Below are 121,896 nucleotides of genomic sequence, written 5' to 3' on the forward strand. Positions count from 1 at the left end.
GTTTCCACGTCCTTGTGTTCTCTTATCTAAATTTGACTGGTGAATTTTTTTACTCTCCTTAATGCAACTATCCAAATGCTTTTTCAAAATATCGTCATGTTTGCTCAAAAGTAATATCATTTCTAAAAAGTTTCCATGATCTACATTGTCATCGTCCAATATATAAAGACCCTCATTTCGTTTGCATCTATAATTTAACCCTCTTTTGCCAATCAATTTAATAATATCAATTATTCGTTTTACAACGTTACGATTAAAAAGTATTTTTTTCATTTCGTATTGATTTCAATTGTGTAGTAATGCTTGAACAGTTTTTCGTGCGCATGAAATGGCAAACAGCATTTTCGTCATGAAACTTGCTTTTCTCATGCCTTTCGACATATTGATGAACATAATGCCAATTATTAAAACCTTTGATAAAAACATTGTCTTCTGAATCTCGTCCGTATGCTAAGCAGATCGAACAGTACAACTTGTTATTTTCTTCACAAAATGTTAGCCATTTACGATTTTGACAATCTATTTTTCTATTATAAATTTTAGTATTAAACGGTGTTTTTTTGGTAGGTTGTTTCGGATGATGCTTGAAGAAATCATCTATATTACTGTAATGCGGTTTTATAAAAAATGTATTAGACTCGTTGCCCTCTAGAATTGGAATACTGACTTCCATTTCTTGCTAAATTTCTTTATTTTTCTCTTTCTCAAATTTGTTTTGATCAGTTTGAGCATTATCGATATTATCTACGTCGGTTTTAGTTGCAGATATAGGCCTATTATTTTCAATTTCTTGAATACTAATATCTTTATTTATATTTTCCCATTGATTCACATTGTCGTTGTTAGACATATTTTCAGACTGGCATTTTAAGATTTTATTAAACATTCGTTGTATACTGTAGCCCTGTCCAGCTACTAACTCCAAATCATGTTTTCTTTTTAGTCTCAACTTTTCTTGACCTCCCTTTGCTTCTTTTTTCTCACGCTGTGGTTCCATTCTGCAAATTAAAAGTTATAAGGGATCGAACAAAACCATTTATATACCAAATATATTTTGTGATGTTATAACCTATAACCTACTTTTTACTAACCTGAAAGGAAAAAATAGCTTTTTTAAAACTTATTATCAAATATGTAAAATCCTAGTTGTCCGAACCTATAAAATAGACTATTTTTAATTAAAGCATTTATAATATAAAGAAAATAATTATTAAAAACATTTTCTGCTTATATCAAATAAATAAAATAATTGTAATTAGCAGTTCGTAGCAGTTTATACCGTTATGAGAACCAGAGAAGAGAGAATTCAGAGCGCGACTCTTACTGTTTTTGCATTATACCAGGGATGGGCAACCTTTTTCTAAGGGCCACATTTGGAACTTTCGAATTGAAACGGGTCGCACATAAGAAAAAAGAAAAACAGTACGGGTAAATCACAAACGTTTATTCATATATTCATAAATTAGCATAGGTATATCTGATATATTTATCAAATATATTTCATCGATCTTATAACTGTTATATCGAGCTTTTATTGTACAAAACCACGTGTGAACCTCAAGGTCAGTTCATCATTGAAAGTAATGCGAAGTTGAAACATTCTCATAAGTGGATTTTGTATTTATTACTGTCCAGTTCTAAGTCTAAATTCTTTTTAAAATATTAATAATTTTCTAGTTCAAACATTTTAAGTTTTAATTTTAGAAATTAATAGTAACATTATTATTAAACAGAAATTCTAACTTGGATATTTAAAATTCGAAATTCTACATTAAAAATTCTATTTCCGTAAAATTTCAAATATTTAACATACCTTTTCCTATAATTCGGATAAACCACAGTAGATTAATAGTAAAAATTTGCAAAAAACCAAAAAAGTGAATGCAACGATACAAAGCAATGGCAAAACTTTACAGCTCTATATGAAATGTGCAGTGAAGTGGGGTTAAATTACCAGATAGTCCTTGCAATTACGGTAACCCCTTGGGTTGGTTTATTTTTGCGTCTTTAAGGGGTGGTAGAATTGTTTACGAATGTATATGTACAGTACATATACTCCCTTGAGCTTCATTTAGTCTTGAAAATGGGTCAAGCGCCTACGAAAGTATATGTGCATTTGTAAACAATTCTATCACCCTTAAAGACACAAAAAATAAACCAATCCAAGGGCTACAAATAAAATTTTTGAAATAAAACTGAACAAAAAAGTATATTATGTACATATTCAGAAAAACGGCCCAAATTATATACGGCCCATGTGGAATTTTCCACATTTTCCACATGGCCAGTCCGCCCCTAATACTAGCTGTTACCCGCGGCTTCGCCCACTCGGATTTTGCAATTTGATAGAAATAACCCTCCCTCGGTACTTCACTAAGGTTCCCAATCATTAGTTGTTACTAATTTAGTAAAATTACAGATTTTTGTTTGTTTCAAACTATGGACTGCTAATTCACCTAAATTCAAGTTTCAAATATTATGGGATTCCGAGATACGATAAATCTGAGTTTAATTTTTTTTTTCGAAACATAAATGACGCTATCTGAAATTCCCTAAATTTAAATAAATAATAAAATGTAAAAATACGGAGCATTCACAAAGATAAAACCTTTGTCGTTGCCTTTTCCTTTTCCTTTTCATTAGTGATGTAACGAATATTCGGTTACTACCCGGTATTCGGCCTATTCGGCCTATTTTTCACTATTCGGCCGAATACCGAATACCTAAAAACAGGAGTAAGAAATAACAAAAACACAGTAAATTAATCATTTTGGTAACTTTTATTAATGCTGAAAATTAAATTATAATTATTAAAGTTAATAAGAAATAGCATCTAACTCTAGTATTAAATTATTTCGTAATTAAATAATATTATAGCCTTTATCTAGCTTCTTTATCTTATGGCATTGATGGCGTGTAGGTTAGAATGTATCGGGCATCAATGTTATTGTTTTGTTAATTATGTTATATTCGTATTCGCGTATATTTTAATATTTTTTACAATATTTTAAAATGATTTACGAAACGTTTTATTGAAACTTATCGTATTTAATAAAAGAATTATTTATCTATTTCCAGAAGATGAGTAACTAATATATAATTTATTTTATATATAAAGCAAAAAATGAGCATTTCTCATTATATGCAAAAGATAACATTTGAAATCATGTTAATTTTAAAAATATTGACAAAAACAATAACAACAAAATATCACAAAGCTTCACAAATAGAAACACCCCAATAATATATTTGAACTGTTCCACAACTGGGGAGAAACTAGACCATAAATCTCCCCACTAAAGTATATCCTTAGGGTACTATTCAGTCTACAAATACGTAGTAAAAACAAAATTTTAGTGCTTAATTAAAGAGTTAAAAAGATCGATTGCAAATAAAATAACTTATAAGTTATAACTTACATCTAAATACCAACAACTGCCGAATCGTATCGGGCTATTTACGGCTATTACATAAATTATAAACCAATTTGGCACTAGAGGTAGACGTTAGGCTCTATCTCATATTAACTTTAATAATTATAATTTAATTAATTAATTTAAATAATTTAGACCTACTGGAAGAAAAAATCGTAGTGACAGCGGGCCAATAGAGAGCGGGGTGCGCGATCCTGCCATAATTTTTGCGCACCAATTTTTGTACGTGCGTTAATCAAGGCAAATAGTTTGGCCGAATATTCGGCCATTCGGCCACGCTCCTGGCCGAATATTCGGTATTCGGCTGAGGTCGAATATACTATTCGTTACATCACTACTTTTCATCGTTGCACACCATCAGTAGTCCATCGGAAATTAGAAAAATTACGGAGACGACCTTCCCTTTTAGGCTACTGCCTCCGCAACAAACATGCAAAAATGGTAAAACGTCATCTGGTGTTTCGCCACTATCACAATAATATTTTTTAAAAAATTAACAAAGTAAAATCGTGGCCGACGTTATTCCAGACACCTTGGTAATTATTTAATTTATAACAATCTAAATATATAAAAATTCTCACACGCGCGACAATCAAATGTGGGTCGTATCAACTTATACTATCTTATAACTTTCTTACAATTAAGAAAAATGGAAAAAAAAAGCAAAAGGGATAGGAAAGGATTAGAAATACCCGGGGTTTTTCGTAACAACGTGCTCTTGGATAGTACACCACTTCGAAACTCTCCTTTATTCGTGACCCTCTTCTTGTAGACCTTTCGTCTATTCCTGACTTCGTCGTTTGTCCTCAAGGTTTTCTGTCCGTAGTCTATTTTTTCTTTCTAACTTCTTCGGCACCTCTCAGTCTCAGATCGTTCTTCTCGAGGTCTGGAGCACTCTTTTTCCCTCCCTACTTCTTCGAGGTTCTCACCAAAAGTGACTCTTTCTCTGTCCGTTTGGTTCCAGAGCCTCACTCCGTCTTTTGCTCTACTTATTTTCGCGGAAAGATAATCCTACCCAAGGGCAAAAGGGTTAGACAGCCACACTATAATCGAACAAATATGTAATAACAAATTCAAATTTAAACGGTTTGAACATTTGGTTTAAAAATCGTAATACGTAAATATTGTACGTTTGGAAATTAAGTTATTACCAGCAGGAAAAAAAAAATCGCATCTAAAATAGTAGAGTAGAAGTCGTTCTTCCGGTTAAGCCTTAATGCTCTCCCTCTCCCCCCGAGGGGAAATTTCGAAAAATCACTTCTTAGTGTGCGTTTCCATAACGTACCCTAACTGTGTACCAAATTTCACCACTTTAGGTTCAGCGGTTTGCTCTGGGCGATGATGAATCAATCAGTCAGTCAGTCAGTCAGGACAAGTAGTTTTATATATATATATAGATATATGTTTACCAGTGGCGTGCCGTCATTGGAAGCGATGGAAGCGCCGATTCCACCTTCCAATGACCTTCCCTTGTATTTTATAAAATATAAATTTTCATATTTTAACGTACTTTGAATTAATTAAAATGAATATTTTATTAATTATTATTTTATTATAACTGCATTATTGCAGTTATAATAAAATAAATTATGTATCTTTTACAAATTTCTATACTACATGTGAAAAAAACGATAAGATTGCTATTGTATATTCGAATAATTCGGTGGCGGAAGGAATGTCGAAACCGGGTCAGTTTCTAATCAGCCAGATTATATAGGCATTAGCACATGAGGTTTACAGAGCACCAACCTCACCCGGTTTAGCTGGTAGAAGCGACACACGCGTACGGAGTCCGACTTTATAACCCGGACCGGTTCTGAGCTGTTAGCCGCCTGCCTGTCAACTTCCAAGCAGCCAGATTATAGGCATTGGCGCATGCGCTTTACAGAGCACCAACGTCGCGGTTTAGCTGGTAGAAGCGACACACGCGTAAAGAGTACGCGACTTTATATCCCGGAGCGGTTGTGGGCTGTTAGCCACCTGCTAGATATTCGGCCACCCTCGCCCGATTATGTGAATCATGAGCAGACTATATCAACGGCGGGCAACCCGCGGGCCAGCTACGGCTGGCGAAAAGTTTCTATCCGGCCCGCGAGATCTTTAATAGATTATTAAATTGGAAAAATAACTAATTAATAGTTATTTTTCCAATTTTTTGTAATTTTCGAAAACGATAAGAGAAATAAATGTAGTAATTAACTTTTTATTTATTTATTTCATATTTGCAGACTAAAAAAATTACGAGTCACAAGAAGGCGTCAATTAACTACTACGGCGCGGAAAAAAACGTAAAATTTATTCTGGCCCATGTTATAAAAAGGGTTGCCCACCCTAGACTAGATTTATAACAACCCAACCGATAGGAGTTTACTAGCACGTTTTTATGATAGTTCTGTATAGTTGACAGGAGTTTAAAAAAACTCCATTAAAATATTTGATATATTTATTCTGCGTTTATTCCGTTCTCCCATCTTATATTACTTACGGATTTCGATGTTAAACCGGTGATATTACGATTTAGTATGTCCCATCTGTAAGGGGATGCAGAAAAAACGTGTACAATTCTAGTACAGTGTTAAAAATTAACTGTTACTTTGGCAACATCCTTTACAACCAAATTTAATGAATGAGACGTACAGTACATACAATGGTACAAAAAAAAAAGCTCTAGAATTTATTTTCCTTAAATTTACGATTTATATATCCGTTGTCATAAAAATTTGTCTTTCCACTGTTTTCCCAAGACTACAGATATTCAGGTAGAAAGTAACTGGTTTCGATTTATTTCTACTTAAGAAGTGACTAAATAATTAAGAGATTAGGGAATGGGGACATAAATAAAACCCTGTTGAAAGAGCCAGAATTTTACTTCAACAAAAGCTTAACAGAACCAATCACTCGCTCAGTACAGTGGGAAACTGATTTCCGTGTACACCTGATATTAAAACGAATTAGTTAGAAAACGAATGACTATTAAGTTTAACATAGTTAGATTTTTACAGCTACGGTGAGAAACGTTTAAAATTTACAACAGCCCTGTGGAGTCCTTTGAGATATACTAGTGATGCGACAAAAGAGGCATTTGACATTGACCGGTATCGGCACCCTCGGGATTTGGCACGCACACACTACACGCCTACCTGGACCGTCACTAGTTCCATCCATTAGCTACTCGTATCAAGATATTTGACTAAGTGGATTGTTTTAAGATTTAAAAAGTAAAGAATATTTTATATTATTTTTATGTACGTTTCTTTACAAAGCTATATTTTAATTATAATTTTCTTTAAAAGTATATTAATACAATCGAACAATACATTGTGCCAGGTATGTATTACTGGCTTATCGAACAAATGAATACGAATGGACCCTAGACCAGTGATTCTTAACAGGGGGCCGCGGCCCCTGGGGGTCCATAAGAAGTTTGCCGGGGCCGCCAAATTATGCAAAATTTCCTTCAGAATATAATAAAAAGAAAATTGATGTATAATCCGAATATCGTATTGAAAAGTGAAATAAGAAAGATAAAGTTTTCCTATTTAGTTTTTATTTATTTATTTTGTATTTCTTCCTACATACAACTTTGTTAGTACAGAAGAAATAAATGTAAATATGCTACTTACACCGCAGTATTTACTTCTTTTATTCCAAAGCAATTTTAAGAAACTATTAATGCTTGGAATTTTAAAAATAATTAGGAAAAATAGTAGGCTTTGAAAATTTAAATATTTTTGCAAAAGTTATGCAAAATCCTTACCACAAGTGGGCGTTTTAGTTTTAGTTTAGTTTAGCATCGACATTGGATCGATTTATCGACATGTTTCTTATTTTATTTTCTGTTAAAAATTAATGAGTTTTCATGTTTAATTGTGAAGTTTGAATGTTATTTAAATAGATAATGAAATAATAAAATTATGATTTACATTTATTATATAAAAAATAAAGCAATAATAAAAAAATCAATTTATTATAGATATAAATTATCAAATATAAATTATTATTAAAAAATGGGGGTCACAAAAAAATTATGAAATATTTGGTGGGCGGCGAGTATAAAAAGGTTAAGAACCACTGCCCTAGACCAGGGATGGGCAACCCGCGGCCCGTAGTAATATTTTTTGCTGCCCGCGTGACATAAAATATGAATAAATATATCAATTTTCCAGCTTAATGAGATATTCAACAAAAATTCAAACGTTATTTTCTACAACTTATATTTGTGAATAGTTTTTTTGCAATGAATTTAGTAAAAATTAAAACAAGAAACCGACTAACAGACACATGGAAACGAATTTAAAACTAGCAGTGACTAATATTTGGCTAAATATTTCCGATATATTACGTTTAGATCAGTGCCAGAAGCTATATTAAGTATACCTATGCTAATTTATAATTATATATGAATAAAGAATTGTGATTTACCGACAGTACCCCCTCTTTTCTCTTGTGTGCGGCCCGCGTCAGTTCAAAAGTTTTGAAATGCGGCCCTTACGTAGAAAAAGGTTGCCCATCCCTGCCCTAGACCATTACTGACGCGCAATTAACTGATTGCCCCTGGAAGTCGGCTTCTTACAGAAACACAGCTTCCCTGTCCTCAAATGTCACGCCACGCCACTGATGTTTACACATTATATGTATAAATATATATATATATATTACATATTCTATTCTTTCGATTCCTGACAGATAAAATAAGCAAAATATATTTAATTCAATGAGATTTTCTTTAACAATCAGGTAATCTGCTCTTCTAGTCATCTCTTTCAAATTCAATTTTTCTAATTTTTTTATACAACTATAAAGCAGTTGATGTTAAAAACAATAAAATTAAAGATTGCATATGCCATTAAGTCCATGAGTGTATGGTGTGCAATTGTCATTGAGATTTCTTCCGATAAAATAAGAATCGACAATTTTAGCATGGTCCTCACCAGTTTCAGAGTGGATGAAACCGTTGAATACTGGTACTTGGTCATGGGATTCATACCTAATCAACAGGCTGGCCATGATGAGTTTTCGGGGTTTTCTTCACTTGTGTAACATCTAAATAGGGACCAAATAAAAATCCTGCTGAGAGGCATTCCTCCTTGGCAGATTGCCCGTATGTTGTGTTGCTTTATTTCACCAACTAAACCATTTATCTAAAAGTGAATGTTGTATAAATTACCATATTTTACAGCATATAAGATTTCCTCCCATTTCAACATAGAATATTCAGGAAACAGTATTTAATGTATTTAAGCTACCGGTATTCTGCACCTTTGACACTTGCTCCAAAATTTTTTACTGTACTTTCGTTAAAAATATTGGGTTGTTCGAAAAGTAATTTCGTTTTTTTATTACTAGAGGAATTAGATGTATTTTTACCAGCCAATTTTATTTTAAACCACATTTTCATTATATTCTTCGACAGCTGACATTTTAAGGCTTATTTGTAAAAAACTTTGTTTGATTCTGTACAATTGTTTTTTTTTCGGTGTCCCATCAAATTTGGAAAATCGAAAGCATCATTTTCGGCATATTTTGCTTTTTTATAACTAAAAAATCAAAATGCTGTTCAAACAAGAAAAAAATTGTGGTACATGTTTGGAGAAGATGTGTCGAGAGAAAGACAGTGCCAAAACTGGTTTACAAAATTGCATTCTGGCAATTTTAATATCGAAGATACACCACATTCTGGATGGCCATTTCAAGCCAATGAAAACAAAATAAAGGTACTGATTGAAGCAATCTGCCGTATAACAACACGTGAAATCACTTAGAGATTAAATCTGTTAAATTGAACCGTTTATTATTACTTAAAGCGAATTGGTTTCGTTTCAAAGCTCAATATATAGGTTCCACATGTTGTTAACTAGAGAGGCTCTCTATGGTTGGATTTTAAAGAAGTTTTTTTTTTTTTTTTGAGCTTTTACCAGACAATTAACCAATTGTTTCGAAAGTGTACTGCCATCGAGTAAACAAATTGAGTAATATCATCAAACAGAAAAGGCCAGAATTGATCAACAAACAAAGTGTAGTGTTTTACCATGATAATGCCAAATTTCACACAAGTTTGGTAACTCGTCAGAAACTGTTATAGCTTAGATGGGATGTGTTATCACACCAACCATATTCTCCAAATTGGGCACACTCAGATTATTACTTGTTCTGGTCTATACAATTTTTTTTTTTTTTTTAACTGTAAGACATTTACTTAAAATGACAATGTCAAAAATCACTTGGATCAGTTTTTCGTAAACAACGATCAAAATTTTTATGAATGTGAAATCATGCTACTACCAGAAACAATGACAAGAGATATTTGACCAAAATGGTCAATATATAATTCAATAAAATATTTATTTATTATAAGAATATTGCGTTTACTTCTCTATGGAAAAAAAAGAAATTACTTTCCGAACAACCCAACATATATATAAAGTAAAATTAGAAAATGCAGAAATAGTATTTTAGACCGTTTTCTTAACAAAAGTAGAGCCTTATAGGCTGTAAAATACAGCAAATTTTGATGATTCGTAAATAGTGTTCCATCAGTAAATAATATTGAATAAATGAATAGGGTGTTATATTGAATATAGCTCTGAAGTCATCAACAAAATTCAACACGATTCATGAAATCCGTGCTATTCAATGATGGCTCGTGGCGTTTAAAGTGAGAATGCTGTTTCAAGTGGGCATAAGGCACGAAATACTAATATATCAGTAATCGTTTTTATTTCGTGCATTTTTTGATCGGCGTTGGTTTTCATAAAAATATTAATTTTAACATAAAATTAAACAATTTTTAAGCTTAAAAATGATTAATCAATTTTAAGCTTAAATATTAATCAATTTATTAATTTCATATAAACAGTATTTTACCTCAAATTTAAATCCAACGCAGATCAAAATATTATACGAAATCAAAACAGTTACATTTGTATTGCGTGCCGCTTTCCCTCTTGCGACAGCACTCCCCGATGACCAGTGACAAATAATAGCGTATTAGACGCCACGAGCCATCACAGGTGCCATTCAATTTTTTATGGAGATAGATAGGCATGATATTGAAGGCAATGAAGAATGCGAAGTTTACTTCACTGACTAACGGTAGATTGCTAAGCAATTTGACGTCAGCTAACGTAAAAATTTCTAGCCACAGTCGCGATAATATCAATTTCATTATCTTCGTTAGTTGTTTTCTTTTGATGGTTACTTTGATGAGGATATCGTTCACCATATTTTAATCCTCATCAATCAAATTTCGTTGGCATTTTCCTCAAATGAAATAATTTTTATTTACGGAGATATTTTACAAGTAGAGAAGGTGGTATTATGGAACCCACAGGTATTTTAGAACCCCCCATTCCAGACTGATAATAGATGCGAACTCTAGCAAAATGTGGCTGGACTACATTAGGCAGACATCCATAGCAAGGGGAGGACGCTTCCCACTTCAGTTATGCGGTTGCGCTCAATGAAACAGGACGTTTGTGTTTTTCGCAATTCCAAACTTTTGAATGGTAAGTGAATTTAATTATTTCTAAAATATAAATCATGTATTTTTCGAATTTATTATTATTATTTTTTAATTTTCAGATGCTTAGAGCCTATCTGAACAAGCCAAAGAAAAACCCAAAGAGACAAACATGGAGCCAGGAGAAAATAGCAGAGGCAGTGAGTAGGGTAAGGGATGAGAAAATGGAGCTGAAGAAAGCTTCAAAATTTTATGAGGTGCCAAAAACTACTTTGCGAACTCTCCTTTTGCAAACAGAGATTCGTCCGGAGCAATTTGTAAAAAGGACACTAGTTAAAAAGCCAATTCTTCCTGAGAATATCGAAAAAAAGCTGGTGAAATATATATTGTTGATGGAGGTCATATTTTTTTTATTATTAAGGCATTTTTCGATAAAATACATTGAAGTAAATGATTTTGTAGTTAATTAACTTTCTTTGTACTTTTCTATTTGTTTTTGAATACAGTACATTAAAGGGTTCCATAATCCACCTTCTCCTATACTTTGACTTATTCTTCAAACGAGTACAACGTAAACGATCGAGTGTTTTGCTGATATTCATCTTATCATGTTATTTTGCATGTGAATTTATTACGACGAATTAAATGACAATTTAGATTTAATCGGTGGCGTAGCGAAGTGGGGGCGGCAGGGGCAGCCCGCCCCGGGCGGCACTTTTAGGGAGCGGCAAAATTTCACGATAAATAATAACAATACAATACACCTATACGATACACAATAATGATGATTGTTCTTGCCGAAAAGTTCTTTAGAATTACTGTATATTTTAGTCTTTTAAATTGAGTTACCTAAATAAGGGGGCGGCGAATTTTCCTCCGCCCCGGGCGGCTGACACCCACGCTACGCCACTGGATTTAATTAAGCATTAAATTTAGAATTAATATATGACAAATATCAATATTAAAAGTTGGTTTAATTCTCGATTTAAGTCTTACTCTAGGTTTAAGTCATTATTGTGAATACAACCGATAATATATTAACAATTTAAGAAATTACAGATACTTCCATTAATAAACAAATAACATTTAAAATGTGTTTATAAACGTAACATACTAAAGTTTATTCGATTGGTATTATCTGTTAACTCAATGCTTTCATGTTGATTGCAATTTTAATATTAAGATCAAAGAGCAGATTTCTGTAGATTAGCGATAATTTTTCAATGCCATACAAGATGTTTAAGCAATGTAGAAGCTTCAAGAGCACAAATAGAATCTGGTTACAAAAATAGTTGTGCAGTCTGGAAAGAAAAGAAAACATATTAGAAATTTGATAGTGACCGTTATTATAAATATAATCTGAGATTTAGATAGCTAGAGAAGATCGAGTAGAGATTTACAAAGTGAAACATACAGTAGTAAGACACTACGGTGGTAATCTCACTTGAGGATTAAAAAATAAAAATTGAAGAAACTTGTAAAAAAAGAAGATTATTGGTTTTTTAAAACTCTTTCCGCCCTGTGAGCACTAAGAGGGCCTCTTTTTGCAAGCCCATTATGGATTCGGCCTGGAGAGATCGGGTGGTGAGGGACGGGGCCCGACATATCCGAACGGAAAGATTATTGGATTTGAAAATAATATTAAAAAATAGAAAAATTGAAATAATGATATAATTGGTATAAAACGGAAGAATAAAAATAGTGAAGTTGGACAGTTAGTTCTATATAGATGAAAAACCGTCATTATGATTACTACTATTCTGTAAATGATAATTTTGATAAATTTAAGAAATTAATTATCAATGTAAAAGTATTTAAATTAACTAATAAATTATTACATTTTAAATTATTTCTGATAATTAAAAACTAATTAATCACATTTGAGAATAAAAATGTGTATGTTATGAAAAAAATATTAACTAAATTTTGTCGTTTAAAGTTCAAGCGCCATCTTACATAGACCACGCGAGGAACGGGAAGAGACGAGAAGTCAACGTTCGTTTGAAAGTTAGGCAGACGAGGATTTTACAATAATTCGCAAAATGGCTAGCGTGTCTTATCACATCGCCAATTTGCTGGAAAAGGTAAATGTGATAACATTCATTTTTTGTTATGTCATTTTTTTATTCGTCCAATCTTTCAATCTGTAATTCGAATTCGGTTTTTAATGTGGAAAATTCGTCTGCCTACGATCTTATTCAACAAATTGCCTAATAAGTTTCGTATTCATTATCTATGATCAAAAGAAATAATAACGTCACAAATCGAAAGTAGAAACAATCTCTAATTGTTATAATTACTTTTTGCACATATCTAATACGTATATAAAAAAAATAAACAAGTATTTATTACGTGTTATTACTCGTGTTGTTATTTGAGGGCTAAGAGAACACACGTGTTTTGTATAGGTATGATAAGTTAAAAAATAAACGTCGTCAGTATAATAATTCATTTTTCTTAGCTCAGATACTTTAATACATGCAATATATAAATCTGTGAAGTATACACAATAAGAATCTAAATTTTCTTAGAGTAGTTTTTAGAAAAGACATAAAGGATAGACCAACAAAAACTCTGAAATACTTAAATTTACATTCAAATGCTCATAAAAAAAATGTAATTTCTCGTTTGAAAAACATAATTATATGAAATAGAATCTGTAGATTTTAAAATCTCTTTTCTCATCATCTCATTTAAATAAATCAAATTGCAACATAGAGAGAAAAATTTGTTTAATTGATAAAATTATTTTCATGCAAATACTCATTACAGAATTTGTTTTTTCAATTGCATAATAGAAAAAGTTTTCTGAAGATTATTATTTATCTTTTGTTAAGAGATTATGAAATAATAGCTAAACAAAATTATTTTAATTCTGATTTAAAAATTATTAAATCTAATTTTTTTTAAGATCTCTCCTGATAAGTTTTGATTTTGCAAATGAGTTGATCACATGAATTGCTTATATAAATATTTTTATCCTGTTTTAAGATATATATATTGTATATAAAATATTGTTAAGCATCTTTTCAAGTTAAATTTATATTAAATTTTTCTGAAATACTATACTATACATTCAAAATTTTAATGCATTCTGCTAATAGATACGTGATTAATTCATCAAACTGATAATGATTGTTATGAGAGTATAACAATAACAAACTATTTTTCAAGTTATAACAATGATTGCGAGGACTATGCACAGAATTTTTAAAACAAACACTTTTTTTATAACAGTTTTATTAACTTTTACAATACAGAGTAACACAATACAATAGACCAATGATTGTCAACCTTTGAGGCTGTGGAACACCATTCAAATACTACTTATTGCACAGAGCATTAGCATTAATTTATTCAAAAGTTGATAAGCAATTTCATGTTTGCTATTCTCAGGAAACAATGAAGCAATAAACTAATAAACTTTATTGTATTGAATAAAATAATAAATATGGAATTATGGAGTAATATGTTGTACATTGGAATAAATTTGCAATAAAAACTTCAAAGTATTTTTTTTCCATGGAACACTTGAGGTAAGTTTGTGGAACACCAGTTAAGAGACACTGCAGTAGACTGAAGAGAGTTCAATGGATACAGAATAAGTTATCTACCTATATCTACCTATGGTAGATAACTTATTCTGTTCCTTCATTTCCTTCTCATTCAGTTCCTTCTCAGTCTACTGCAGTGTCTCTTAACTGAATTTAATTTAAAATTTTTCCAAATGAGTGTGTGAAGACAAAATCCTTATGTGTGCTGCCTTAAAGATAGTTTTAAAAAATAGATACTACTATAATATCAATAAATTATTTTAAAGTATTGATTTCTTCTATATATATATAGTTTTTGAAGTAACTTTGTTAACACCTAAAGGTAGCCCATTAACTAGGTCAAAAATGTTAAATGTTTCCATGTTATATACTGTTAAGGATTTATTACTTGCTTCATTGAAAATGCTTAGTTTTATCTTTTTGCGAAGACACAATGCAGTGACAGTAGATTTAAAACACTGGGCAAATTTTCATCCTTTATTCGGTTGGAACGCTTTTTACATCGTGCGTTTCAGGCCGATGTCCCTCTTCAGCCAACTTATAATTGTCTGTACATGTTACAAATACATGTGTACAAACAGCACAGCAGCTAATGCTTAGGTTGATTTTCATAAAGTTACAGAATAGAATTCTTTGTAAGCTTTTATTTTTGATATTACAAAAATAATATAATTTTAATATTATAATTACAAAAATAATATTACAAAAGATATACTTTACCAAATTTTACAGAAATCATTCTAAGATAAAATAGAATTTTCCATATATATCATAGAAGACATGTATTATGAAAGTAACTTGTTCATTTTCAAATGCAGTCTTAATCCAAAATTGATTAATATAATGTTTTTTATTTTTTTATTTCTCCTCTAATTTCTATATATGAAAAATGAATTATAGACATGATAATTTATGAGTATTTGATATTGAACTCAGAACTACATGTTTTTGAATTTAAAAAAAATGTATTGGATTTTAGTAATTATCAAACCCAAGCCTAAATTATCAGATTTAGTAATTAATTTGGGTTTTCTGGTTATGTTGTGTATATCATATTAATAATTATATTTCTGTACTCTTCTCTTGCCATTTATTTTTATAACAATTACAATAATCTGCATTATTGAAGTTCACTTTAACTCTAATAAAGCAGATTGTTGTTAGCCTATATTTTTTAATGAACTTGTATTAATCATCTATAAATAACAATATATATGTATATAAATAAAACTTTCTTGAAATAATAATTAGCTAAAGGAAACAAATATTTTATTTTTTATTTTAATTCTTAAAATTGTTTAGTTGATTTACAATCCTGAAAATCTAAATTTTAAAGTAAGTTTTGTTAAAATATTGTTCTAAACAATGTAAATTTTAATATGATGATAAGAAACATTTAACATTCACCTGAAAAGTGCAGCATTACAGATTACAAAATTAAATTTAGCTTAAGATAATTAAACTTTTACATTGATTAAATTATTGTGCTAGATTTTTTTTCTTTGATGTAGTTGAGACTGTATTTGGAAACATTGCAGTTGATTTTTATGAGAAAGAAATTCATATTAAAAAAATAAATGTAGTGTTCTTTGTTTTTCCTTGTTATTTTACAGATTAACGTGAATGTTTGATTTATGTTTTTATTGAAGTTCTAATATTAAGTTCTAATGTTATAAAATAAATTATATGCAAAATAATAATTTATAAAATATTATTATATATAATGGTAATATATTTAGAAAAACATATTACGCAGATCTTTTATGCAGATGAAAAAGTAATACTTTTTCATTTGCATATGTATTTCAATGGGAGATCATGAGACAGCAATCTATCTGCATTTTCCAAAGTTTAAATTGCTTTATTAAATATTTTTTATTCTGATGTGGAACATGGAATAAATACTATATGGAGATGGAATTCTCATAGACCACAGTGCTTAGAAAACTTGTTAAAAAATGCCTTCTTATGATTGAGAATGAAACAAAGTTAATGATGTCATCCACCCGTAAACCAGTTGTTACATTTAGTGTAAGCCAGACGTGTCAGTAAAGATAAAATTATTATTTTTGCATTATACTATATCATTGTTGGCATTAATATAAAATTAAAGAAAAGTCAAGACTTTATCTAAATTTAATTATTTGCATTAATATTTTAATTTTATAAATATTAAATTTATAATGTATTGTTTCAAAATTAAAGTCTGAAATAATTTTATTTATAAAAATATTTGTTATAGATATCAAGTAAATTTATATTATGTATATTAAAATTATAAGTATTGAAATAAAATTTCAAAGAATTATTTGCAGTATAAGATGGTATTATACTTGATTCTGGAAATTCAAGATGATTTAAGTTTTTATTTTCATTGTAATTTACTGTGAACGAAACACAAATACATCCATTCACAATACAATATGCATCACTTTTTTGCTACGTCTTTAGTAAACTGAAAATGACTGCATACATGATCTTTCATTAAACTTTGTGTATAACAAAAAGCAAACTTTCAGTTTACCTTTATCAAAAAATTATTCTCTAGCACTAGAATAATTTGTAAATAAAGGTAAACTCCAGAAAACCAATTTTTTTAAGAACTTGGAGTTGTTTTACAGTAGGCTAAATCTTGCAGCAAACTTTAAGATTGCTTGATGGTAAAATATAACTGCACAAACATATTCAGAAAATTGTAACATTATTAATGGTTTAGTAGATGGTGCAGATAACTTTGAATGCAAAATAACTCTATTTTATCTCTGTATACAGGCATAACCCAGGTTATATACATAATATAATGCTTTCCATCAAATAGTAGTTGTATTGTGAGTTGCCATGTTCCATACATTTTTTATTTATTTGTTTAAAGAAAGTTTCACCTCATGGAAAATTTTTGAGCAATGAGCAATATGGTTTCATGCTCCAGTGTTGCAGGGGATGCACTTGTTAAATTGTGTGATACTCTACAATATGGAAAGGGCAAGTAAAGAATTTTGAGAGTCCTGCCACAAATAATATATGCATTCATTATTGACCATTTGAACATGCCGTAATAAACAAAAATTAAAAAAACTAATAAGTAGGTTTAAAATTAATAAATATAAATGTATTCTGACAGTTTATCTGTTAATTAAATTTCATCTGCATTTTTTTTGAAATTTTTACTTTCCTTCCCCCATTGTCCTAGTTTTTTTCCAAGTTTCTGTAACTCTCCCCTCTTCTTACATCCAGCAAAATATAATTCCTCCTTAAAACTTTTATCATTTTATAAACTATACACACCAGAAGTAGAAATGACAGAATTACATCCAAATTGCTCTTATAAGATTGCAACCTTTCTAATAAGTTACAACAGTGCTTTCCATAATACTGTACCTCAATCACAAAATTAAACCATTATTTTCAGAAGCATAGGAAATAGAGCAGGGCATTTTGCACAGCTTATCTCTTTTGTATCATCTTTCTTGGCCATGCTTAAATTGTTAAAAATATTCATCGTTGCATGTTTTTTAAAATTTTATATAAAATTTGGTTTACATAAAAACAAAAACCCTTTAAGATGCAGTCTTTTTGTTTAAACTACTAATGTTTTTGGTCTACTTTATTAGTCTACTTTATTTATTTTATTGGTTTACACTAAGGTTTCTCAAATGGAATCCTGGTTATTTTTTTAACCTGGGAAATTTTTCTTATCCCAGGAAATCCTGCAAATTTCTTAAAAATTTAATTTTTTCTTATTTTGTGTTAAGGTTGAGGAAATTTTGCAAATAGAAAGCATAATTAACTTATAAACTGTCAGAATACATTTGTATTTATTAATTTTAAACCTATTTATTAGTTTTCTTTTTAATTTTTCCTCGTTATGGCATGTCAGATTGTCAATAATCAATATGTAGCCTATTTGTGACAGGATTCTCAAAATTTCTTTACTTGTCAGAACCTGTAATATCTGAAATAATTGTGATTATGCTGTCTTAATTTTTAACCATGTCCAGTAACTTCAATAACTGCATAACGCCAGGTTGTGCAAATTAGGCAAGGATACAAACGAGTACAAAGTCTGCAAGTACAAAGTTTTTCTTCATAAACCTGATTACTAAAGACAAACGAACTGCCAAATTATTGGGCTATAAGCTTGATGTTTCTATTAAAGCAGTCGAAGTAGACAACTATACTAGAGAGCAAAAGAAGTACTACAATCTCGAAAACGAACTAGAAATCTTCCAGGCTACGGGTGAAAAAACACATAACATCTGTCTTCTCTTAAATGCATTAAACATGATTCCAAACACATCAATTGAATCGGAAAGGGCATTCTCGGTAGCAAGATTTTTCATTAGTTAAATAAGAACCAGATCGAGTGATTGGAGTATTGACCATCTTTGCTTTTTAAAATCTTATTATAAACATTTACAATAATATTTTGTATTGTGTTTTATTTAAAAAATGAAAATTACCTTCTAAGTTAGAAATCTGATTTGTTTTTTTTTTCAACTCAATTCAAAGCATTTTTTTTATTTGTTGTCTTTGTTGTTGTATGCAGTTTCCAGCAAACTTTTATAATTTTTTCTATTTGTGAAAATTTCTACTTTATTCAAAGGTAATTTTTAATATATATCTTAACTGCATTATTAATATGATTTTGGAGGTTGTGGAACGTATTAAATTAATTTAAAAAATGAAAAATCATTACATCAGTTGATTCTAAGATATTTTGTATATCTTAAAAATAATTAATTTTATCCTGGGATCCCAGGAACAGTTGACTTTTATCCCAGAATCCCAGGACAAGCAAAACACCAGGAAATGAGAAACCCTAGTTTACACTGTTTAAGTGTACAGGTAATCCCTGTATAACATGGGAGTTACATTCCAATAAATTACCATGTTATGCGAATCCATGTTATACGAAACAAAGAACTAGTACGAAAAGGGGGGTTAGGTTCCAAAAATTAAAAAACATGCTATTATATTTTCATAATTAAGATAAATATCTTTATTAAAATTTTCTTAAGAAGTGATACATATTAATATAAATTAAACAATGTTTTCGTCATCATCACTGAGCATTATTAACCAAAAATTTTTAATCTATGTACGGTCCCAATGGTTCAATGCTTAAAAACCAGTGACGGAATAAAGCAAGTATGGAATAAGGGAAAAACATCTGGCAGCACTAAAAGCAGAAGCGTTGAGATCTGGCAACACTGAGAGAAGTTTCGATAAGGACCATGTGTATCGACAGAAGGTGGGAAAAGAAAATTTACATAATGTACTTAAGTACTAATAGTTCACGAAAATTATGCATGAAAATATGATAGTATGAAAAATGTCAAATGAGGTATCTTTCGCACTTAAAAGCTTTATTGTGTTTATTGGACGGGGATTTCCCTATTTTTAAATTAGATAAAGTTTGCTTTTAATAGTTTTTATTACATTTCATGTATGAGGATTTTACCCAATTCTCGAACCGTGTCAGAGTGAATCCGTGCTATAAAAGTACATTCATCCCTCGATTTACACTGTAGATACGTTTCTAGAAAAATCGTGCAAACTGAAACTGTGTAAAATGAGACGTAACATTTTATTGCTTGAAATAATTAAAACGATGCTTATTTACATTCTATTGGATGTTGTTTATAACCTCAGCAAGTTTTGTAATTTTACACCCAATGGAAGTTTGTTTTGGACCATTTTTTTTGTCCCTATCTATAGAGATAGTGTATTGGATCGAAAAAATCTTAATGTATTTGAGTATTTTTCGATAGCTGATAAAAATCTCGAGGAAGACAGGTTTCTAGACAGATGTGCATGAGAATAACGTGAACGGCTACAAACAGCTGACTCAAAAGCTTTTTTGTTTTCATTTAAAAACCGTGTAAAAGCAAAACCATGCAAATTGAGTACCTTGCAAATCAAGGGATAGGTGTACTATGTTATACGGGGATGGTCCCAATTCTCAAATCGTGTTATAGTGAATCCATGCTATAGAAATGCCGTGTTATACGGGGGTTACTTGTACTTTGTATTTTACCTGATGCCTGTTAAGGAGTCGGACACATTCCGAGGACAGATCAAGAATTTTCTTTATCATTGGTCAGTGGATTCTTCTATCTGGAACTTTATCTTCAGGTCAGAGACCCAAAAATAAAGTTCTGGATAGAAGGATCCATCTGTCTTGACTGATCCAACTCGAGTTCATCTTGGCCAGCCGCCTTTCATTATTTGCTCACTGTTTTCTTCCTCAGATGCTCCAGCTATTTCTCCAATAGTCCCTTAGGTGATATTATCATTTACACTAGTCTACACCATCTGTCAGTCTTTGCTGTGTTGTCCTTCAGTTTGACTCTTCCTCAAGATCATCTCAAATAATTTTCAAACTGTTGTTAGTGTTAAATTCTGAAGTAATCTTCCCAAAATAATTAGACGTGCCTGCTTTGCAGGTTAATTTGTATGTGAAGACTTCACCACCTGTGTATGTGCAATACAGTAGTATATAATACTTACGTGTAAGTTATTAAATCAGAATACAGAGACAATAGAAAATCTGCAAACTTCATAACATCAGAAATTAAATAACCCAAATTCCTTAGGGTTATAGAGATTTCTCCACCATGTGGTGTACCAACTTTTTAAATATTAGTAAATTTGCTAATAATGTATAAAAATGAAAATACTGCTGTACTCTTGCTATCAGCTCGAGGTATTTTGAAAAAAATCTTCATACAAGAAATTTTGAAATAAACAAAATAAAAGGCATAAATTATATAAAATTATTTAATGAAATAAAACAGACATCCACTGAAGCACAACCCCTCTCCTTCCCCTTGTCCCACTTTGTCCACCTTATCATATGACAGAACAGCTGAGCTTAAATTGGGCTTTGTTAAAAAAAAACACCTGCTCTCTAAATAAAGGCTGTCCTATCTGGACCCCTACTCTGGAATGTTATTATAAATGACTTGCTAATTAAATTATCAAACTGTTTTTGTTCATTGATTATAAAATCAGCTATGTTATTAAAAGTTATTTTTTAATGACATAGCTATTGATGGTTTACCAAATTTTCTTAAAACTCTGACATTTTTTGTCTTTGTCTAGACCAGGCCTGGCCAACCCGTGGCCCATCACGTTAAATTGTGTGGCTCTTTATATATCTATTAAAACTTTTGTTTCCCATTATGTGTATATCAAAAACAATTAAATAAATGACAATTTGCATGTGTCATTGTTATAATGCGCAAGTACGAGTACAAACTTTTGGTATAACAATAAAATCTTATTCATTTTGTATTTGTTTTACTTTTTTAAAAGCATGTTTGCCTAAATTATGGCCCACTGCACTGTTATGCGTGATCAAAGTGGCCCGCAAAACAATTTGGATTGGCCAGGCTTGGTCTAGACACACAATGCAAAAACCAGATAGTTGGCAACACTTGGAACAAACAAAACATCATATCAGTGGGGATAGCTAGATCAGATCACGGTAGGAATAGAAATATATGACTATATACTATATACAACCGTATATAGGGGAGGATGGGGTAACTTTGGCATATGGGGCAAGTTTGTTAATTAAATTTTCTTTGAAACAAAATAAAAGGAGACTCTTTAGAGGCTAGACCAGTGATTCTCAACCTTTTTTTTAATATTTTAATAATTTAAAAATTTGGTGGCACACACAATTACTTCAGTCAGTACCGCAGGACAACTGGTGACATCATAACAGTGATTTTTAAACACGATTATTTAGGTCATGCTTTGGTAACTACCGGCAGTTACCAGTAACACCGGTTACAATTTCCAAACGCGCCCTAGGTAGGTAGAACTAATTGAACTATTTGTCTGACGTTGCTTATGTATGGGTATTTGCACTGACGGCACACTTCAAAAATCTTGCAGCACACTAAAGTGCCGCAGCACAGTGGTTGAGAATCACTGGGGTAGACAGTTGAGTTTTAATGATGGCTTGTTGAGTGTCGTGTCTGTGTTGTTCTCCAACAAAAGTAGTTGAAATATCAAATAAGTTGTCTGTTTCATTCAATTTCTTATAATATTTTGCTTCCATTTATATAGAATTGGCATGTTTTGTTATAATTCCATAATAATGAAAGTTATTTTTCCTGTTAGAAGGATAAAACATTAACTTATTCACAAGACCAGATCATGTCTTGATACCCTATTCTCAGGGTTCCACTTAATGTTTCTAATTCATGACTATTGGAACATCTTCGGCAGTGTTGCTGATCTTGTTTTTGATTGTTTTGCTTTGGTTTGATTTTGCCGCAATTAACAACTAGCAGAAGAAATAACTGGATTCCCATACAAAGCCACACTAGAAGCCAAGGCTAAAGTTTAAAAAATCAAAAACTTGCAGAAAGGCAATGGATTTGGAGAAATCGGATTGGAAGTTCACTAAAGAAAAGGGGCAGAAAAGTCCTAAAAAACTGGAAAATGATGATGAAAATACTTATTGCATATATTGCAAAGAACAATATGGAACTACTCAAAAAAAAGTGGATTATCTGCTGCAAGTGTTAACTGTGGGCTCATGTGGCTGTACAGATGTGGAAAATGAGTTGGTTCAATTTATTTGCAATATATGTAGGGCATAAACAATTTGCTGTTAAGCATATTTCATTTCTACTGTTTGTTTGAGTTCACTAATTCATTTATATTGCTTTTAACTTGCATTAGAATGTTTTCATTTATTATCTGTTTGATTTTTTTTGTAATTAATTTTTGTTTACATTTTCTTTACTTAAATATGCCTTTGAACTTTTATTTCATTGTTATAATATTAAATAGGTCTTTGGAACAGTATTTCTTTGTTTTAATAGTGAATTCCAACTTATACATTGCTAATAACACAAATTTATATGCCTGCCTATCTTGTTTCATTACTGTTGCTAAAGTTGCCCCTGGTATGGGGACAACTTTGGCAATAGATATCTGTTTATAAAGTTATTATTATTATGATTATTTTTATTTCCAAACTGATTTTAACCAGTTTTATGGTAAGGATACATTCTGGTAGACAATAAATAATGCTTTTCGTTCAGTTTACAGCAGTATTTGTTATAAAAAATTTAACTTATTCTTAACGTGCCGAAGTTGCCCCATCCTTCTCTACTGTATTTACTCAAGTATAAGACAACCTCGCATATAGGACGAGGTGCAATTTTAAAGATCAAAATAAAAAAAATTTGTTTTATTAATACAATTCTAATTTTATTTTGTTTAATCACAAGTAAAACATCAAATGAATGTAAATGCGCATATTGGCCCTCAAAAATTACTGGCATTTTAAACTTTAAGGAAAAATCTTGTAAAATCGACAACATAATTTGTTCATATAAAAGCTGGACAATAGTGAACCTTTTTTACCAATTTGTAACAGTCAAATTCACTCTGTCGAATACACTTATGTGAAGACCCGAAGATAACGAGATTCAATTTAAATTCTTTATTTTATTTGCCAACCAATTTTTGAAAGTTAGGATTAAATCAAACACAGAAACAAAAAACTGAAAAACACCTGACAGATTTTCTCGTAAAAATTAATCATAAACCTTCGTTCCCACGGTAATACTTCCTTGTAGAAAATGAGTTAACTGTTGAAAAATAATTATATCGTGTAATTCACCATGGTCAAAAAGGACTTCCACCCTTGACGTGCATTGTGAAATCTCGAACCCGAGATCCCGAAATAAAAGGAAAACGAACGATGACACAAGAGAAAAAGTTTCGACAACTGTCAAGTGAGTGTGTGTGTGCAGTGGATTATCGTCTCCCGCCGTCGAAGCTGTCCATCCCATCCATCTGAATCTTTCGATTTGAACTTCAGTCAATTTGACTCTTATATTCAAGCGAACTCTTGTTCTTCGGACTTTGTCAAAAATCTCAGGATTACTAAGGTATTTATCCTACTCACGATGTTTTGTAAACTCTCTCTCTCCAGTCGATCGAGATGCGGTTTAATAATTCGATTCCATAATATAAATAATACTTCCAATTATGTTAATTAATGTATTTCATATCAATCCCAAAATAAACGGGTATTTTTTATTTAACTATAGAAGAGTGTGCGTTTCTTCCTCCATTGCCATCATTCGGCATCCCACGATTCCGAAAATAATGCATATCTATCCGTGAGAAATTTGATAGATTGGTGTCAATTCCTGACATGAACAGGATCCTACAATCCTCATCTGTAAATAAACAGGGACCGCTCGATCCCTAGTCATCCTTTCGACAAACGAGGTCGGACCTCAAGGTCTTGTGCCGTTAAGAGGTAGAGAAGGTAAGAATCATCTTCCATCTCCTACCCTCGGTTAACCTCACACTTACGAGTTTCTCTGAATTCTGATTTCTGAATAATCATCTGTGAGAATGGATTAAAACTTATATCGGGCTCTCATGTGATTTTGGAATTTCAGTCTGGAATTTAATTCAAGAGCTTTGCTTTTTCTATTGCTATTCATCTTTATTTCTGACAATATACAAGAACAATTTAAATGACCCAAATAAAAACTTGTTTTTAAATACAAGAGGGTAAGCATCCAGTAAAAAAATGCAAATACACTGTTCACAAAAATTATTTGCAGAAAAGCAAAGAATCTTTCACTCATGTGTATAGGACAACCTAGGATTTTGAAAGCTGTGATAAAGAATAAAAATCTCATCTTATATGCGAGTAAATATGGTATTTCATATGTGATATGGTTGTTTGTTTTATCATAAGATGATTGTAACCTGAGGTATGCCTCTATTTATTTTTTAATGCGGAATAGAAAGATAATGGTTATTATAAACATATTTTAATTATCAATATTGGATATAAGATTTATACAAGTATAATAATAGTATTTGTTCATTTATTCTTAAATAGCATAATGTATTCCTAAACTATAATGTGTGAAAACTATGTTTAATATAATAAAAATGTCAGAAAAGTTCTACTTGTGAGTCACTTTGAAAATACATGGGTTCAAAAGTAACTTTAATTACTTTTCATTATATACATATATATGAATGAAAACACTTACTTTTCAATATATGTGCAATACATGTGTCACTAGTATTTGGATTTCACAAGAAAACAATCTTTTGGTTACTGTATAGATACTCCTGCACTGCAGTTTTCACTTCATCATTTGTACTGAATTTTTTGTCATCAAGAAACTCTTTTAGTGGTACAAAGATATGATAATTTTTCATTGCAAGGCCAAGTGAATAGGGATATATGAAATTTGTTGGATTCATACAAGATGTATGGGGCTGTTCTGTAACAGTATACCAGAACTGATGACATTTGGCTCTTATTGTGGGTTTCAAATGATTCTGAAGCAAATCACAATATGCTGTACTGTTCCCTGATAATCCTTTGGGCATATAATGTTCCAGAATTGAACCTTTATCATCCCAGAAAAATATGAGCATTACTTTCTGGCTGAAGGCGTCTTGAAATGTTTTTGGATTTGGTGGTGATTAATGTTAGCTCTCTTTGCTTGCTTAGTCTCTGGCTGAAAGTAATGAATCCATGATTCATCACCAGCAACTTTACTACTCAAAAGTTGGATAACTACCCACTGCTTCTCTTTGGAGCATATCTTTAAGGGTGCTGTCATCTTTGTTATGGTCTGCTGAAGTCATGATTCATGTGATTCCTGGCAAACTTGGGTATGAGGTATGATATCTGAAAATTATAGCACTCCCAATAAGACTTAAAATTTTTATGATTATAATAAGATTAAATATATTCTCTACAACTGGAATTTCTTTTAAACACACAAACAAATATTGCAATGACCTTTAGCACATTTCCAGCAATTTGCTATAATAATGAGCAAACATTTTCAGCCTTTTTTGGTGGCTGATGTCCAGCTTTCAATGATAAGTCTTTGGCCAAACATTTTAGAACACTTTTTTTAAAAAGAAAAGAAAAATCATTCTAGAACAAATTTGTATTTAAATTAACTAAGGGTCTGTTGTCTCGATTATGTCATTAATGAACGTAATGCCCAAACATGACTACTTTCACACCTCATTGTAAATTATCACAGAAAAACTTGTACATTACTACTCAAATATAATAAATATTGTGGAACTTATAAATGAAATGTTGCGTAAGTTCTTAAAACCTATCTCCCTGTATTGGATTGTCTACAAGAACTTTCCGTGCATTAGAAAATTATTTCAGCATCCTTACTGTTTATACATCATGTTTCATTAGGCATGATATTTCTCCCACTACCAGCAAAGAAACTAGTGATTGGATTGGATTGAAGACAGTTTCAATCCAAATCTAAGCAGTGATAAACTGCTTAGATTTGGATGATTCATTCATGGTTTTTGGATTGAAACTGTCATGAGCAAATGCATGGGAAAATAAATCAAATATGTCAAATCTCAAACACGTGTTAATAATAGCATACTGTTAGTAGACTAAAGGCACTGATACTAAAAATTATACTATTGATACATAATTCAAAATGTATATATCATTCCCAAATGAAGTAAATTGTATGTGTGATTTTATTTAATGAAATATCTAAACTGCCTTATATGGTAAAGACCTGATAGATTATAATTGTCAGTCTGTCCAATAGACTAATGAAATTCTGTTTTGTTCATCCAATTACTGTTTAGAAAGCATTTCATGAAGGTTTATATACTGCTGTCTCTAACTCAAAAGTTACTTAATAATAATTTAAATTTTATATAAATGTTACTTTAATTAATATGAAACAGCAACTTGAACACAAACTATATGGTGTATTTTCTCGGACACATGGCAACTGAGGAAAACTTAGTGATGAAATTTGCCATGTGTCCGAGAAAATACACCATATAGTTTGTGTTCAAGTTGCAGAATAAGCACCGGCACGGTTTCATAAACACTACAATATGAAACATATTTCTACAATATACAGTTTAAAAACAAATAAATCAAAATGATAATGATGTCATAAAAAGATGTTCACTTGCATTCATTTATTTGTAATGGTAAATAGTAATGCTATTCTGAATTGAAAATTTTATTTGGGGAACAAGCTGTTTTTTAAAATATTTTTAGAGTTGATGAATAGCAGCAAAAACTCTGCATTTGCTGCTTTTATTGCTTCTTTGTTCTTAAAATTGATACACGCCATTGACGTTGGCATCTTAAACTTGGCTGTCAGATCTGCCAAATATGTATCACTTTTCTGCTTTGCAATAAGTTCTTTTTTCACTTCATTCATTGATATACTGCAATCTTTCTCTTAAGCTTCATTATTTCCTCACTCTCCTTGGATGCCATGGTTTGTGGGTAGCAGTTATATATAACCAAGCACCAAAAATACAGCAAAATAAACACTGAAAACACACGACCATAACACATGATAACTTGGATGCACAACAGATGGCATTTATGCAGTGAGTGCATTTTTTCACTGCATGCACAGTTCAAACAAACATGCATCATTTGAACTCTGGGTTGAATTTTTCTTGAATTAAACAATTAAACACTGGATGTTTAATTGTTAAAATTAATGTTTGAAGTTAGAGACAATAGTCACAAAGGATTTTGAAATGAAAAATGATCTAGGGTTGGGTTGGCTCATTATTCTTCTTAATTCTGGGTCTTGTATATCCTGTTAACACCTGGGATGTCAGATGAGCAGTGGGTTGAGGTTATCTGTGACCAATAAAATTAGGTTAAAAATTAAGTTTTAAATGCTCGATATACCATTTTAAATTGCAAGAGTTAACAGACTTTTATACAGGCTAATATAGTAAATAACCTAATTATGAACATCCTAACTAGTGAACAAAAGTTCTAGACTAGTCCTGACTAATTCTCTATATCATAACAATTTCTGTTTGAAATAACAAATGGTTTTTGGTGGGATGTTCTAATTAACAAACTCATCCTTCTTGCCATATTTCACAAATTTCTTACATTGTGAGAAATTAATGACATCGTTTTCCAAAAGTCATTAGCTAGTATTATGTGTGCAGAAGACAACATATAATGGTTTTTTAATCATTTTTAACTGTCATTTACTCTAAAATGATCTCTCTAATGTCTTGACATCTCTATATTCTCTGCATTTTGGCCTTCTGTCACTGATGTGGCAAACTTCCTATGAATCTTGCCTTCTGAAAATTTGTCATACGGTTAGTCATCTCAGTTGTAACAGTTTTTCCTATAGGTGCATTCATTTAGGTTAGTACAGTAGAGAGTCGTTAATCGGAACGATTTTCAGTCGGACTGTGTTGTGCTGAATCGAACGTTTTTGATACTAGATTTACTTCTAAAGTATAATTTTTGTGTTTTTATATTCTTCAATATATTTATTTTGTTTGTACAAAATGCAGAAATAATTTTTAACGATACGATAGCCTCGATTATTATTATAAAAATTTTCATTAGGCTTAAAATCGACGAAAATTCAACATGAAGCGACACGCAATGGAGAAAAATTCAACACGAAGCGATACGCAACGGAGAAAAATTTGGACATCAGACAGGTTAATATATTTTTTCGTACAAAGTCGGTAATGGGAACAAATGACTAATCTGAACACCCCCAGTCCCCAATTGATTCCGATTTGCGACTCTCTACTGTATATTGTAATACATAATTCTGCATTGTACTCTGTATAAAATAAGGTAATTTAACTGTAAATTACACTGTTTTGTAGTGCAATGGCAGCAGTACCAGAAATCAGCATAAGCATCTTTATGTTACAAAGAAATTAGAAATTCAGAAAGCTGTTGATGAGAATTAGAAGAAAAGAGACTTAGTCCAGAAATCTGGCATTTCCAAATTGAGCTTATCAACAATCATTGCTGGTTGTGTGAAAATTGGAAAAAATATACTTTTTCCAGATCAGAAAATGGACCAGGTTAACCAAGTGCAAATGATTATGTGGATGCTAAGATTTTTGACTGGCTAATTATGGCTAGGAATTCCTTTCAGTAAATGGTGTTACGTTACAAGAAAAAGCATAGGAGAAGACTTTCATTCCAATACATCTGATGGGTGGCTAAAAAAAAAGAGATTCCATTTCAAAAAGAGATGGAATCTCTCCTCCGTAAAAACGTGGTAAGGAGGAATCTGTTCCCAACACTGTTGTTGATTGGAAGCAAAAGATTACATTGTTGACTGGTGGTTATGAGAAGAAAGACATTTTTAATGCAGATGAAACAGGACTGTTTTTTTACCATTCTTTCTGATGAAACATTATTCTACAAAGGACAGACATATCATGGCAATAAGAAAAGCAAGGAAAGGACTTTCTGCACTAGCTTGGATGGATCAGGAAAACTGAAACCTCTCATTATTGGAAAATTCAGAGAAACATGTTTCAAGACTGTGAAGCAATTACCATGCATCTACAGGCACAGTTCCAATGCTTGGATGACTACTGCAATTTTCCAAAAGTGGCTTAAAAGTCTGGATTCAACAATGGGCTTTCACAATTGCAAGATTATCCTGTTTATTGATTCATGCCCAGTCCATAAATTAGAAGGATTATCTTTTAAAGAATGTGAAGATGGTGGTTTTTTTCTCTGTACTGCACAAGCAAGCCACATCCTAAGTCAGGACATCATTTTTTGGCTAAAGCATATGTATCAGCATGATTCAGTTTAATATCTGTTGCAACATATGGTCACAGAAGTTAATATAGCAGCACTGATATGGAATGTGTTGCAAGCTATATAGAAATTCACTGTCTGTTGGGACAAAATGCCTGTCAATGTCATTTCAAACTGCTTATAGAAAACAGTTTTTTCGACAGAAGTGGATGTTCTTATCAGTGAAAATATCAATGGAGAAAAGAGAAATTTGAAGGCCATACTCAGTGTTCTACAGCTTGAAGGAGTTTTCTTCAAAAATTTTGTGGAAATTTATAAACATTTGATTTTAATAGAAATAGAGACAGAAAATGCTTGTACAGAATCACAGAAGTCCATTACTGAAGTAAAGGATGAAGAAGAAATGAGACCAAAGAGTGAATCCCACATTTCAAACTCTGGAGGCACTCTTTTTGACTTTGGAAGATGCATGTTACAACATGAAATTATTTATGGAAATTGACTGTGCTGCTACAAAGAAACTTGCAAATCGATTGGTTGGTTGGTGTTTTTTGGCACAGGCTATGCTATGCCATGTTTGCCATAATTGCAAATCAAATGTAGCAAATGAGTATTGTAAGGAATGTGACACCAGTGTAAAGTATTGTCTCTGACAACAGCCTGTCTTAGGTGAGAGGCACAGTGACCCTTGCTTTTCTCGTGATCTGCCAGGATGACACGAGATTGGTTTGTTCTTATGGGGGTAGTGGTTGTTGGACAGACTCACATGGAAACCAGAGTAGCAAAATTAACCATGTTTATTAAGATAAAAGACATGCTTACAACAGATGTATTACACTGTCCAGTTGCAGAAGCTCAGAAGATGACGAAGAGTTTACACACCAATCAGAGAATGTTTGTTGCCAAATCTTGTTTGCAAAGTTCTGGGAGAAAATCCAGATGCTGGAGATCTCAGGGCAGAGAAATTGTTGGCATGGGAAGTTGAGTCCCTTTTTGCTATCCAAGTTCAGAAATCCCTGGGCATCTCTTGTTCTTCAGAAGGGTTTTGACATAGGTCCCAGGTTTCGATGATCTCGTTCCCAACCTGCCCATGTCCTCGGAATTTTGGGTTTTATATCATCTTCGCCCAAAATCCAGCATTTTTGTTGGTCCAAAAGTGTTCTCCCCCTAACTCCCTGAACTGTTGCTAAGGTTATGATTCGGGCCATACACCCCCGCCTAGACTGCTCACCCTTGGGGTTTGGTCATGCTCTTCTCCGCATGACTGTCCTGTAAATTTTGGCCAAAATATGTTTTTTCCTGTCTCAGAGAAGACAGCTGGGTTCATATAGTCTCAGTTGCCTCCCCCTCCAAAGAAGCACCTGCATTTTCCCTTTAAACTCTGTATAAGGTTACTGCTGAAATTTCTTCAATGGTCAATCTCATGCTCTCCCTCATGATCTGTGATTGGGAATGTGACAAATAAATCATATTGCACCCAGTTTCTTTGCAGCCCCGGTTCTGTTTACGAAAATAAGTCACCAGTTTATTGGCTTTCGTTTGACAGCTGGTTTCTGGTCCAAAGGGTGAGGTCTCGGATTCACAGTATTGAAAAATATTTCTCAAAAACTGAATAAAACTGTAATTTGTAACTGTAAAGATATGTATAGTCCAACCATGGGTGAGAAGTCTTGGACATAATCATATGTATTAATTAATTTAGAGAAATTAGGTGTATGTAATATTAAGTAAATGTGTGTATGATGATAATTTATTTTATTTTTAGAATAACTTTCAAAATTTTCTTCTAAATTGTTTATTATATGAACTTGTAGAAGGCAGTAGATCACTAATAAAATAAATTCAATACAGTTTAGCACCATCATAAAGGAAAAAATGACAAACAATAGCTTAAAAACAATGCTTAACAATGTACATTCAGTCCACTTTCCTCACCCAGCTTGAAAATAGAGTATTTCTGGAAATCTGCCAACTGAAGTTGTGAAATCTATCTAATTAATAATGAAGCTGCTTAAATTTTGGTCCCTAGAAAGTTTGTAATTAGAATGTTTACTATATATTTGTATTCTTGAGATAAATTTTTATTGATACATAAGACATAAGCATGCATGAATAATCAGTACACAGATAATTGAGAGTACATTGTAGTTATTTTCTGCTATCTAACAACAGTGCATTTATTAAATTGAATAAAATGACAATTTTTTGAAAGATTTTAATTCATTATTAAAGATAACATTATATATTATAATTTTGACTGAACTGAAAATACTTGTTATTGAATTTTTTACTTATTAAGAAACACTGAATGTTTTCATTGTTTTTGACTGTTTCAAAAGCTCAATACTTTTTAAATATTTTATTTTGAAATGAAAAGTAAATCAGGTTTACTGATATTTGTTTTCCTTTCCATGATAGTTCTGTATAAGTATTAGACGTTAATGGTGCGGTTTTTTGTATATATTGCTTAAGTATCAATTTCCCTTGAAAATTTTCTTTTTTTCAATAGATTAATTGATTTAACTTCACAGTTAGTTTAACCGTAGTTATTTCGTCTGTACCGCATTTCATCAGAGACAAAGACTATTGGGTTTTATTCACATCATTCTTTATTTCACTATGCATTTCGGGTGCAATCTTTTCCGTTTATTTTGCGCCCCTCATCAGGTGTTACATTTCTACAATTGGTAGAGAATACATTTGTTACATTAATTATTGTAGATGGGTTTCTTAATATATATAAGTTATAAAAGATTATTACAGTTTTTTTGGACTAGGCATAAAGAGTTATTACAATTATTATAATTATTACATTATTTAGATTGATTTAACACAAATTATTGTAAGGGATTATTTCAAATTTTATTATTGTTAGTATTATTCGGTACTAACCTTTTTTAAGACCATTCCGTTATGAGGTGTTTATGTCACCGTCCCCCGAGGCATTTCTAACTGTCCTTCGTTTAGTTTATTTGCGTTTCTTAAGCCCCTCCCCATTTCCTCCCACACTTCGTCTACCTCCATGCCGTTGTTTAGATTTATTGTGTTGCTTTTATTGACTATTGTAAAGTGTTCTTTGAATTTTAATAAATAAATACTTTTATTCTAAACGATTACCCAAACAGATTATTAAAAAAATGGACAACTGAATTTATTAAAAACAAATTCAACGTCAAAAATAACAATGAGAATATTACACATACGTCTTTCCCCTATATTAAAGACACATATGAAAATACAGAAAAGTCTTCAGAAAAAATGGTATTATAATAGCAGCCAAACTAAAAAATAAAATTAAAAACAGCATCAACATCAACGAAATCAAAAATGAAAACAAACTAGACGAAACAGGAGTGGTGTATGAAATAAAATGTACATGCAAAAAACCAGCAATATACATAGGAGAAACAGGAAGGCAACTAAAGACCAGAATTAAAGAACATGAAGCAGCAATCAGACTCAAATATAACCAATCACCATGGACCGATCACTGCAGCAAATTCGGATGCACAATCGATAAAAAAAGTGTAAAAATAATCCACAGAGAGAAGGACAACTATTTACGAAAATTCAAAGAACACTTTACAATAGTCAATAAAAGCAACACAATAAATCTAAACAACGGCATGGAGGTAGACGAAGTGTGGGAGGAAATGGGGAGGGGCTTAAGAAACGCAAATAAACTAAACGAAGGACAGTTAGAAATGCCTCGGGGGACGGTGACATAAACACCTCATAACGGAATGGTCTTAAAAAAGGTTAGTACCGAATAATACTAACAATAATAAAATTTGAAATAATCCCTTACAATAATTTGTGTTAAATCAATCTAAATAATGTAATAATTATAATAATTGTAATAACTCTTTATGACTAGTCCAAAAAAACTGTAATAATCTTTTATAACTTATATATATTAAGAAACCCATCTACAATAATTAATGTAACAAATGACAAATGTATTCTCTACCAATTGTAGAAATGTAACACCTGATGAGGGGTGCAAAATAAACGGAAAAGATTGCACCCGAAATGCATAGTGAAATAAAGAATGATGTGAATAAAACCCAATAGTCTTTGTCTCTGATGAAATGCGGTACAGACGAAATAACTACGGTTAAACTAACTGTGAAGTTAAATCAATTAATCTATTGAAAAAAAGAAAATTTTCAAGGGAAATTGATACTTAAGCAATAGTTCTGTATGTACAAAATCAAATTTAAGAATCCATACTGAATTGGATAAATTTATTTTATTATCTGAATTTTGATTTTGTAGTTATCACTTTATATATATATATATATATTTAGTTTAAAAAATGTAAAATAAATTGCAATCTAGATATCTTCTCAGAAAAAATAAATGAAATTACAATCATGCAAAAAATATATGTGAGAGTATGACAACAAACTTATATTTTGAAAACTTATTCAGCATTATGAATAATAAGTGTTTCAAAAGCTTAGGCAATGAGTTTTAAATATTTCTACAATGATATTTATTTAAATCATGACAAATTTAATTTGTCTTAACAGTATATAGCTTCAATTTTAAATTCTTATTGTTTTCTTATTTTTATAAATATGATAACAACTTTATCAATTTCCTGTGGAACTGAAATTTATTGTTTCTAGTGTTATTCCTGTATCACACATTAAACACATTTAAAATCTTTGTTTTTATTATTTGTTCAGCTATGATTTATTGCCTGAATGATTACATTGATTATATAAATTAATATTGCTTATATATAATTGTTATTTTGTACTATACATTTAATGAATTTACTTTTTACTCATAAAAATAAAATTATAAAATCTCAGTCTTTTTACTCACAATGCCAAGAATCTATTTCATGTTTTAATTCTTTTGTATTTTTTTGTTCATTATTACTTTATTTTATTATGTTTTGATATGTATTTTTTAATTGTCTAATATTTAAAAAAAATATAAAACTTAATGATTTTTTTATTTTTAAAACAACCATTATTGGATTATTCAGTTTGGAGAAGCTAGCATTCAAAAAGTTAATTATAGTATAAGTTTGTTAATCTAGCATATATGGGACCAGAGTGGTATCAGATTACTGGACTTTTTGAACTTTTGCAAAATTCAATGAGCTATGTGATTTAAATTTGCAGGCATTGCTGTGTATCTTTTACAGAATGTTTCTTTATCTGTAAACAAATCATACGTTTGATTTGTTTACAGATACTATAACACCCAGCATACACAATTAACAAAATTTTCTTCACTCTCATCTTTCTCAATCACCTAGTTGATTTCCTAATGTGCAACAATGCGCATTGGCCAAACTCCCATCTTCACCTAGAGCCTTAATTGCACTATGTGTCAGTTATTGGAATTTTATATACTACAGTAATACACTAACTTGCTTATTGTATCTTTTCCATTCATTAAGTTTTGAAAATAATAGGTTATTTTACAGTTTATATCTTTGGCTATTTTAATTATAGAATATATTCAGTTTATATAACATTTGTCATTCAATCCAGTTTTAAAATTTATATGAAATTTTTTTAAGCTATTTTAAACCTGTATGAATCATTGGATTTATATTTGAATTTTGTTGGACTTTGGCTAATTTTAAATTTTCAAGTGTATAGAATACTCCAATGCCATTAGTTGTATTAAAATTTCATTGGACTTTTGGAAACTCATTCAAATTTTTTCTATTCATATATCTCAAGAAGCCAAAACATTTGTATTTTTAAGGAAATAATTGTTGAAACACATAATGAAGCACTAGGTTATTAATTATTAATTGTACATGTTTGTAAGTAAGATCATATTCACAAATTTTAATCGGGAAGATTACGAGGATATTTTCAAAAATTAGAAAAACTTAAAACAGTTGGCTGGTATTTCAATTCCTAACACTCATTCTGGTTGATCATAAAAAATTGGCCACCAACATAAGCATATTCAATGTGAAAGCTTTTGCCACCAGTTGGTCTGATTATAGCATCAGTCAGATTGGTTTGCTCACATTCATTGCAGGATAACATACAGTGCCTGTATGCCTCCATACCTGACTACATCACTGCATATATTTGGGAGAAATAGATTTCTTCTATTCTTCTTCAAAGTACTAAAGATTTTTTTGAATTGTACTGATATTCCTTTGCTATGATATTGTAATAATTTATTACTGTTGCCATTATATTCACACTAATAAAGTTTTATCTGATTGCAATGCTTCTTGGTGTATCACTTTTTTGTCAATGAGAGTATTATTTTTGATGATGTCTTTTATACGTTTGTTTAGTTTAATGTTTGTCTTAAACATTAAGCAAAATACTTATTCGAATTGTTAAACACAAGATCGTGTTATTAACTCAATCACTTGGCTTTTGACTCCACCTTTATTTAGTTGATACAGTAACTAATTTTACACATTTTGGGCTTTTGCCCCTCATCAATCAACAGTTTTTGCCCCCCCCCCCGATATGGGCACTTGTACATGCTTAAGTCTGTACATCACAAACTTGAAGAATAAGGTGGTTATAGAACCATTATAAAATTCTTTTATATAGTTGGTTGTATTCTATTCTCTTATCAGAGACAATGAATGTGTATTTTCTAGGCTCGTTCAGTTCACTATAAAGTTCTTTTGGGTAAATTTCTTCTCAACTGTTTGGTATAATTGGATATTGCGGAATGAGATGATATTTCTTATTGTTCGTTATACTCAACATTTGCATAATCATGTAGAATGGTTTTGAGATGAATCAAAGCCCTCTGGTGGTATTTTGATAGAAAAATTAAACTATAATATATTCAACCAGTTTTTATTTATATTTATACTTAGATTTTTGTTTATGCAATTTTTTGAGTTTATTATTGCTAAGCTTTCTTTGGATTTTCTATTATACGTGTCTTTTTCTTTAAATAGAATTTTTATGTTGTTTTTGTCAATGTTGCAATTATTTATAAGGCAGTGATCATGAAAAACTGATTGCATTCGATGGTATTTCATATCTGCTACGTGTTCTTTAATACATATTTTTAATTTTTGTTTTGTTTCACTGATATAAGTATTTTGAGTTTCGCAAGTGCATGGAATTTGGTAGACTACGTTTTTTATTTCTTCTATATTTTCTTTTGATTTTTCTTCATTTCTTTTACTTGTTATTCGAAATTTTAGTTTTTTGTATGTTTGTGCTAATTTTATATTTATTTTCTTCATTTCATTACTTATTTCTTCGTATAATCCTTTTATGTATGGAAAACTTGTATATTTTATATCAGGGTTTTTTACTTTACTGATCTGTTTTTTGTTGGATATTATTTCTTCTATTTCTTTTTCCCATGTATTTATAAGTCGACTTGGATATCCTTCTAGAATGAATTTCTTCCTTAAGTTATTTAAATGCTTTTGTATATTTATAGAGTTGCTGGTTCTATTTTTAATTTTCCTGTACTCCATATTGACATTTAAGACATTTTGTTTAATATATAACGGTATTTGAGAATTATAGTTAATAGTTTTTGTAATAGTGCAACATTTTTTGAAGGGTTCAAATTCAAGGTTATCTGTATTTCTTTTGATCATAATGTCTAGACAATTTAGATCATTATGCATACTGTCTTCCTCTTTAATTTTGAACTTGATATTATCTTGTATATTGTTTATAAGCGTGTTTATCTCTTCTATTGTATCGTATGTGTCGTTTGTGGAGGTATCGTATATAATTATAATATCATCTACATAACGTTTGTAAAACCTTATTCCTTATATTTCGTTTATTTTATTGTCTATGTCTATCATTATGATTTCTGCGAGTTTTGGGCCAATGACCGATCCCATACTTATACCTTCTTCTTGTGTGTAATAGTTACCATCATATTCGAAATAGTTATTCTTTTAAGTGAATTCTATTAAATTTATTATTTCTGGTTCTATATTAAGTTCCCGTAGTTTTTGTTCTATTATCTCCCATGTTATCCGTAATATCTAGACTGGCAATTTTAGATTTTTCTCTGTTTTGATTTCTCTGATATCATTAAGAAGTTCGTCTGTATTCATTATGGCGAACATGGAGTTTTGAATAGATCGTAGTTGCTGTTTTAGGAATTTTTCTAAATTGTACAAAGTTGCGTATTTGAAGCCGACTATTGGTCGTATTTTTTCCCCTGGTTTATGGGTCTTCAGGTGTATATTTAATTTTAGTGTGCAGTCATTATTATCATTTAAAATAAAGTCTTTTTTGCTTTTGGTTAGTTTATGTTAATGTTACAATGATTAATAATGCCAAATAATTACTGGATTACATCAGGCTATAATAATCCCCTTGATGAATTTAATAACTATAATTAAATTAATATAGAACTATATTTTAATAATTTGGCTTTAATCTAGCAATCAAGTTAATACATGTTTATATTTATAATATGATTATTCGATTATTAAAGTGTTATGTTATGAATTAGTTTTTAATTTCTATAATATATCCAAATTATATGCTAACATATTTTGTGATTGTAAAGCATAAAAATAAGATTTATTTGCATAATATTTTCATAAGCATAATAACACATGAATTTTGTAAAACTTTTACATTTTATTTTATATTTGAATTGTTTTTGTGTGTTAATAGATGACTTCCAGTGATAAAGATTTTCGTTTTATGGCTACAAATGATTTAATGGCTGAGTTACAAAAGGATTCAATAAAATTAGATGATGATAGTGAAAGGAAAGTTGTGAGAATGTTGTTAAAATTACTAGAAGATAAAAATGGTGAAGTACAGAATCTTGCAGTGAAATGGTGAGGAACTATTTAGTTTTTATAATAATTTTATTTTTATTCAAATTATGTTATTAGTTATGAGAAATATTTTAATTTAGTTTAAATAAATGAAATGTTATTTGATGTAATTTTTGAAATATGTGTTTCATTTTATACATTTCTGATTTACACTGATGTAATAGATGTGTTTTGTGAATAAGTATTACTTTGTAATATTTATTGAAAAATCAAGAATATAGTTTTTCAGATTTTTTTGTCAGGTAATTTTGGACCAGATTCTTTTCTTATAAAAGGTTATATTTTTTTTTAAATTATAATCATTTTTATTTTATAAGAATTAGTTGTGTCTAAATTTTAGTTACTAAATTCTATAATTTTCAAATTAGAAAATTTTATAATTGATATTTAAATGACTAATGTAATTAATAGCATCTTTCTTAGTTGCTATCATATTTATTTAATTAAATTATTTTTCTATTTCAGTTTAGGACCTTTGGTAAATAAAGTTAAAGAATATCAAGTTGAAACCATAGTAGATACTTTATGTAATAATATGGTATCAGACAAAGAACAGTTAAGAGATATTTCAAGTATAGGTTAGTTTTTTATAACTATTATAATTATTGCTTAACCTGAAAACTTACATTTAAAAATTTAACTATTGATATTTTGTATAAAGATAATTTTTTTTAATAATAATAATAATAATAATAATAATACTAATACATTATAAAATAGAAGTACTTAAAACTAACAGCATTCACTTTTATTTGTAAGTTGCTCTGCTATTCTTTAAATGTCCATGCACTTTTTAATTTGTTTAAATTTTTAAAAAATTAAATATTTTTTAAAATTAAAGTAAGTACTACTTTTGGTAACAAACAATAAATTGCTTTGATTAAGTCACATATTTGTTGACAGCTGTTAAAAATACAATAAAAATTTTCCACTGGGCAAGAAAGAGGAACCGATTTTTTTTGTTATACAGTTTGATTTGCCTTTCCGTTTCTTGGGCAGATTCTGCTGTATACAGGTTAATTTACATTAATTTTTGCAGAAAATTCAAGAGATTGACAAAATCTTCCATTAATGACAAGTTTGACTGTATTTTATTTTTTGTATGTAAGTAGATTGGTCAGGAAATATTTTTGAAATAAAAAAACCTGTAATGCATGGAAATGAAATACAAAGCTTTGACAATGCAATGTAAATGACAAGCCAAACATGTTCTACAATTTCTGATGGCTAAATTATAGAAAACATACTTTCTTTCTGATCTCCAATAAATTCTTAGTTTCTTCATCAGTGCCTTGCCCATTTCTTCTGTTGCTACTTTGCTGTTTCTAATTTTATTGAAGTGTTAACAAAACTATTAAAGCTACAAGTTTTGTTTTTAAATACTTTGGGTTTTGACTAAGGTCTGTTTATTTGATTGGAATATTATTCTTTCTAGACAGAATGAACAGGACTCTAGTTTTTAGTATAATAAATTAAATAATACCAAATTAGTAACTGTCCATTATATTAAGATATAAAGTGTCCACCCACTAATCAGAAAGTCTGCTATTAAGAGACCATATATTTATGAATGTATCGTCTTTCAATATAAATCTTGTAGGATACAATTTAATGACCATTATTGAGAGGTGACAATTTTTCAGAAATGTTCACAAAGAGAAGTGTCACTGTATCTGTAAAGTTGTAGTTTTCTATATATATATATATATATATATATATTTTACTTAGTAGTTATGTCATAAAAACATATAATATATTTATTTTCAAAATAATTTTAGGTTTGAAGACTGTTATTAGTGAACTTCCACCATCTTCCACAAGTTTAGTAGCAAGCATTTGTAAGAAAATAACAGGATGTCTAAGTAGTGCAATATCAAAAGTAAGTTTTACATGGATGCTAATTAACAATATAATTAAATTCTTGTTCTTAAAGGTAGGAATTTTTAATAGCAAAACAAGATAGATAATCTGTTTCAGAATAATATAATTATAACAACATAAAGTTAAAAATGTAGTATTTTATTACTTAATTTCTTGAGTCTGTATTTTCTATTTGGGTTTATTTGATGCATAAATTGTCATTTTTTGACCCAATTTGAATTACTGTTATTAAAACTGTTCAATCTATCAACCAATTGCACAGGGTTGTAATTTACTTATAAGAATGCATACATTATCTTTGTTTAGAAATGTTCCATGTTTCAAGTTATTTAGTATCCTACTTTGTAGACTAACTTTAACAAATCATTGTCATGCTATTAGCAGGTAACTGTTAAAAGATAAATAAATAAATAAATAAAATACATAGTCATCTATACAATAGTTGATTTCTGTTGGGTGTTATTTTTTTCAATATTTTATTTCATTCTATATACTAATTAATTTTGTTTTAATACTTTTTATTCTATATTTTATCTTATTTATTTTTTTGTTAATTTTTTTATCTTGTTATCAAGATGGGTTGATAATGATAATAATAAGCAGAGTTCAAATGGTTAGAAGTTGAAAGTTGAAATTCAGTACACAGTTAGGGTAAGTCACGAGAATGTACACTAAGAAAGGATTTTTTTGAAATCTTCCACGGGGAGAGGGTTGAGGATTTCTGAAGAACTCTGCTTCTGTACTATTTTAGATGCAGTTTTTTGTGTTTTTGCAAGAAATCAAACATATTTTTAGACCCATCTAAAAATTCTCTAATTAGCCTCAGAAGAGAGGGGTCTAATTCTTGCACTCGGTGAAAATGGGTAAGATTGGCTATGTAAGATAATCTTTGTAGTTATATAAACATATAAACCAACTGATATAATATAATGCAATAGAAGAGTTAGAAGTACAGTAAGACCCTGCTTAATGCTGATTCAATATAACGTGGTCTGCTCAAAGCCTAAAAAAAAGTACAGTGCTATGATTTAAGCCTAAAAGAAGTACAGTGCAAAATTTAAACTGATTCAAATTATTATGACATTTCATTGATTCGTATATAATACAATTATTCCCAAACATGAACCAATTAACAAAAGGTGGCTGTTTGTAGCACTGTACTTTCCTTGAATCTATGTTTGTTTGGTGCTATTTTGGAAAAAATGTAACATCATGGATACCATAGGCAATATCAACTTTGCTTGGCAAGAATTAACTGATAAATGTATGAACAAAATGTAGATGTTATGGCTGAAGGTATTCAAGAATTCTCAATGAGAGGAGCCTATCACCGTATCGTTAGGTTGACAATTTGGTCAACCTAATCAATACAGCAGGACTAGGAGATGTAGATGAACAAGATATTGAGGAGTTGCTGCAGGTTTCTGGTGAGAGCCTTACCAACAATGACCTTCAAGAAATTCATGTAGAACTGGAAAATGTGATTCTGAAAATGAAGAACTTTAGAATTTTTATACGGATTTCCTTAGTAAAGTTTGATAACGATAATCGAAATCGTTGATCAAATTGTAGTGAATGATCTGGATTTTGAAAAAAGTGCAAAAGCAAAACGAAGTGTTTTGGATGCGACCTTCTGCTACTGACATTTACTTAAGGAAAGAAAAAAAAAGCAACAAATGAAACTACACGACTTTATCACAAAAGACAAGAATTTCAGAAAAAAGCTAGGGCCTTCATCACAAAAAATGAACTTTACATTTCTGTGTGCATATATTTAACATATATTATTATGCAAATGAATATAAAAATAACTTAAAATTAAAGTAAAATCTGTTTATTTTTGATTGTGTGTTTCCCTTTCCCTATTTACGCTGTGTTAAAATGATCTTGTTCAATGCTGTTTCATTTAGTGCTTTGTTGTCTAGGAATGTATCCCCTGCATTATGTGGAGTCTTACTGTACAAAATTAGCTAACCTTAATGTTTGTTCTTATTTTTTCTGGGCAATGCCAGGCTTTATCTGCTAGTTTATAAATAATTTTATTATGAACTTTTAAACATGTTCTTAAATTACAAAAACTACTTAGTTACTTATGACTAATGAACAAGCTTATTACACACCTAGTGTATTTAATTAACTTATCCCAAAATGCATTTATTAACATACACTATTATGTGCATACTATTAACATATATTTTAATGTTGGCAATTGTCACCATAGACTGTTTTCTGTCACCCAATTGGTAAGGGCCAGTAAGGCTGAAATGCATTTTAGGATAAGTTAATTAGGTTGGGTGTGTAATAAGTCATTAGTCATAAGTAACTAGGTAATTTTTGTAATTATATAATACAAGCAAGGAGTTTTTTAATGTGTGTTCTTAAATAGTTAACAAAGTTTTGTAATCGCCTTATGCTTGCTGAGAAATATTTATATAGCTTTACAAACATTTTTAACCTAAATTCTATAGGTCATCTACAGGTGTAATACTATATTCAAACTTATTTTTAGTTGTGCATAATATCACGAGAGTCATTCTATTACGAGAAAAGAACGTTTTGATCTGATGAGCTGCACAGTTCTTTCCCCACCCCACTGCTGCGTCATGGACCTTCTCATTTTTTCACGTCAGTCTGATGCTAACAGTGAGCCACAACGATTGTTTACTGTTTATAGTGTGACTTTGAAATGTGTGACAAAATTAAATATTTTGCCAAGTGTGAGGTTCGTAGTGTAATATGCTTTTTGAATTCAAAAAAAGTCCGCCCTATCAAAATTTATGGACAGATAAACCTTGGTTATCTGTCTGTAAATTTTCTCTGACTATGCCACGCCATTCAAAACAAATGGCAGGGATTGTTGTCCAGAAGCATTGTGCTTCTTTAAGGATAACACACATCTGTATGCTGCTGCGTTGACGAAGAACTTGCTTCAGCAGTTTAAGTGGGAAGTTTTTGAACATCCTCCTTATAGCCTAGATTTGGCTCCAAGTGATTACCACCTTTTCCCAAAATTGAAGGATTTTTTTGGCTGGCACTATGAAAGTGACAACGAACTAAAAGAGGCTATTGATGACTTGTTCAAGAACTTGGCGGTAACTGTGTGTGCAGATGGCATAGAAAAGCTGGTGATATGCTAAGACAAACATTTAAATTTGTATGGCGAATACGTAGAAAAATAGCTAAGTTATCATATGTGTTGTAAAATAAGTTTTGTTTCATTATCTTAAATAAAATATCTAGAAAAGCAAACATTCTTTACTTCTAGAATAACCTTCATATTTTCATGTGTACTTAAATTAGTTTATTAATTTTATTATTTGTGACTTAAGAAAGAAAATTATATATTATAATCATATGTTACAGCAAGAAGATGTTTCTGTACAGTTAGAAGCTCTTGATATTCTTGGTGATCTTCTTTGTAGATTTGGAGGTAAATTTTTGAAACATTTTTCTGGCAATCTAAGTTTAATTTTAATGTTTGATAAATATTTAAAAAGTATTATTACTTACTGCATTATTTAGTCAGTTAATTTTTTTATGAATTCAAAATTAAGATTTAAACTCTTAAAATACAATGCTAAATGCTTTAATTTTATTATAGGTTTATTAGTCAATTTTCATCCTCTTATTAAGGACGCCTTGTTGCCTCAGTTAGCTAGTCCAAGATTGGCTGTACGAAAACGCTCCATAACTGCTATAGGTTGGTATAACTATCATAGAAAACAAAATTATACAAACACTAGTTAAATATTTCATATTATTTATTCAAATTTTGAAATTTTATTGAAAAGTTTATATTAGTTGCAGAATACTTATTAGTTTGGTATGTTTTGTAATATATATATTATAAAACATACCAAACTAATAAGTGTTCTGCGACTAACATATATATATGTATATATATAGTGTGTATATGTGTGTGTGTGTTTATACACACACTATATTTACTTAATATAAGATGCTATCAAATCTAAGACCTTAATTTCTAAATGCGCGTTCATGAATTTATTTATTTTCTTTAAATAGCAATTTGAGATATATAATTTACTTTACTGTGAAATAAATTTATCATTGTCATAAGTAATATGGAAGTCAGAAACCTCTTCACTTTGTGTTAGGATTTTCTAAATCAACACTGAATTTGATGCTCAAAACTTTCCACGCAGAATCATTCTTAGTGCCATTTAAAGAATTGGAAATGCAATATTTTTTGAAAGAGTGCTGCTCAACATTTTTTTAAGATTTTCATCAATATACTTAACAACATTACTGTAATAGACTAATGAGATTGAGCAGACAGCCAGATGGCCAAACTGTCAAGAAGGAGCCTACCACTCTGGGAACCTGGGATCAAATTCAGATGGGTCAAAAAATCCCCAGGAATTTTCGTGGTCCATCTGGATATGTCGGGCCCCATCCCTACAACCTGGCTTGCTGAACCCATAATGGGCTTGCTGAAAGAGGCTTTCTTAGTATCTAAAGGGCAGAAATGGTTTAAAGGAAAGAAAGATTGAGCTAAGTTGTTCTCCTAAATATTTGCTATTATGAATATTGCTCTAATAAAATCATTAAAATAATGTGATAGAAATATCACACATGGCATTACAGATTGCTAATTATCATGTATTATACAAAATCTAAAATGCCTACCAATGTTCAGAGATATTAAAACCTGAAAAAAGTGCAGTTTACATTTGAGTAAATATAGTAGATATATTTGATGAATGTTTTTATTGCTTTAATATGTTGTTTTTAATGGTTGATTAAAATGTTTTAATTTCATTATACACTACTGGCCATTAAAATTGCTACACCAGGAAGGCGGCATGCCACATACATGAAATTTCATGACAGAACATGCTGTGATATGCAAATGATTAGCTTTTTAATGCATTCATGCAAGGTAGGTGGTGATAGTGACACCTACAATGTATCACTACCACCTTACAGCAGGTTTCTCATACAGAAATAGCATTTGAACGTGGTTTTCTGGTAAGAATGTTGTTATGCTTTGTGTAAGAAGGAAAAATGCCTACCAGCACGTGTCTGACTTTGATCGTAGCCTACCAGGATTGCAATTTATCGTATTGCAGTATTGCTGCTCTCATTGGTCATGATCCCATGACTGTCGGCAGAATGTGGAATCGATGGGTTTGGGACAGTCATACGGAACGCCATGCAGGATCTTAGTGGCCCCATCACTAACAGCCAAGAAAACAGACATCTTATTTGCATGGTCTTAATGGATTGTACAGCCACATTACGAACCCTTAGTCAAGAAATGGGGTTGTTTGCAAGATAACACGTGTCTGCACGAACAGTTCGACAACATTTGCAGCAGCATGGACTGTCAGCACAGCAACCATGGCTTCAGCTACTCATGACACTGCATCATAGGTAGGAGCACCTTCAATGGTGTGATCAGCGACGAACTTGGACGCAGGAATGGCGTCATGTCATCTTTCCAGATGAATCCTGGTTCTGATTAAAGCACCATGATGGCCACATCTGTGTTTGGCGGCATTGTGGAGAATGCACATTACCAGCATGCATTTGACTTTGTCATACTGGCCTGTCACCTGGAGTGATGATATGGGGTGCCATTGGATACATGTCTCAATCATCTCTTGTTCATATTTCCAGCACTTTGAACAGCAGCCGTTACATTTCTGATGTGTTAAGGCCTGTGGTTCTGCCCTATCTTCAAGGCCTCCATAATGCTATGTTTCAGCAGGACAATGCACAACCATATGTTGCCCATATTGTCCTGACCTTCCTTGATACAGAACATGTTTGACTGTTGCCCTGGCCAGCATGTTCTCTCGATCTCTCACCAATTGAAAATGTCTGATTAATGGTTGCCAAGCGACTGGCACGTCACCACTCACCAGTCACTGTGGTCAATGACTAGTGGCCTAGTGTTGAAGCTGCATGGCTGCTGTACCCGTACATGCCATCCAATCTCTGTTTGGCTCCATGCCCAGGTGGATAAGTGCTGTTATTGCTGCCAGAAATGACTGCTCTGGGTATTGATTTCTCAAGATCTATCTAAAAATTCAGTTACTTGTTCTTCCCTCTATAATGTTTTTGTCTAATAAATATCATTCTGTTATTTGCATTCCTTCCTGGTGTAGCAATTTTAATGGCCAGTAGTGTATATTGCTATTAATAACTCTTTTGATATATAAATTGATCATTATTAAACTTGTCCATTGGAAACTTTTTCAAATTGATTTTTACTATTATTCATTATAATGATAATTTCAGTAGATTTTAGACTGATGTAAACTTATTAGAATTTAAGTTTTATTTCTAAGGTATTTTTGACAAATTACCATTTTTTTTTATTACATTAAAAATAAATAACAACAACAAAGAAATTTTTGAAAATTACATTGCAAATGAATATTCATTCATGTGTACAACAATTCTTGATATATGCAAGTTTGATGTGGGTCTGTTCTGAGGGAAGTTCATTGTTGCCAGCTTTATAGAGCTCATAGCTAACAGTAAACTGATTCCTTCTCTTCACTCCTGCTTACTGTTAGTAAAAATGTGAACCTTAGTGTTTTAGTATTCAGAAACTTTAATTTCTATTCTCTCATTTAGTATAATTTCTGCAAATATTTGTTTTAATTCTTCAGGTTTTATAGAAAACTGTAAAAAAGAAGGTGCAGCAACTGTGCAGGCAACACATGATAAATATTTTGCTTGATTTTTAAAACTTTTACTTTTTTTCTTAATAGTTAGTCTAAACACACTAATCAATCTTTATTCACCATGATTTTGTTTACACTATATGTTACTTTGTCTAAAATTTTTAATTAACTAATAATTGATCAATAAATGAAGTATTTTTTAACTTGATTTTTTATTTTCCATGTTTTTTTCTCTACCTAAGCAAATATAAATGTAAAAAATTATGATTTTAGATGCATTCTTAATGAATTAGATTCCTAATTCTTAATGAATTAGATTCTTTTAGATGCATTCCTAATTCACAAATTATTTATTTCAAATTGAGTGTTAACTTTGATATAAGTGGTGCAGTGAAATTCCATTAATACAGCATCTTATATGCCAGCATGTCAAGCTCATTGTTTGGGGTTATTGGTGCACTAGGTAAGTCCAGAGTTAAGATTTTTGTCTAAAAGCACTCAAAACATGCAGTTCTTGGAAAGGAGTGTGGGTTCTTTTAGAGATGACAAATACCAAGATGACATGATGCTATGCTACATAAAACCAGTTGTCTTTAGAAAAATCATGTATGAGATATCTCCAAAGACATTGCACAGATTTGATATGAAAAGCAAAAATATTTACCACACTTGGAATCAATAACTATCATAAAAATAGCTACAGTGTATTACTGTTCATGTACTTTGCTAATTAGAGTTTGTCTGTATTTACATATAAATGTAAAAACTACAAAGTAAGAATAGAGTGTTCTTGTTTCAAGTCAATGAAAGATAAGAATAGCCTGAAAAAATTGAAATGACATGTTGAACAATTATAAAAAGCAGATTTATACAGTTATATGTGCAAAGATATGTAAAATTGTGTCCAGGGAATCAAAAAAAAAAACAGAAAAAAATTTCATCATCCAATAAGGAGGCATATTTGATAACCCTTCACCACACTGGTCCTGATAATGCCAGGTTAACAGAATGCCCCTGTATATTTGTGGAACAAATTAACTGCATATATCAGGTGTTATCTGTAATTAATTGAAAAAATATTTTAATCAATTAAAAACTTGATAATAAGAATAATCAATATAGTATATTAAATATTGGAATGTTCAATATAATTAATTAGGACTTATAAAATTATATTATTTTCCATTCATTTCTTAGAATAGTCAAAATTTAGTAAAACTTATCACTTTTTTTTTTTTATATCAGTTTTTTTGTTAGACTTTGTCACTAAAATAATTTGTTTATATTATATGTTATGTTAACATTTTCTAATATTGAATGCATTTACTCAAAAATATTTATTTTTAATCTTGAATTTATATTCATATATATTAATGATTTTGCTTATGTTACTTACTCATTTATTATTTTTTATGTTTTAAATTAGAATTTTATTAATTGTAATTTATTGATATGTCGATTTGCAATTCATATGAATGGCAATAGCAAAACTTTAAGTATTGTTAATTAAATAATTTTTTTTAATTATCAAGTAATTTTTAAATCTTTTTTGATGCTGTTATATACAGGAGATCCTTATTTATGAATGTTCAACTTATAAACTTTCAGACTTATGAACAATTTGACTGTACATCTAAAATTTAAATTTTGTGCAAATTCTGAAGTACTCTTGCTGGTCATGAGATGATGTTGAAGTCAGTCTTTAGCCAATAATTAATGTGGATTTATTTCTATTGCATATCATCATTTTTCGTTTTCATGCAAATTCTGACATTTCATCATCATCACTCATGAGGTAACATCAAAGTTGGTAACATGGAGTAATGACATTTTTTCCTGTTGTTTGCAATTTTTATAAACTTTTACAATTGGTGCTTCAAAAATACATTCAAAACATAATAGTAAATCTAGCAATGGAGATAAATGCAAGAAGTGTGGTTCTGTTACCAAGGAAACTAAACTTGACATTATAAAACTAAGTGTATTAGGTGAAAAAAGCTCGCATTTGAAACACCCACTACTAAGCGGTAACAAGTGGGTAAACAAGCATAATGTATTCCATTAAGTACATCAAAGGATCAGTCATTAACAATACATGGTTATTCTGTGTACAAATGTAGTTTCTAGGTTAGTTTTTAACTTATAACAAAATATCAGGAGCAAAACCCATGCATAAGTAGGGGAGCACTTGTGTATGTTAATATTTCAATTATATTTTTAACAGATGAAATGCCTGACGTGTTTGAAAAGTTTATTGAGATATTTATAAATTTCTTTTATAAAATATAAGAATATCACAATAAAATAATTTTGCAAAAAATGAATGACAATATTAAATTACTTCTTAAAATTCTAATAATTGTTGATTGTAAGATGGATAAAATAAAACATGAATGAGTTATAATAATTTTATAATGACTGTAATTGTTTAATAATTTTTATATATTACTATAATGTTATTTTTTTTTTTTAATTATAGGCTATTTAGTGATGAGTTGTAGTCAAGTACTCTTTAACAAATTGATTGATAAACTTTTAGAAGAAATGGATAAAGATGACTCTACATCAACTACACGAACATATATTCAATGTATTGGTGCTATTAGGTAAATATAAAAATAGTTTTTGTGCTATTATTTTGTTGCTATCTCTGTATAAGTTTTAAATTTCTTTTTGTATTAATTTTCTGTTCATTTATATGAAATATTTTTGAATATGATATTCAAAAAGATATCATATTTTCTCTCTTTATAAATTATATACAGTAAGTATTCAATAACTCAGAATGGGACTAGAGAGAAATTTTTGGTTTATGGAAACTACTACCATTTTCTAAAGTAATTTACAATGGTGCTTTGTGGAATTCCAAATTTTCTTAATCACTTGCATTGCATCTAGCAAGTTTACTCCAAATACATATAATTCTTCTTCAGTAACATGCAGCATCTTTTGTATGATAAGGTTTTTGTATTGTAATTTAAAGTTTTGAGTGATTTTTGTGATTAAAGGTTACAAACTAGAAATTGTATTTGGTAGTAAAAATTGAATTGTTATAGCTTTTACACGGGAGGAGTCATTGAATTTGCACCAGAGTTATTAATAAAACATAATTTTTTTGTTTTTGATAAGCTTTAAGGATTAACTATTTTAGACAGTTAGAAAAAAGCTTTGACATCATCCATCTTTTTTATTTGTTGTATGTTGTATAGGGGCATTCCATATTTTGAATTAGTGAAATGTATTCTCAAACTACTTCATCTTACAGAAACATAATGCATTGAATCTATGGGAGTTGCCATAATAAAAATAAAATTTGAGTTAAGGAGTTTGACTTATTAAGAGTCTATTGTGTTTGAGTGCAAGTGCATACAATCACTAGAACGATATAAAATTTTATGAGATTTACAATAAAATTTAATCTTATGTTTTTCATGATCTTAACTTGCACATAGTATAATGAACAAGGTACATTTTACTTAACTGCCTCATTGCAAGATTGTTGTCTTAAACATTATTGCCAAGCATATAAAAATTAGAATTTAATATATTCAATGAAAAATTAAAATAATCATTTATTAATCAAAATGGTCTGTATGTATGTATGTATGTGTGTGTGTGAATATGTATGTATATATGTATATATATATATATATAATATACCAGTCGAGTCTGCATAGGTTGTCACCCAAATAACTCGACACTCGTCAATTTTAATGCAAGTGTGTGTGTATATGTATATACACAATTTTTTATATTTTTGAAATAAAATACTAAAATAATAATTTTACAATAATGAGAACTATTAAAAATATAATTTTTAAAATTTATTTTAAAACTTATTAATGATTGAAGTTTGTGACACTTAATGATAAATTTAGTGAATTATTATTTTAAGATGATATTTATAGAAATTTGTTTTAAAATTTTAATGCAAATGAAATTTTATTTTTGGATGTTCTAAATCAATATACTTATTTCAGTCGACAAGCAGGACATCGATTTGGAGAACATTTAGAAAGAGTGATGCCTTTAGTTGTTGGCTATTGTAAAGTGGAAGATGATGAATTGAGAGAATATTGTATTCAAGCATTTGAATCTTTTGTTAGACGATGTCCTAAAGAAATATCTCCTCAAGTTACTACAATAGTAAAAATTTGTCTTGAATATCTTTGTTATGATCCTAACTATAATTATGATGATGAAGCAGATGATAGTATGGATATGGATGGAGGAGAAGATGAAGAAGGTGACAGTGAAGATGAATATAGTGATGATGATGACATGAGTTGGAAAGTTCGGAGAGCTTCAGCCAAATGCTTAGAAGCTATTGTAGCAACTAGACATGAAATGTTAATGGAATTTTACAAGACAATTTCTCCAGCTCTAATTTCTAGGTTTAAAGGTATATGAAAAATTAATTTCATCAAACTATTTACATACAAAAAAGTTTAATAATTTTTTTTCATTAAATCTATTGAAAACAATCAATACATTTAATGAAAAGATTTAGATAATTACAATATTCTTAAATTAAGAAATGTAGTATCCTATAGTTTAAATATTTAGATCATTTTTGCATGTGTATATTTATAAATGTATAAATTACCATTTCAAGAAAAGCACATAAATATTGTAAAGATTTGTGATATGATTCAGAAGTTAATACTATATTAGGTTTTTGCTCAAAAAAAAAAAAACTTTATATAAAATATTACATTGTGTTCTGAATTTTAAAAAATGTATCAGAGAGACATCATTGATATTTTTGATTAAATACAGAATAAAGGGATTCAGATATCTATAGTTATAGTTTGATAACTTGAAACTAAAGTGTTCAAAAGATGATTATAATGATAATAATAATAATAATAATTACAATATTATTATTAATAATACAGCATTAATGCTATTACATATGAATGCTACTAATGGAAATATGAAAATTTTTTATAGAGAGAGAGGAAAATGTGAAAGTTGACATATTCCATGCATACGTTGCCTTGCTTCGTCAGACTCGTCCATCCATCCCAGCAGGAATGATTGATCCAAGTGTTATGGACTATGAAGAAGGGTAATTATAATCATTAATTTTAATTAAATACAGTAGAGCATCAATTATCCGACTCAATTGGGGACTGAGGTTAGTCGGATAACTGAAAAAACAGATAACCAAAAAGTATGAAAAAATACATTATTAGTATAGTGTATTAGTATATCCCATGTAATAAGCATATTAGTATATCGCTATTAACCTACTTCGCGTTGAATTTTCATCGATGTTAAGCCTAACAAAATTTTTTTAAAAATAATAATCATCGTTAAATTATTTCTTTATTTTGCACAAAATAAATACAGAAATAAAGGAAAAATTGAAAATTAAGCCTGGTTTAAATACTGGCTTCTCTTTTATGGTCGAGCCAGTGTTGCCAGCTAAAACATGCAAAAATTTAACAAAAATAATATTAAAGTAGCCGAGACATAGCCAAATGTTGTAGTGCCACATCACTAGTGGACATTTGAATTTGCCGACTAGAACGCGGTCGGTTAACCAATGTGACAGTTGATCGGGGGTCGGATAATCGACGTTCTACTGTAATTGTAAAAATTGTAAATTACATGCATTCTTAATTGAATAATATATAATATAAACAGCACATAATAGATTAAATTCTACAATGTTTATTTTACAAATGATTTTTTAAATTAATGTACAGAACTGTTCTGAAAATGAAAATAATCTTGCATGGCTATCGTTATAACTTTCTTCATATTACATTGTGGGAAAAATAAAATATAATAATCTTCAAGGGAGAAAAAATCAATTAAAATTCTAAATTAAAAATATCAAAGACATTCCTTAAATTAAGACAAAATCTATATGAAATAATTTTTTTGTAATAATAATTAATATACTCTCTAAGAATTTGTCAAATATATATAATTTTATTATCATTATTATTGTGGAGCTTATAAAAAGCAAAAGAATCTTAATTTTTGATGATGGTGTACTTAAAATGAATTAATTAAATCAAACTGCTTATTCAAGAAGTACAAAATATCAAGCTTAAAAACTTAAATTTTCTTTCTGATAATATTGTATTCTTTGTAAGTTTATTTTGTACATCTTTACAAAAAGGATTATTTGTACTAATTAAGTAATAATAATTTTTTATTTTTCAAATGAAACAAAATTTGAAAAATATTTGTTTTAATTAATTTAAGATATATACAGTATATAAATATGTATATGCATATGCATTAAAATTTTTCTTAAATTTTGTAACTAAATTTATTTGTCCTGGTAATTTTTATCAAATGAATTTTAATGGCATCATCACCTTTTTTAATGTTAAAAACTGTTCAGTCAATTTTAAATGTGAAAAAACTGTTTTATTGTTTTGAAATATGATTGATGAAATAAAATTATTAATTACAATAAAATGTTTTTATTTATTTTAATTTTACTGCTGTCAAATTCAAAAAAGTATTTAAATCATAACTATTGCTAAGATACAAGATTATTAATGACAATGAACTAAACTATAACCTAATTAACTAACTAAACTAATTGTTTAAAACTAATAGCTTAACAACCCTGCTAAATGAGAAGGGCTTATCACATCAGGACAAGACAGAAAAAAGAGTACTGCTTTACTGTACCTGTACTTGTAAATAGTATGTGTACATGAAATTGCTACATATATACATATTAAAATTGTAAATAATGTATTAATGGCCTTACAAACATTACAAAAAAATAATAATTTTTCTATAAAATGTATAAAAATTTAAAAAGAAACAACTATTCAGACCAATCTGAATGAATGATATCTGGATAAACAGGGTTTGACTGTGTTTTATTTTAATGAAGTGATATTTTCTTTTACATTCAACTAATTATTATTTTAATTTCAGACCAGTACACATGCTGCAGAGTCAGGTGCCTGCTATTGTTAAAGCTCTTCATCGTCAATTGAAAGAAAAAAGTATCAAAACAAGACAAGGATCATTTTGTGTTTTGACAGAACTTGTTAATGTTTTACCTGGTGCTCTATCAGATCATATTCCTGCATTGATTCCTGGAATCCAATATTCTTTAGGGTAACAATTGTGCAATTTTAACAGTAAAATATTTTCTAATTTATAATGTTTTATTTCTTTTGAAATTGTAGATTTTTAATATGGATAAGTAGTTTTATATCCAAATAATTTTAATTTATCTCTAATTGACTGAATTTGTCATTTTATTAAACAATCTATTATTAATAATTTTATGATTTAGACATCACCTTAATTGCAGATTTTTTATTTATTTTATTTTTTGTAAATACAATGAAAAAAAAGTTGTTTAATATTATGTATGCAGTTCAGTGAACACACTACTTGTATTTGGTATTTGTAAACAATGCTATTGAACTGAGGTAAAATTATATTAATATTTTTCAATTTGAATCTAGTTGAGGATTAGACAATTCTTAAGTAATTAAATTTTTTCAAATGAACTTGCTTAGATTTGTAACTTTATTATGAAGAAGAAGAAAATTGAGAAATATGCACAATATTGAGTATTTAGAAAGCAAACAGTTCAAAAAGAAATGAAATTGTATATATTACAAAAAGAAGCATGTCATAGTTAATATAGTTTACTATATAGTTGATCTATTGCTGGAAAAATGTGATCAATTTTCCAATTTTTGTGTATCAGAAAGGCTTTCATAATTGCAATACTCTTGAATTTTTATTTATTTGTTTGTTTTCATTTTTAGAGATTGTTTGAAAAAAATTTTATTTAGAAACAAATATATTTGGATATCCAACTGCTGTTTTAATTTTTTTTTTTTTTGATAAATATGGAAGGGTTTGAAGTTTTGTAAATCTCCTAAAACATGTTAAAACAACATGCTTGTTATATAGACTTACTGTATGTACTGGCTTGGCCTGGGCAGTTTTGTAATTTTTGCAACATTTGCAGTCATGTCTGGGACTGAAAAGTTCAGAGATTTTAAATAAGGAAAAAAACAAAATAACTTACTTTTATTTGAATGTTTGCAACAATGATTATATTGCTAAATGTTTCTCTTAAGTGTTCATATGTTTTTGAAGTTAATAATGAAATATAAATGAAATAATTTAAATATTTATTTTTGATAAATGAAATTTTATTATACTTAAAAATTTATTATCATTTTTGTGGAATGATTTTTTATGTAATTTAATTTAATGTTAGAAAAGTTTAGCATAATTTATAAATTTATTTTTTCTGGTCTCTTTAGTAGTAATAAAGCATATGCAATGGCATTATGTAATAATGCTAGCATTGTCTGCATGATATACTGGAAGAATTTGTATGTAGTAACTTTTATCATTGCAAGATTCTAGTGGCTGCCTGAAACCATGGATAGTACAGAACTCTTTATACACTGTTTTCCTATACATACATATCTATGATAAAGTTTGGTTTAATAATAAACTCAAATTTTGATAAGTTGAACAGAATGATAAAATTTTATAGAATTAGCAGTTTTGTATTTCATAATTTGTGATTTTGTTTGAAGTTTAAATTTTTATTTATTATGAAAATTTAATTTTTGAAAAGTTATAAAAGCTATAATTTATTTTTTTATTTTGTATTGTTGTGATGTGATAACAATTAGTATATATTGCTTAATCAAAATCATTTGTGTCTTATTGATCACTACTAAATTTTGAGTTTTATTTCACTTATTGAAAACATGGAATAATTCATTTACTAAGTGGTAACTAATATAATGTATAAAATCAGTAATAATTCTGATTTTAAAATATTCAAAGCAATATGCTTGATATCCTTAAAAAATATCTTGAACTTAGTGGTCATATATGTAATATACGTTTTATTTACTTTATTTTTCTAGAGAGAAAAATTCCAGTTCAAATATGAAAATAGATACTTTAGCTTTTTTAAATTGCCTTCTGACATACCATAATCCAGAAGTATTTCATTGTCATATTGATGTTCTTGTTCAGCCTATAATTCATGCAGTAGGTGATATGTTTTATAAAATAACATCAGAAGCCTTACTTGTACTTCAGCAATTAGTAAAAGTAATCCGACCTCTTGGTAAGTATTTAATTATGATATGTGATAATTTAGAGTTTAAAATGATTTAATAGAATCCTATTAATGTATATTATGAAATCATAATAAAAAAAGTTTTATCATTTAATAAAATCATTAATGAAAAATGTACTAGTTGGATGAGTTTACTGTGAAAAACTACAAAAATAATTTTTAATTTCATTACTAATTCAAGTTTAACTCTTTCAGTAAAAATATATCATTTAAAATAGGCAAAATTCATGACTTTTTAAATAAGTTTGGGCATTTTTTATTTATTCATCTTCTACAGAGTGATTCTCTCATTAAAAAATCCAGACATTTCTCAATAATGTTTTTATTGCTTTCTGGTTTTCTATTAAAATTTACATGCACTTGCCTTCTTGCAAAATAAGATCTTCCTTAGGCCCAGGTCAGACACTAGATAAAAGTTTAAGAGCACTGTCTGTTGGCATTAATGAGATTTTGATGAGTTAAAACAAAATAAATACAAAATATTTTGTAAGCAAGCACTTTTGACATGTATAGAATGTCTTCTTCAGGCAAAACAAAAACAAATTTTAGAACCTTGATATGAATTTTAACATTAACATGTTCTAATTGGAGTGCACATGTTATTTTTAAATATTTAATGTTAGTTTGTACTAATTGGAATGCAAGTGTTAAATTTAAATGATGTGCTATTAAACTTACACATTTAATTAATGGTCAAACTATAATTGAAAATTATTGGTAGCTGTGATTTAATTTTTTAAATTATTAAATGGTAAAAACCCATATTTTTGGGAGGTCTAGAGTGGGCCTATTATACAGCTATATTTTTAACCTCTAAAGCTCCCAAAAATGATTCTAGCTCAGACATGGAAATTTTGTGGAATGGTGGCCATACAGCTACTGCATAGTGTTTTTTTCCCTTGCAGGACATAAGATGGAATAATTTGTTTTGAGTTAGCATTTGTCATGGATGCTAATTACCTTATAGTAGTAGTGTTTTTGGACTTCAATTTAAAAAAAAAAAAAAAAAAATAGAAAGTAATGTGTACATCAAGTAGTGAAGAGTTGTTTATTACAAGAAACTTTTTGTATATTGTTTAATCAGCTTTGAGAGGATGAATCTAAATTTTTTAATTACTTCAGAATATCATTTTGATGAGTTGTATCATACTCTGAAAAATACCCACAGAAAGATGATACTAACATGAGACTGGCTAGTTGGAGAATATGTTGACTATGCACTCTTTACATCTCTAAATAGATGTCTTTTCCATTCATGTGAATTATTCAGTATGATGCAATAGGCCATAACCAATCTGTGGCTGGAAAGCAGCAATGTTTCATGGCCACAAATATCCATTAAATGTAAATTATTACATTTAAATTAATAAATCATAGCAATTAGTGCAGCTGCTTTTCTACAGATAACTCAGATTTTCTGCAGATATTTCACTCATCTAAACTGGCCCAAAGCAAGTGTTGAAGCACTTTTATATGCAAGTTATTGAGGAGTGTTTGTTTTTTAGTGAGAAAATAACTCAATAGTAATATTTAGTCTTATATGCAATGTTAGGGATCTTGTTAGCTTTTTCAAATCTATAGTTTTTTTGCTAATGTCTTGAAAACTGTAGCAAAACAAGTAATGTAAAAAAAAAATGATTTCAACATAACAAAAATTGTAATTTTATTTTTATATCAGCCAGTACAAAATTAGATATGCCATAATTTATTTATAGTCATAGTTAGGTCATATTTGAAAACATTTGTTTTTCTGGTACCATACAGTAAAGGCAGCTTAGAAATCAAATTCTCTTTGAGGTGGATCATTGATTGATATATTCTTCAAATTGCTAACATTTATTACATCTATTATGTATTGTGGTTTTAATGACATTCATTTTACTTAAACCACATTCAAAATCAACAGTATGTACCAGAATTGCAAGGGCATATTCTAAAATGAGGAAAATCAGAAACTACGTCATTTGTGATCATTAATTGGTGGACACCTGAGAGATAGAGATCATTGCACCTGCTGATAAGTATTCTTTTAAACATGCCCCATTCTGCAAGCAACTCAGTCTTCTCTACGTTTAGCTATGACTGTAGCAAAGTATGAAGCAGTAATATTTCTTTATCTCCAAAGTCATAAAAACTTTGAGTTTGTACTGGGGATGTTTCTGGGTATCAAGACTAAACAATTGCAGCTTTTCAAATTCAGAAAATTTATGTTGCAAGTTTGTTACAAGATAATGCAAAGAGGTTTGATGTACTTTCTCCAATACCTAATGCTCTTTAATATTATCCTTTATAATGTGTCCTTGAGATTCAATCTCTCTTATGGTTGATGCCTCTCCAGGAACTTTGTCTAAGAACTTAAATGTGAGGTCATCTATATTTTGCAGTGATTTCAGGTAGTCAATTGTACATGTTACTTGAGATTGAAAACTTTCAAACTCTGTGCTTTTTTTGAAAACACCAGGCAAATCTGTTATAACATATTGAGAATGTCAGTCAGTCTGAAATTGCAATAAACTTGTAACAGCCTGCACTTTTTAGCAGTCCTAGGTCAACTGCTGATTTATCCTTAAGAAGAACTGATACTAATGCTGACCATGTCTTTAATACAACTTGAAAACATCTATTTAAGCTTAGCCAGCATGTTGGGAAAACTCTGATAAATTTTTTCAGTAATATTCAAAACATTGTAAAGTTTTCAAGATGTTTTGAATATTGCTGAACAACAGTCTTATTCTTTTTGGTGATTGATAACAGTATTGGAATATTTTGTTCCCTACATCTTGGTATTTTACTATTTCCAAAACCTGGCAATTGGCCAATGCAAACTTGTGGGCATTCTTTTTCAACAGAGTTGTAACACCACTGTTTCTGACACTTGCACTATCAGTTGCAATGCCTGCTAGTTTGTCCAAAGGAAGGTCATATTCATGCAATGTACCAAGCAAAGCATCATAAATATCTTTAGCAGCACAGATAAACAGTTCTTGAAGTTTGAGAAAATCAGTATGGACTTCTCTAGCTGAAACATACCTCACTTACACAATTATACACTGCTTTACACTGCAATCTGTACTTTCATCAATGCATATAGAGTACCATTTACAAGCTTTTACTCATGACAATGGTGATTCAGTGATAATTGAAAAAATAGCTTGTTTCATTTCTCTTATGCTTTCATAATGTTCATAAAATGACTTCAAAGCGTGCTGTATGTCACTAACACCAAGATCAGTGCACAATTCTTTCAATGCAGAAAACTTACTAGTAGCCACATGCTTTTTTGCTTGAAAATGCAGTATCTGCATGCATCTCTTGACAGGTGTCTAACAGAATTACTGACAGTTACTGCCCTGGGCCATTCCTTTTTTTTCTATCATGCTGTGTGCTGAACTTGCACGATAGAAAAAGAGATGATCCTTGCTTTTTTCGTGCTGTTTTAGATTATCAATTTTAGTAACCAAGCGATCTATTAAAGTAAAGAAATGATGCGAGGGTCGTTCAACAAGTCCTTAGAAAAAGATAGAAAAACAAATTATTTTAAGTAGATTTTTTTTTTTTTCAACATAATCTCCTTTAAGCTCTATACACTTTTCCAAGCATTTCTCCAACGTTTTTAAGCCATCTAAAAAAGTAAGATTTCGGAAGGTTCTCAAAATAGGCATCTGTTTGGGCGATGACCTCGTCATTTGACGTGAATTGTTGTCCGCGGAGCCATTTTTTTAAGTTTGGAAATAAAAAAAAATCACTGGGGGCCAAATACGGTGATGTTGTACTAATTCAAACTTTAATTCCGTGATTTTGGCCAACGAAACTGCATAGGTGTGCACCTGTACATTGTCTTGATGGAAGAGGCTCTTTTTCTTTTTCAAATGAGGATGTTTTTCCTTGATTTCTTTGCTCAACTGGTGCAATAATAATGCATAATATTCTCCAGTTATTGTTTTTCCTTTTTCCAAATAATCAGTATAGGTGATTCCGCATGCATCCCAAAAAATCGTGGCCATCACCTTCCCAGCTGATTTTGCTGTCTTTGCCTTCTTCAGAGCCCTTTCGCCTTCAAAAACCCACTGTTTTGACTGTTCTTTTGTCTCTGGGGTATAGTAGTGTATCCATGTTTCGTCCACAGTTATGTATCGACGCAGAAACTCTTCAGGATTGCGACGAAAAAGTGCCAAAATAGCCTTAGAGTCAACCACACGATTACGTTTATCCTCCACTGAGAGCAAACGCGGCACCCATCTTGCTGAGATTTTTTTCACACCCAATTTTTCATGCGAAATTGAAAACACTGTACCTTGTGATAAGCCTGTGGCCTCAACTATTTCACGCACTTTGATTTGTCGATCATTCAACCATATCGTGGATTTTGTCAATCATTTTGGGAGTAGTCACTTCCACTGGACATCCCGAACGATGTTCATCTTTTCTGGATGTACGGCCACGTTTGAACTCATTTACCCAATTGTAAACAGTTGCAAACACAGGAGCAGATGTGCCATGAACTTCATCCAACTCAGCTTTGATCTCTTTCGGTGTTAAGCCTTTTAAATATAAGTGTTTGATCACCACTCGAAACTCACTTTTTTCCATTTTTCTAAACAAACAAAAGTGTCTTGCTTCAATCGACAATAAAAATTAAACCATGCGATGAATATGACTGAGATTTTCACAACTGTCTAGTGAGCCATGATGCTTACTAAAAACGCACCAATTTTGATGCTACAAGCGCCATCTGTTGATTTTCTAAGGACTTATTGAACGACCCACGTACAAATACAGTATTATTTAATAGACATATGTATATGCATAATGTACAAAGAATACACTGTGCTTAGTACAAAGTGACCATATCTCTAGTTTAAATTAAATACTTACTGTCAGGATCTGTCAGCGAGTTTTTTCCCAGCTTTTACTCACCAGTTGCATTTGTTTTAATGACTGCTGTATTTGTTGAAATGAGCCTGCACCCATTTGGTATTGTTGTTGCCACTTACTTATCAATGAAGCAGACAGTGAAACAATCTGTGACAATTCTGTTTTTAACCTTTTCTGGTCATTGGCACTTTTACTTTCTACTGAGCCAGAAACACTTTCAGAAGCAGGAAAGTTGGTGATATTCTGGTTATCACTGCTACCAGGAACAATTTTAGTGTCTGATTTCTGTTTCAGAAACTTGTCCATTGTGCAAATCATTTTTGTGAACAACAGTCTGATTTTGTTACTAGATATCATTTCACAGTAATGTTGCCAACCTAACGAAAGAAAATTATAGCATCTGCATCCCTGGAATTATTGGAGATGTCATGATTTCAATTGATATTATTTGAGAAAATATCTAGTAGTAATAATAATAATAATAACCATCCTCTCCCGTGGTCACCACCTGGTCGTGGTGGGAGAGCCCAGTAATTTTACTGATCCATAGGGCAATGCAGGCTGGAGCACAAGCTCCTGGTAGGGACACCCATGCCAGTAAGGTCTATGGGGAGAAATGAAGCTAAGAGTGACCACACCCACATTCTGTGGAGATATTTATTATGGTAATAACTAGATCTAAATGTGATACCGGCTCGGACGTCGCCCGGGTTAACAAGGTCCGCGTTCGTGGGTTAGGCAGAGGCTCACGTTCGAAAAATAGGCCACAGTCTCCCTTGGTTACTGGTGGCGAAAGCAGCATGGCTACTGCAATGCTCTCAACAGATGTGAGGAACCAACCCAGCCTTGGTGTTTCTGTGGCAATGCATCCGCAGACCACAAAGGCTGGAAAACCACGCCAACGGATGAAATGGACAGTAGAAATGAATGAGTTTATCATCCGTACTTACTACACGATCACAAAACTCGAAACAAACATGACAGCATACAGACAACAACTACACCATAGATTCACACAACAGTATCCTCATCTCGCTGTCACTGAACAAAGGGTTGTTGATCAAAAAAGAACAATTATACACAACAACCTTATTCCACAAACAACACTTGAACTTATCAAACAACAGGTTGCTGATCAAATACATCAACAGACAGAAACATCTAACATTAATGAAGATCATGTAACCTGTCAGGATAATCCAGCAACAAGCATTGATAATAACACACATACAACAATTATCACTAATGATACTACAGACACTTCCTCATCCATCACTGATAACATAGACTTGGATTTAGTTAATACGCTGTCACTTATATTTCAGGAAACACTCACTAAATATACAGGTACAGATCCGACACAACGACCACGAATACCAAAAATCAACACGTCAAAGGAAGTAGGAAAAACACTAAATTATGTAAACACTCACTACCACACTACATTCATTCAATTTCTACACTCGCAGACATTCATACATTAGTTTATGCTAGGGCAGTCACAGTGGAGACACACCATGGACTGAAAGTTCAATCACAGACAAATACACAGAAAACACAATTCTATCACAAGCCTGCCTGGCAGAGAAGAATAGAAACAAATAAATGACATTAGACAGCAATTAGGCAGGCTGACACAATACACTAAAAACAACATAACACCCAAATTAAGGAAACGGCTCAAAAACATTTTCAAGAAAATAAAAACACACACAAAACACGAACATCACAACACACGCATTACAGAATACATTGATACACTAAAACAAAAACTTGCTGCCAAAGCACTTAGACTCAAACGATACAAAACTTGTACACTACGAAAACAACAAATAAATTATTTACAAACAATGAAAAACTCTTTTACAGACAAATTAATAACAAAGCAAACACTGATATACAGCACAGTGGCACACCAACAGAAGAAGAACTCACAACTTATTGGTCTTCTCTTTGGTCCAGTGCTGTCACGCACAATGCTGATGCAGGCTGGATCGAGGAGAAGAACAGAAACTTGCACAACATACCAACTATGCGCTGTGCTGAAATAAACATACATGATTTCTAATACACTGTTAACAGAACACACAACTGGAAGACACCTGGTGTAGACAACATTCACAATTTCTGGTACAAAAAGTTTACATCACTGCACCAGGAACTAGCTAACCACCTAACACACATCATCATCAATCCACAAGACATGCCAAATTTTCTTACTCAGGGCATCACCTACATGAAACCTAAAAACAACAATACCACATACCCCACACAATACAGACCAATTACATGTCTTTCAGCACTTTACAAATTATTTACATCCTGTATCGCAAACAAAATATACAAACATATTGAAAAACACGACATTCTCACGGAACAACAAAAAGGTTGCCATAGAAATCACAGGGGTTGCAAAGAACAGTTACTCATAGGTTCAGTCATTCTACAGCAAGCACACAAACAACACAGAAACATACACATGGCATATATAGACTACAGAAAAGCATTCGACAGTGTTCCACACAGTTGGCTGCTACATATTCTACACATGTACAAAATACATCCATCACTCATTACATTCTTTCAAAACACCATGCAGCACTGGAGAACAACACTACATCTCAGGGTTCATAACACTTCCATACAAACAAACCAAATTTTTATTAGGCGAGGAATTTTTCAAGGAGATTTCTTGAGTCCTCTCTGGTTCTGCCTAGCCTTGAACCCATTATCCAACATGTTAAACAACACGCAATATGGTTACAATATCAGACATGAAAAAACAACACAGTTTACACTGTCACATCTCATGTACATGGATGACATAAAACTTTATGCATCCACACAAAAACAACTTCATCAACTCCTACAAATCACACATTCATACACCAAGGACATACAAATGGAATTTGGCCTAGATAAATGCAAAACAGTTCACATAGAAAAAGGAATCCTGAAGAAAGAAGATTTTGCACTTGGAAATGGAGACATTATTGAATCCATGGAAGAGGGCGAGTTCTACAAGTATTTAGGATTCCAACAGGCCAAACTAACAGAACATACACAAATAAAGCAAAGATTAATTAAAGAATACTAAAGTAGGTTAAATGCTATTCTCAGAACACAGTTAAATGCAAAACATACAGTCAAAGCAATAAACACATATGTCATTCCAGTACTCACATATTCTTTTGGAGTTATACATTGGACTCACACAGATCTCGAGCAACTCCAAAGGAAAACAAGAACAACACTTACTAAGCATAAACAACATCATCCTAAATCCGCCACAGAAAGATTAATTCTTCCACGTAAAGATGGCGGACGTGGCCTGATTGACATAGTTAACCTTCACTACAAACAAATACAGTCACTGCGAGTTTTTTTCTACAAAAAACAAGAAACATCACAATTACATAAAGCAGTAACTCTAGCAGACTCGAATAACACACCATTAAACTTACACTCACATCATATGGACACAACACAACATATAAAAAGCATAGACACCATTAAGCAATCGTGGGCTCGAAAGGCACTCCATGGCAGGCATCCTTACGATCTGGCCCAGGATTTTGTTGACAAAACTGCGTCAAACAGCTGGTTAGCTCGGGGATGCCTCTTTGGGGAGACGGAAGGATTCATGATTGCCATACAGGATCAGGTCATAAATACTAAAAACTACAGAAAACACATACTCAAAGATGCAACACTCACAAATGACACATGCAGAAAATGTCACATCATGCCAGAAACTATACAACACATCACCTCTGGTTGCAAGCTCTTGGCACAGACAGATTATTTACACAGACATAACCAAGTAGCAAATATAATACACCAAGAGCTTGCAAAGAAACACAAATTAGCAGACATCCACGAACCATACTACAAATACATTCCACAGACAATATTGGAAAACGACACGCACAAAATGTACTACGACAGAGCCATAATCACAGATAAAACAATTTACCAGAACAGACCAGACATCACACTCATTGACAAACACAATAAAATCACATACATTATAGACATATCCATTCCAAACACTCACAATATACAAAACGCATGCACTGAAAAAATTAGCAAGTACACAGAACTCGCCCAGGAAATAAGGCATCTGTGGAGGATGGATGGGGTGCTTATTGTACCTGTAGTTCTCTCCTCTACAGGTGTCATACCACACACACTACACAAAAGCCTGGGCACATTAGAATTGAATAGAAACACATACATCAGACTACAGAAGGCCACTATATTGAATACATGTCATATTGTGAGAAAATTCCTGAATACAGACACACACACTGATACACTTCTTTAATTTCTGTTTTGGTTACTATGCCTTGACTTTGGTCCGGCATAGTACACAGCCACCGGTGTTCACCGAGTATATCTCACATAACCATCATAGTCTGTTTGTAGCTTCATTTGTTGTCTGTCTTTCTCAACAGATGGCAGTACTTCATAACTCATTATAATATTTATTATTTATGATTATTTGTTATAGTTACGTTGTTGTTATTAATATTAATAGTAATGTTATCAATTTTATTAATATAATATTCAGAGTGGGATTAACCAGATGATGCTACTTCATATTATTCGGCAATGCCGTTTTTTTATTTAAAATGAGTCTTCTCATTTAAGAAACTGAATTAAGGTCTCTATTACTCAGAAAAGACAGCAAAAATCCTTTTTTAAGGATATTGAATTTTTGGTACTGTTTGGTATCTGGGACTCAAATGGTGGAAGTGACTATATCATCATGGTTCACCATATTATCCTGATCAAGTCAGTTTGATAAAAGTAGCATTCGATAGGAACATAATACAGGTATACCTCACCTTACGTTGGTAATTGGTTCCAGGAGAGGCCACTTAAGTCAAATTTACTTGTCACTAGGCTAAACCACAAATAACCATTTCCAGTTCTGTATTTTATTTATTAATGCATTTTTAATAATATATGGTTAATAAGAATCTATTTTAAGCTTACAAACAAATTACTTTTTTCTGTACTATATTAAAAACTAAAATTTATCTAAATTTACGGATATTGGAACAGTATGTACATACTTGTAAATGTACATGTTTACAATTTGGCAATGTTTACCTTACATTGCGGACTCTTTATTTGTTAATGTGGTTTGCTCTAAGACATTATAAAATAAAATACTTTTATAAGGTTAAATAACAAATACAGTTATTAAAATTATTCTGCATAGTAGAAAATGAACTAATTTACATTAAATTTACCAATAAAAACCACTAAATAAGACAATACAGTCACAGATATTTTCGTATTTCAAACTCTAATCGTTGTCGTCTTTTTCTCGCATGCACCAGAATGGATGTGCGCGACATTCAGCTCAACCATGTCGCCAGCATGGGGGACAAGCACCACATATATATTTTGACAAACTATGTATAATTGAGAACAACTTAACTTGAAACGATATAACCCAAGGTGTACCTGTATATTAAGTAGGGGAAGAAGATAGGATAAATACTGTACATTACAGACATCTTGGTCCATTACACTGATGCTTTCTACCCATAGAGATATGAAAGCATATTTGAAGTAATTCTGAAATATACAAAAACACATTGACAAATGTGCTAATTTCCTGTATGACAATGTGTGAAATTTCTCATTGCTTTTTCACAAATTTTCAGATGAAAGTTGTCACAAAAAAAAAAAAAAAAAAAACAAGAAACTTTCATTAGTAAGGTCCTTACAATGTAATCAGTTTTAATTGTTGGCTATTTTATAATAAATATTTTTATTTGATTGTTGTCAAATTAGTGATATATGTATATATATACGGGGGGGTGTAAAGTAGGTATACAGTTGTAATTATGGGAAAAAACATACAGGAAGAAAATAAAAAGAAAAACATTTATTTTTATGTACAAATTAAATCACAAATAAGGAATGCAAACTAATAAAAGATGATAATAATAATAATGAACATCAAACATTTGTATTTCTCAGATTCTCAACTGTATACCTACTTTTACACCTCCCTTCCATTATTTTTATTAATTTTGTTTTTCTGGTTAAAAACTTACATTTGTTTGTTATATTTATAAAAAGATTAATAATGAATTGATATAACAATAATTTTGATATTGATCAAAATTAACAAAGTATTTGTGATCAGTATCAAAATTATTACAGTAGAATGTTGATTATCTGAAATAATAGGTTAGGGCAATTTCGGATAATTTTTATTTTTTAATCAATCACACTTGGTAAGAAAGAATAAAAAGATAAATACTTCAAATAAAGTAAAAATAGTAATTTTAATTCAAGTACAATAGTAAAAAGATTGAAGCATAGAACGCATAATACATAATTTAATATATACAAATAATAAGAAATAATGAAAAAGAATGTCTAATAATTAATATTAAAAAGAAGCACTAGTCCTTTCTATCATACATATGAAACTTTGAATTTAAAGTAAAAAATACAAAACAGTGAAATTAATATTAAATAAAGTTTTTGCATAAAAATTATTTTAGTTTTTTGTTGAAAAAATACTTTACTTTGTTTTACATTTTTTTTCTTTTCTTGTATTGAAAAAAATCGCTTCAGGATGCATTTCTAACTATGCTATTTTTTATGCATCAAATGCTTCCCTGTCCATAGGCACAGTGATGCATTTGACTCATTAATCATGCTTTTCCATATGTGCTGTAATAAATACAAAAATTAAATCTCAATGTCAGGCTGCAATTTTTAATCATTTTTTAATTTAAAAAGATTACATGACACAGTCCAGAATGGAAGATCATATATGGTGGTACCGCCTACTTCAAACACTTTAGAGTTTGAACACTAAATTAGACAAAAATTTCCTTCAGAATTTGAACTGCTTATGCAGTGAAAAAATTTACTTCAAGCATAAATCCAATCTATTGTGCATCCAAGTCATCTCAGATTTTGAGTGCTTAGAAACAAATCTAATGAATTTTTAAGACTCATCTTTAAAGACTGTATTCTCTTATAGTTCTCTTCATGCAATTATGAAAATAATCAAATTTTGATTGTCTAAAATAAGGGCTGTCCATGAAACTTTTAATTTTATTTTCAAATATTACCTCTTGAGTCCTTAGTAAGTAACGGTTAAAGATTTAAGTTTTTTGTGATGTGTAATAGGGCATTAACAAGCACAGCTGACTTTGTCATTAAGTCGGATTTATGATACTATCGAAATCCTTGCAGCAGTATTCACACTTTTCTGTTTTGTTCGCTTGTCATTATATTAATTCATTGATGCATTATGTATGATATTCTAGATGTTTTTATATGTATGATGTTTGATTTATGCACTGTGAATATCAAAATTAGCAAAAAGCATTTTCATTTTTATATATTATGAATTAAATGGCTATAAGTAGATATGAGATGTTAGTAAATAAATTGATGATAATTAATAAATATGCAAAAGTATATTCACATATTTTATATCTTTCTAACAGTAAAAACATTTTTAAAAAAGCAACAAAAACTTTATTAAAAAACTATGTTTGTTATCAGGTTATCATAGTTCCTACAAAAGAAAATTATATAATTAAGGTAATTTGTTTATTTGGAGGTATACAGCAGTTAAAGAAGTCATCTATTATAGAAGATAAAGATTTAACTAAATTTTATCAGTTTATGAAAGAGAATAGAAAAAATTTTTATTGTTTTTTTATATTTCTAACATAGAGCAACTTTTGCTATTGAATATTTATTTTAATAAAGATTCATTAATAATTATAATTTGATGCTTCCTTTTTTAACATAATTATTATTCATAATGTAAAAAATAAAAATAAAATTTTTTTAAGTTAATTAAATAGATATCATTTTTTAAAAATCAATTTACAGATATTTTTCTACTTTTTTCCAGATCATCCAACATCATTTGATTTCACTCCATTTGTGAATGAAATATATCAGTGTACTTTAGTCAGATTAAAAGCTGCTGATATTGATCAAGAAGTGAAAGAACGAGCAATTTCATGCATGTAAGTTAATTTAGTATTAAAAATAATAATAATAAACAAATAAAAGTTGTAATAATAATTAGCATATTATGATTTTTTATTTAAAAGGAACAAATTTTTATACTTAAATATTTTCTCAAATTAATGAAATACAAACCATTGGATATTGGTACGATAACTATTAGTGTTATAATAGTATAAGATATTAAATCGTACCAATATGGTTTAATATATAGTTTTTTCAAAATAACTTCTGATAGTAATTGGCATTACAATACTATACATGTGGAACCTAATTTTAGTTTTTCTTCAGATTAAAATCTAGTGTTAATTTTCTATAAGGTAATTGATCATATTTTGTCAAAAAAAAAAAAAAATCAAATATGAAACTTCACTTGTTGAAATTGAATTTCAGTTGTAGTTGTTATCATCAGTATCTTAAAAATTTGACTGAGGCTGTTCAATTAATTTATGCTATCAGTCACAACTTATGCTTAATAATGTTGTTATTCTTATCCTGTACTTTTAATGTTAAACATTGTTTTAATCCTCAAATCGTAACTTTCTGGTTTTTTAGGTAATTGTTTTAATCATTATTTTACACATTAAACTGCTGCTATTTTTTACTTTATTTTATTTATAAGCTAACTGTTAAAAATGATATTGCAAGAAACCAATGAAGTAGACAACACTGAATGAATTACTACTAATTGGTGATTATAATTAAAAAATGTTTAAGTTAAGCAATTTTTAATTGTTTTATCATGTCTTTTTAATATAATTCAATTAAATTAGAAATTTTACTAACTGTAACTTGCATAATATCATTTGGTTATCATCATCAAGTTCCAAAGTGATTTCAATAAGCAGATTCTACTGTGTGTATTTTTGACTTTGATTATAAATTTAACAATAAATTAAAGATTAATACTGAATCTACATGAAAAAATTTGTCATATATACACTATTTTAAATATTTAATTATTTAAAAAATTATTAATCACAATATAATTTGAAATATTTTCTTTATTATTTTGTTTATAAACAGTTGTCAATTATAAAGTAATTTTGGTTGTTTTATTTCTTCAATACAGTTAAAATTTAAGTTTTCAGCAGTAGAATGTGTGTTTGTTCTTATTTTGAAAACAGTATTATAAAATTATTTCTGAACAGATTTTAAATGAAGATTACAGGATTACAATAAAGTATGGATAGTGACATGATATGAACTTTTCACTATTGTTTATCTATATTAGGAATAATGTATGCAGTTAAAATTTTTCAAATCTAAGATAAATATTTATTTATTCGAAACGTTTTCTGTATAAAGAAAAACATGTCACTTATTTGCTTTGATAGTGGGAAAAAAAAAAACTAATTTTGTTTTTTTTTTTCTTGCATAAATAAACTCTTTAGATACAGTACTTTCATTGTGTAAAATGGCACATTTCTACCTCAATTGGAACATAAGAGATCATGTGTGTCATCAACTCATATTTAACTGTTATTCAGTTAGAACCTTTATATGATTTCCTTTTAAGGTTAATACTTTTTTAATTATTTCACTTCAAAGCAAAGCAAAAAATATTTAGAGAAGTTTAACTCAGAATAAATTTACCAATAATTAAAATGTAAACTATGAGAAATTTTAATATTCACTTACAAAGAAAAATGTCAGTTAATAAATTTTATATATATTATAAAATTTATTAACTTTGACATTTTTCTTTATGGCTTCATGAACTTGTTATTTATGTGAAATATTTTATATGAATAAGTACAAAAACTTAGTCTAATGGAAAGAGACATCTAGTATATTAGCAAAAAAATTAAATACGATATATCTGCTTATTGTGATCACTTATACTGATATTAATTAGGGTAAGTAAATAAGACTACAATTAATGGAAATTCTGATTTTGTTGACTGTTTGGACTTGTCATTTTAATGTCAGTTAAAAAGTATACATTGAAGATTTATTAATTAGTAGTAATTCATTTACATTATTTGTCTGATTTTTCCCCCCCTGCATTTCATTAATAAAACACTCATATTTATAATGCTGTTATGCGGTATTACATTTAAATCTCTGAAGCTGATAGCATGAAAAGATAGCTTAAAAATAGGACTATTTATCTGGAGATAATTATAACTGAAACTTTGATTGAAATAAGCAAGATTCTACAAATGTATTTTATACATTATGGAATATTTATATAAGTTGATTCTACTATATATTCTGTCACTTATGAAAATTCAATATTGGACAACTATAGAATGAAATGGTATGTCATTGAAATGTTTTATGTATCATCTATAGATTTTTAAAACAGTTTATAACTGTTTAATCAAGTAGATTAAGTAGTAATAAAAAAAAGTTAGAAAGCAAATAAAAAAATAATGATTAGTTTTCTTTGAAAATGAATTTTTGAGTTTTAACTATTATAAACAATTTTATGAAAACAAATTAAGTATTGTAAGAAATATTTAATGATATACTTTAATTTGCAATATGTTTTTATGAAATGTTTTTATTTATAGGGGTCAAATAATATGCAATCTTGGAGATGTCTTGCAACCTGAACTACAAACATGCCTACCTATCTTTTTAGATAGATTAAAGAATGAAATTACAAGATTAACTACAGTGAAAGCTTTAACAAAAATTGCTGGATCTCCCTTAATTATTGATTTGGGACCAATCCTTTCAGAATCTATGCCAGTTTTAGCATCTTTCCTTCGCAAAAACCAAAGAGCACTGAAACTTAGTACACTTACGTTACTAGATACTCTTGTAAAAAATTATAGTAGTTCATTGACTAAAGATATGATTTCAGCAGTTATGACAGAATTACCTCCATTAATTTGTGAAAGTGATTTACATATTTCACAGGTAAATTTAAACTCTGAATTAACTAATCTTATATTATAAAATATTTAAAAAAATAACAATGATATTAAATGTCATGAACTAACAAAGGTATTACTAAAAAATACATAGATTTTTCAAACTTCGATTGTTTGAACCATCTGTTGTTGTTTTTTCATTTTAGATAATTTAAAATATATTTTAACCTTGTTTTGATTTATCTGCATCTTCTACCTTTTGCTTGCCATTGCAATAGACCAGGAGTTTTGAACCGTTTGGAGTGCATACCATATAGTAAGCATGCCTAACTTTAAAGATGTTTATGCATGCCAAAGTTTTAGACTTCAAATAACAATATTTAAATAAACTAAACGAATGTGCTTTAAGTAGAATAAATGTAAAAAAGCTGTTTGAAAAAAGAATGATTGGGTGATAAATCAAAAGGATAATTGAAGACAGAGGATAAATCAAAATAGTATGATACATTGCATGCCACAGATTTGCCATCCCTGCCATAGATTAATATAATGCCAGAAATGAATTTTTCTATCTTAATATGTACTATTGTTGAATTTACTAATTCAAGTGTCTTGACTGTGTGAATGATTTGTTTAATATGTTACCATTAAATATGTATAAACCATTGTCTTGACAATTGGTAAGATCGGATTTTATTTAAAAAGTTGTCCCGCACTTAATAATATGATGTCAAAAATTATTATTCTGTTTTATGATCTTATATTTCTCAAATGTAATAAAATTAGATCATATGATCATAGGTTGCTTTGTCTTATATTTAAATATAATATAATTGTAATTTATTGCATTTTTTTCTCTTGTACTGTACATATAATGAAACTTAGTACACTTACTATGTAAGTGTACTAAGTTTCATTATATGTACAAGAGAAAAAAATGTATCTTTATTCCATAGTAACAGCAGCTAAATTTTAAATCATAATTAATGCTAAACTACATTATCCTGTATAGTACAGTACTTCAACATGTTTCTTAAGCTTTCCAACATGTGGTTTATTTTTATCATCATCTTTATTCCACAGAGTATGATTGAGGAACTATGATATATATTAATTTATCAACATCATTTAGAAAACAAATTTTACATAAGATATTTTTTAATATAAAAAATGTTGTTGTTTAAATAATTTAATATTTATATATTAATAATAAAAATTAAAGTTAAATATTGATTCAGCAAAATCTATCTAAAATAGATCCTCTGTAAAGCAGAAACCTGTCAAATGGAAAATAATCTCAGAATAAATTATTTTGCTATGGAAATAATAATGATAAACCAGAAATTTGTCTAATATGGAAATGGAAGACTTTTTAGATACCAATTGCATAATTTAATCTGAGTGAAACAATTTAACCATAGTAACAGCAGCTAAATTTTAAATCATAATTTATGCTAAAACTTGCAGTTATAGTGGACTTCTCAGTAATAAGACTTGTTCCCCCGAAGTAACAAATGTTTAAAAATACGTTGTTTTGGAGGAATGTCACATGTACTAAGAATTTAAACAGTAGTTACTAGAAATTGAATTAATTCAATGTATTCTTATTTTTTTAAATAAAAATTTATTAAAAGAGCATGGTAAATTATTGTAGGATGAAACACTTCTGCTGTCTTGATATTAGCTAGACAAAAGAAGCAACCACAGCTTCCTAGTAAAATTCTTAGAACTAGCCAAAATTAAGGAATATAATAATGATATAAAGAGTAAAAAATATTAAGTTCTAAGAACAATTATTCTTATACATAGTTTGTTACTTAGATTTTAGAACATCTATTTTTTTTATTTAAAAATTAGCATGAGTTAATTTTTAAATAAAAATTGAATGTTCTAATTTCTTGACTATTGTTAAATTAGTCTAATAAAATGCTGACTAATATGTGATATACCCTCAGGAGGAATAGGGCAGTTCTGTGAGTACTATTATATATATATATATATATATTAGTATTTCAATATGTTTTTGAAACATATGGCACTTACATTGAAGCAGTTCTAAACAACAGTTGTAGTGTTTTATCAGTTTTCTCTTTTTTCTGCATTAATGAAAACATAATCAATTATAAAATGGATGCCTACCATTATGAAAAACTCTGGCTTGTATTATTGTGTTCTATTTTAGACTGACTTTGTTGTATATTGCAATTCTTACTTTAAACATGTAATCTAACATGTAACACTAAACATGTAATCTACATGTTTAGTTTATTTTCAAATACTTGATTTTTAACATTTTATAATAAAATTCTTATTTTATTGATTTATATTTTAGTTAACATTGAGTTTACTTACATCTATATCTAAAGTTCAACAAGAAGCACTTCTAAATGTTACTGATGCAATTCTTCCAGAAGTTTTAGTACTTGTGAAATCTCCATTATTGCAAGGTAGTAGCATTAATACATCTACCTTTGTCTAATTTATGTAATTGCTATTTGTTTTTTCTAGGTTAAAATAAAATAATCTAGCATATGTAATTTTTGTACCGAATTTAATTTTTTTAATTTGAAAAAGAAATAAACTAAATGGAATGAATTGAATACATGAAATCTGTGAATTCATAATTTGTAGATTTTATATAGATGAATGTTTTTGTATATATTTGGAAAAATCAGTATATTTGCATTCATATAAAATCATTAAGTTATGAATATAACAAAATATATACATTTTTGTAATTTTTGAATTACATATTACAGATGATGATCATAAAGTAAAAGATTGAAATACAGAAATAAATTAGTTATCGAAATATAATATTTATTTTAATTTTACGTATTTAATAGTTGATAGTTTTTACTATATACAGAAAATAAAGAATATAACAAGTAGTAATCTTATTAGATTTCTTATTGTATATGTTTCACTAAAGGCCAGTACTAATATAAAAGTGAAGAGATACGTTCTCTTCTCTTTTCTATTATTTTTTCATAAATGTTTATACTTCAAAATAATGAAAGAGAACTGTGTATGTGCTTTCGATACGTACAGTTTAAAATAAAGTTTTGAAAATACTTGAGCTTTGAATATTCCCATTAGGGTTTCTCGAGCGAGATCCCGGTTGTTTTTTTTTTTAACCCAGGAAATATTCCGGAAAATTCTTCTCATCCCAGGAAATCCCACAAATTTCTTAAAAATTCACTTTTTTCTTATTTTATGTTAAGGTTGTGGAAATTTTGCCAATAGAAAGTATAATTAACTCATAAACTGTCAGAATACATTTGTATTTATTAATTTTAAATCTACTTATTAGTTTTTTTTAAATTTTTCTTCGTTATGGCATGTCAGATTGTCAATAATCAATATGTAGCCTATTTGTGACAGGACTCTGAAAATTCTTTACTTGTCAGAACCTGTAATATCTGGAATAATTGTGCTTATGCTGTCTTAATTATTAACCATGCCCAGTAGCTTCAATAACTGCATAATGCCAGATTGTGCAAATTGGGCAAGGCTACAAATGAGTACAAAGTCTGCAAGTATGAAGTTTTTCTTCATAAACGTAATTATTAAAGCCAAACGAATTGCCGAATTATTGGGCTATAAGCTTGATGCCGCTATTAAAGCAGCTGAGGCAGACAAATCAAGAATACTAGAGAGCAAAAGAAGTACTACAATCTCAAAAATGAAATAGAAATCTTCCAGGCTATGGGTGAAAAAACACATAACATCTGTTTTCTCTTAAATACATTAAACACGATTCCACTCACATCAATTGAATCAGAAAGAACATTCTCGGTAGCAGGACTTTTCATTCATGAAATAAGAATCAAATTGAGTAATGGGAGTATTGACCATTTTTGCTTTTTAAAATCTTATTGTAAAAATTTACAATAATATTTTGTATTATGTTTTATTTAAAGAACGAAAATTATCTTTTAAATTAGAAGTTTGATCTAAGTTTTTTTTTTTTAAATTTTCAACTCAATTCAAAGCATTTTTTTTTTCTTTTTCTTTGTTGTTGTATGCAGTTTTCAGCAAACTTTAATAAATTTTTTCTATTTGTGAAAATTTCTACATAATTCAAAAGTAATTTTTAATATATATCTTACACTGCATTATTAATATGATTTTGGAGGTTGCGGAACGTATTAAATTAATTTAAAAAATGAAAAATAATTATATTATTTGATTTCATGATATTTTGTATATCTTAAAAATAATTAATTCTATCCCTGGAAACAGTTCACTTTTATCCTGGAATCCCGGGACAAGCAAAAGACCGGGAAATGAGAAACCCTAATTCCCATGTCATAAAATTCTTAAAAAGTGTATTTGTGGTTCATTAATTTGAAGAAAAGAGATCAAATAATAATATAACTTTATAAAATAAATTAAGGAAAATGATTGTGAAATACATTTTTGATTTTAAGTAAGTTTTAAATTGATATTATCTTTATATATATATATATTTGGATTTGATTAACTTAAAATATATAAATGATAAATTGCAATTTATCAAAGATAATCCTATGCTATCTCTTATTATTTCAATTGTTAGTCTCTATGTTGAAGAACACAAAGAATTGTGAGCTACCAACAGAGAGAAAAGTAGAATTTTTGTCAAGCTAATCAAAAGAGGCAAAAGAGAATGGAAGTATGTCACTAGTAATGTGCAAAGTATTGTGCACCTGTTTGGTGTCATTTTTCCTTCTCTTTTCATTTCTCATGAAAAGAGTATGAACAGGCCTTAACTTTTGTAATTTTGTAAATCTGTGCAAGAAATTAGTACATAACTAATACATTTATCTTATATGTTTATAATTGGTAATATTATCTATATTATAAATGAACTAAATAGAAAATTTTAATGAATAAAAATGTTTGGTTTTGATTGATCATCAAATTTCAGTACTGGAATTTAGTTCAATTTATAGAATACTTGCATTTTTAAAATATTATTTTTGGTATTTTTACTAAGATTTGTTTTTAATCTAATGTTATTTCTTTTTTCTTCTTAATTCAGAGAATGTTATTTAATTTTTGACTACTATTAATTTTGTAACAGTTAAAATTTTTATTGAAAAGTTTCTAATAATTAATACTAATGTACAACAGGTGCTGCTTTAAATGCAATGTTAGAATTTTTCCAAGCATTGGTGATGTCATATCTACCTGGTCTTGGATACAGAGAACTATTACAGGTATGAATTTCATGTAAGACTAAGTAATATTTAACATGATAATACTGAGAAATAGACTTTGGTTTTTCAACAAATCTTAAAAAAATTGAAAGAAATTTTTTTATAAGAATTTTATGTTGTATGTATTTGTAATAGTGAACTCATTAATGTAGAAACACATTGTTACTTGGTCTTTACTCTGTTTTTATTATTATTTTTTAGTCTGAATATTTGGTGTTAAGAAAATGAACTTTAACACCAAATGTGATAATGATGGTCATAAGTTAAATTAATTTTCTATCAATATATAACAACTGAATATTGAATTTTTTAATATTGAAATTGAATATGAGAAAATTCTGTATATACAAAATTATGATATACATACAAGTGTGTTTGGGGAGGTTAAAATTTTTATAATTTTGTATTTAGCTATAATTTAAATTACTTTTTTCAATTTTTAATATTTAAATAGCAAAAATGAACTGACTATTGCAATAATTATGTATTTTATTATATTATTATTTAATTACTATTGATTACCAACATTAGATTATTGAGAATCATTATAGAAAAGTGATTGATGAATTTTCTGAAAGAATTATTATAAACAAATTTATTCAAATAAAAAAAATATATAAAAATTTATATAGTTAAGAGAATCTTATATAGAACTTCAATTATCGTACAGTAGAACTTCAATTATCTGAACTAATTGGGGATGAAGGTAGTCCAAATAAGGAAAAATCCAGTTAATCGAAAAAAAATAATAATAATTGACAATGAAAGACATGATGTACAGTACGTACATACAGTATGAATAATTTTTATTTGTCTAGATTTACATATAGCTTCAATATTAAATTATTTTTCATTAAGAAATTCAATTTTCGATTTTTGTTTAAAGCTAGCTGTTCTTCTTGAAGCTGCTAAATCGCGAATACTTTTAAGATATATAAGTTGTCCCAAGTTACACTCTTCTTGGTTCTCAAACCACTTCATGGCGACATCTAAACACTGGGCAAGGTACGTTTCACCAGGCCCTCTGCTGGCGCAAGAAGATGGATTTTATAAGATAAAAAGCAGTTGAAACTGTCAAATTTTTATTCATGAAAATGCAAACTATTTATCGTTTTATGACGAGTAAAATTTTTTCGTCACATTCATGGCTTTTAAGAAATGGATAAACCTTTGAGGCGCGAGGCCCCTCGGACTGAGGTTGTAGGCGGTGGCCCACGTCGCCCATGCTTTACACCACCCTTGGCCATAGAAATGATGTAATTTGAATATAAATTATTTATGAATATGTATGTCAAGTTATATTTTTATTATGATGCAAAATTTATTAAAAAGTTTACTACCACTGTGCCAGATGAGACGTTGTTGGAACAAAAAAAAGTTATGCATTCCATCACGTACATAAACAGAGTTGCAATTCGCCAAGTGCAAATCAGCAAATTCGTAAAATTTTTGTTTATTTTGAACAATCCGGATAATCGAGGTTCTACTGTATAAATATGATATAATGAAAAATATTATTTTGTGCACTTAAGTTTTTATAATAATAATAATACAATTATTTTAAATTTATTAGTAATTATAATTGTTCTTTATAGAAATTAATATCACCAATATATCATCATGTTGAAAATCATCCATCACCATCTCATAATATTCATAAACAAGCATATCATTCTATTGCAAAATGTGTTGCTGCAATGACTGTAACTTGCCCACATGAAGCTCTTCCAGTTGTTCAACAGTTTCTTCAGGAATTGCAAGTAATTTATTTTGTAATCCTTATTCTCAATTTTATATTAAACTAGTATGTGTATAGTTACATGCATCTATAGTAAAATCTTGTTTTAACAGATCACAGAATAATGGATTTTTTTCCAGGTCCTACCAAATCAATGTCACATTACCTCCTTTTAGGGAATCTGTAACTCAAAATAATAGATTTTTTTAGCTCCATCTATTGTAAACTTTGCATTTTTTCAACATTTAGTTAATATTTGGGTGTTTCTGGAAATTTGTAGAGTTCAATGATGCACTTATGTCTGGGCCATGTACAATTCAAGAATCGTACAAAGAGAGTCAGTGGGTTGAAACAATTGAGAATCCACCTAGTGAATGTTTTGACATTGGTACAAGTGTAGTGCCAAAATTTAGAAGGCCATAGTCTTTCTAAGTTGTGTGAAGACTTTCCTGATGAGTTTCAGCTTAAACAAACAGAACGTACATGACATTGTTGTTAAACAGTTGTTGTATTCAATAGGCAGAAAAGAAGTAACAAAACAAGCCAAGATAGATGAGTTTTTTAACAAATCATGAAATCAAGTGAAGTGTTAATGAGCATATGTAATTTCCCTTTTTTGTGCTTACAGTATATACAGTGTCAGCTTTGTCATACACGTATAGGGCATAATATATAATCTTGTGACATAAGAGTTTCTATAGAATAAAGAATAGACATTTCGAGAGACTGAAAAATTTTCAAGTACAGGTATTTCTTATATGTAGGGGGTTAAAAAACAAAAGTTTTTTCAAATAACAGATATTTTCCTGCACATGCAAGAAATATGTTGTTTATGATATAATGGATTCTAGAAACATGATTTTTGATGGCCTTAGCAATCCATTAAAATGAGATTCTACTGTAATTACATAATTTAAATTTTTAACTCTATGTATAATTAATTTAATCTTAGTGTTTAGATACTTTAAAATTTTATTATATAATAATTGTATATATAGTGCAATTTCACTAATTCAAGCCAATTTTGTTCATTTTTTCCCGCTCTAAATGTTCCAGTCAATACAACAAGAATTCGTAGATTATTTTTTAAAAACATGACAAATTTATAAAATTAATTTGTACTTTATATTTTAGGATAAATACATATACCAAATATAGTATAAAAATTTTAAAATATGTAAATCTTCATTTAGGCATGAATTTGAGAGGTGGTGTTGGAGAAATTGCCTCTCTCATCTCTTAATTAAAATTTTTATTGTGAACACAGTTCAGTTTTCATTACAAATATTTAGTTTTTGAATTCATTTCTATTACAAAATGATCACCACTTTTTAAAATGGATGCTACATCTCAATTTTCAAATTAGCATAAAGAATGAAGCATGGTGACTGTGAAGCTTTCTCATTAATTATAATAATAATTAATTATTTTATTACACAAATTAAAAATTGCTCTGCTATTTGTCTATAGCAGTGTTTTCTAACCTATGTCTGGTGATATACAAGTGTGTCAGGGAAATATTGAATATTTTTTAGAATTTTGAATAAGCTCTTTTTTAACATTTCATTTATCTTTCATTTTTTACTTCTGGTCAACCAAAGGAGGCATTCATTAAAATGCTGATTATTGCAAAATTTGTGGCATCAACATAACCCCCTTACAAATGTTGTGTGTGTTTATGCGCATATGCCAGTATACTAACTTGGAGCTTCTATAAATGTTGTGGCTTATCAGCTTAAAGACCAATACTACCTCTTTACACATTGATTCAAATATATTTTTGGTAGATTCAAATTTAGCAGTTAGTTTTTGTTATTGTTATACCATTGTTATTAATTTTGTCAAAAAACTAAAATATTGTCTATTGAAAATTTTTCATATATTTTCAGTTAAAATTATTATATTTTTATTAAAATATTACTAAAAACAATCACTCTGTAAAAAGAACAAACAAAATTAATAATGAATAGAAACTTGTAGCATATGAAATGAGTGACAAAAATAAAATTAAGAATTTACTTTAAAAATATGTGAGTGAAATGTAGAGAAGAAAGAAAAAAATGTTAAAAATTTTTTGTGACATCTTCATTTTTGCTGTCTTTCTTTTAATTTTAAGACAGTATTTAAAAATTTTCTTTTTTCATTCTTGTCATTTTTGACTTCATTATTGAAAATGTTTGTTACATTATAAAATTTCTTGAAAGAATGGCTCCAACCAAAGCTGAAAGTGATTTCTTTCAAGAATATATTGTAATTATCTTTTCTTAGTTTTGTTTCATTATATTTTAGATACATCAGAATATGGATTCAATTCAGTTATTTGCTGTTCTAGCTATTGGAGAAATTGGAAAACATATGTAAGTCTTTAAAATATATATTGCACTATAAGAATTTTTTATATTATCAACTAATTTATTAATATTACAGTAGAGAGTCAAAAATTGGAATCAATTAGGGACTGGGGTTGTTCCGATTAGTCATTTGTTCCGATTACCCATTATGTACGAAAAAATACATTAACCTGTCCGATGTTCAAATTTTTCTCCATTGTGTGTTGCTTCATGTTGAATTTTCGTCGATTTTAAGCCTAACGAAAATTTTTATAATAATAATCGAGGCTATCGTATCGTTAAAAATTATTTCTGCATTTTGTACAAACAAAATAAATATATTGAAGAATATAAAAACATGAAAATTATACTTTAGAAGTAAATTTAGTATCAAAAACGTTCGATTCAGCACAACACAGTCCGACTGAAAATCATGCTGATTACCAGTGTTCCGATTAACGACTCTCTACTGTAATTAATATATTATTCTATAGGTTTAGTATTATATGAATAATTTTACCTTTTATAGAAACAATGATATAAAATAAAGTTTTATAATTTGAGATTCGAATGCATTAACAGATAATAATTGTTTATATTTGCTATGGTTTAAATTGATCATTAAATTGCTTGTTAATAGAAACATGATTACTTTTTCAAAAGAAAAAATAGCCTATAAAGTTAAAATATGTTATTAAAGTTTTAAGTTGAATTATCTAAAATGTGGTGTATTTTGAATAAAAATACTATTTTTATAAATAGACACCACATATTGAAATCATATTAACTTTACCTATATGATAACATTAAGCAGGATAAGTTAATAAGATTACAATTAGAAGTAATTGTTTTATTCACTCTGATAAAAAATGATATGCTAAAACAATTAAAAATTATGTAACTTAAAGATTTATTAATTGATAGAGATATGTAATTGAGTATTGTTTGCCTTCTATTATTTCTAAAACCGGCTAGCATGTAATTGAAGTAAGAAGTGTCAGCAGTATTGCATTGTGTCAAAATAATAATTAAAATGATTAATGTTTTAGTTACTTGTTAAGATTGTTAATGGTTGCATGCTATTAGCTGCATATTGGAGCTAGTAATATGAAGGGAATTCAAAAATTTACCCAAAGATAATTATAGCAATAATCAAACTGTAATTAATAATAATCAAAAATTTTTACAGTAAATTATACCTTGTATGTTTTGGAACATGTTAATTGACACACAAAAACCTTTATAATACAGCCTTTAATTCAAATTACCAAACGTTTTTGTATGCGCAGGCTTGTAAATAAATAAAAATAAATAAAATCTGCAATGGTACTTGTATCATATATATATATGGGGAGGTGCTTGCGACATTCATCAGTGTTGGTGAGTTTGAGTGAGCTGTCATTAATGAACTTTAGTGCTTTGGATATAATTTATATTAAAAATTGTGTGCTTCTTTACTTCAGTTTTACTAAAGTTTTTGATATATATTTATTACTATATACTGTACTTTATTACTAATTGGAGGCATTGAGTCTAACCCTGGCCCAATGTCTCACATTCCTCCTTTCTCCCTCCCCTCCTTCAAAGTCGTCCACATCGTCTGTTGGTAAAAGACAAAGATCTCCTAGTGAACCAACTCTAAAATTCCAATGACTTGAATTTTTTTTTCCTCTACTGGCTTTGTCTACTAATGTACTTCAAAATTTATTTATTTCTTTTTTTTGGAGTAGAAATTTGATACCATTTTGACTAAACTCGAAGATTTAGCTACTAAATTTGAATGGCTGGCAAAGCAAATTTGCATAAAGACTTTGAACAGTGTCTCCTCAATGTGGAGAAGAAGGTAGAAGAATTTTCTAACTTAAATGTCTCTTCTACTACTTCCTATTTTTTATATCTCTTAGATTCATCGTCTAATGAACATCAGAGAAATAATATTGTTGTCGCCGGATTAGAGGGAAATTCATCTGAAGTTCTGTCTTTGGTTTCCGACATTCTGTCATCTGTTAAAAGATCCAATGGTGACTCTATTTTAGTGAAAGATCTTAAAATAGTTTCAAAAAATAATTTGGTGGTGGCTGAATTTGACGCAGTCTCCGATAAAAAAACTAACAAGTTGATGAAGGTTGAACCTTTTTTATTACCAGGGAAGTTGGTGGATCATCAAATGGACGAAAATTAAAAACTTTACCTGTTATTCCTTGCTCAGAAGTTCTTTTTTATGTTAAAGGTATTATCTTGGAATAGCCAAGGTCAGTGGCGTAGCATAGTGGGGGCGGCAAAATTTCACAATAAATAATAATATAAAAATTAATTGTAAAAGTACCTAAATAAGGGGGTGGCGAAATTTTCCTCCGCCCTGGGCGGCTGACACCCATGCTACGCCACTGGCCAAGATTTATTATATACTAATTTTTCTGATAAAAGTTTCGTTTGATTTTCATATCATATTATTGGTATAACTGAATCATAGATGACATCTTCATTGAAAACCCTTCTTTCATTGCTAGATTCTCAGTTTTATTTTACTGAATCTTTAGCTCATAAACCTGAGGGACCTGGAAGACCATCTGGTGGTTTGTTCTTAGTAGTTTCTCAGAAACTTGGTAAGTTAGAAATTTGTCATCTCTCTGATAATTTTATCATCACTAAACTTAATTTGATAAACTTTTGTTTAATGATCGTTCTAGATTTTTAATCGTCTTGGTTTATATTTCTATTAATAAACATGATATGCTGATTGTGTACTTTGATAGATTGATTCTTGATTTTAAAGAAGACGATGACATTTTGATTCTTGGTGATTCTAATGCTAGAATTGCTTCTGAAATAGATACCTTATATACAGGTTCTAATTTAAATTTTTATAACTTTAGAGAGTCTCAAGATATGATCTTTAACTATAGGGGAAGGAATTTTTTGAACTTAGTCAAATCTTTTGGTTTGATTCTTTTAAATGGTTGTTTTGTTACTAACTTCCTTGCGAATTTTACGTTTATTTCTTCTTTGGGTGCATCAGTTATTGATCTGATAGCTACAAACTCTGAATTAGTTGATAACACAGTAGACTTTTAATGTTTTGAATAAATTTGATTATGTTCATCTCCCAGTTTCTATTTCTTTCAGATTTGATTCTCTTCCACTTAGTAAAGAATCACCTAGTGAAATTTGTCACCGTGTGTGGAGACCTTCATGTTTGGGCAAGTATTTGTATAATGTTACCAAGCGATACACAGATTTTAAAAGTGGTTTCTTTTTGGATTCTTTTTCTTTTTATTCGTCCTTTGCTGATATTATGGGCGCCGGGAGGCGGACGGAGTCTCGTTCCTCCTTTTTTCGGCTCACAGGTCCGTTAGACCTGCCCACGTCAAGATGGCGGTTCTGAAGTGTTACGCGTTACGCGTTTTTAGGCGAGTGGAGGAAGTGGATGGGTCCGACGATAGAGCGGCGGAGACGATACCCGAATAAAAGACATAGCCAACGGATAATAACAACAACAAAAATTTATTTAAGCTAGCAAGAGAATTACAGAAGGGGCGCGCGACGGTCGCCTCTTTCCGGATTCACGGAGGGAGAGTTTACATAAATTCGGGTCATACCTCATGATCCGGGTCGGTCCTCGTAGTCGACAATATTCCGTTGATTTTAGGCGGTTTCCCTCGATTTTGTCCGCACATGCACAGTCTAAAAGACAAACGTAACCGACCCCCCTTTTCTCTGTCGTCGCCTTTTTATTCTCTCGGTCACAAGTTCCAGTTTCACCAACCCGCGTTTTTCGACTCTTGTTCCTCCTGATTCATATTTTCTCCGTGGGAACCAAGTAATAAAATAATTTTATTATTAACGGCTTGGTTCTGGCGGGTTCGAATTTTCACAATATGATCCTTGAATTTGTAGTTCAAAGTAATATGTATGTCAGGTATGATTGTTCAAGAAAGTTTGTGAAGTCTTGGTTTGACACTGACTGTTTACGATTGAAAAGAGAAATTGTTTTGGAATAAGATTAATTTTCAGTTATTGCATATTAAAAACTCTACTGAATTTTGGAAGATTGTTAATAAATTTAGAACTAACAAACTTGCGCATAATAACATTTCTATTTGTGATTGGGCGGATTATTTGAAAACCTATTTCTCTGGACCATCTTTGGCTGTACTGTCCATTTGTACTAATGACACTATGGACCCATTACGTGACGAAAATTTTTATTTTGATGAATTACAATTTGTAGTGCATTCTCTAAAAAATAATAAAGTCCCTGGTTTAGATGCTGTTAAGGCTGAGATGATTAAATCTCTCCCGATTAATGCTTTAAGCAATTTGTTATCTTTATTTAATAATTTCAAAACTAATTATTCTTTTCCTACTACTTGGAAAAATATCTGCTTAAAAATGATATATAAGAAGGGTAATTGTTTCGATCCTCTGAATTATTGTCTGATATTGCTAATCAGTGTAATTAGGAAAATTTTCTCTATGTAATTGGTTAATTGTTTGCGACTTTGGCTTGAGTGGTTTCATGTTATTTCTATTAGTCAGGGTTCTTTTGTAGTGAATAGAGGTGTTGTTTATAATTTATTTCTTTTTCTTGGAATTTTGCAATTAGTTTTGACTAAGAAATGTAATAAATTATATGTTGGATTCATTGATTTGTCAGGGGTGTTTGATACAATAGATCATGATACTTTATGGTCAAAGCTTTCTCAGATATGTATATCTTCTTTTATTAACCTTTTAAGACAATTGTTTTCTGATACTGCTTTTCAAATTGAAGTTAATTGTTGTCTTTCAGAAGTGGTAATTGCTAATAAAGGTCTTCCACAAGATGAACCACTTAGTCCTATTTTGTTTAACATATTCGTTAACGATCTCCCAGACTTTTAATAGTCATAATACTATGGGTATATCACTGGAGATAGAATTGAACTGTCTTTTGTTTGCCAATGACATTGTAATATTTTCGTATTCACCTATTGGCCTTCAGATGAAACTTAACCTTCTACAGGATTATTGTAAATCTAATAAACTACTTATTAACGAGGCTAAAACCAAAGTAATGGTTTTTCAAAGAGAGGGCAGACTGGGGAAGGCTGGTAAATTTTATTTATCTAACTCTGAGTTGGAGATCGTCTCATCTTACAAATATCTGGGTATCTATTTTACTCCACAGGGTTCATTTTCTTTTCACCTAGATAAATTGTTTTTAAAATATAAACTTTAACTTTCTAATTTAATAAAGCTCATGGTTAGAATGAAGCAGTCTTCTATTAAGTCATACTTTCAATTGTTTGATTCCTTGATACACTCAAGTTTGGGATTTATGTTTCCTATTTGGGGATCATCTCTTGTTGATAAACTAGAGAAGATGCAACTGAGATTTATCAGATCGATATTTCGTATTAATCGTTTGGTGCCCAGACCTGTTTTAAGACTTGAATTGGGCCATTTTTAGATACTGGATTAAAATCTTACCAGTTACCAGAATCTGATCTTAGAAAGTTGGTTTATAATAAATTGAAATTAATAGATAGAAATTCTTTGGCTATAACTTGGTCTTCTTCAGTTGAACATTTATTGTCTGATTTAGGTTATGCTTACTATACTCAAATTTCTGATTAAAAAAATTTCTTTCTAGCTGAACTATTTCAGTCATTAAAAGATAAATATTGGGCCCAAGATATTTAAGATATTATATTGGGCAAAAGTGTACTTTTTTGAAACTTCGCTATCATCCTCATGGACACCTCGATATTATCTATTATCAGATTTAAATTACAATATTAAATCTTTAATAATACAACTACGACTTAATGACTATACTATTGTTTTAAATGGATGTAGAATGAATATATCGGCTCACTCAAATTGTTCACTATGTAACAGATTTTGTGAAAACATTAAGAACCACCTATCTTGCGAAATTACTGAACACTTAAAGGATACTTTTTTGACAATTGATTTTGATATGTTTTGTTTATACGATGATAATTTAAGTTCTGCAATGTTGTATAATATTTATAAATTTTTCTGTTATTCATTACACATGTTACAATGTTACATGAGTTATATTACTTATTATTATACATAATTATAAAGAAAAATGTTTGTATTTGTTAATTTTGATATAAATTTGTAACCCCATTTGTAAAGGCAAAAGCCATAACAAATAAATGTTAATTGATTGATTGATTGATATATAAAATACATGAGTAAATAAAATGAATAAGTAACTAAATATGTAATTACAATACATATGTAAAAAATACAAAAAATACATAACACAATTTGCTAACATAGAGAAGAACACCAAAATGCCTGCTTCTTTAACTGCTCATCCCTTTATTTTATGCTATAATATTGAAATTAGGCTTGCTCTCCAAGCTGCTGATATTTTATTGGACTCTCTAAAATTTATTGCTAATCCTTCTTGGTATGTCTTATATATCTGCCCTGCTTCCACATATTTCAAGTGCCTCTTGTCCTGGATCTTTTGTATTATTTTAGCCCTTTGCCAATCCACAGTGACTTCTGTCGAGTCAGCTATAGCATATGTTGCTAGCGCAGTGACTGATTGCTCATTCTACACATTCCTTTGGTTATGTTAGCAATTGTGTTATGTACTTTTTGTGTTTTTTACATATGTATTGTAGTTACATATTTAGTTACTTTTTTATTTTATTCATTCATTCATGAATTTTATATATATATATATATATATATATATATATATATATATTTGATACAAGTACCATTACAGACTGTATTTATTTTTATTTATATATGAGCCTGCGCATATAAGAAAATTCAATTATTATATTCCTGACAAAGGCCTTTCAAAATGGCTGGAAACATTTGATAATTTGAATTAAAGGCTGCATTATAAAGGTTTCTGTGTGTCGATTAATTAAGTGCAGTTAAATGAAGAATGAACATGTTAATGTTATCAGAACATTAAATGATTAATAAAAGTGTGTGATTTCAATAAACTGAGTATACTCTATTTTAATTATAAAGATTATTATGTGACTTCTAAATTAATCTGTTAATTTGAATATTTCCTTTATAAATGGAAGAAAATTTGATTTTCTATATAATTTATTCTTTAATATTATGATTTTTATAATTTTAACTTAAGATTACAATTTGTGTTTGAAATGTAGTAAATTAATTAAAAATTATAATTATTACCAATTTAATCTTAAGATATTTACAAATATTTTAATTTTTTTAACAATATACATTTATATATATTATTAAATATTATAATCAATTGCTTTGTGTAGAGATCTCTGCAGTATATCAAATTTGAAAACTACTCTCTTGGATGCCTTTACATCACAAAGTGAGGAAGTTAAATCAGCTGCATCATTTGCTTTAGGTAAAAAATTTTTAAATTTTAAATTATGTACATTAAAGAATGAATCTCTTCAATAAAATAAGAACAGAATTTTAAATTAATATATAAATGCCATTTAAAGTTTTAATTGTATTGTGTGCATCTATGAAAGATGCACACAATACAATTAAGTAAGCTTTTCAAGTTTGTAATATTGATTTAAAGTACCCTTGCTCTTAAATTAAGATGGTTTTGGGGATTTCTTTTTATCTATTATTTTTACTTTTTTCTTTTCTATTTTTTGAGGTTTTTTTTTATATGCACTGGAAAGTGAAAAAAATGAAGATGCTGTGTTTTGCATTAATGCAAAATTTTTTGTAGCTATAGTCTGGTACTTAAATTGCTGTATTAGCAATGTAAAAATTTTTTTTTTAATTAATTATTTTTAAGCTACTACTAATTTATTTTATCAGAATGTGTATTTGATGATTAATTGAAAATCATTCCAGAAACATTAAAGCAGTGAAACATCTTTACAAAATTATATATATTAAAATATATATATATATATATATATATATATATATTTCATTTTAAGTTCATAAAATATATGAATTTCAAGAAATTTTTTAATAATAATAATAATTTATGAATGATGATTGTTGTTATTACTTTTTTCGATTTTCTTACTTTATGAACTATCTTATATTATACATTTTAAATTTTTATCATCATCATAAATGTGAAAATTTCTTTTCATTTAGGTAGTGTTGCCATTGGTAACTTACAAGAATACTTACCATTTATTCTTCAGGAGATTGAAGCACAACCTAAACGCCAATATCTTCTTTTACATTCTTTGAAGGAAGTAAGTAATTAAATAAATAATTTTTTATAACCATGTTAACTTAAGTTTTAAGTTATGGATTAGGAAAACAAGATAAATGGGTAGTTTGGAATTATTAAATCATAAAGACAAAATTTATTTGATAAAATGGCTGAGACAATAAGAATAAACTTAGAAATTTACAAAAATTCCAAATAGATAATATTTTAAAAAGTGTTTTCTCATTTTGTCTCTTTCAAACAGTATCAGGAAATAACATCTCATGGTGGAGTTGATCTTTCTTTAGCGGTTTCTTGTCTACCTTAATATGTTAAATGCTAAAATTTTCCCTTTGACAAGACACAATCAGTTAAAAAATATATACATTTGATAAAACTTATGTATGAAGTGATAAGATACTTTTTAAAGTATTATCTATTTGAGAATTTTTGTACATTTATAAAATTTCTTGTTCATCATTGTAATAAAAAAAAACCTATTAAATTAATTAAGGCATTAATATGATGATGGTAGTTATTTCTGTTGCATCAATATCTTAAATGTGCAAATTAATAAAAATGCAAAACATTAAATTTTTTAATGGAAAAGATTTTATATATATATATATATATTTATTTATTTATTTTTAAAGTTTATAGTATCCTACAAAAGAATGAAAATTTTAATTATAAATAAAAGCAAGGATGAAGTTTCTTAAAGTTTTATTAGCTGAAATTTAAAATGAAAAATTTGTTTTGTAATTACATAATTTTTTTATATGTTAAAGAAACAAATTATTTTCTGCATAGATACATCAAAAAGAATTCTATAAAATATTTGGTAATTTGTATTTTTTTTTTTTAATTTTGGAAAACAAGACAATCATTATAATTACAGTTCTTATTTCAATTCTTTGCTGCAAAAAGTAGTTATATTGAATTTGCAAATTTTTATATTAATAAAGACATGATGAGGATGTTGAAAAATGCTCTCTGATTGAATCTTATTTTGTATTGTGTCACTAAAAGAGAGAAATTGGATCTTATTACTTAGTCACTAACTGATCAGGTTAAATTTGGAATATTATCTACGTATGAAAGTGTACAATACTTGACACCATGTTAGTAATAAATAATTAAAATAAAATTACTTGGGCTTATTATTGTGGAGGGAGATATTTTTCTGTTTTTTGTGGATGCTGCCAATCAAAGTTTGTAAAATACTGTATTTACTAGCATATAAGATGAGGTTTTTATTCATTTATCACAGCTTCAAATTCCTAGGTTGTCCTATATGCGCGAGTGAAAGATTCTTTGCATTTTTGCAAATAATTTTTATGAACCGTATATTTGCATTTTTCACCAGATGCTTTCAAAATACTTACAATTTTAAATACGAGGTAACCTCTTGTATTTAAAATCGTAAGTATTTTATCTTCATTGTTTGAATCGTTCTTGTATATTGTCAGGAGTAAAGATGAATAGTAATAGGAAAAGCAAAGCTTTTGAATTGAATTCCAGATTGAAATTCCAAAATCACACAGGAGTCCAATATAAGTTTTAATTTATTTCCATGTGAAAACAGATGGTTATTTGGAAATTAGAATTTGGAGAAACTTGTAAGTGTAATTGATGTAGAGTGGATTTGACTGTTAAGAATTGGCAAAAAAAAGGTTTCTAATTGTCCAGCTTTACATGAACAAATTATGTTGTCAATTTTACAAGATTTTTCCTTAAAGTTTAAGATGCCAGTAATTTTTGCAGGTCAATGTGTGCATTTATGTTCATTTGATATTTTATTTGTGATTAAACAAAATAAAATTAGAATTGTATTAATAAATCAAATTTTCTTTATTTTGATCTTTAAAGTCACACTTCAACCTATATGTGAGATTGTCTTATATGCGAGTGTGACCGTAGGGCTGGTATCTCTTTGATACCGCGTCACGATGACACCACTGTATCCTTAGATTGATACAGAGAATTGTAAAATTGCGCAAGCGGTTACATATGGGTTAGACCCGGAATGAAGCAAGTGGAGAGGATGACGGAAGGAATGCACTCAGAGATTTCTATATATAGAAATATACCCATTTATTTTCCCATATATCCAGAATGATACAAAACGGTTACTTTACAGAGAGATTGATAAGATACATGACTCACAATCTGCGAATGTAAATTCTACACAGATTAGAGAGAGAGCTTACAGATATTCGTGGGTAGGATAAATACCTTAGGATATATGCTGATTGTATCGATGAACGTCTGATAGATGATATAATAACTTCAATTCCAGATTTCAGTCTAATTGTAGATTAGTCCAATTGTCCTAAATTTCAATCCAATTGTACGCTAGTCCTAGGAGGATGAACAGTGGAGCTTGACGATGGGTAAATCCGAACAGGGACACACACACACACACACACACACACACACACACACACACACACACAGTCAAGTGACAACTTCTGCTGTCTTACTCATCGTACTCCCTTTTTATATGGAGAGGTGTTTTGCAGGCCCTTCCTTGATTTCGTCAGAGGAGATGATCTTCTTGGACCAATAAAGTGATGGGTGACATAGTCGTGACACAGAAATTTTACTCATCTCAACAAGGAACTCAACTCGTGGGAATCGAGTTTAAACCGATCTTATCAGAAAGTTTTATCAGTTGATTTCCCATTAACTAACCCTTTTTGGTCTACTTTGTTCTATTTTTATATAAAATGTAATTAAATATTTTGATTAAGATTATATAAAGATGATATTAAAAGATTATAAAATTACATAAAGATGTTAAAGTTCACAATATAAAGATCCCGGTCTTTACACGAGTAAATATGATAAGTAAATAAATACTGGCTTCTGAAAACTAAAAATATTATTATGAAATGTTTTCAGTGTAACTCCAAGCCATCCTCAACATAAATAAGTATTTAAATAAAATGTGGAACAGTTAATAAATTAGAATATTTTTTTAAAATAGTAATAATGGTTGTGCAATTTAGAACAAGAAATATTCTTGTAAAATTCTACCAATTATATTGTTTTGTTTTTCTGTAAAAAGTCTGCTTTCAAACTCAAACATTTCATATTAGTCAATGAATTGGAAAGGCCAATGTAACTTTTAATATATAATATATTATTTATAGATTAATACAGAATTAAAATTATCTGCAACATGAATGATTTAATCATTCACTGTATGGTATTTATTTGTATATAACAACCAGTTCAGTTTTAGCCATCTAAAACTCAGGAATGTGACTAAAACAATATTGATAACCACTATAGTTTTACTATAAAACTGAAAAGATCTATAATTTTAAATAATAAAATTAAACTTCAAACCATTTAGCGTGAAAAGGAGAAGTAATCAGAGTAAATTGAATTTAATTATAAAAGGCAAAAAGATTACATATTAATCTAAGAATATGTTTATTTAGATGTAAAAAGAGGGAAAAACAGGTGAAAGAGAACTTTTAGAATTGAAATTCACACTCATGATACAATTTAAGAAAGAGGAAAATGCATCAGTTTCCCTCATCCTCGAAATTTCAATCTATTGAACTATTCCTTGTATTTTTCTCTCCTCTCCTAAGTTAACATGTGCAGAAGTGAGGCGGCCAAGCTACTGCACAACAACAACAATAAAGTGATGATAATGAAGAATGTTGGCAGTCTGTGGAATGTGAAGAAAATGGCCTAAAAAGCTGCAAAAAAAAAAAAAAAAAAAAAAAAAAACACAGAGACCATAAATAAAAGGAAAAAGCTATGAACATAATCTAGTAGTTTCATTTATTTTTCTTTAACTTTATTTTGTTGTAAAATTCATTGGACTTTTCCTTTCCACTTTTTCATGAACATGACTAGAAGGAAAACAAGGAGAGTGCTCCTGTGAGTGCATGAGCTTGGTTTGCTGGATTTTTTTCTCTCCCTGCTACTTTTCTCACATCTGCATAAATGTAGCTTTAAAGGCTGATATCAGATTACATAATATAAAGAATGTTACATCATGTAATAAATAAGTCAAATGAATGAATAATATGGCAAACACAACATAAATAAGATTCTGTTTGGATATTACAATGTTAATTTAAAATATTTCTTTCAGGTTATTAGTTGCCAATCTGCTAGTCCAGCATCTGTTGAAACTCTTCAACCATTTGTAGAAGCTATTTGGTAAGAGAAATAATATTTCTTAATGAGTGATCACATTTTTCATAATTTACTTTTAAAAATGAAGAGCAGTTTTACAATTCAAGCTAATGAATGCTTGACTTTTTAACACAAATAGCACATTAAATTTTATTTAATCAGATAATTCAATCCAAACATTGGTGTAGAATAAGTTATTAAAGCCAACATTTAATTTTTTTGAAATTTTTAAAAATTGCTATTTGACTATTAAATTATTGATTTTTTTTTTTTTTTTTTTTTTTTTTTTTTTTTTTTTTAATCATTATGTATATACCTGGAAAGCTTCAAACTTAACATTATGATAATACAACATACAGTATACAAACATTTTAAGCAAGAATTTCATATTTGAATCTTCTTTTATGGAGTTACTTTTTCAGATTTGTCTGAATTTAATTAAATTTAAGCCGCTTAATTATTAAACTTTTCAACATGGTAACATATCTTTCTATGATTCAGATCATTAAATTATTTAAAAACTTGGAAAAATGGTTGGTTAATTATTTAGTTTAATAGAAATCTGTTTCTGGTATCAGATACAAATCATATTTTTATTCTTTATTTTTAAAGTGATATTGTTTGTATCATATTCTTCCATTGAAAATCTGTATTGTTTTATCCACAATAAGATTTTTAATTAGGAAATTTATGTCCTAACAAAATGTCAATACCAAATTACTGAATTTTGAAAATTTAGATTATGTATAAGTATTTTCCCAATGCTCTTTTAATACAATATTATTAAAATTAATAAATCATTACTCATTTAATTAATTTTAAAGAATGTAAGAAATTCAGTTACATAGTACTTTTCCCAATAGTTGTGAATGTTTTATTACACTAATAAAGATTGACAAAAAAAATATTTCATTAGCATCAGTCTTAACACAGAATCAGAGTTGAGATGAATCTGAAAAATGTGTAGTTTCATATATTTTGTATGCATATTCATTTTTATAAATTAAATTGTTGATTGTTACATTTTACTGATTTTTGTTATTTACAATTGACTCTACAGTTATTCTTCTTTATCATGCATTTTCATTTCAGTTTTGCTAGTAACTCTGTTCATTATTTTAAAAAATCTTTATACTAATTTAATTATAAAATAATGGCAGAGAGTAAAAATTAAGTAACTTTATTGGACTAAGCAAAATTTTATTATTATTATTATTTTTTTATTTATTTATTTTTTTGAAAAATATTTATTTACAAGAAAAAATAAACATTTTAGATTATAAATAAGGATGAATTTACTTTAGATTTTATACATAAAAACTTTCAGATTTAAATGAAATAATATAGATTTTCATTTGTTCATCTAAGACTTTGTATTAAAATTGTTCTAAAATCAATGAATTATTTTTAGGCACATGTTGTTTAATCATTGTGAATGTACAGAAGAAGGAACAAGGAATGTTGTAGCAGAATGTCTCGGAAAACTAACATTAATAGATCCACCAAATCTTTTGCCTAAATTAAAATCTTACCTAAATGCAGAATCACCATTAGCAAGAAGTACAGTGGTAACAGCTATGAAATTTACAATATCAGATCAGGTAAGCAAGTTTTTGTTGATGTATTATTTACTATGTTATGGTATATATGTATATATAATTTAGTTTGTCATTTTTCATGTTTGTATGAAACAATGTGCTTAGAATGTGTCATTGGTATATTGATAGCATTGGGGTTTAACTTTAACATTAAGTAACTTAAAATACTTAGTATGGTGTTTTAACTTATGTATTTATACTTTGTATATATTAGCCTTAAAAATTTTTAATGTTATAGAAATTTAATTATAAAGATATATGAGTTTGTCTTTACATAACTTTATAAAGTAGTGTATGTACTGTACACAATTAATTAGCAAGTGATTTGATTTAATATAAGTATTAGGGAAATTAATTTTTCTTTATACTGCAATTTTTGTTGGTGTTAGCAAAACCAAATAATATGCAAACTGTTTATAATGAAAGGTTGTGTTATTGATCTGGATTGAAGATGTTTTCATCATTAGTTCATTTAAAAACTAATGATGGAAAACAAGAATTTTATAAATTTTGAGATTGAGTGTCTGTGTTATATTTAATTAATCTGAATATGTTCTCTATTATTAAAAATTGTAAGCAATATAATAAAATCAATACTATAGAAGTGATGTTATTTTATTTTTTCAATGATAAAGTCATTTATCAAATGGTGCATGGATTTAAAGAACAAATTCTTACAGAGTGGTAGTTTTTATTTGCTTTATACATTACCAATATACATGAAAAATAAGTAAAATAAAAATAAATTGGTCTTACAATATTAAGGTTTATCAAAGGTTTTTATAATATTCAAATTAATATAGACTTTTGCTACAAATAATTTAATTATGTATTTCAACTTTATATTGTTATAAATTTCAGCCTCAAATTATTGATGTTTTGTTACGAAATTGCATTGGAGATTTTCTCAGGACGTTACAAGATCCTGATCTCAATGTGAGACGTGTAGCACTTGTTGCATTTAATTCTGCAGCTCACAACAAGCCATCCTTGGTGAGGGACTTACTGGATTGCATTCTTCCGCAATTATATAACGAAACTAAAGTTAGGGTAAGTTGTTTATCATTGTTTCTTTTGAAATTAATATGCAAATAAGGATATGATTATAACATCTGATAGAATAAAATCTTGAAAATGTTCAACTTAATAAAATTCAATTCTTATAGAAAACTATGAATATTTTAGGTTTGTGATAGCAATGATTATAAAATACAATACAACACAGTTTTGTTCTAACACAGTTTGAGAATTGGTGATATTTCACATACAACACAGTGTTCCTTCAACACTGCTTTACTCTAACACAGTTTGAGAACATCCCCAGACAAAATGTCACAATTTTTAAGTGCAAATCCTACCATTTGATGTTTTTATTCAAGCAAGCATGCATGCATGTTGTCTCATATTTGCCCATCGATTTTAGAATATTAAAATTTTCAATGTTGTTTCATGCCTCTTTTTTTAATGAGAACTGATTGTATTAATAGTTTTTCTTGTCCCTTGTCTTAGCTTTCTATTCTAGCTTTCCTATAAACCAGGTGTTGCTGTCATTGATGATAGTGCTCTAAATGAATTTGAAAGACTTCCTGTGTTTTGTTTTCATAGATTAAATTAAAAATTACTACATAAAAAAATTAAATTTTTAAAGATCTCTTAGGCAAATGCAAAGAAATGAAAATGTCAGATTTTATGAAAAGATTTAGAGAGAAAGAAGAAGTTGCTAATACTTCAGATTAAGGTTAATAGGAAATCTCAAAAGATGATGTTTTTGCCAAAAAGAAAATGTCCTGGTTTAACAGTGTTTAGCAGTGAAGAAAAAACTTAATATTAATGCTATACTTTGATTGTGATTATTAGTTAATTATTGATTGCTTTAATAAACATATTTCTCATAATTATAAAAAAGAATAGCATACTTTTGCTAACTTTTGGAATCTAATCCCATGTCCCATTTATTGAAAATAATTTATGGTCAATTTTGAACGTTTTTTGTATTCAGTCAATAAAATATCTGAAATTGATATTAAAATTTGACTTGAAATTATAGTTTAGGTTAATTGTACTTATATTTAAATTATATTTGTTTATAATAAAAATAAGGTGTGTAAATTTAATTTGTTTTTTTTTTTTTTTTTCTTAGAAAGAGCTAATTAGAGAAGTAGAAATGGGTCCCTTCAAGCATACTGTAGATGATGGTTTGGACATCAGAAAGGTATATTTAATTGCATTTATAATTATAATTACTATATTAATTTATCTATTAGATGTTAGAACTATTTAAATTAGTTAAGTTTGAAATTATTGGATTAATTGATTTAAAAATCAAACAAACAAACTGAAATTATAACCTTCTTTAATTTAAAACATTCAGATCATATTGTTTATAGTAGTAGTAATTGGCTGTTAATTAAATATAATATATGAATGAAATTTATGTCTTATTTAGATATTTTAACATTTATTATTTATATAAAATTCTTTCAGAAAGTGGGTAGAATTTTCAGATATCTTTGATTTTTATCAATTACATTGTTTTATGGATATCTATAAAACTAGTTTATTAAGCAGATTATACTCTTTATAAATAATACATAGTTAAAAGCAAAAAGGCACATATATATATTTTTATTACCATTCATAATTAGAGATGCTGAAGTTGAAATATAGTAGTTATTATAAAAGAATATCATATATTCTATATAATTATTGTAATTATCATGAGAAATTTTTTATTATTTAACAATCTTATTTTTTCTACAAAGCCTAATAATGTAATTTATGTAAGATAACTAAAAAACAAAGAATGTACTATAATTATGTTTTTAGTCAATTTGTGGTATGATAAACTAATCAGAAATACAATGTCCATCTATTATTAAGTCACCATTTTAGACAGTAAGTTAACCCCATGACATTACATCTAGGATAACACTAAAAATCAAATATAATAGTTACACTAATGTTAGATGGAACTGCAAGCTTCTGATTTGGGAGCAAGAGAATAGAGGAGAGATGTATGAAATTGAGATAAAAAGAAAATAACAATTTTCAGAGCTCTGAAATGAGCAGTTGCATATACAGCACTATGAAGGTGCTGTAGACACAACTGATCAGTTATTAAGAAAAATCCAGTAAGAATCTAACAAAAGAAAGTCAGAAAAGTAGTTTTGAAACATTCATTAAATATACAACTTTTTTATACAGTAAATTATTTAATTAATTCTGTATTCTTTACTCACTTCCTTTTTCTTGTATTGTTTAATAAACTTGAAGTATGGCTCCCTTCCAAAAAACTACCATATAAGTTTATTAAACAATATTTAAATTTAATAAGATTTTTTTTTAAAAAATTTGCATTATAAGTATCTTTATATAATACAAAATTTAAAAATGATGTAAATTTTGAAAGTAGATTGTATTTTAGTGTTTTTAATTCAACACAAAATGCTATTTTCATTTGATGTTTTAAATTTAAATAGATAACTAAGTAGTAAGAAATATCTTATTATTTAATTATTATTTTAATAGCATATATAAGAGAATAAGAAACAGTTTAACATAATTTTCTATTATTTACATTTTTATAATAATTTTTTCAGGCTGCCTTTGAATGCATGTACACACTTTTAGATTCCTGTATAGATCGATTAGATATATTTGAATTTTTGAACCATGTAGAGAATGGACTGAGAGATCATTATGACATTAAAATGCTCACCTATCTTATGTTAGTTAGGCTAGCAACACTTTGTCCTTCAGCAATTTTGCAGAGGTTAGAACAGCTTGTGGAACCTCTTAGAAATACATGTACCAGCAAAGTCAAGCCAAATGCTGTTAAACAAGAATTTGAAAAACAAGATGAATTAAAGAGGTCTGCCATGAGAGCATTTGCTGCATTAATGGCAATTCCTGATGCAGGTAAGAATATTTGATTTTATTTATTACATAAAACTATTGTAAATCTTATAGTACTTTATCGTAAATGTTATTTAAGATTTATTATATAAAAAATATTTTTTATATAATGTACAAAATATATTTTGTACATTATATAAAAAATATTTTTTTTTTATAAAATATAATTAAAAGTTATTTGTATATAATCAAAGTAAAAAAAAAATGTAAGAATGATGAAGTTATATTATATAGTAATATTCATAAAACTAAAACTGGATTGCATTAAAAAAATTAACTTTTTGTAGTATGTTTTGATTAAAAATAACATTTTCTATGTTATATAATCTAATATATTATTTAGGAAAAAGTTCAATTTTTTTAAAACTTTTAATGATCTGTATTTTTATTCAGTGAAAAATAATGCATATTGTCATATGATATGCATTATTAGATACCAAAATATAGTTACTTCATTTATGTAAGGATTACATTCCATAACATCTTAAGCAATTTAAATCCAGGTAAATATTTGCAAAATAAGGCTATGGGCCTAAATCTCATATCCTAGCTAAGTTAGCTATATAGGAGAATAAAAATAAGCATAAAAGTAAAAAAGTTACACACTTCCAATAGATTACCAATTGACAATCTTTAAAAAAATCTATGAGAAAATGACAGACTATCATGATGCTTTCCATAAAGTGATTGCCATACAATAAATATTTTAAAGTGTCATTTAAATATGCATAAATTAAAAAATCACTAATATACTTGAATGCTCATAAAGTAAAATCAAAAAATTCAATACTTATAATATTTCATTTTAAAATATTGAAAAGTTTATTAACTTTATTTTGAAAATAAAATTTTTTAATTAAAAAAGCATATCTGTATAAAAGTATATGCTTATAAAGTGAAAATACTCATATTTTAACTTTTTATCTTTTAACAAGTTTTTTTTAACATAATTATAAATACATCAGATTAAATAAATCAAAAATTTGATTTCTTGGATAATTTGATTCCATAAATAACTATATCACCTCTTGTTGATAATTTCAATGATTAGGTAATTTAGAATAGTATCAAGATATGTCTGTTATAGCTAATCAAATTTTGTTTCAGAGTTATAAGTAAAATATCAGTAAATAATTATATTATGCAAAAAAAGTAGTGTATGTCTGGAAAGATTCCAAACTGAAGTATTTATGTAGCAGCTACTGATAAACCTCAATAATGTTTTATTTATTTTATAAATTTTTCTAAATTTAAAAACTCTAAATTATTTTAATCATAACTTATCAGTAGATAGTAGCGCATTTATCTGTAGTGTAGAATTATCTAAATTATTAAATAACTTTATTAACCAAATTACATAATTTAATAGAAGTCTTGGTGAATTTATTAAATGTTTCAAATTGTAGGCAGTTCTTTACTTTAGCATCTAATTGGTTCCTGAAATGTGTATGAAAGTCAAAATGTCCAAAAGTAGAGCAATATAAAAAGAACATCAAAAAGGGTTTTCAAAATAATAATTTTTTTTATTGAAAAATATCTGGTGTTTTCTTTATAAATTTGTCAAAAGATAATTGAATTGTACTCTTTTTCTTTTCTTGATAAAGAATTCTGTAACATGCTGTCTTTTTCTATTGCCCTTTGTACAGTACATGAGACAGAAATGTACAGTACATAAAGTGATAGCATGCATCCTAATATAAACTGACAAGACACAATTTATCAACAGAAGCACAGCATGTCCCTGCTCCAAACTGAACCTGTGACACTGAAAATGGGGATGATTAATGTTGGAGAGGTGGGAGGGACTAGTGACTAACAGTTCATGGGAAGGGAAGAAGCATTACATGAAAGTATACATGTTTTGCCATATATATCGATAAAAATCAAAAGTATGAAATAGTGAATTGTACGAAAGTAGAGGGCTGCCTCTACTTTCGTATTAGTTTCAAGATAGTTATCTTATTTCATATGTAATAAATGATTTGAACTTTTTCATGTGGTGATTATTTTGTAACAATAAAATTAGAATTATTTTAATAATGAAAATATCAGATGGGCATATAAAATACTAAAATCTAGTAAAACATAATAAATAAAACAGTGCCAAAACAAGCTGATGCATATAAAAGCATGCTCTTATATGCATCAACTCTTATATGTATGTACATTACATTATGCTATCATTCATATATGCTATTAAGCTTATTATGCTATAAGAGCATTCTCTTATATGCACAGAAATACAGACTTTTAGTATTTTTGAAAATTTTTATTTATAAAATGAAAACTTCAAATGTGTCAGAAAAATACTAATCTTGTAACAAATTATATAAAACATCTGATAATGCAAATTTTTTTCTATCAATTAAAACATCTATATTAGTATAAATAAAGGAAATTACATAGGAAAATTTCATAATGTTGAAAAGAAGTGAAATTTTTCCAAATAACTTTGAATTAATTACATTTCAATTTAAGACTTTTATGCATAATTAAAGACTGCATAATGTATTCTTTTTTTCAAAAAAAAAATAAAAAAACATTTGATGGTGACAAAAAGGTGTCATTTTAAAATACAGTTGTCCCTTGATAATCTGACAGGTATGGGACCAAAGGGGTGTCGGATTACCAAAAGTGTCCGGACTACCGAAAGTGATTACATATTTGGCATTGTTTTGCTAGCAGTAGCCTACAATATTCCTACATTTTATGAGTAAGATGCTGCCTAGATTTAGATTAATATGGAAATGAAACACCCATCTCGGTTAACTAAAACGTGTTTATTAAAAGAAATATGGAAGCCAATAAATGTATAGGCATAAATAATACAATACGTACAGAACTGCGCATGGAAAACACAAGAAATGTGTGTCATCGTGTAAGAATTGGGTGGGGAGATTCATGTCGCAACACGCTTCTGTGCAAGCAGACACGTGACGGGGACGGGGACTACAGTGACCTTGACAGGAGGTGTGTCGGACTACTGAGCATGTCGGATTACAAAACATCGGACTATCAAGGGACAACTGTATTGGTAAAGTACTGTACATTTAGTTGTTTTACACTGCCTATGCTATTGAAATACGAAATATCTTATTTTTACATTAAAAAATGTTCAAGAATACATTTGAACATATAAATTAGTCACTGTAATCATTATTACCATTCCATTTTAGATAAGTAAATGATGATTGATAAAATATTGTTTTAAGTAAGATTTTATAAAAATATTCATATTGAGTTGTGGTATAATGAGATTCAATAAGATTTAATAATATGTTATTTTAATGATGAAATAATTTAGATAAGAATCCTCCTATGAATGAGTTCCTGTCTCAGATCAAATCCACTCCCGAACTTCAAGCCTTATTTGACAGCATCCAGAAAGACAGTTCAGCTAACGTTACAGATTCTTCCTCTTTGATGGATATCAGTTAGGATTAGGATGATTTTGTTTAATATTGAATGGCATTAATGAAAATATTGTATCTTATAGGTTTTTTTATTGAACCATCTACATTTCTGCAATTGTAAAATTAGCTATTGTAGCATATCCGTTGGAAAACTAATTTCTTGCAATTTAATTTAATCTACAAGCAGCAATATTCTTCAGTTACCATTTTATTATGTAATATGAACATTATCTAAAGTTATTAATAATAAAATTACAAATACTAAGCTTGGTTTTATTTTTAATAATAATAATAAACAATATCTGAACTCTAAATAAATGTAACAAATGAATATTAAATCAGTATACCAAATTAGTCCTTTGAAAGATTTTTGGAATTGTTACTTATTACAATTAAATCTATTTTTTAATATAATTTAATAGTTTTATTTATTTTCACTTTTTCTAATATTTCATTTTTTATTTTTATCTCTCTCTAAATTTTACTAAATAAACGTATGACTTGACTAAACAGAAATGAAGGGTCGTGCGTGATTCACATAACAAAAACGATGGATAATAACTTATCCCTACAGAAGATTAAAATAAAATTACAGTAGAAACAGCTGCTGCAGCTTGATCAATTAGCATATTTCAAGGTTAACGACTTTTGCAGAAAAGTTACGCAATCGAAAGGCATGTAAAGTAACATTGTTTATAATGTAATAATCAATGAGTAACTCTAAAAATATGGAAAGTTGATGCTAACGCGTAGATGACGGATATAAAATATTTAACGGAAAAAAAACAACAGAAACACAATCCTATCTTGTCATCAAGAATGCAAAAATTCTTATCAAAGTATTAAATTCTCTCTAATTACATAACTAACATGTAAGTGGTCTATTTTGAGATCCGTTCTAACAACCATATAGTCATGTATTTCTTTTATTACTTTGTCGTTTGCAATTCTTACTTGAATAAAATTTGCCTTTTTAAAATAGTCATGTATTTAATGCACTTATTAAATGAATTAAGTATTCATATCAATTCTAATTAACTTTAAAAAATCAAAATCGATTGATTAAAATAAAATGTTAGATATTTATTTTTTTTAAATATATTTTAATTTCAAATTATTATTTTTAATTTAAAAATCTAATTGCATAAATGTATCCAATTTAGAGTTAGATTAAGCTTTTGATGAAAAAAGTTATAAAATATTTCTTCAAATGCCATTTTTTGGTCAGATAAATATCTAATAAAATTGTTTTTAGGAACAAAATGTAATTAAATTGGTCGGTTGGGGTTCATCTCTCAACACCAGGCCACCCCATTGTGACCCTGACTGAACCCATGATGGACCTGGAAAAGGCCCCCTCTGTTCACAGGGCGAAAGAGAGAAATAAAATATATACATATATTTTTTTCAGGATAATGTTTCAAATAATAAAATACAGAATTTTGAATACTACTGTTGGTCCTTAAAAATTTTGTTTTTCCAATGGCAGAGGGGCTAAAATTACCGAACCCTTAGTTGGTCTCGGGTTCGCGCTTCACAACCTGGTTTTCTTGGCGTGTCTTAACACTTAAATAAGAGGCCAGTTTCCCGTAGAAAGTCCCGGAAGGCGTTGCTATCAAACTAAATCTTGAAGATTTGCATCAAAATATATTAAAAACTAAAATTTTGAAAATTTAGTCTGATTTCAGTTTATAGTGACGGAAAATCGAAATTATAGAAGTATAAGTAATTTAACAATGCATAGACTCGGATTTTTAAGTTAAATTAGGCCTTTAATATTAACAAATTAGTAGCTTTGAACGTGTTACATTGAATGTAATTGCTTTTAACAATTTCACGAATATTGCAAAATACAAATAATTGATTAATGTAAAAATAAATACTGTAATTTCAAATGCAGAGTAACGGAAGTAAATTATTATTATAAAAATTAACTGGATTTGCGTAAAATATAATTTTATTATTGAAAAGATGTGGTCGTCATTTTTATACAAAATGTCAAATTACAGTGGCGTTTGCCGTTGGTAAGTTACGGAAAAATTTAGCTTAGCTAATTTTGACCTGGAAATGCCATTGTTAAGTGATTATCACAAAAATATGCATCAGTATAATGGCTGTCATGAATTGCACTTATTAAATGAGGATTCATTTTTTTTTAAATTCTCTCTATCTTTGTGGGTTTTGTTAATTCTAATTGTGTGTTTTATGTATAGAGAATAAACTTTCATGCTAAACATTTAGAAAAACAAATCGCGTATCCGGGCCTTCCGTAAGCGGGCGTGCAAGGCGTGCACCGCACGCGGGCGGCAAATTGGTATTGCTAGCAAGCTCAGCATAGGTGGTAGTAGTTAAACAGGGCGGCATAATCGATATTGCACACGGGCGCTCAAACAGCTAGCGGCGCTGCTGCGCATATCGTGAAAACTTGACAAACTTGTAGTAAGAATATTTTTAGACTATGTCTGGTCGTTAGACTATAACTTAAAAGTTTTCTTGCTACAAGTTAATTACCGCTATTTTGACAACGTTTACAAAAATAAAATTAAAAATTGAAGTTAATTATTCGTGAATTTTTTTTTAACTCTTTCCGCCCTGTGGGCACTAAGAGGGCCTCTTTTGGAAGGCCCATTATGGGTTTGGCCAGGCCCACAATGGGGCAACCGGGTGGTGAGGGACGGGGCCCGACATATCCGAACGGACCACCCCCCGAAAAATTCCTGGGGATTATTCGACCTGTTCGGATTCGATCCCGGGTCCCCCAGAGCGGTAGGCTGCCACCTTGACCGCTCGGCCATCCGGCCGTCATTATTCATGAATCTGTGAATATTAACTTTTGTTCAAGTAAACAGTTGGGGATGATATTGTTTTACTCTTTCCTCCCTGTGGCCACTGAGAGGGCCTCTTTTAGCAAGCCCTACAATGGGGCGGCTGGGTGGCGAGGGACGGAGCCCGATATATCCGGACGGACCACCCCCGAAAAATACCCAGAGCGGTAGACTGTCACCTTGACCGCTCGGCCATCCGGCCGTCAGGGGATGATATTTAAAAAGCAAACGATTAAAAGTAAGAATAAAAGATCTTAATTCTACAGACGGAAAAAAATGGTGTAAATTGTTCGTAATACCCTAACTACTACGCGTGAGATTACCGATCTTATAAAAGTAGTCAAAGTAGCGCCGAGTGAATATAGTCACTGAACACTGGCACTTGGAACCTTACCAACCACGAATTTTGCCAGGTTTTCTTTGCGCGTCTAATACCTAAATAGGAGCCATTTTCCTATAAAGATCCTCCCGGGATGCATCTTTCCATTGGCAGCTCGTCCATATGTTTCGTTGCCTTATACCATCAACCTAATCTAGTTCCTCGGTCAGCATCCTCAAGGATTTTCATGGCGATATTTTCCAAATAAATCTTTCTTGTGAGCCTGGCCAAATCCATAATGAATATGCTTTTTTATTCTCCATCCTGTGGGTCCTAAGTTCATCATGGCTTCGGCTAGGTCCACAAAGGAGCGACCGTATGATGAGAAATGGTGCTCGACATATCCAGACAAACCAGCCCCAAAAAATTTCTGCAGTTTTTCGATCAGTCCAGATTCATTTCAATTTGAATTAGTTTATTAAACTGGAAAAGTTTTTAATATTTTTTTACATTGTAGTAGGAAAAAATATAAATATATAAATCTCATAATCTTATAAATTTACAAAATAACGAAGTCATCGTGACTGAGAAAAAAATTTAAATTGTTTAAAAACAAAAGGAATTATTATTTCTAAATGGGACTAAGTCATTATTTCATTCTTTGCGCAGTTACTCAATAGACCTGAACTCTAAAGAATTTTGCAATTGTCTATCCGTAAACCGGGTCACTTTGTGACATTACACCAGTGCTACTTATTTTAAATATGGCACATTTATGTTCATTGCAAAATTTATTTGAGGGTACGATATCGATAATCTGTACACTGATTGCCGGATGGCCGAGTTTAACCGCTCCGCCACCGGTATTGAAAAAGGTCCTTTTAATGCCCACGTGGTGGATAGAGGGGAAAAGACCTGTACGGTGATGTTATTTGTTGCTAAAGCTAGAAAGTAGGCTATACGACAATATTTTCCATTATTAGTGTTTCTTCTGATATCCAAGAAATCGAGTGGCGTATGAAGTATGATACTTTTTCGGCTGTATGAAAATGAAAACAGTTTATAATTAGTAGCCTACGTTAAAAGCACGTTTAAGTTAAGTATTATTCTTACTTATTATTATTTATAAATATAATTAATTTTCATTAATTAATTTAGTTGATGTAAACTACAGAAATAAATTTTGTAGAGTTGAAGAGTTACTTTGTGACAATATACGAAAAATTTGATGAAAGAGTAGGAAGTCATAAGACAGCAAAATAAAACATTCTCTACAATGAAGATTTAACCCAGAAGACAGAAAAAAAAAAAGCTTTAATCACGTAATTGTAATTTTTGAAGAGAGATATTACTCTGGAATTATATTAATTAACAGAGATGAGACAGTTGTACGTGTATAAATTAAATTAAATTTAAAAAATTAAAGTTTTGTGAGAATAAACCGTAATTTTTGTTTCATTGCCATTCAAGATCTCAACTTTACGGTTTGGTTTTTCACAACTCCACTGAAACAAATGAAAAACAAAATGCTGGAACGGAAACACTGTCTTTTACTAACGTAACTTTCGACTTTTTCACAAATGCGTTTCAAAGAAATTCATTAAACTAGGATTATTTAAGCATTAAAACAGGACGAACCTAGCCAGGCCTCCACTATGGCCTGACTGAACCCTGGTTTATTTTTCCTCTTTCCGTCCTGTGGGCATTAAAAAAACCTTTTTCAATGCCGGGTGGGGAGGGACGGGACCAGAAAACCACCACCACAAAAAAATTCTAAGTTTTTCGACCGCTTGGATTCAATACCGGATCTCCAGATCGGTAGGATGCGCTTTAATCGCCTCGATCACCTGCCATCTATCACGATGGATAGTAAAGAATACCATTTGTTGTAGCTGAAACCGGGATATACTTTATAAAGATATTCTGGTGAATAAATTTTATAATTTTTTATAATTTTGTAACAATATTTGAAGTGAACGTATTCTTTTTATTTATTAGTAAAAGACATTTAGAAAAGGAAGATAACAATATAAATGTTGAATTCAGGAATAACAATGTAATAAAACGAATGTTTCAAGCCCAGGTTTATCATTTTATTTTTATTATGAAATTATAAATTCAGTCGTTAATTACAGTACAAAAAACGAACTAACTCTTTCCATTAAGAGGCTCTTTTTGTCTTGCTTATTAGAAAGACGCAGATCCCGATGTATCCGTTAACTTACGTAAGAAAATTAATTTTAGAAAATTTGACCGGGATTCTAACTTGGATCATTTAGAATATCAACCAATCCAGGAAATTTTTCACGGGTAGCCGTCTGTCCCGGATATTTCGGGCCTCGATCTTCACCACCCGCCATTTTGGGTCTGGCTGAATTCACGACGGGTATGTAAAAAAGGCCGTAAATACCACAGGGCGGAAGAGTTAAATATGAAAAAATAATAATAAACTATAGTTTATGCCAAATGGAATTGAAGCTAACGAATGTTATAGCGGGAGTCTTCATAAAATCATTAATTATTCTAAAAAAATAAACAAGAATGCACTTGTCGAAAGTATTTCTGATAAAATTATTGTAATTACTTTTTACTTTTTAATTTATTTTGAATCAATTCATTTCCAAATACTCCTAATTTGTATTAATATTTGGAAGCTGATATGAAATTCGGAAGATGAAGAATTATAATCTTATTTATTTATTTTAACCAAAATTTTATGACAAACAGTGCAAAGTATTTTCTTCCTTTCGACGACAACGCCCCCCTCCCGATCGCTATTAACGATCGTCATTTTGCACGTGGTTAAGACGTCTAATGCGCAAATCCTAAATTTTAAATTTAGTAGTAAATTTGCATCGATTTAATAACAAGAATGAATCTGATAAATAAACTTATCGGAACGAAAAGGGTAAGTGTTTGTTATTATATTTCGAAAGGTATTTATACGTTCCGTTCTATAATACTAATACACTGGGTGCGAGACTTCGTTCCTGTTTGACGTCACATCTAAGATGGCGTCGGTGTTGAGGGTTATTCTGAGAGAATTTAATATTTCCGATTGCAAATTATTCCGTCATGGCTTTGCCCGTCGAAGAGGATTTCACTTTTCGGTGGAAGGTCGACGAAGCGCGACCGGAGTGAGCAAAGCGTCTCTGAGTCAGCGCTATCCAGTCACAGACCATACTTTCGATGTAGTAGTGGTCGGAGCCGGCGGAGCCGGTTTGAGAGCGGCTTTCGGATTGGTACAGAAAGGTTTCAGAGTTGCTTGCGTTTCTAAATTATTTCCCACTAGATCGCACACCGTTGCTGCTCAAGGAGGTATCAATGCCGCTCTCGGAAATATGGAACCGGATGACTGGAAATGGCATATGTTCGATACCGTTAAAGGATCGGATTGGCTCGGAGATCACGATGCTATACATTACATGACTAGAGAAGCTCCTCACGCGGTCATAGAGTTGGAGAATTATGGGATGCCTTTCAGCCGAACTAAAGATGGTAAGATATATCAAAGAGCTTTTGGTGGCCAGTCGTACAATTATGGTAAAGGAGGCCAGGCTCATCGTTGTTGTTGTGTGGCCGATCGTACTGGACATTCTTTGCTGCACACGCTATACGGACAATCGTTACGTTATGACTGTAATTATTTTATCGAGTATTTTGCCCTGGATCTGTTGATGGATCAAGGAAGATGCAATGGCATAATAGCACTCTGCTTGGAGGATGGTACATTGCATAGATTCAGAGCCAAAAACACTATCATAGCCACCGGGGGTTACGGTCGAGCCTATTTTTCGTGTACGTCCGCCCATACTTCGACCGGAGATGGTACCGCCATGGTAACTAGGGCAGGTTTGCCCAACCAGGATCTGGAATTTGTACAGTTTCACCCTACGGGTATTTATGGGGTAGGATGCCTTATTACTGAAGGAGCGAGAGGAGAGGGAGGTTTTCTCATTAATAGTGAAGGCGAGCGCTTTATGGAGCGATATGCTCCGGTAGCTAAAGATTTGGCTTCTCGAGATGTTGTTTCCAGAGCTATGACTATTGAAATAAGAGAGGGAAGAGGAGTGGGACCTGAAAAAGATCATGTATTTTTACAATTAAATCACTTACCACCTGAACAGATAGCTGTCAGATTGCCAGGAATATCTGAAACTGCCATGATTTTTGCAGGTGTAGATGTGACTGTTGATCCTATTCCTGTTTTACCTACTGTTCATTACAATATGGGAGGTATTCCTACTAATTATAAAGGTCAAGTTCTTATTCATAAACCAGATAAAGGAGATGATGTAGTTGAAGGACTGTATGCATGTGGAGAAACTGCATGTGCATCTGTTCATGGTGCTAATCGTCTTGGTGCAAACTCATTATTAGATTTGGTTGTATTTGGTCGTGCTTGTGCCCATACTATTTCTGAATTAAACAAGCCAGGAGAATCCATTCCTGAGTTGAAGCCAAATTCTGGAGAAGAATCCATTGCAAATTTAGATACAATTAGAAATGCAAATGGGTCAATTTTGACATCGCAACTTCGCCTCAAAATGCAAAAGACAATGCAGATGCATGCTGCTGTTTTTAGAACAGGAGAAAGTTTGCAAGAAGGTTGTAAAAAAATGAATGAAATATTTTCTGAACAAAAAGATTTAAAATTATGTGATAGAGGAATGGTATGGAATACCGATCTGATTGAGGCACTGGAATTACAAAATCTTCTTCTAAATGCCATCCAAACAGTATATGCTGCAGAAGCAAGAAAGGAAAGTAGAGGAGCACATGCACGAGAAGATTTTAAATCTAGAGTAGACGAATTTGATTATTCTAAGCCTTTAGATAATCAGAAAAAGAAAAGTTTGGAAGAACATTGGAGGAAACACACGTTAAGTTATGTTGATTCATCTGGAAAAGTAGCACTTACTTATCGTCCAGTCATTGACCACACCCTTGATGAGAAAGAGTGCACCTTTATTCAGCCATTCATTCGTGCTTATTAACAGACATTAAAAGAACTGGTACAATATAAATGCAGATGCATAGATTAGTATTTTTAGGAACAGAGTGGTGGATTTGTTAATTTAATATTTTCAGTTTTAACTTTTAAGAATTTGAATTCATATTATTTAACAAGAATTATTTCATGTAATGTTTTAGATTTTCATTAAAAATGTAATTTTGATAGAATTCAAAATAAACAAGACTTTAAATGCAATTAAGCTTAATTTATTGATAAAAATTTGAATAATTGTATATAAGTTCTAATATTTTAGATGCAATAATGATGATAAATTTTTCAATAAGTTGATCAAACCACTGAACACTGGTAGTTGATTGTGAGCTTAACCTGGAAAATTCCATATGGCCATTTACATCTTCATGTGTGCAACACCTAAATAGCATCCAGTTTTCTATAGAAAGTCTTCCTGGGAACACCCTCTTGACTTATTGAAGTGTTGCATTGATTTAATCTATTAATTCAATTCATCTTTTGATGTTAGATCAAAAGACAATATAACAAAACTTTGATTTGTGGATGATTACCTATTATAATTAATAATTTATTTTCAATATATATTATCCAAATTATATTCTAACAAAATTTTGTAGAATAGTCTGTTACCATAATTTATAATCATACTATTTTCTAATCAGTTTAACAATTTTTGTAACTATTTTTAATTTTTGTAGTATATTGTGTATAATATAATGAAGTGATATCAAGGAAATTTTTCTGGAAACATAAATAAAAGTTTATAATTATACAGAGAAATTTAAATCTGGAGAGGAAAAAAGAAAAATTAATTACTAAGTTCAGATGATACAATTTCATGATGAAAACTTTAGAAACATTTTTATGAATTCCTCTTGTAATTTTCTAATAATTTTATGATTATTTTTAGTAATATAAGATTATTTGCAAAGCTTGTTTGTTTCACAGTCAAATTGTATTTTTTAAAAAATTTAAAATTTGATTTTGAACACTACTTTTTTCTTTTTAATTACAAAATAATTGCAAGTCACTTGTTTTAAATTAACATTATTTATTTTACAGTATGCAATAAATAAATTTGCATATTCAATATCTGATTATGTAGTTTCCTTACATCAATGATTTTGAAAAAACTGAATAATTTTCTTAATCATAATGCTGAAATTTACTCCAAATATAGATAATTTTTTTGAGTTAATTAAATATCTGTTAATTCAAAAAGTTACACTATTACTCCAATTTAACTGAGGTTCTGCATAATCTGAGGCTAACCTGTAAGCAAATATTTTACTATTCTTATACTGTAATTCATAAAAGAAAATTTAAAATGATAACACATTACAAAATGATTGTTTTTTTAATCATTTTTCTTTAATTTGCTAGAAGAAACTTTTTATTAAAATGTAGTTAAATAATATCTACCTTTATTATTAAAATTATTATATATTAGCTGTATAATAAATGATGTAAAAATATTCTTATATATCATTAAATTCACAAGCTTAAAAGTGCTACAATATACAATATTTTTAATTCAAAATGACTTTGGCTTTTTTTTTTTTTTATTTAAGATAGCATTGGACCACATTACTTTCAGTAGTTGGGACTCTATAAACTAATAATTAAGTAGGATAATTTTTTTTCATTTACAAATCTTCAGGTTTGAGCACTGAACAGCATGTGATGAATCCTGAAAATTTTACATTACTAGAAATTTTTAAATATATCTTAGATGTAACAGATGATTGTGTGTAATAAAATCTAATTTGTTTTTTCCTGCTGTGATAAAATACCCTTGATCTTACAATTATTATATTCCCCAAATGCATTAATATTATGAAGATATATTGACATTTGTTTCATAGCCACTTCCATAAAAGAGTGAAATTGTATTAAAATATTCTCTATTTATTTTTGACATCATTGATTCAGTACTTAGAGAATTTATGATGAATAAGAGATCTAAATAGTTAATGGATTATTTTTGCTTTTTTTTTAAATGTGAAATAAGTGTTATTTTAGTAAATATAGTAACTCATATAACTGCCTGTCTCTAGTTCAAGTTAATTAGTTTCCTAATAATTAATTAGCCCATAATATAGTTCAGTAAGAATCCAGCTGTATTATTATAATAATTCATAAAGCTAAAATAATCTTACTCATTCTGAAGCTTAAAAATTAATGATAAACATCTCTGATTTATTCATTATGATCAAGTCAAATAATATATCAGAAATAGCAAGAAGCATGTATTGCTAATAGCAAACTGATAAAATAATAACAATGTTATGCACTCAAAAGTTCAAATCAAATGTTCATCTAGTTACATAAATGCATAGCAATTAAATTAATCCTTTTAAATGCCAAAAAAAAAAGGGGGTTACTGACAACTAATTTGATTACAACAACAATTTTTGTGTATAGTTTTGTTTATTTTAATTTGTATTGACAGTTTAATCTGCATTTTGAAGTATTTATTTTCAAAAGTTTATTTAATATTAGGGTTCCTCATTTCCTGGTCTTTTGCTTGTCCTGGGATTCCGGGATAAAAGTGAACTGTTTCCCGGGATCCCGGGATAGAATTAATTATTTTTAAGATATACAAAGTATCTTAGAATCAACTGATGTAATTATTTTTCATTTTTTAAAGTAATTTAATACGTTTGCAACCTCCAAAATCATATTAATAATGCAGTGTAAGATATATATTAAAAATTACCTTTGAATTATGTAGAAATTTTCACAAATAGAAGAAACATTAAAGTTTGCTGGAAACTACGTACAACAACAACAATAAAAATGCTTTGAATTGAGTTGAAAATTTAAAAAAATGAACTTAAAAGGTAATTTTTGTGATTTAAACAAAACATAATACAAAATATTATTGTAAATTTTTATAATAAGATTTAATTTAAAATTTTGTATACTAGTACTTTTTATATATTAACAGGACTTATTATACTGGAAAATATGGATGCAGATATTTTCCAGCATAATAAGTCCTGTTAATATATAAAAAGTACTAGTATACGAAATTTTAAATTAAGATAGAAAGGACACAAAGACATAATAATTAAATTTTATAATAAGATTTTAAAAAGCAAAGATGGTCAATACTCTGATCACTTAATCTGATTCATATTTTAGTAATGAAAAATCTTGCTACCGAGAATGCCCTTTCTGATTCAATTGATGTGAGTGGAATCTTGTTTAATGCATTTAAGAGAAGACAGATGTTATGTTATTTCACCTGTAGTCTGGAAGATTTCTAATTCGTTTTCGAAATTGTAGTACTTCTTTTGCTCTCTAGTATTCTTGATTTGTCTACCTTGGCTGCTTTAATAGCGGCATCAAGCTTATAGTCCAATAATTCAGCAATTCATTTGTCTTTAATAATCAGGTTTATGAAGAAAAACTTCATTCTTGCAGACTTCGTTCTGGTTTGTAACCTTGCCCAATTTGCACAATCTGGCATTACGCAGTTATTGAAGCTACTGGACATTGTTGATAATTAAGGCAGCATAAGCACAATTATTCCAGATAATACAGGTTCTGACAAGTAAAGAATTTTCAGAGTCCTGCCACAAATACATATTGATTATTGACAATCTGTGAGATGTCACAAGAAGCAAAAATTTAAAAAACTAATAAGTAGGTTTAAAATTAATAAATACAAATGTATTCTGACAGTTTATGAGTTAATTATACATTCTATTCGCAAAATTTCCTCAACCTTAGCACAAAATAAGAAAAAAAGTAAACTTTAAAGAAATTTGCAGGATTTCCCGGGTTAAAAAACAACCGGGATCTCATTCAAGAAATCCTATTTATTATACACAACTAATTTTATCTTATTACTTTACTTTTAATAATACTCTAAATTACATGATCAGTTTTCAATAAATGATCTAATTTCATAAATTTTTTTGAAGGTTTTATATGTAAATTTTTAAAATTGCTTTTTATTAAAAGCATTAAAATAATTTATATTTTACAATTTAAAGTTTATTATTAATAATAAAGTTTGTATATACAGTATTTGTTTCATGTTATAGTGAAAATTTTTTAAAATTCTTACAATTTGATTTATTACACTGCTGGAGTTAATAAAGTTTGTTTTGTTTTTATTTTATAAAATATTTCCACTAAAATTTCCTGATTTATATACTTAATTTCTGAATGTATACATTTTATCCACTGCTTTCTCAGCAAATAAAATCAAATAATTGCATTACAACACTTGAATTTTTGCTGAGCATTTTGAAACAGTTTAATCTTAAGTCTGAAGATGGCCTATATTAAATAGGTTGAAAACATTAGAAAAATAAAAATAATTTTTGCTTAGCAAAAAATTCAGGTGTTTTGATGCAATTATTTGTATACATTTTGCTACATAATCCATAATTAAAATAAAATCAGTTAATATAAATACATTATAAATTTAAGAATCAAATTTATATTTCACTGCTTTCAAGCATTTTCATAAAAGATTCATATTTTTATTAAAAATAAGATTTATATACTACTAGTTTTACTTTAAAAATTTCATACATGAATAACAACCGTGTAAAAAATGCTTTAACATCTGAGTATTGACAGAACAATGCACTTCTCTTTTACATTACAGTATTTGATGATTAAGTGATTGTTTATCTGATTAAAAAAAATCTATGTTTATGTAATACTAATTAAAACTTAATGAATAAATAATAATTGTTTAAACAAAAGTTATGTAATTAGAACCTTTAACAAAGATAAACTAATTATAAACATAGATGTTTAGACAGGTTTTTAAGAGTCATTATGTAACGTGTTATAAAAGAAATTTGTTAATTGCTAAACATAAAATTCAAAATACCCATAAAAATCTAAAAAGCCATCAAATTCTTAAATTAAATTGAAAATTGTCAATTATTTCACAAATTTTTTTAAGTACTCTAAAAGAGAAAAATTAAAGAAACTGCGATTGAATTCATTTTAAAAATTGATTCAGTAGTACAGTAGTAAATGAGTACTGCTTTTGAACCACATTAAGAATTGATTAAAAATTAACCATTAATAATTTTTAAATCTGTTTTCAAATAATTAACTCATGAAAAATGCACGTTTTTATTAGATCATTATCTTTTAAAATACAGTCAAACCTGTTTTTATGCGCTCTTTTTATGTGCGATTTTTATTTGTGCGATTTTTTAATGCGAATTTTTAATTTGTGCGGTATAGTTGACGACTAGTCTCGTGCGATTCGTCATGTCTTACGCTGACTTATTATAGCTAAATAAACTTATTATAGCATAAATGCACTTATTATAGTAATATTATTGCATGAATATGCGAAAAATGAAATAATTTACTTTTTAAGTCAACAAAACACCACCTGGACAAAAATATGTAAAACAGACGATAGACCAGACGATGCAGTCAAGTGCTGACATCTGTTGTCAATAAATTCTATTTCGTACGGTTTTGAGTTATTTTCTGTGAGAGACTTTTTTTATGCGGTCCCTGTTGACCGCATTAAAAAAATATTTTTTAATTGTGTCGCGAAAACTATTATTTACAGCCATTCGTGAAGTTTCGTGAGATTTTTTTAATGCGTTTTTTTTAATGCGGTCCCTATCCCCCGCATAAAAACAGGTTTGACTGTATATCAATCATATGCTCATAACTTTTATTCAGAATATTTTTTCAGAAAAATGATAAATTCAAAAGTTTATAATTTTTTAATGGAGAATCCAAAAATGTAAAAACATTTGGGTTCCATTTGAAATTTTGAAGTTGTCCTCTGAAGGGGATGGGAGAATCTTTATTTTTACAGCATTAAAAAGGCCCCTTGAAAATATTAAATTTTGTCCTTATCAAATTTTTTATTAGAAGCATGTTTTCTCAATATGCTAATATCTTATGAAACATCCTGTATGAAAAATATTCTGAGATGCTCTTTAGTTAAATATAAGCTTACAAGTTTTGTAAAAATCTATAGGAAAAAATTAATTAAAAAAATAAAAATAAATATTTGTGTGTATAAAACAATATTATATAAGTGTTGAAATCAACTTGATTCCACTTTCAGCTGTCCACATCCAAAGATGACTCATTAACCATGTTGAAAATGTTAATTTATTAACTTCACTCACTTAAACTTTATAAACTTCACTCACTTTTAGCATTGATTAATTTAGCAGTATAAAATTTATTATAATAGAAAAATTTATACAATAATCTAATAATTTTTATTTTAATTATATGTTTTCAGTTATGGGTTAGGCAACAAAGTATCTTTATTTTAAATCGAAAGTTGTCAGATGAAATGGAAATTCCAAGGATTCCTCCATATCAAATAAAAAAAAATGAAGATCAAACAGTCAAAAGATCAAGGTTATTGTATCAAAGCAGAAAAAGAGGAATGTTAGAGAATGATCTCATTTTAAGGTAATCAAGCAATAATCAAGTTTTAATTAAAAATTTTCATATCAGTCAATATAATGAAGTGTATAAGCTTGTAACAAAAATTAATTTAGAAATAATTTTTCAGCACTTTTGCAGATAAATATTTACATACATTTAATGAAAGGCAATTAAATTTGTATGATGAATTAATAAATTTGCCTTCAAATGATTGGGATCTTTATCATTGGTTAACAGGTAAGTATAGTACGGTAAAAGAAATTGAACTTGTTTATTAAATATATGGTTTAATTATTTTTTATGGTTATATCTAAACAAAAAAATAAAATAAATTTTAATATATTACTGATAATAAATTTCATAGCATATTTATCATTAACACTATTTTTACTTCCCATGCTATCTTATATATCAGACATGGGCAAATGCGGCCCTTGCTGAAAGTGTTAATTTCTGTTTTTTATTATTATTTTTACAATTTTATTTTTATAATTTTGTGAAAATATGCTTATTAAAAAATTCAATATTTGTTTTATATTATATTTATATTATATACTAAAATCGCGTGCCTTACCATACTATCCGCCATGACAGTAGATAACTCGGCTCCCATGCATTTTGCAAAACCTACATTTCGGTTCCCACTGAACTCTTGCTTGCCCACCCCTCTTATATATAATAGAGGAAAAATATCTCAATTGGTCAAAAAAACTACTTCCATGATTTTTTTAATTATGATTTTCCATTTGAAGATAATGATTATATAGTATTATTTAAAAAACTTACAATATTTTAATCTTTGTTTTACAATGTGGTATTATATTACACATTTCTAATATAATTCACACATAATTATTAGTATTTGATTAATGTTCTCAAAAAATATTTATTATTCAGTTAGTCAGTATCAGTATAGACACTTTAAATAATTGTGTTTAATAATAATTAACATAATCATAATCTTATTGTAAATAATAAGATTATGATTATATCAATAAGAATTATTATAAGTAAAGAAATCATTCACTATATTTATGGCATATTAGATGCAACTTTTATCCAAAACAGGGGCTCAAAAAAATAGCTCTGCATCTTATGTGATGTTGCAATCTCCTATATCGAATTCCCCAAATTGCATATACCAATTTACATTTAAAATACTTATCGAAACTTCTGGTTTTCCTTGATAAATAGAAGTGTACATTCAAATTTTACTTTTTTTTTAACCAGACTACAGTGAAAATGTTTTTGGGACCAGTTTCAAAGGTTCCAAAGACTTTTTCCTAAATATTCTGTGCTGAAATGGAGATGTATCTTATATGCTATAAAATACAGTAATTAAATTGAATTGAAATTATATCAATTAAAATTATGGCCAGATGGTTGAGTGATTTAAGATGTTAACCTGTTGCTCTGGGAACCTGGGAAGAAATCCAGATGAGTCAATAAACTGTAAACAATTTTTTGGAATTTGTGTCTTTGATATGTTGAGCCTCATTCCTTACCTTCCAGCTACCTTGTTGTTGGTCTGACAAAATCCTAATGAGCTTGATTAAAAGGCCATCTTTAGTGTCTACAGAGTGGAAAATCAAAAATAAATTAGTTATGATATACATTTTTGAAAATCAAATAAAATACTTCATAAATAGATATCAGTAATCTTTAATATTCATTAATTATAATAAATAATAATGGTAATCAGAACTGTGTTATGTATATTTTAAAAAGTCACTCTCTGCATATTTCACATTGATTAATTATTATTGATTTTTCTCTCCCCCTTTTAGGTAAAAAAGAAACTCCATTGGAATATCAACATGAAGTATTTGAATTATTAAAAAAACATGTAAAAAATGAAGAAAAAGAGAAAAGATATTGTCAGCCAGATATTAATAAAAATAAACTGTAAATATTTTAATAAGGATGAACTAGTCACTGTAGTTACACTATGTTGCTAGCTGAATGTGCCTTTAACAATGGAGCTGATAACTGGGTCAAAGACATTAGCATTTTTAAGCTTTACCCACTATTAAAGGTGCATTAATTAATTCAGCAGTGTAAATATTTTAATCTACTTATGAAAAAGTTGCAAGAAATGATATTTGCAAGAATGTAGAACTATTACAGAACACAATAAGGTCATTGAACTTCAAGAATAACATCTTTTAATTTGCATTATTACAGTTTTGATTTAAAGAAAATACAATGAATCATATATATATGTTACCGGCCAAACCGATTTCAGGCCAAACTAGTTTGTCCTAGGCCGAATTGATTTATGTACTATAAATAGGTGCCAGTGTAAAAAAAAAAAAAAAAAAAAAAAAATTTGTGTAATTCGAAATGCCACCACAGTACACCCTGTAAAAATAAATAAAAGATAAAATATTTTATATATTACACTAAGAAGCACAAATAAGTTCATTTTTAATTTTAGTTTCACTCTAAAAGTTATTTTTATTATTTCATTTGAAGTTTTGAAAATATTTTCGAAAGCTAATTACCTTTAAAAGTGCATGGCTTAATAAAAAAATAACCACAAACTGATAAGTACTGATTAGCTTATTTTTATTTTATACTTTTGTACAAGTGTTGTGTCACTTCTAATCAATACCGTTTTTTGTTAGTGTTACCCTAGGTATCGAAGATGGCGGCTCGTTTCCGATTCCAGCAATCAGAAGACAGAACAGTGGGGACGCATGTTCTAACCTAACCTGTTCTAATAATTGTGGTAATTTATTAGAATAGGTTAGGTTAGAACGTGCATCCCACTGTTCTCTGTCTTCTGATTGCTGGAATCGGAGACGAGCCGCCACCTTCAATACCTAGGGTAACATTAACCCTGTTTTTTATAATTAAGTAGACTATGTTTGAATAAATATTGTTTATCTAATTGATTGCCTTTTAATTTTATTTTAACCATTAATATACTTGAATAATAATTCTAAATCAGTTCGTCCTAGGACAAACTAGTTTGGCCTGAAATCGGGTTTGGCCGGTAGCATATATATGTAAATTTAAAAGATATTCATGTAATTGGTTACAATTATGCTGACCTTATTGCAGTATTACATGCTCTTCAAATTTTCTTTTGCACAAGATCATATTGTATATTTATTCAGTTGTTAAATTTATAGTTTAGAAATAAAGTTGCTTTAGAAAGAAAATGTATTATTTTTGTATTAGAGAACACAATGCAATATTTATAATATCAGTTACAAACTGATTGATTAATATGAGGTATTCATTTAAAGTAAGCTCCTTTTTGAAATAATAAAAAAAAATGAAAGGTAAAAATAATTATAACCAAACAAAAAAAGATATGTGCATTTCCAAAATTTTTCCCTATTGTCACCATTGGCTTCCAGTTTTTGATATGGCGTCACTAATATTCTTGTTCCATAGTCAAATGATGTCTGCCACCAATATCTTCAACAATTCAGTAATGCTGATTTTCAATTTATTGTCATTTTCAAACCATTTTAATGAAAGATATTTCTTTAGAAGCAAAAACATGATAGTCGCACACTGAGCTGTTCAAATGTTGCAAACGTTTTGCTGGAGAATTTTTGACCACACGTCTTAGAACCTTGATCTCATGCCAAGTGACTATTGCTTGTTTTTGCATTTGAAGGAATTTGAAAAAAATGGCTTTTATCGAAGTGATTTGAAAATGACAATAAACTGAAAACAGCATTACTGAATCATTCGAGGTATTGGCAATGGAATAAGAAAACTGGTGACAAATATGTCACCAGTCAGGCCTCCATATTTTTGATATGGTGACTATGGAAAAATAATGGAAATGTGTACTGTACATCTGTTTTTGGCTATTTGCATTTTTCATGAACTATAGAGGGCAGTGAATTTTTACAAAATGGCTACTTTATCTGGGTCGCTTGTAACTAGTAATGTAAAATTAATCATATATTACTGTCCGATATAATGATATATGCTGCTTGTAGCTGTTTATCGAGAAATTTTATAGTAGCAGAACAATTATTGCTAGCGGGATACGTCATTATGTGGTATCGAAGCAAGTGAGCGAGATCGTTCTATGCATATTTGTGCCCTTTGTGTTAAAAACATCAGCTTTGACATTGTCCTATCAGGGTTAGATTTACAAGTAAAAAGCTATGTAAATTGTTGCTTAGGCTTCGACTTTCAAGGAGCCTCAAACATTTGTACAAACAAAAACAAAATTAAAGTCGAATTTTGTAATAAACATTTTTTTACAAACCAACAAAACATACTTTACTTTTTATTTTGTGTAGTATTTCGTTAATTTTTTCTAAGAATTAACGTAAGGTCTTTTTTAAAAAAAAATTGATAAAACCAAATTTAAAAAAGATTTTTAAAGGAATGGGTATAAAAATGTAATTAAATTCAGTTATAAAACAGAAGACTAGTGAAACCTCACGTCTTTTTCTTCCAATAACCGTATTGAATCAGAGAGATAGTCTGATTTAATTTTTTTCTTTTTATGATTGACTTCTAAAATTGTGAAGGGTTGGTAAGGGGACTTACATTCAGCTTAAGGCTTCGAAATGCTTAAATCCGACCCTGTGTCCCACACAAAATAACTGGCATTTTAACTTTAAGAAAATATCTTTTAAAATTGACA

General features: G+C 29.2%; 3 protein-coding genes across 3 annotated transcripts; all 3 read left to right on the forward strand.

Moving 5' to 3' along the window:
• Positions 1–12,832: 12,832 nt before the first annotated feature.
• Cand1 (Cullin-associated and neddylation-dissociated 1) lies at positions 12,833–102,995 on the forward strand. Its single transcript, XM_067273668.1, has 25 exons — positions 12,833–12,977; positions 38,661–38,830; positions 39,296–39,408; positions 40,609–40,709; positions 44,075–44,141; positions 44,313–44,411; positions 49,850–49,976; positions 51,351–51,772; positions 52,324–52,441; positions 54,286–54,471; positions 56,265–56,470; positions 69,267–69,384; positions 71,905–72,256; positions 74,543–74,657; positions 77,329–77,414; positions 79,010–79,174; positions 81,442–81,509; positions 88,766–88,860; positions 89,583–89,686; positions 93,761–93,828; positions 95,216–95,405; positions 96,264–96,452; positions 97,543–97,614; positions 99,002–99,320; positions 102,622–102,995. The coding sequence occupies exons 1-25, from the start codon at positions 12,936–12,938 to the stop codon at positions 102,753–102,755; spliced, it is 3,726 nt and encodes a 1,241-aa protein (XP_067129769.1). The 5' UTR covers positions 12,833–12,935; the 3' UTR covers positions 102,756–102,995.
• A 5,532-nt stretch (positions 102,996–108,527) lies between these two features.
• On the forward strand, positions 108,528–120,439 carry LOC136978035 (succinate dehydrogenase assembly factor 2, mitochondrial-like). Its single transcript, XM_067273680.1, has 4 exons — positions 108,528–108,782; positions 117,121–117,296; positions 117,400–117,509; positions 119,060–120,439. The coding sequence occupies exons 1-4, from the start codon at positions 108,747–108,749 to the stop codon at positions 119,179–119,181; spliced, it is 444 nt and encodes a 147-aa protein (XP_067129781.1). The 5' UTR covers positions 108,528–108,746; the 3' UTR covers positions 119,182–120,439.
• On the forward strand, positions 108,853–111,086 carry SdhA (succinate dehydrogenase, subunit A (flavoprotein)). The gene has a single exon (XM_067273669.1). The coding sequence runs from the start codon at positions 108,886–108,888 to the stop codon at positions 110,869–110,871; it is 1,986 nt and encodes a 661-aa protein (XP_067129770.1). The 5' UTR covers positions 108,853–108,885; the 3' UTR covers positions 110,872–111,086.
• Positions 120,440–121,896: the final 1,457 nt, after the last annotated feature.

Source organism: Centruroides vittatus, unplaced genomic scaffold (genome assembly GCF_030686945.1).
Source record: "Centruroides vittatus isolate TY-2023 unplaced genomic scaffold, ASM3068694v2 contig_484, whole genome shotgun sequence".
Taxonomy (NCBI): domain Eukaryota; kingdom Metazoa; phylum Arthropoda; class Arachnida; order Scorpiones; family Buthidae; genus Centruroides; species Centruroides vittatus.

Coding starts and splice junctions, on each gene's coding strand:
- Cand1 (XM_067273668.1), top strand. CDS start 12,936: ATGGCTAGCGTGTCTTATCACATCGCCAATTTGCTGGAAAAG. Junction 12,978..38,660: donor TCGCCAATTTGCTGGAAAAG/GTAAATGTGATA, acceptor GTGTGTTAATAG/ATGACTTCCAGTGATAAAGA. Junction 95,406..96,263: donor AATTTACAATATCAGATCAG/GTAAGCAAGTTT, acceptor TATAAATTTCAG/CCTCAAATTATTGATGTTTT.
- LOC136978035 (XM_067273680.1), top strand. CDS start 108,747: ATGAATCTGATAAATAAACTTATCGGAACGAAAAGG. Junction 117,297..117,399: donor GAGAATGATCTCATTTTAAG/GTAATCAAGCAA, acceptor ATAATTTTTCAG/CACTTTTGCAGATAAATATT. Junction 117,510..119,059: donor TCTTTATCATTGGTTAACAG/GTAAGTATAGTA, acceptor TCCCCCTTTTAG/GTAAAAAAGAAACTCCATTG.
- SdhA (XM_067273669.1), top strand. CDS start 108,886: ATGGCGTCGGTGTTGAGGGTTATTCTGAGAGAATTTAATATTTCCGAT.